This window comes from Canis aureus, chromosome 23 (assembly GCF_053574225.1).
Source record: "Canis aureus isolate CA01 chromosome 23, VMU_Caureus_v.1.0, whole genome shotgun sequence".
NCBI classification, from domain to species: Eukaryota; Metazoa; Chordata; class Mammalia; order Carnivora; family Canidae; genus Canis; species Canis aureus.
Window position 1 is genome coordinate 6,628,436 of NC_135633.1, and position 144,179 is coordinate 6,772,614.

At 40.3% G+C, this 144,179-nt stretch overlaps 1 long non-coding RNA gene and 1 pseudogene across 2 annotated transcripts; one reads left to right on the forward strand and one right to left on the reverse strand.

Annotated features, from left to right (window-relative positions):
* Positions 1-206: 206 nt before the first annotated feature.
* On the reverse strand, positions 207-105,719 carry LOC144294525 (uncharacterized). 2 transcript variants are annotated; one of them, XR_013361887.1, is made up of 5 exons: positions 105,569-105,719; positions 104,368-104,533; positions 82,200-82,378; positions 6,905-7,050; positions 207-5,674 (listed from the first exon to the last, which is right to left on the reverse strand). It is a non-coding gene; the product is annotated as an uncharacterized LOC144294525 (long non-coding RNA). The 2 variants fall into 2 exon arrangements; XR_013361888.1 differs by lacking the exon at positions 82,200-82,378.
* A 25,367-nt stretch (positions 105,720-131,086) lies between these two features.
* LOC144295241 (large ribosomal subunit protein eL14 pseudogene) lies at positions 131,087-131,705 on the forward strand (annotated as a pseudogene).
* Positions 131,706-144,179: the final 12,474 nt, after the last annotated feature.

The window sequence follows — 144,179 nt, forward strand, 5'->3', positions numbered from 1 at the left end:
ATCCACACCCCCTCTGCTTCCCCCAATGAGTCATGAATTCTGTGAGGACCAACATTTTTCTTTGTGATTATCCTTGTATCTACAACACTTGGTACAATACCTGGCACAGTGAAGCCTCAAATATTTACTTGATTAAATAAAAGAATTTAAAGGGTTATGCTGAAGAATAGACATGAATTAGCTTTGTAATGATAAGAAAACACACATATATACACGAGGTTTTATTACAAGTGATTTTTTGCATTATTATATTCAGATATCACTTAAGCTTTAATCCAGGCTTATAGGATGGATTTGAGCACTTCTCCAGAGGAGCTTTAGGCAAGAGTCAGATGATAAATACTATCTTTCATGAATAAAGCCATTTTTTTCCTTTTAAAACCAGCCTTCTTTTATTAAATTCTTTCCCCAGCTTTATTGACATATAATTGACAAATGGAATTGTAAGATATTTAAAGAGTACACTGTGATGATTTAATATATGTACCCACCCCAATGATGTTTTATCAGTAATAACAATGTTGTTATGTTGATTGGAGAAATTGTCTATATGGAAAATTGATCTATAAGCCCGATGTATTTTAAGCAAACATTGGAGGAGCTTGCTGTACACATATTAGTCCTCGAGTCCCTCCACAGACTGGGAAAAACAACGGACTGGTTTTTGTTTGACTCTCAATAAACACACCTTTTAAAATACTCTTGACTGGCTATTGTGCTAAACCTAGAGATATAAAGATGAACACACATAGGCCTTGTCTGCCCTCGGGGAACTTAAAATCCAGTTTGAGAGAAAGCATTGCCGGTTAAACCATGAAAAACAATCTATTTAGATGCTATAGGATTCTTAAGAAGAAGAATATTTTTATATAAAGAATTAAAGGTAGCCTAGAGAGAAACTAGGATTTTGAACATCAGAGAAGGAACAAGGAAAAAAACATTTATTTTTATGCCTATTATTTTTACATTATTTTAAGTAAAATAATTCTTTCTCAGTGCTGAGCAGTTATACTGATATGGAGAAGACAACCCTCAAGGGTTTTTTTTTTTTTTTTAATGCTTTATATTTTTAGAGAGGAATGGGGGGCCAAGGGAGAGGGAGGGAATCTTAAGCAGGCTCTATGCCCAGTGGGGAGCCCCAGGTAGGGCTTGATCTCACCACCCTGAGATCATGACCTGAAGCGAAATCAAGACTCAGCCACTTGAGGGTCTAGACTCAGCCACAAATCAACGGCGCCACCCAGGTGCCCCTATCCTCCAGGCATTTAGCACTGAGAGGTCACGTATGTCTTCAAACCCTTGAAATGGGATGTGTCATTTGTATTTTCCTGGAACGACATGTTTGAAGTTCATGTTGTTAATGTTGAGATATTTATGTTCTTGTACAGAGAAATAAACCAGGTGTTCATAACCCATATTGGCTGCAAACTCTTTAACAATGGTTTTGTCAAGATTCACAATGCGAATGAATTTTTTGTAAAAAAAAAAAAAAAAAACAGTAACATTAGAATTTCTGACTATGAAAGCAATACACCCATTTGCTCGCTACAGAGCTTCCTCAGCTTACAACGGGGTTATGTCCAGATAAATCCATCATCAGTTGAAAATATTACAAGTTGAAAATGCACTTAACACCCTGAGCAAGGCACGTCACAGCTGAGCCTCGCCTCCCTTGAGCGGGCTCAGAACACTCAGCTGTTGGCCCACAGTTGGGCGAAATCCTCTAACACAAAGCCTATTTTATAATAAAGTGCTGAGTAGCTCAGGTAATCCATCGAATACCGAACTGAAAGTGAGAGAGATTGGTTGAATGGGTCCAGAATGATTCTAAATGTGTCATTGTCTATCCCTGTGACCATGTGGCAGACGGGGAGCTGCGCTGGCCGCCCTGCCCAGCAGCACAGGCTGCGGCCTGCCACACGCGTACCCTCTAGACCAGCAAGGGGCCAAAATCCAAAATTCAAAGAACGGCTACTACCGAGTGCATTGGCTTTTGCACCATCATAAAGTTGAAAATTGTGATTCCAACCATCTCCAATCGCGGCCTTGTGTCTGGACTCATTTTCTGAGGATTTGCTAGGTGGCCTCCACCAGAAGCAGCAACGTAAGCGTGGCGGTCAGGAGAGAGAGCTCGCTGCAGAAAGAGGGGACAGGAATGCAACGAGTCTTTGGTTCACCAGAGTGAGAAGAGTGGCCATCAGAGGTGAAGCATCCAGATACCCATGGACATGCGAGGTTATGTGGAGCTGCGGAAGAGCGTAGACATCCTTTGAAAAGGAGGGATGGAGGAAAGAAGGCAAAGGCTAGGGGTTTAGGAAATGGCCCTGATGAAGGAATGAGCTTGAACATTTTTCCCTTCCATCACTGGGACCCACAGTTTTCACCTGCTAACTTCCTCTGGCGTGGTCAGGGTGAAATGTGTTCCAGCTTGCTTCTGTTTCACTGCGCTTTGGGAGTCCTATCCATCTTTGTGCTGCTAATTACATTACATATTCAACAAATAGTCCTTAAAAACCTACCCTACATGCATGGCATGGAAATACGGTGGTAAACAAGGAAAAGGGCCTCTTTCATGGACTTAACAGTGTTACCGAATTGGCAAGTAAACACACATCTCAAGCTTGAAATACTGCTTTTGGCGTGAGAGATTTATCAGGGAGATATGGATAGTAACGCCAGGTCTGTCTACAGGCAGCAATAAGTAAGCCTCTTTTATTTGAGTTTAATTCATTAAACTGTAGAACAAACAGATGATATTATTCCTGTTTTCACTAAAGTGATTTTTTTCCTCATTGCAGATCTTGTAAGTAAGTGTTCACGTGGTATAGTTAAGTAATGATAAAATGTACGTTTCTAGCTATTTTTTTTTTCCCTATCAGCCTTCCTCCTCCAGACAAATGTACATTTAAGGCAGAATTTAAATGTAAACCTTCAACCAACTACTCAGAATTCAGGCAGCTCTTCTGTGTTTGCAGCCACATAAAACTATAGGAGAGTAAGGCCTGGGAAGTTGTTATAATAAAATGATTTGGTGATGAGAAGAAAATGAAACAGCTGGGGCAAAATGAAGCCATGGACTCCAGGGAAAATCAAATTCATGTCCACACGAATGCTCCTACTAGCTGATGTGTTGCAAAACAAATACAATTTATTAGATAAATTTTCTATAGTGAATGTTTTTGCAGAAGCACTGGTGCACCGCTACTGAATATTATAGCAATAGACAAAATAATAAAGTTTTTAATCATGTTGATTACCGATTTTTTTTTTTTGCCATTTACTTCAGAAGCTGTTAAAAAAGAAGCAATTACTTGTTGTTTCATTGGGATTGATGAAAAAGTGAAATCCAATATATAAAGAATTATGAGTTCATTTTCTTTCTTTTTCCTGGTGCAGACTTTCAACACATAATAATTTATAATGCATTTCCTTCTAATTAGACTGAACTAAGATTTCAGCCAAAGCAGCCATGAGTCCTCTATTGTTTTATTTAAATAATGACTGGATGGAAACTCAACTTTTCATCCAGGGCAGAATGGAAAGCAAGTCTAGAAGGTTGCCGTGAGAAGGGCAATGACTGTTTTTATTTAAATGGAAAGTTAGCATTTTGTGACCTTGCTGTCTAATTTTTTTTTTTTTTTGTAAAGTGTGCGTGCATTTTTTATTTTTTCACAGGGAGGTGAGACTGTGCTCTGGGGTTTTCTCTGGAGGTCTATTCTCCTGGCTGGATGTGTATGACAGGTTTAGACATTAAATGGCTTTAAGCTTGTCAAAGAAAGGTTATTAAAAATGTCCCTGCCTTTCAGGCTCCGTGCTCAGTAGGAGCCCAAATGCAGTCCTATGGGGCTGTCTTTCTATTTAGTCATGTCATTTGGATCTTTGCCTATAGCAAAAAATGAGACACCATCTGTTATTTCTCACTAATGGCTGTCGGTGCTGGGCTTGCCTGGCTCGCTGTGCTTCTCCGCTTCCCACCAGCCGCTGGACGCAGCTCTGCTAACACGATTCTATTGAGAAGTGTGCTTTATTATCGAATGGGCTTAGAGATGTGGGATCGCTCACTCATATGCTCTCAAACACTATTCAAATCTAAGGTATTGTCATTATTTTGTCACCCCTGTGAAATCTATCAATGTTTTCTGTATCAGGGCCATCCAGGTTATATGCAGACATTGCCTTTGCGCTGACAATCATAGCTCCTCTTAATTCAGGCTTCTGTGAGTTAGCCTTTGAATTTTCACAAAACCCTAGATCTAGGCATTATTAGAGCCGAGGGAACAAGGAAAACAAGTTTATGTAACTTCGTTAGTTTCATGGTGATAAAGAGCAGAATTAGGATTCACCCCACTTAAGCCTTGGTCTCAACTGCTGTACTCTTCCTTCTCCAGCTAACATGCTGGTCAATTCGGGGTCCCACTCGGAAATTTGAAGCCGAAAAAACACTATATGTTGGAAGCAAATTATGTCTCCTTGGGTGATTTTCAGTGTCTGCGTTTATAAGTGTAGAAACCCTTCTGTTCAGCTTCAGGAACCATCGAGGATTTCCAGCTCCACAGTGAGCTTTACTAAAAATTCTCCTCACTTTCCAAATGGGGATTCAGAATCCAGGGAAGATCATGTGATGTCAGCCTGTTGTCAGGTTCTTATAAGCAGCACTCACTTAAGAAATATTGGCTGACACACCACTTATCATCTGGTCCCTGATGTCTTTTTCATTTCAAAATCTCGACATAGGACAGTGCTTTGGGGGAGGGGCAAACATTTGTTCTATAGCAACAGGTAACTCTTGTATTAGGCTAAAAAGTTGGTAAATTTTTCAGCTAGGAAACATTTTTATTCCCCAGGGTACAAATTTTCTTGGCGTAGTTTAAAAGACCTTATTATGTATTAGCTCTGATAGAAGGAACTACAAATGCCGAAAGAGCCAAAAGAATGAAGCTCATTTTGATTTTTTTTTTTTATCAATTCCAAGAAGTATTGGCTCTTAAAGACTTTGCTGTGTCTCATGTGAGGCTCAAGAAATTGGTGACTACCTTGTTGCAATGCCATTTTCGGCAGTTTTTGTTGGGTATTTACTGATGGGTTGAGCAACTTGTAAGTTGTTATGAAGTGTCAATTGTTACCCAGAATGCTAGGTTTGCAATGTTCATGGAGGTTGAGCAAAAGGTTCTATTGTCAAATATTTTTGGGAACTATTACCCTGAAAATATATGGGTCTCTTTTGGAAAAAAAAAAAAACCAGAAAACTTTGATCTTTAATACATCGATGCGCATTGTAAATCTCCAATGGCATAAGATTCATAGTATTTTCTAAACCTACTCATCTGTGGAAACTGATTTTTTGAAGTTTTCATGTGTGTGGTTTTCCAGGACATACATATTGAAAAATAATTATCAGATATCCCAAACTCATATTTATGCTTTATCACCTCCCCAGATAGAGCCCTTTTTTGACAGTTTTCCAGAGTGAAAGCTCATAAGCTTCATTCATGTCTTATTTTTTTTAATCTCTCACATCCGTTGGTTACCAATTCCTATACATTTTACCTCCAAACACACCCTTGGAAGTGAACTCTCCATTCCATTCCCTCGGTTCATGCCCAGCTCATGTCATTATTGTGTCTTGTCTCCATACCGGTGTGATAGCTTCCCAACTGAGTTCTCAGCTTTCCATCTGTAGTTAATGGACAGAAAAATATTTCTAAGATATAAATTGGGTTTTAAAATCAGGTCCTTACATGACTTCACAGGTTCTCCACAATGAACAATAAAAGTCATCCTCACTGGCATAGCTTTCAAGGTCTTCTGTGATCTGACCCATGCTTCTGTCTCTCATTTTTCCTATGCTTCAGCCATATTGGCTCTCTTATGATTTCCCAAATACGGGGTGAATTTTGTCATGTAACTATGCTTTTCCTGCTTAATCTATTTGTATAACCACCTGCCTCTCTATCTTACCCACTGATAAAATTATCACTCTGTAAGGCTGTAATTAAACTCATACCTTTTGCAAAAGCTTTCTGGCTTCTCTAGGCACAGTGATATATTTGGCCCCCTATTAGTATAGCATTTCTTAGTTCAAAGTTTATGGTGTATTTTCTGGGAAGAGGTTCACAGAGAATGTGATAGTCACCTCTGAAGATGGCCCCCAAACTCTCTGCCTCCTGGTACTCAGGTCTTTTTGTAGTCTTCTTCCAATTTTTGTTAAGCTTGGTCTACAGACCAGTAGGATACTGCATGAGTGATGGTATGTCACTTCTGATGCTAGGTCACAAGAAACATCGTGGCTTTTTCGTGGATCACTTGCTCTGAGAAGAGCCAACGGCCATGTCATGATCAATCCAATAAAGAGGCTCGTATGGCTGGGAATGGAGTTTTTCTGACATGGCCTATAGAGAACTCCTAGAGGTCTCCTTCCAATAGCCATAGTGTGAAATGAGCCATATTGAAAGTAGAGCCTCCAGCCCCAGTCAGACTTTCAGCTGGCAGCAGCCCCAACAGAAAGCTGGACTGCAAAGTCATGAGATACCATTAAACCAGAACTGTCCAGCTAAGCTACTTCCAAATTCTTGACCTTTAGTAAATGCATGAGATAATGTTATTTTAACCTGCTAAGCATTCAGGCAAATATTTATTGTATAAAGCAGATAACTAATTCAGACCATTATGTTCTCGGAAGGGTCCATGACCCAAAAAGGATTGAGAATCCTGACATGCAAAATGTTCATACTTCTATTAGCGTTTATCACTGTATATCATTACTTCTTTGCCAGGTTCTCCTTACTGTAAGCCATCTCAAAACAACAAAATTGCATTCATCATTATAACTTCAGTACCTACCACATTCCTGGAAATACAATAGGCAGTTTTTAGAAAGATTTTTTCTAATTAAAGGAAAGCTTACCTTTTATCTGGAGCTTGAAGCAAATACTGGCTTATAGAAAAGATTCAAGTCACTGGAAGGCCCTCTTAGGGGCTTTAGATGCTGTGGCATGTTTACCAACAAGGCTTAGAGAATTCCAAGGTATCTGAAAATTTAAAGATGCTCTCCTGGTAAAAGAGACATAGGAAAAACATATGAAAATGGGAAACATTGGCATTAAAGGGGGATGATGGCACTTTCTTTGTCCTTCAAAAAAATCTAGACCTATGACTTCTATGATGTGAGAGTCAGGAAAAAAAAATCCCATAGTCATTTTGAGGTGATTGGCTTATCCATAAAAAAAGGACATGATAAACTAGGGACATCCTCAGCCTACTGTGTGTGTGTGTGTGTGCGTCCGTGTGTGTTTGTTTCAGGTGTGTGTGGTTGAGAGGCAACTAGAAAGTGTTGTTTCTGTAAAACTCAATGTCTGGCTTGAAGACGTTTTTATGAGAGTCTATAAAAGGCACACAGGGCTTTTGCATAGAGTTAACCAAAGTATGTCTGCCTTAAAAAAAAGGGTTCTTCATAATTGTCCAAAACCACTGATTAAGGTACTTCATATTACGATAAGAAACAGATATGAAGAATATTACTTCTTCTCCTTGTTGTTTTGCAAGAGAAAGAACTCTCTTATACAAAAATGACTGAGTGGGCCATCTAGCAAGGACGACTGTACAGTACGCTGTACACAAAGAAAATCTAGAAATTCCAGATCATTCAAAAATACAAAACCAGAAGGAATTAGAAGAAAAGAATGGGTTTATCAGAAGATAGCTGCCTTACAAGCACCTTTGTCCATTTATAGTTTTTATTCAACAGTTGAGTCAAAGTTTACAATTTTGGAGGTAAAAAATTGGTACTATCTGCTCATACTCTTGTTTTCTCACTCTTCACACTTCAGCTGCATTCAGGTTACTTCACTAGCCACAATCAGCAATAGGGAGTCAGCATTTTCAACATTTTGACATCTCTAGGGGTGGGTGGGGGTGTGGTGAGGAACAGGAAAACAAGATAAAAAACAACTTTCTTAAAATGTAAATGCTGTACTTCCAGGACATTATAACTAACTTTAGCCAGGACTGAGACTTCTGAAAATCTTACTATTATGTCATCAGAAAGAAATCACTAAAACTTTGCTTTTTCCTTGGGCAACTTGTAATGGCATCCTTTCATCAGAACTTTGCCTCTGTGGAGGACTAGTTTGCTTTGCTCTTATTTGTTTTCTTTTGTTCTGTGTTGTTTTGTTTTAAAGAGGGAGGGGCAGAGGGTGAAGGAGAGAGAGAATCCCAAGCAGCCTCCATGTCTGGCACGGAGCTCCACCCCGGGCTCCATCTCACAACCTGAGATCATGACCTGACTTAAAATCAAGAGTCAGATGCTCAACCAACTGAGCCATCCAGGCGCCCCCGTTTGTTTTTAATTGAAAGTATGTCATTCACAAAGTCCTTTCATTGAAATGGACTTAAATATTCAACATCTCCAATACCCTTTTAACATCTCTGCAAGATTCTATCCAAAGTGTGATCTAGCTTACACTTACACAGCTCCAAAGACAGAAACTGGTTGCCTTCAAAACATTGACACAGGAAGTTCTTTTTTATTTTAAACTAAAATAGTTTTCTATACCTCCACCCAATGGTACTGTAGCAGGCCAGTTCCCCTTCTAGAAGACAGGGTATCTGGAAAGCTCTCACACTGCCCAAGTCTACCCCACTTTCATCCCACCATTGCCATCTGCTATTGAAATTAAGCATAAGACTTCTCTGGGTTCGCATTTCTTTTAGTCCAGGAATGGGCTCCTCCTTCCTGATGCAAGAGTTTAGTGCATGCCCTTTCCCAGCCCTGCATGTTCCCTCATCATTTACCCAGTTAACTGTTAACTCGTCCTCGGAGCTCAGCCCAACTGTTGCTTCTTCAGAGAAGCAGTGTCATACACTGCCCACAGATCCCCAGTTACGCCTATTTAAAGCACACAGCACATCTTCATTGCTTTTGTTACAGTCAGTAATTTTATATCTGTGCGACTGTTCGGTAAATGTCTGTGCCCCCCAGTGGACTCCATGCTCTATAGGGCAGAGAACTCTGGATCCCCAACACTGGCACATGCCCCACCTCGTACATAATAGGCATTCAATAAATAGTTGTTGAATAAATGAATGAAAGAATTCCTCATAGGTCATGGGCTTGATCATCTTAACAACCAAGGAGCTCTTCTCTTTAAGAGAAGAGAGTTGCCCAGGATTGTTTTGACCAGCAAACCATAGAATGGATCTTTTGCATTTCTTACTTAGATATATAATTATGATTACTTTAATGTGGCCCAGGACCTCTGGTAGCCACAACACCCTGCATGACCCTATTGATCTGCAGAAAGGTTTTTCCTCCGGTGGTGCTGGTATAGCTTCACCCTTAACCTACCCCCCCCATTTTTGTTTTTCGGTTTTTTAATCCAGGCATAGGAGCTGACACCAACCAGACTGTAACCAAAAGCATCAAGGGCCTTGTCTTGTACATTTAGGAGATTTCCCCAATCTTTTAGAAGCAATAAGAAGCTAGTTTTGGTCCAGGATTTGGTCAGTATTAATCAACTCTGCTAGAATCCTAACTACTTAAAGACAGTAGCCCTATAGAAGGTTTGAATACTAAACTAACTGACAGGAGGCGCAACCTAGTCAAAACTCAAGTTTCAAAGTTGGCCCAAATCAGAATTAGGAAAAAAACGCAATTTGGTGTCTAAAGGGGACATTTAGACCCTATACCATTTCTGTACTAGATTTCCTGCCTCACTGGAAGTAAATAAGACTCTAGATAAGAGATTAAAAAGGACACTAGAACCCAGCAGAATTACTGGGGCCACAGAATTCCAATTCAAACAAGGATGATCACCAGGGTCATCATACGACTAACATTTGAGAGTGCAGGAGAGGGGGGTTATTAAGAATAATATGAAGACAGTGAGTGTCACAGGGGGCAATCTTTGTAAACCAAGATGTATGGTCATCGTAGTGATAGCTTAATTTTTCAGTCCTACCTGCTTCTGACGCTATTAACTATTTCCTGCTTTATTTTTCTCATCTGCAAAAAGAAAGCAGATCATATTTACTTGATGAGTAGTGTTTAACACACCATTGACACAGTGTAGATGCTCAAATTTAATTATTATTGGTCACTCTACTCGCCCTAATACTGACTCAGAAATTGAGGTATTGCTTCTGGAAAGAGAGTCAAAGAGGCCCCAGCAGACATAGCACTGTGCCAGTAGAGACAGAGAAAAGTAGGTGTAGCAGGGCAGAGATTTGTTTTAGCTTAGCTGTGTGTGGGCTGGGGTGTTGGCTTTCTAATTGCCATCAAATCGTAGAACTCAAGAAATTGTCTTGCCTACTCCTGTGCCCAGTACTAACCAGTGAGGGCAGTACTCCTTCCAGGGAGGTATTTTTAACAACTAACACTAGAGGCCTAAAGCAATTAGTGGAGCAGCTGTTTGATTTCTGAGCCAAGTACTCAGGAAAACCTGTGTATGAGGAGAAAAGAAGAAGGCATGATTCGTCTGTAGATTTAGAAGCCCAGGCCCCATCCCAGCGGAATACTCCCAGGCAATAACACTCAATTCTCCCAAACTCACACTTCATTTTCTTGGTTCATGTATGTAGGATTTCCATTGTTCTTCATTCTTTCTGAATATTTTTCCAAACATTAGAATCTTGAAGGCAAGTTTCCAGGGAAGGGAAAGAAAACACAAAACAGAAGAAAAGATAATGGACAATGGCTGGTTCTCTTTCTTTCTTTCTTTCTTTCTTTCTTTCTTTCTTTCTTTCTTTCTTTCTTTCTTTCTTTCTTCTTTCTTTCTTTCTTTCTTTTCTTCTTTCTTCTTTCTTTCTTTCTTTCTTTCTTTCTTTCTTCCTTCCTTCCTTCCTTCCTTCCTTCCTTTCTTTCTTCTTTCTTTCTTTCTTTCTTTCTTTCTTTCTTTCTTTCTTTCTTTCTTTCTTTCTTTTTTTCTTCTTTCTTTTTTTTCTGAAAGTTTTCAGGTAGTTTGCCAACTTCAAAACACAGTGATATGCTAAAGATATAGCAATCAGATAAAATAGGAGCCAACTAGCACAAAATTAGCATCTTCCTGGGAAGTCAGAGAATGAGGGAGGCTTCCAGGACTCGCTTCCAATTCCTCCTCATTATTCACAAGATGGAGCTGGCAGTAAGGCCGCGTGGGGTGGAAAGTGTTGGTGATCAAGAAGCTAAGTTCGCATTCACAGCTCCTCTGGAAGAAAGTGGAGGGGTTTCTGTCCTCAGCCTTGGGGAGGTGGGAGAGGAGATAAAACACTGGAAAACTGTCTCAACACTTTCTCTGTCTCTTGTAGTGAGAAGAAGAATGACATAGTGATGAAGAGTCGACTTTGGAGCTAGACTCTTGGGCTCCGATCTCTGCTCTACCCTATTAGCTATAAGACCTGGAACATATTATTTCACCTCTTTACACCTCGTTTTTCTCATCTCTAAAGTGAGAGTAATTCAACCTCATAGGATCTTTTTGAGGACTAAATGACTTAACACGTGTCAGGTTTTAAGGTCTGGCTCAGAGTAAGTATTCTATGAGGGTGGTCTGTGGTGATGATGATAATGACGATGGAAATCCTCTTGCCTCCCCTTGTCCTCACTTCAGGTGCATCAAGAGCCCATATCCTTTCTTACACAATTCAAAGTGTCTTACCATTGATTCATCCACTCAATAAGCAAACTTGTGCCTTATCATCTCTCTGTGCCCAGTGTCTACCATAGTGTCTAGGATATGGCATTTCCTAAATGTTTATTGAACTGAACTATTGTACATGCTTATGTACAATATAGAGCAATGCACACTTGGGATCCCAATTTGACAGGATCTTAAGTTTACTTAAGATGTCTAAATGAAAAAAGAAATCCCAATACAGTGCATACCCTAACTACATGAGATGCACTGTGACATTTTTTTTTTCCGCATTGATTTCTGTTATGTCCTGTTTTAGTCTGGTGGAGTTGATTTTATCACCACAATACGTGTTTTTAGGCACTCTCCCCTATTGCTGCTATCCTTGTTTGCATATATTGAGTTTCATGGTCCTCATCTGTGGAAATGCAAAGTTCGATCAATGTTCAAATGTTTGGTTCCGAAAGACATTGACGTTTCCAGTGAGCTAGAGGGCAAAAGTCCAAGAGTGGCTAAGTTACATGGAGATTTAGACCCCTAAAAAACAGTCGAGCATTGTAGAAGTAGTCAAGCTTAATGGGCTGCTTGAAACCAGTGACTGTTAGTTGAACTTTCCTAAAAAGTACCAAAAAGAAAAGAAAGGAAAAGAGAAAAATAAAACCAAGAGGGGCGGGGGGAGGGGAGAGTAAAACTCCAAGAGAACCTGAATGACCTCCATTTAAGAATTCAAATCTCAGGGATCCCTGGGTGGCACAGCAGTTTAGCGCCTGCCTTTGGCCCAGGGCGCGATCCTGGAGATCTGGAATCGAATCCCATGTCCGGCTCCCGGTGCATGGAGCCTGCTTATGTCTCTGCCTCTCTCTCTCTCTCTCTCTGTGACTATCATAAATAAATAATAATTTTAAAAAATTTAAAAAATTCAAATCTCAGTCTCTTTGGGTTAGTAACAAAATCACCTTGGGTGGAGTCATTATCTTTCTAAAATCATAAATTTGAGTGTTAGCTAATCAGCTAATCTCAAAACATGGTACCTTTTATAAATTCGTATTTAAGTTTTATTCAGGTAGCTCTCTTACTGCTTTCACCCCTCTAAAGAAAGATTTTATCCACAGTCTTGGCAAATGGGGATCTGGAGCCCCACATGGTGACATCATTGTGCCAGGGCCCTTCCTTGGGTTAGGGTTGGAGGGGGAGTGTTGAGAGGGGGTAGATAAAGGGAGGGTGAGCAATTGCAGCAAAAGAATACTTTGAACTTGCTGATCTAGTCTGGATTGTATGAAGATGAGGAAATTCATTAATAGGTAGGGCACATCAGAATGAACCGGTCATCCATAAAATCCAAACATATGCTAAAAGCTTGCCTTTCCATCTGTACCTTGTGGATTTGGTTTTAATATCGTGCTCCATTTTGAAGGATTTGCTCAAATCAACAGTTCAAAAATGATTCACAAGGGAAAAGCTTGGATGAAGAATTCCTGTTCATGTTTTATTAATGGAATTTGCCATTAAAATGAAAAAAGCTCCCCCCCCCACAACAAAATAGCCCCTTATTTCTCAGATTGCTTTTATAATTGTTATTTTGGGTTTTATTTGAGGTTGCTTGAGATTTGTTTTTAATTTTGAACACAATCTTAATAGAATTCATCATTTTTGTCTGCTGACTAAACTCTGAGGAAGCATCATCTGGTGGTTGTCCCCTGTGCCTCTAATTGCTTAATTAACATTCAAATCCAAGGTTTTAGGAAAGGATTGGTATTATTATAAGTTATGAGATACTTAATTGCTGCCATGACACCTTTGAAGCTGTCATATAGTATCTATAAAGAGATTCGTGGGAGATGGGTCTAGCTTGAGATGAAATGAAAAATCACAGGTTTTTAAAGAACAATGTGAATAATAACTCAGAGATTAGCATTCCTCTTCTAGAAAAAGAATGCTTAACCATGAAATTTGTAACTCAATGCTGTTTATTCAATCCAATAAATGAATAACTTTCTAAAAATACCCATGGATTTAAAATTTTTTAATGTCCTTTTCAAGCAATATTTAAACCAGTTAGGTGCCAGTATATTTCATTTTATTCATGAATTTCAGAGAATTTCATAAATAACTAGTCCACTTGAGGAAAATATGGCACAAGAGAACTCATTGAGGCACATTTAGAGAATATGCCCCATAACCAAGTACAACTTCTTTGATGTGTACATGTAAAATATTTTATCTGGAAAATATTATTCCCCCCAAATAATTACAGGTACCTCTTCCTCCTATAGGAATAATTTAATTTGTAACACAATCTTTTAAATTTTGCAAAAGAAAAACAGAAGTAACAACTTATGGAATTGTTTACACAAACTCAAATCAGAAAAAAAAGTGTTTTGTTGGAAAAATACAAATCAATAAAGGAAAAAAAAGTCAAGATTATAGTGGATAGATGGATAATGAGCACACATAAATAATTCAAAAATGTGGAAATGTTAAATAAATATTAAATAAGAATGTGTAAACATCCTTAATAAACAATCAAAAATGCAAGTTGAGGGGCACCTGGGTGGCTCAATAGGTTCAGCACCTGCCTTAGGCTCAGGTCATGATCTTGGGGTCCTGAGATACAGTCCCACATTGCCTTGCCAGGCTCTCCCTCTGCCCTTCCCCTCCCCCGACTCATGCACTCCCCTCTCTCATGCATCTGTGCTCTCACTCTCTCCCAAATAAATAGAGAAAGAAAATCTTTTAACAAATTATTTTAACAAAGAATAATAATATTTAATGTCACAAAATGGTGGGAAACCTGTACATTCACCACTGGTCATAGAATAGATTGATATAACATTAAAAAAATAATTCATTAGTATCAATCGACTGTAAAATATTTTATATAATTAAGGTGACTAATCTTGTGTTAATTTTTCCAAAGAAATTTTTCAAAGGAAGTAGAAAACGTAGAAACATGCTTATGTTGGTATCATCTGTTAGTGCAAAGAAATTGGAGACTGCATTAACACCTAAAACCAGGGGAAAGTCATTCAGTGGTTTCGTCGGCCAAGAAGGTTGAAAATTGTTAACAACTTTAATAATATCATTTATAATGTAATACTAGGTGAGGAGTAGGATAGGAAATTATATTTATGCCAAAATAAGAAGATATGCATGATGAAAGAGCACAGAAATAGAGAAATGGTTGCTGTGTTGGAGTAGTGGAATTATAGGCGGTATTGAAGAGACAACGTACTACTGGAGAACGAAATAGGTCAAGGTGGGGCTGGTGTTTGTTGGTTGTGCCATCTTTTAAAATTATAGCCTCTATGAGTCTCATTTTTCTCTATTGCAAAATGAGGTCACCCCTACTTCATAAAGTCGTCGGTGCTGAATGACATGATGCGTATACAGCGTACTATGATCACGCTATTCATGGCAGTCCTGGCACCAAACAGTATGTAAAAGTCCAAGAAGAACTTTCATAAATCATTATAGGAACGTCTTCCTGACTTTAAACACTGTGATTAGACACTGTCATAAATGCAGTTGTATCAAAAGCTCTGGTGATGACCCCAAATGGAAACACACACGCATACACACACACACACACACAATCTTGTTGGATCTTGAAAGGTAATTATGAATATATCCCTTTCCCTGGCAGGCTGAGAAACTCAATGAAGGTATAACCACTAGCAACAATTATAACTGGACATTTACTGAATGCTCATATATGCTATGAACTGCCTATTCACCTCATAGCCATTAAGTCACATAAAACTCCGAATAATTCCATGCCGTAAATACTATTTTTATTCTAACTTCAAAAGAGAAATGGAGACCAACAGAAGGTAAGCGCCTTCTCTCAGCTTTGCACTCAGTAGCCAGAGCCAGAATGTAAATCAAGCCACTTGTTCTATAAACCCAGAGAGCAGACATTCAGAGAGGAATATGAGTCATAGCACAGTTTTTGATAGCTACAAAGACAGTGACTTTCTTTGCACAAAAGGCAACTCACAAAGTGGGATGTTTATGAATGGCCGAGGAAGATGTTTGCTCCATAGGGTTTCTTTCTGCTTGGGATGCATAGTTTGTAGGAAGATGCTTCACTACCTTGAAGGAAGTTACAAGCACCTCCCAGGTGAAATGATCTCTGCTGCGCTGCAGGTTTACCATAAAGGTCACCCAATTTTGTAATGGTTAATTATAGAATTGAATAACCAAAACTTTAGAAAGTAGGAACTAATTGGCCAGTGTAATGTCCTTGCCTACCACGTCTGCGAGGAGACAGATGCCGAGCACATAAACATGTGAGAAGGTCATAGTTCTCTGACCAAAAACAAAACTCCATGAACTTACAGTGGTCCTTAACCTCTTTTGGTGCCCTGGTGCTGTTAAACGGTTGAAAGCTATGGAATTTTTCACGAGAAAAATGAACATTTGTATCCCATTCACAATTTTATGCATGATTTCAAAGGACTGGCAGTCCCTGCTCAGGACCGTTCAGGAGGGGCCCCTGTATCCCAGGACAAGCATCACAGGCAGAGGGATGACAGTGACTGGGTGGTGATAATGTGGATAGATTGCCTATCCCAGGGAAGGCCTCTGCTAAAATAGCATTTTAGCAGAAAAGTGAAGAAGGTCAGAGAGGGAGCTCTGTGCGTATTGAGGGGAAAATTTCCCAGGGAAAGGGAATGGCAAGTGAAATACCTTGGAGTGGAAACTTGTAATAGCTTTTGCTGACAATCACATTCATGGTAATAGCATCAGTCGGTACTTAACAAGCTTCTGCTAGCATCTCCTGAGTGCTAGGCCCCAGCTGAGCAAACTTTTAACACAGTCTTTCTCCTTGATGGGCTCAAAATACAGGATTGAAACCATTCACTTGCAGTCTGTCTGCTAACATCCCAAAGGGCAGGGATGTGCACCTTGTCCACAGTGGGAGAGCGCTACAAAGATGCAGGGCAGAGGGTATGGATAAAGGGAGGGTAGGCAATCAGGATTTGGCAATTGAGACTTGGCAATCTATTGACAATAGGTGTATAGTGAAACATAACCCAATGGGTCTTGAATGGTGTACACTTTAATGGCGTTATGAGAAATGATTTTTTATTGTATTTGAAACAAAAACATTATTTTTATGTTACTAGTATATACTGGTTTTCATGAGTTGAATAATACAATAGGTTTTTTAATTGGATTTTACAAGCATTATTGCAAAAGCGAAGTTGAATTAAGTAAAAATAATGAGTCAATGTAATGCAAATTGTACCATTAATAGTGGCATAAGTGGAAGTGGCAGAGATGGAAGAGAAGTATCATCCGGATGGAGAAAGCAGCATGTACGATGGTCCAGAGGAGTAAAGTACATGATACGGAGTATGACAATATACCCCGTTGATGGGACACCCAGTGGATCCCACCCTATGCTAGACTCCTGCGCGGTATCTCTAATCCCCTGGGTGGTCAGTGAACTTCAACTCTTGCCCTGGTACCATAGGCAAAGGATAGCACACAATAGGCCCATAGCCGATATCTGCTGGTTAATAGAATTACTCATAGACTCATTCAGAGAACTTATATAAATATCTTCATCCAGAACCCAAGTCTCTCAAAATCAAGTCTCATTTTCAGTATTCTTACTCCTTGGAAGGAACAATTTTACCTTTTTTAGGGCTGCCTCGATTTGCTTTTTATGGTGAGCGCTCAGATTTCCAAATGACTAGCTTCGCCCAAGGCTACGAGAGTTGAATGTATACAGACAAAGCAGGCCCAGATTCACAGTCAGAGAGAAATATTTATAAACTAAGATACTGGGAACTATATTCAGAAAAATAAATGGAAACTCTTCCCTTAAGCCTAAGCCTGAGGAACAGCTACCATCTGCCTCTCTTGGCCCAAGAGCCTGTGTTTGAATCATGCTGCTACTTTCCCTCAGAAAACCCAGTCAAAACAAGGTTTTCAAGGCAATTGCTCTTTTAAGTAGAGCTTGATTTAGTGTGGATCTGATATATGTATACTGTATGCATTGGAATTCCAAAACTGCCCTCTCTCCAGCGTTCACCATAGGAGTAAGTAGTATCACCAGTTATTCAAATACTCAGAACAAAAACCCTGGCCTTGACTCTTCTTTATGTCACACTCCACATTCAATCCACCAGGAAATACTGTAACTCAATGTACAAGTTATATCTGAAATCCTATTCCATTCCATCTCTACTCTTGCACCTTTTTTTCCAAGCCACTGTCATGGCTCACCCACACTAGAGTAAGAGCTACCCTACAAACTCCTTCCTTCTGTGCTTGCCACCATGTGATTTATTTTCTACACTGTAGCCATGGGACTCCTAAAATGCAGGTGGGACTCCCAAAACTCTTCAATGGCTTCCATTACGGTGAGTCTGTCTCTCTATAGCTCAGATAAAATAATGGGCTAGGTCAAAGGGACATGAGAACCCACTGAAAGAGCTCCCAATGGCTACACTTAAAACAAGCTGAGCAATGGATAAATTATGTAGTATTGGATTATAACGCACAATATAAAATCAGTATCCACAAGTCCACACTGATATAAATACATGGTTGATTAAATGAATGAATGAAGAATAAATAGAGAAGAATAGGCAACTCTCCTATGCAGACAAGTTTCAAATAAGTTATATAGATATTATCCCCCCAAGAAGATGGAACATAACTTCCCACCCCTTAAGTCTGGGATGCTGATATTTACGCCCTTCTAAGGAAGAGTATTATATGAAAATGGGGGTGGGGGGGAAATAGTGATGGAAATTTGGCAAAATTACCTTAGGTGAAAGGTTATAGCAAAATCAGTGATAAGTCGTGTTAATAACATGTACCCATGATATGATAGGAGGAGAGGGGCACTTTACTTCTGTGATTTTCCACTCAAGAATCCATAACCGCATTATAAACAAAGCAAACTGAAGTGGAGGGACATTCCATAAAATATGTGGCCAATACTTCCCTAAACTCTCAAAATCACCATAAAAAAAAAAAAAACAACAGAGAAAATCTCAAAAATGGTCATACAGGGTCAAAAAGGATCCCAAGGAGACACAATGCCTAAATGTAATGTTGTATCTTGAATAAGATTCTGATACAGAAGAAATTATTGTTATATAAAAAAATGTGGACTCTAGTTAGTAATAATATATTAATATTGGTATATTAGTTATGACAAACACACATACTAATGTATGATGTTAATAATAAGGGAAACCAGGTGTGGGGCGTGTATGGGAAGCTATTCATACTCTCTTTGCATCTTTTCTAGAATTTAAAGCTATTGTAAAAAAGTTATTTTGAAAAGCTCTTCATGGCCTTTAAGACATCGCCTAATATGACCCCCCTGGCTACCCCTCTATACCCTATTTCCTTTTGCTCTCTATTTTGCTAACTCACTTCAGCTACAATGACATTCTTGATTTTCCTTGATCCCATACATGCATTCTCCTACCTCAGGGCTGATGCTCTGTTTCCTTTGCCTCAGATGCTTCTCCTCTAGGTATTCACATAGCTCACTTCCTTGCTTCACTCAGAGCTTGCTGTAAATGTCACCTCTGTAGAGAGTATTTACCTGGCCACCTTTTATAAAATTGCATCTCCTATCATTCTCTCTCCTGCCTTAGTTTTCTTCACAACACTGAATTTGTTATGTTCATATATGTTATTTGTTTATTTGCTATTATTTTCTCTCACCAAAATACAAGTTCTATGAAGGCAGAGGAGTGTGTGTTTTGCTCACATTATATTTATTTCCCATGCCAAGAAAAGTGCCTGGCACGTAATAGATGATCCACAAAATATTTGTCAATTAAGTGAATGAATGAATTCAAATGTTTCCTCTAAGGTTGTATCATGCATGATACCCCCAAAAGCCAGATGGTTAAAACAAAAGTTAGCTCTTAGAGCCCTGTTTTCTCTGCCAAACACTTCACATCTGTTGTTTCATTAGAGTCTGTGTATTACGGTTCTACTTTGATAAATAACATACCTGGGACCTATGGATGAACCATTACTTGTCTTAGACCATGCGGTGAGTTGGTTGTAGAGCATCCACATCAGTTCTCTAGATTCCTAAACCTAGGCTTTTTCTACTGGACAACACAGAGGTGGGTGTTGTGCCCCTCTCACCCTTGATTATGCATATACTCACACACATACTTTTAAATTTTATAAGGTAATTTGGACACCAAGTTGTCTGAGTGAATTTCCCCTTCCCCCTTAAGGTATCCAAAGTTAGAAGATCCTGCTGATCCCTTAGAAGAAAAGGAATCAGTGTGAAATTAACTCTTGTTGGCATGCCACCTGGTTCTCAAAGGGTAAAAACTGCGAAGAGGTCCAACCTCCCTGCCATCTAGCTTTTGGGACTGAGCTGGGGACTTCAGAGGATGCAGGCTTATGAATATAATCCATCATTATAATGAGTCTCTAAAACAGCAGGTCAGGATGTTCATAAATTTGTTCACTCATCAGATATTACCAAATGCCCATTATGCACCAAGCACTGTGCAGGGTGTTGGGGGATGTGGCAGGGATGATCAAGCACAGCTGAGTCTACCAGAAATTTACAATCTGTGGAGATACAAATGATCAGAAAAAGGGATTAGCAGCAGCAAGGAAATAAAATAAGAGGCACCCGAAGGAGGTTTTTGTGAGCCAAGGAGTGAATAATCAGAGATCTGGGAGTTAGAGTTGATTACAGAGAGGAAAAGCCAGGGGCATGATGGGGAGATAGGAAGAAACTACAAAATCATCTAGAATGAACATTTTTTCAATGTGTGTACAAATGTATAATTTACATTTATGACCACTGTTGTCCTATTTGCATGCACATACCCTAGTCCCTGGCAGCTTTTTATTGAAAAATACATCTTACTCTCCCAATGGGAAGATAACAATGAACTCCACTCGGTCAGAAATAAAATGATCACAAAACACAGGATGCCTTCAGCAATACATATTGTATTTCTATTTAAACGGAGGTGCTCTATTATTAAAGCCAGGTAGTCATTCTCCTCCCGGTATTTTCTGGGTGGGAAAGAACAAAGTTCCTATGTCAATTCTAGCTTTTATGTGAAACATTACTTTGGTCATGGATTGAGACCCACAACTGGAGGCACATTTTTCAAAGTGATAATCACGATTCCTAATCCTCTTGCACCTCCAAGTTCCCCAGTCTATCTCCTTCCACCACTAGAGTGCACCAGAATATTTACTACCAGCATGGAGAGCTCAGTGACTGTGGTTTGAGTATGGATTCTTATCCTTTCTTGCTATTTGACAATTCTATCACATAAACATTTACATGTGTTTGAGAGATTACACTAGACCAGGACCCCTGGCTGATAGGGGGAAAACAACAACAACAACAACAACAACAGTCGTTTGAATCAAACAAAGATTATGACTTCATCCAGTGACCAAAATGGTAATGAATCGCTCTTCTTGGTGTGTGTATTTTGAATTATAAGTTTGTACTGGAAGTGGAGAAGGTAGTCTGTTTGGCAAATGTAACAGAACAGCTTGAAATACACGCAATCCTGGTATGAAATTTGGCAAAAGATCCTTTTGACATGTCGGTGAGCCAGCAGTGTTCTGCAAATTCCTAGAACACTCTAGGGAAGACACAATTTAAAAAATCCAGACTGTGGTCAATATATTTTAATGTTAGTTCAGTCCACAAATATTCTTTTAGCCCCTACTATGTGCCAGACACTGCACAGAGTGGATTCTAGGGTGGCTTAGATTATTAACTCAGCATTCTGATGGAAGGCTACAAAATATCCTATTTCCAAGAGTATTTTTTCTATAGTAATTTTCCATGGCTGGGGTAGGGGTGTGTGCCTGGGTGGCTTAGTTGGCTGAGTGTCTGCCTTGGCTCCAGTCATGATCTCTGGGTCCTGGGATTGAGCCCCACATTGGACTTCCTACTCAGTAGGGAGTCTCCTTCTCTCTTTCCCTTTGCCCCTTCCCACTGCTTGCTCTCTCTCTCTCTCTCAAAGGAGTAAAATCTTAAAAAAAATTTCCATAGAATATTTGCCTTCATCTTAAATTTTATTACAGAGTCATTATCTTGGCAGTAAAGTAGTATTTTCAGGGTACTTTAGTCAAAAATAAAAATTTACCCAAGAAAGGTAACCCATCAAGCTGTTGATGATGATCATGATCATGATGGTGGTGGTCGTATGGTGATGATGATGCTAGCAACCAGCACTTATTTAAGCTTAACACAAGCAGAAATTTTTCTAGATTCTATACATGTATCAATTTATTTACATAAGGTAATTGCTAGCATCATTATTATGGTTTTATAGATGACAAATCTGAACTACAGATAACATGCTCAAGATGACACGGCTACCGAAGCCAGATAAACTCAAGCAGTCTTGATTCAAAACCATACTTTTGACTCCTATTCTATATGATGGCAATTCCCAAATTTGTATCTCTAATCTATACATTTCCTCTAAGTTGAAGGTTTGTATATATAACTATTAACTTGACATTTTCTCTTGGATGTCTCAAAGGCATCTCAGTGATAATATGTCTCAAATTGATCTCTTTATATCCACAACCATTCCCTAGGGTCACATAGATATACCCCCAAGCAAATATTCTGTTCTCTCTATAGCCCTATTATCTCTTTCATTTCAGTTAAAATTACCAATCTGAGACATGACCATGAGAAGCCTACCTGACTCTTTGGTTTCTCATCCCCCATGTCCAAAATACCTACAAGATGTGTTAGTTTTACATCCACAATGTATTCCAAATCTGTCCACTCTCCCCAACTTAATCCAAGCCACCATATCACTCACTGCAACAGTATCCTGTCTTGCGTCTGTCTTTCCTCTCCCTATCTCTCCACCCATCAGATCCAGTTTCTACATGAAAAACGTTGGGAACTTTTAGAAACGTAAGTCAGAAATGTTGCACCCCTCTGTAAAAACTTTCAGTGTTTTTCCATTATACTTAAATACAAAATCTTTATTATAACACATGTTCTGTATCTTCTCTCCCTCTGCTCTCTTTCTAATATCTTCTTAGGACCTTCCAACTCCTTGCTCAGAACGTTCAAGGTAGAAAGCTGTTCTGCAGATTCCTAGAGCATGCTATATTTATACTGGCACAGGATATATGCATTTTCCCCTCAAGTATGTGTGATTTCCTAGCTTCTCACAAGGTTGGTTTCTTCTCATCTTTCAGGTCTCAGCTTAAGCTTTGCCTTCTTTTAACTATCCTCCTACACATACTACCTAAAATTGTCTGCATCCATTAATCCCTATCCTAGCACTTGCTTCTGGTTCCTCATAGGACTGAGCATAATTTACAACCATTTAGTTGTTTATTATTTGTGTACATATTTATTTTATTTCCCCCATGTCCTGAACATTCCATGAGGTCAGGGAACTTATATGTCTTATTCTCCATGGCATCTCCAGTGCCGAAACATGAATCTAGCTTCCTGAGGACAGTCAGTAAGTAACTGCTGAATATTCTATTTACAAGGAATGCATCTAAAAAGTAAGGACATGAAAAGGTTAAGATTCCAAGGATAATAAAAGATATACTAGTTAGAAATGAACCAAAAGGCTTTAAGTAACTGTCAACAATACAAAAATATACATTCAGAGACTTTCATAGAAAATAATATATAATCCACAACATTGACTGATTAAAGGATAAAACATATGAGCATGCTCAACAGATGAAGAAAAAGCCTTTGATAAAATTAAGTGCTTATTTCTGATAAAGACTGTTAGTAGACAAGGAATAACAAGTAATTTCCTTAATCTGATAACAGTCGTGTTCAATAAATTTTCAGCAAACATCGTTTTTAATAATACAAGTGTAGAAGCTTTCTTTTTAAATTTGCATAGAAAACACATTTGTTCACTATCACTGTTCCAGACAGTGTGTTAATGATTGAAAAAAAAAATTAGAGGTTTTAAAAATGGAAAGAAAAAACTTGTCATTAGCCACAAATAATGAGTGCTTACTTCATAAGTAAGTCAAAGGATCCCACATTGAACACTTAGAATTCATAGGAGTCAAGGAAGCCGTCCATCAGGTGAATATACCAAGATCAATTGCATTTCTATACAAAGAATGCGAATGGTTACTTAGAGATTCTTTTAATGTGATCCGACCTATTAAAATGCCATCTTTTTCCCTTTTTACACAACTGACTAAAAGTCAGAAGGCTATTTGAGTCCTCATGCTGTTCTCATCTAAGTCAAAGAAAAAGGTTTTGGATTATAGGGTCATTAATTTTGTTAAGAAAAGAACGAATATAAAGGAGAATAATTATATCTCCTAAAGATGAATGTGTTCTGCAGAAGGAAAATGAGAGCCTAATGCCATTACATTTAACTTCCCCGATTCTCCTTACTCTACAAATAACCACGATTTTAAATATTAATACTTCCTATGATGATAAAACTTGCATAAGAAGTTACCAAAGACAGGAAGACTAGGTAAAAGAAATGCACAGGGTAAGTCACTGAAACTCACAGACAAAATTTTGTTTTGAAATTTCCCAACACAAATCTTTTTCTCAACATTTCAACCTGAAATTGTTTTTGGAAATATTTTTGGAAAACGTAGAAAACATAATCATCCCTGTCTTTTTAGATACAACACCAAGACACAACCCATGGAAGAAATAATTGATAGGCTGGGTCTCATTAAAATTAAAATGTTTTGCTCAGCAAAAGGCAATTTCAAGGGAATGAGAAGACAAACTCTAAACTAGGAGAAAACATTTCCAAAGGCCACTTGTGATAAAAGGCTGTTATCCAAAATGTACTAAGAGCTCCTGAAACTCAACAATAAGAAAACAAACAACCTAATTTTAAAATGGACCAAAGACCTTAACAGACATTTCACCAAAGAATGTGTTCAGATGGCCCATAAACAAATGTTTCTAAGAGAAATGCAAATTAAAACAATACATACTACCACATGCCTATTAAAATGACCAACATCTGGAACACTGGCAATGACACCAAATGCTCACAAGGATGTGGAGAGACAGGAACTCTCAAACATTGCCAATGGGAACGCAAAATGGTACAGCCACTTTGGAAAATAGTTTGGGTGTTTCTTACGAAACTTAACACACCGTTACCATATGATCCTGTGGTTGCACTTCTTGGTATTAACCCAAAGGGGTTGAAAACTTACTTTCGCCCCAAAATCTGCACACACAAAAATCTGTTGATGCAAAAGTTTGGCTTTATTCATAATTGCCTAAACTTGGAAGCAATCAAAACGTTCTTCAGTAGGTGAATGGAAAAATAAACTGTGCTACGCATAGACAAAGACATATTATCTCGTGCTAAAAGGAAATGAGCTATCAAACCATAGAAAACCATGCAGGAACCTTAAGTGCATATTATTAAGTAAAAGGAGCCAATCTGTAGGATTCCAACTGCATGACGTTCTGGAAAAGGCAAGAGCTATGGAGGCAATAAAGAGTTCAATAGTTGCACCAGGACTAGATGGCAGAGAGGAATGAAAGGCAGAGTGAAAGGATTTTTAGGGCAGGGAAGACACTCTGTATGATGTTTAAAATGATGGACATGTGTCCTTATATATTTGTCCCAAACCAAGGAATATACAACATCAAGAATTGAACACTAAGGTAAACTATGTAGTTCAAGGGATTATGCTACTGTAGGTCCCTCTTTGGCAAACTGTACAAGGAAGAAGGGAATGAAGCTGATCTGGGGAGATGGTTCAGCCAGTTAAGAAGCTGTTGTGAATTAAATTGTGTCTCCCAAAGAGTCATGTTGAGGTCAAAACCGCGGTACTTGTTAATGTGGCCTTATTTGGTAGTAAGATCTTTGAGATACGATCAAGTTAGAATGAGGTCATACTGGATTAGTTTGGGCTCTAATCCAATGACTAGTGTCCTTATAAAATGAAAGAAATATATACAAAGACACGGATAAGGAAAAATATCATGTGACTCCATAGGCAGAGATTAGAGTGATGTGTTTGTAAGTCAGGGAATGCCAAGGTTGATGGCAATCCCCAGAAGCTAAGAAAGGGTAAGGAAGGATCATTCCTAGGGCCTTTGGAGAGATCATGGCTCAGCTAACACCTTGATTTCAGACTTCCAGCTCCCAGAACTGTGAGACAATAAATTTCTGTTATTCTAAGCCAGTTGATGGTCACTTTTAATGGAAGCCGTAGGAAACTAATACAGAAGCAATTACAGGGTTATGCATTGTATGTCCCCCTTGGTTTAGGTGTTGAGGCCTGAATGCACAGTACCTCAGAACATGACTGTATTTGGAGATAGGGCCTGCAAAGAGGTGATTAGGTTAAAGTGAGGCTGTTAGGGTGGGTCCTAATCCCAACTGCCTGGTGCCCTTATTAGAGGAAATGTCAACACAAAGAGACCCCAGAGGCATGTATACACATGGAGGAAAGACCATGTGAGGACACAGTGAAAAGGCAGCCATCTGCAAGCCAAGGAAAGGAGCCCCAGGAGAAACCAACCTTGCTGGCACTTCGCCTTGAACTCCTAGCTTCCAGGACTGCAAACAAATAAATTTCCATGGTTTAAGTCATCCAGTCTGTGTTAGTTTGGTACAGCATCCTTGGCAAACTGATATACAAACAACGCAAATAAAAAGGCATGATGGCTTTGCACACAGGGTTGAGATTTAGCAATGGAGACAGAGTTAACACAACGGGGCGAGTCATTCGGTGTGCTGAGAAGGAGGGTGAGGGAAAGGAGGTGCCAATGGTGAACCCACAAACTCTGATTCAGCTCCCTGGGTTGCTGGCGGTGCTTTTCCCTAAGAGAAGGAGGAGGATGAGCTATAAGGACCCAAGAAGAAGATACAGACTTCACCGTTAGGCACATTGTGGGTCTGAGGTGTCATGCCTGGGTGGAGAGGCAGGTGTGGAGGTGGAAAGAGAGATCAGCTCTAGAATTACAGATAGTAGAGTCATTACATATGGAACGGGTAGGATCACGGAGAGAAGGGAAAGCAGAGGGCCGAGGATCTGAGGCCACAGAGATGAATGGAACAGGCCAGGGCAGACGAGACTGTGAAGGTGGCCGTCGAGTGATGGGGGGATAATGAGGGGAGCAACGGTAGAGAAAGAACCTGTCAAATCTGGCAGTCAAGACACCACTGGCACTCTCTGCCTGAACATTTTATTTGAGTCATTGTGGCAAAAGGAGACTCCAGGTAGGTAAGTTGTGAGGTACACGAGAGACAAGGAACAGTGAATGCGGCCGACTCAAGATAGGGAGCATATGATATGGCATCTGAGAATCTTTAGCATCAAGGGATGACTTAGTTTTTTTAAGGTTAGAGATAACTAAATATGGTCAAGTATTGTCAGCAGAGAAGAGAGAGAAAAGGAAAATAAGTAGTAGGGAAACACCTGCGGAAGGGGACAAGTTTTGAAATCAAAAACCCAACTGAAGAAATTAGCCTTTCATAGGAGGGATGACTAGTCCATTGGGAGAGCAAAAATGGAAGTAAGAATGCGGGGCAAGGCTGTGTTGGCAGGGGAATGCAAATAAATTGGTGGATGGGGTTGCAAAAACCTGGGTTTCTATTTTTGTTGTGAAATGGGAAGGCACGTCACACATCATGGGTGATGGGTAAAGGGAGGGAGGAGACAGAAACAGAGAGTTTGGAAAGAGCTGAGAGGGTTTCAAGAGCTACCGTGGGGAAAGGGATGGAGCGCTGCCCACGGGCATATGGCAAGCTAGCAGGGCTGTGCGAGGGATTGATGCTTGCAGCCCCAGAACTCCTCCACTGTGTAATTTTTTCTCCAGCAATGGTCAGTGGTTCAGGACTGGATGCTGAGAAGACAGCTTATTCTGGGGAATTCACGGATCTAAATTAGTTCTTCAAGAATGTATGAAGCACCTCGCTACTGCTGGGCAGAGAGCTAGGGGATACAGAGGAAAATGAGGCATGGTCCCAACCCTAAGGGCTTTATGTTCCCTAAAATATTTGCTATGTAGCCAGAGGAGTAAATCATAAAATTTCTAAAAATACAAAATACCGGGGTGCAAGAAAGGAACAGATACACAACTATAAAGGTCCAAAAGGGGAGACACGAAAGAGGAGTTACTCTAGCACAAGTCTGTGTGTTTGATATTAATATGCCCATTTACCTGATGAGGAAACATGTTCATAGAGGAATATAATTCAGGAGCATAAAGAAATTCTTCATGGGGTGGTTGGTATTTAGAACAGGCTTCAGAAGTGAGATTTTTGCCAGGCAAGGATAAAGACCTGGAGATATCAGTTCCTGGATCTATTTTGGGAAGGGAAAATTATTCAGTTCAATCGGATTATAAGAAGGAGAGATGAGGGATCCCTGGGTGGCGCAGCGGTTTGGCGCCTGCCTTTGGCCCAGGGCGCGATCCTGGAGACCCGGGATCGAATCCCACGTCGGGCTCCCGGTGCATGGAGCCTGCTTCTCCCTCTGCCTATGTCTCTGCCTCTCTCTCTCTCTCTCTGTGTGACTATCATAAATAAATAAAAATTAAAAAAAAAAAAGGAAGGAGAGATGAGATTATTTTGTAGTTGGGCCTTGAATACTAACATCAAGAGTTCGGATTTATTTTGCAGGCATTGAGAAAAGATTGAGAGCTTTTAAACAGAGATTGATATTTTCGAAATTTCCATAACCTTAGGTAACACAGACTGAAAAAAGGAGAGATTGAAATGGTGAGACGAGCTGAGAAAAGCCAATGTAGATACTTAAGGGATGGTGTCAAGGAGAAATGAGACCAGGGCGCAGTTCCTGGCTCCCTCTCTGTCTATTTACGTGCTTTGGACATGTCACTTAGCCTCTTTCAGTCTCAATTTCTCATCATAAAATCTAAGAAATTAGAAGAAATAACCTCTATGGCCCTTTTGAAAAATATAGTTTCATGATTCTGAAGTCTTGAAAAAGGAGTTTTGGCAGTGAGAAAAGAAAGTATGAGAAAGAAAAGAGGATTTATTTAGTGATTTTTGAAACCAAGTACAATATTAATACAATAAATTATTTTTCACTTTACTGCCCTATATAACTGCCACTCCAGTTGGGTGAGTTGATTACTGGGTCACCTCTTGCATCAAAGCACACACTGACATTATACATAGGCAGCCTCTCCTCCTCACATGATGATGATACTTACTATTTCCTCCTCTGGTTCAGTTTCTACTGGTGTTTCCACATTCAGATTCATCCCCTTTTTAGGACGTTTTCTCAATCTCAAGATATCCAAGGAAGAACTCATGGTTTCAGCTCTTTTCCCCATCCCAATAAGTTTTCTCTTCTTCTAATATTTCATCTCTTGATACTGTCTTACTAGCCACGCAGCTGCTGGAGTCCTTCATCATGACTGTCTCCATCCCCTGACCTTCCCATAGCCAATCACCCTGTCCCACAGATTCTAGCTCAAGTATTTCTTGATTCAATCTTTCCCTTTTACTCCCCCTAGCGGAAGCTCCCATCACCTTCCATTTGGGTCATTTCAATTGTCACCTAATTAATTTGTTTTTCCATTTCAACCCATTTTCTATATTATTTTGCTGAAAAATTTATTTCTGATCATTTTACTTTTTAAAAAAGATTTTATCTATTTATTCATGAGAGGCACAGAGAGAGGCACAGAGACACAGGCAGAGGGAGATGCAGCATCCTTGCGGGGGGCCTAATGTGGGACTTGATCCCAGGACCCCAGGATCCTGACCTTTAGCCAAAGGCAGACGCTCAACCACTGGGCCACTCAGGCTTTCCCTTTTTACTTCCCTTATTCAAACAGTTCAGATATTTAATTTAGAAGTTCATCCACATTCCACAATATATTTGTAGGTATACTCATTCTTTCTTAAAATTATTTTTAAGCAGACTTCATATGCATACTATGTATATCTCCAATAGAAAGACACATGTTGGAATGTTTATAGAAGTATAATTTGAATGGCTCAAGCTGAAAACACCCAAAATGTCAATCAACCCTTGAATGGTTAAGTAAATTGTGGCATATTCATACAGTGGAATACTTTAGATCAATGAAAACATTCAGACCACCACTACACAAAGAAACAATATGGATGAATCTTACAAACATGTAAAACTGAAGGTTTAAAAGCCAGACACCAAAGAATACATACTATATGATTCCGTATAGGTAAAGTTCAAAACCTGAGAAAACTAAAATGGGGATTAATGCTTGAGAAGAGGCTCAAGAGATGCTTTCTCAGTGCTGCTAAGGCATTTCTTCATCTAGGTGGTTGACAAATATGTGTATTCACTTATAAATATCACCAAGCTGTACTTTTTTCAGTGTGTATGGTTAATATAGTAAATAATGTATTTAAATGAATACATTTTTATGATTCTATAAAATATAGCAAAATTAAAGGCTGAAAGAGTCAGGCCAAAAGGAGAATGAGAGCAGGAAAGTAGAGAGAATGCCCGTGTACAGTGTGTAAATCATGAGGTCCGCATTAGTGGCCATAGTTACCTGGCAATTCAACTCTGGGTTTTCTAATACATCTTTTTCCTAGTGTTTCAAACCAAAGTCAGCAACATCATGCTCAATAATATCCCCTTGGTAAAGAATCAGTCTATTCAAATGTCCCACAATGCAGAGTGTTACCATCATAACCAGTGGCAATTTAGTAAGAACAACTCGGTGATGGGGTGAAACAATGCCATTCAGCTACACAGCCCTCTCAGACTCTGTCTTGATCCAAGAATCTAGGAGATAATTTAGAACATTCAGAGAAATTAGACTAAATATCTTTCAGATGATCTTCCATGGATGTTAATTATTTTAATTGGGCTGTAAGTAAGCGATGGATGGCAGTAAGTCTGAGGTAAAACCTTCTAGCAAGGGCCAGGAATACAATTAGATTTAAATTAATTTAATTTAATTGTCTAAATTAGACAATTTAGATTTTTAATTGCTAGCAATTCCATATATTTCCAAAGACTCTAGAATAGAGTAAGATTTACATACAATATGAAAAGTTGAGGAGCTTACCTAGCACATTTGGCTATTTGGCCATCATGATTCTAAACAGAGGTTCAAAGGAATACCTAAGGGTTAGGACCAAATTTTCCTTAGGAAACAGATTTGGCTTTACTCTAACACAGAAATAAATCTGTAGCCAAGGTTCAATGTTCTACGCTATTAATCACAACTGGAAATTTTTTGAAACAGGTGTTACTAATCACTCACCACAGCCATAAAAAAATTCACAATAGAGCGACTTCCTGGCAATCTCTTAGAGTTAAATTAATTGCTAAATTGCTAAATGTACTTCCTTGGTAGCTGAGAGATTTGACCTGATGCATCAAGCTGTTAAAGGTAAGTGAAGTAAATATTGGGAGATTTCTGCCATAAAAATTATTTTAGTTTTGGAATCCTAAGGCATTCTTTTCTGAACATAATTAGAATGTGTATGTGTGACCCATTGCTTTCTAGGACACTCCTTAGTACTCCGCTTCATATCATGTTACTGTCACAGAGAAAAATATGTAGTTTCCTTTTTTCAGTGGCAGAATGGTAGTCATCTGTATGATCCAGAAATCTCAAGACGTTAATATAAAAGTTCAAATGAAGAGTAATAAAGAAAACACATTCCTGGGTTTTGTACTGCTTAAAATTCTCATCCAAGGACCTTGACATTGTGGTACTAGGTGCCTCTGTAAATTAGGGTTAATAATGAATTTATTCAATTAATTTCATGTATGGAGTCTCCATCAGACTTGTATTTATATCAATCTATTAAATGGTATAAAAACTGGTTTTTAAAAAAATATTTTTATTCCGATATTTAGGACAAAATAAAGGTAGAATGTAACCATAATGGTTGCCTTGATCACATCTAGAAAAATGAAACAAAGTAAACATTTGCCTTGGGTGATATGAATTCAGTTCAATAATACATATCTTTCAGGTTATCCAGGGTCAAACACTCTGAATAATATTTAACTCTCTTTCTTACTCTATAAATGTAGCTTTTGCAAATATCCTACTTACTATTATTCCCAAAATGTCTTTGGCTTGGGGTAGCCTAGCATAATGTTTAAGAGCATGCTTTCTGAAGGCACGTGATCTCAGTTTTAGCTTTGAGCCGGCCAATTCCCTACTTGCACTTTGTCAAATTACTTAAACTCACTAAATTTGTTTCATATTTTGTAAATAATTGAAACACTCATAATACCTATTTTATGCATTTATGTCAGAGGATTCCATACAATAATTCATGTAGAAGGTTTAGTACAGAGACTGGCAGAGAAACAGTGCTTGGTATGCATGATCTGAATGAATGAGTAAACAAACTATTTTAAAAAGTCAACAGATTCCATTTTCTTCTCTATCCTTGACATCTCTGATTTGTACCAACACTTATTAAAATGGCAAAAGAAGGAAAAATCAGAAAAGTTATAATGAATAATATGTCCTTGTACACTGCAATGGAAAGTTACATGGACAAATTATGCATGAAGAATTCAATAATTCTCTTTTCACTAGGTGACACATTTAATGGATAAAAGGTCTCCAGTTAATATCAACTTTTTGTGTTCTTCAAAGATATGTTGGCTCTAATGCTTAACACGTGCTACTTTAAGCAAAGCTATAAAAACGTGCTTAACAGTTTCCAACCAAGATGAAGAGAAGTCTACAAAAGACAAAGATAAATTTAAAAACTTTAGAACTTGGAACATCGATTTTTTTTAGTTTAATAATTGTTTTCAAATGGTAATGATGATGCAATTCACTCATTAAATATTTATTAAATACTATATTTCCATTAATGATAAATATTTTCCAATATTTTTACATACTCTACATAATTTATCATTGAATCCTCACAGTAATTATGCAAAAAGATATTATCATCCTTTAAAAGTTTGATAAATTATGACTGGTACACACAAGACCAGAATTTTCTTGAATGCAATGCCCTAATCATACTTCTACACCTCAGTCTTCAACACATGATGTTATTTTATTTCCTATTCTTATTTTTATTCTTATACTAGATTAGGTATTCAATATTGTATAGATGATTATGAAATGCATTCTTCCTTTTAAAACATTTCAGTTTACCAAATAATTCCATATATTATCATTTTTAATCTTTACCACAATTCAGTGAGACAGAAATTTTTCCTCTTCCCATTACACAGATAAGTAAAGAGGCTAAAGAGGACAATTAACTTCCCCAAGGATTCACATCCATTAAATGCAAAACTAAACCTCAACTGAGCTCTTCTTTATTAATAAAAAGCTAGATAAAATATTTTTATTTTTAAAAAAAATTAGGTATAATTAAAAAAAAAACAACATACAGCTTTCTCCTGTCAAATTGCCACATATAAGAACATGATAATGTGCAATATTTATAAAGCTATGTGGAAATCACTACTTTCATGTGCTGTGGTGGAAATGTAAACTGGTACAACCAGTCAGAAGGGCCATTTGGCAAGGTATTTCTCTCTATGGGATGATTACATTTTTCTACCTCCTTGAAGTCACATTTAACCAATGTGACTTGATTGGGCCAATTAATTTTTGTGAGTTACAGAGAAACTTGGAAAGCCAACAAGTGCTTCACTACTCTCCCCTCCCTGCCTCCATAACCAGCAATGTCTGAGATAAGGTCTACTCTGATGGCTTGGTCCAGAGTGAAGGTGACATGGAGCAGAGCCCAAGTAACTGCCAAAGAACCATTATCATGGACCGCTGACTTAAGCCTCTGGTATTTTGAGTTGCTGTTAACTCAATATAATGTAATATATCAGAAATTTTTCCACTAAGAATTTATCCCAAAGAAATAGTTAAGTATGTTCACAAAATTTTAGCTGACTTTATCTTCATGACACTGAACTTGGAGAGAAACTAAACTTTCAATAAATCAAAGTACATCTAAATGCAGCTAGAAATTTGAGGTGATAAGTGAAAAAGATCAAACCTTAAGTATTATATGATCATAATTTTCAAATTATTTTCAGAAACAATATACAGCAAGATAACAGGATTATTTCTAGATGGTTTGTGTTTAGTTTTAAATCTTTTTTCTTACTTCTATTTCCCCATTTTCTTTAATAAAATCTTTAAATATAGTAATGAGAAATATATAATGAGAACAGCAGCAAAAATAACAGAACAAAACATCTTATACATTCTGATCCCAAGCCCTGTTCTCTCTGTGTTATACCACGCTACATCATTAATGGTAAATCTATGTATTTTTATAATGAATGGAGAAAAATCCACAAAGTCTTGGTTTTGGCCACTGAGCTCTATTTCTCCTCTGGAGCCAATAATTGAACACTGCTTTGAAAGAGCCCATTCATATTGGCACGTTTTCTCTGGAACGCTTGCAGAGCTGCAATATGATGCCACGGCAAATTAAGAAAAGATTTTGCTTCTCTGACTTTGTTTATGGGCTGTAATAATAAATGCGATGCATACTGAGTAGTGGCAAACAGTCAAAAACACTGTCATTTGGCATTCTTAAAACCATAAAGATCAAGAAAGACTGAGGAATTGTCACAGATTAGAGGAGGCTGGGGACACATGACAACTAAATACATTGTGGTATACTGGATCAGACCTCGGAATAGGAAAAAGACACTAATGGAAACATTGGTGAAATCCAAATTAATTACAGGTTTAGTTTGTAGTTATGTACCAATGTCAGTCTCTCAGTTTTGAAAAATATACTAGAAAGGGTAATGTAGGATGTTAAAGGTGGGGGAACTGGAAGAAGGGTGTGGTAGGCAGAATGAAGGTTTTCCAAAAATGCCCATGTCCAAAATTCTGGAACCTGTGAAATAAGCTCAATGTATATGGCAAAGGGGAATTAAGGCAGCAGGTGGAATTAATTTTGCTAATCAGTTGATTTTCTATTAAGGAGATAATCCTGGATTATGCAGGTGGGCACATGCAATTGCAAGAGTCCCTAAATGAGGGAAAGAGAGGTAAAAGAATTCAATGTCCAGGTGATACAGTAGGAGAAAGACTTGATTGTTCATTACCGACTTTGAAGACGGAAAGGGGCTACACCTCAAAGACACATGGCAAGCCTCCAAGAACGGAGAAGGCAAGGAGAGGGGTTTTTCTCTAGAACTCTCATGAGGAGCACAGTCTTGCCAGCACCTCCATTTTACCCACTGAACTTGATTCGGGACTTCTGACTCCAGAATTGTAAATTGTGTTGCTTGTGGTAATTTGTTACAACACCTACAGAAAACTAATTTAAAACGTATATAAGAGCTCTGTGGACTATCTTTGCAGCTGTTGTATAATCCTGAAATCATTCCAAAATAAAAATTTTATTTCTAAGTAAAACTACTATGCCTTCAAGAAAAGTCATGGTGCATTTTTTTTTGAGATTTTATTTATTTCAGAGAGAGCATGAGCAAGGGGGGGTGGTGGGCAAAGGGAGAAGCAGACTCCCCACTGAGCACGGAGCCCAACATGGACTCCAGGACCTTGGGATCCTGACCTGAGCCAAAGGCAGATGTTTAACCAACTGAGGCACCCACGTGCCCCAATCGTAGTGCATTTAGAGAGTTAGAGTCATTGGAAGTATTCCTCAACTGAACAGAATACTGAACTCTCAAGTATGTTTAGGCTTCCGGCTCATGGACCCTAGTTTTTGGTCCCAACCCTTGTTCAGTCTACCCTAGTTCTGACACCTAAGTCGGATACCAAGACCAGACATGCTTCCTACCTCTCAAAGAACTCTGACCTCTTTCCTAGTTCTGGTTTTGCCACTCCTGCTTAGGTGCTGACAGCTCAAATAGTTGCCACCACCTCCCACAAGGTTGGGCAAAAACAACCCTTTTTTATGTAACATATTTTACTAAGGGTAGAAATTTAGAAAGGAGCTGAGCTGTATTACCATAGCAACCAGATACAAGTGAAAACATGTAGTCAGCTTTGCCATTGGGACTACAAAATATCAGAAGAGTGTGGGATCATCAAGGCCATTTGAATGGTCCTCCTTCCCCACCAGACCCCAGCCAGTCCTCTGATTGTGTACCATGCTGTCTGTATGACGTTTCTCAGGTGGAGGACAGTGTTATCTTAGAGATACAAAGAGTTAGCATACCTTAGGAGGGATACTTTAGGAGTAAAAAGATCACCTTCCGGAAGGGGGCATCCTCAACCAAAGGCTTTTCTCAAAGGAGAGTTAGCCTTTAAAAAGCTGCCTTTTCCACAGATTCCAAGAAGCCTTCTCTATCCTGAATTACTGTTCCTAATTTTATGTCTAGGTACCTGGAACGTCCTCACTAATGCTTAGGCATTGTGTTTCAATCAATCTCAGCTCTATCACAAATATATACACATGCTGTGTGCAGGTTAGTAAATCTTGCAGAGTATTCCTGGGACATAATCTCTACTTCTAGATTTTTTATAAAGTATCAATGCCACATAACAGGTTCAGTTATTGTTAGTTTTCCTCTCCCCTTTCTTCTTTTCATGGGTCTTGCTGGTCTTCAAATATACCCTATAAAGATGCAGGGGAAATAAGATGACTAAGTTCGTGAGCTTTGTAGAACTCTAAACATTCTTAGGGATGTGTAGTTCAAATCTTCACCATATAGATATGGAAACTGAAGCCTACATACACCGTGAGCTCTTCCCAAAAATGGAGCATCAATGACTGCCAAACCCAGGAACAAAGGTTGGGTCTTCCAACACTTTATAGTCCTTCCTTCCGCAGAAAAGGTACTAGATAACACCCTGAATATAGGGCTTATGACGGTAATTTTCAGCAAATCCCTAGATTCGGACAGAAAGGACACAGTCCTAAAGATTAGGCTGGGTTATGGAAAGAAGAATGGAAGACATCAAGTACCCAGTCAGTCTCCTCCTCCGCCTCCTCCTCCTCATCCTCATCCTTCTCCTTGTTCACCATCAGCCCTGTTCATACAATGAAGAAGAATTTGTCTATTCACCCCTTACTTCACTCATCATGTTAAACAATTACAATGCATCCAATTATCTGGTTTTTCCATTATTTTGTATGTGCCCTGGGTGCAGGGGGAGGGGAGGGGCGAGGGTGGGGGGGCGGGGAGGGTAGGGACAGAAAATATGTTAATCTTGATTCTTTTTCTAATGCCAATGCCTAGCAGTTTCTGTCCCATATCAGGGGCAAACATTTTACTTTTCTTTCTGCAGCTAATTTAAAAGCTTCTGTAGTGAAAACCTCCCTGTAAAGGGAATACAGCTAATTATTATAATTATAACTATGTATATGGATATATACATATATATATATACATTTTTGATTCCCTAACATGGAAATTAGATGATTTATGAGATTATGTAAGAATGTGTATGACTAAGAAAATACCCCGAGGGCAATTAATAAAATAAATCTAAGAGCAGGACATTGGTTTTGGTAATTTTTCATCATTATTTGTCTGTTTTCTGTGATATTTTGAAATCTTTTTGGTCAATTAAAATAACCAGGCTATGTGGGATTAAAACTGTGAGAGATCAAAAGAATTCCTGTCTGGCATGGCCTAAAATTTGCAGCTCCTTAGATACCACAGTGTCTTGGAGGAAGAAATCATTCAGCATTCTCCAACTTCATCTTCTCAGGGTCAACATTAACGGGAAAAAGCACCAAGAACATTCATTTTATCCAATTATTAGTGGAGAAAAAATAAAGTATACATGAGAAAATTTCCACTAAGAATACACGACGTTGTTTCATAGGTGTAATTTTACAAGGAAAGATTATATGCAATGATCCACTTGACCCTTATTGTTTGTTCTAGATAATCACCTGCATTCTTTAATATGGTTTTATTTTTATTACCGTAAAAGGAAAAAAAATCAAGGTATGGAGCTATAATTAGTTTTTCACTCTATAATCTTTCCTAGAGTGTGGGGGATGGAAGAGAAGGAGGAATGGATTTCCACAGCCAAACTCACATCAGTCTAAATCTTAAAATAATATGTCCTCTGGCAATCGCTAAATCTTGTTACTGGTTTAAAGCAATAAATCTTCTGAGACATTGAAAAAAAAAAAAAAAAGAAAGAAAAAGAAACCGCCATTGTAGTAATGAGATTACACTGAAAATAAAGCGGTGGATTAGTAAAATCTAATTTGGAAGTGATGAAGTACATGTGATGTCCAAGTAATTATTCCTGCAGAGTCCACACTGTGGGGAGCTCAGAGTTATTGGACACTGCACTATGTTAATGATGCGACTGCCTGACATTTGGGCGAATGTGCTGACCGTCTGCTGTGTCGCCTCTCCTATTGTCAGTCCTCACGAGTGGGCCCAGCAGCTGCATGCACACGTGATGCTGCCACGGACACAGCCAGAGCTGGATGCACCCACCCACGCGTGCATACCTGTGTGTGTATATATGTGTGTACGCATCAAAGAGTCTTCTCTTTCTTGGGCCAGTGCTTTTATTCATGTTAAAATCTGGGCTGGGACCACAGGGCCTCCTTGAATACTGCTAAATATGGAATTGAAAATCCAAATACATTTCTTTGAGCCTCATTTAAATACTTAGACCAGCAGATTATTTGAGTTCTGCTTTACTCTTACCTTCCAAAAACACAAACCTGGGCCCACACTGGACCAAAAGCAGAGTGTCAGGGAGTATCACCTCACACGCTCAGTGGAAATATTTCTAATAGAATGTTCTGCTACTTTATACTTCGATAATGGAAATCTCAACTATGAGACATTGAAGGATGATTTTTCTGTTAGAGAATTCTTGGGCTTTAATGCATAACTAATCTGTTTTCAAGTTAAAGGTGTAAAAATTGCACAGGGAAGATGAAGGATTGGCCAGACTCAAAGTAAAGAAAACCCAGAATACAGAAAAGCCTTTTTATATCCAACCCATGAATAGTTTCATCAAGCAACCCATGTAAGGGAGAGCCCAGAAAACTGACATCAGACATGGTCAGGGGGCTTCTCAGAGGAGGAGACTTAAATGGGCAGATGGCAATAGGTGTAGACAAAGGACGCAGTCCCAGTCAGGAGAATGACCGTGATGATGACACTTTGCTTGGCGTGTTTAGTTGGGCAGTTTTTTATTACAGTGACCAAAGTTAGCATGACCGCCTTAAATAGAAATAGCTTATTATAAACATAAGGGACGTCTCAAGATTCCAATTTTGTCAGATCTTTTCCTCAATTTCACCATATTTTGTAATCCATTCTTCTCTTTCTCAAAAGATTGGCTTATTTCTTCTTGGACATGTCCAGGAAAGACCCTGATCATTTTTTGTATACCTCAAATCTCAAGTCCAAGAGCCCCGAAGAAGTTCTTTGGCCCAGTTTGGGTCGGCTTCCCTCTCCAGGTCAAATAATAGTGGCCAATGGACAGGAAAAAAATAAAGTATAGCTGCTGCCACTGCAAATACAAATTTGGGAGGAGAAGTGATTCCTAAAAATGTAGTATTGATCAAAAAAACCGTGGGTGCCTTCTACACACATTATTTCTTTAATTGCTTCATTCCTAACCATTTGAAGGCCACAGGAACCCCAGAAAAACCACTGCTTCCATTGGGAAAGAATTGTTCTAGTCTGCACCTCCCATTCTCTGAAATATCTTTACTTTCCATTTTTAATGGGTCTCCAGAGAGACCCTGCAATGCTTAGCTTCATGCCCTGATTTCCTCTGAAAATCATCCTCCTTCTGATGCCAACTGATATGGAAAATCCCACTTGCTATGTCATTTGACTGAAAAACAGCCTGTTGGATGGTTTCAGCTTTATGCTTGACCCCAGGTCCCAGATGTGACACCTTGATTCCCTTTATCTGGAGTGTTAATCTACTGATCCATCAATTCCGGGGAAAAGGTGTTGTTTAATCAGAAGGATGGTCAAGATTGACAACCCAGAGAGGTGGCAACATATTGGGAGCAAAAGAATAAAGCGACAATGAAACAATAGAGAAATGAAAAATTGGTAACCAGAGAATTTAAGAAAATGTAGTGCACATGCAACAGTCAAGTTAGGGATTCAGGGAATCAGATGTCCACGTGCAGCAGGTAATCCCTGTTCATACTGAGCAAGATTTCTGGGGCAGGGAGAAGGACATTCAAAAGGCATCACCAATTCTCTGCCATGCACACAGCCCATTTTCTTTGCTCGTGTCAGTCAAAAGTGAGATTATCAAATGGATATTATGGGTGCAGTTAAAGTAAGAATTCAGAAAAGGGATTTCCTCCCTCTATGGGCAGAGGAAATGCTACATCCTGGAAAAAAAATTACAGAAGAACGGTTGGTGGTAGGTGATGGAGCAGTAGTGATGGTCCACAAAGTCAAAATTGTCAAGGAATCTACTGGAATCCCTGTTATTGGGAAAAAGCACCCCACATTTGTTGATACAGGCGCTGCTCTAGTTGCATTATGTTTTCCATGTCACTTATTCATGAACCAACTTGGCAAAGCAGATATCATTAGTCCTATTTTATAGATGTGCAAAATCAAGGCTTGGTGAGATTTGGGAGTGGACCAAATGTCATGTGTGGTGGAACCGGGATTTTACACTAGGTCTGTGTGGTCACTAAATCTCTAAGCTTCCAAACATGTAACCCCGGAAGGCTAATTAAATTCTTATTATGTCTGAGGCGTAGTGTGGAATTTGTATCTTAATTATTCTGTAGCAATCCTGTGTGTGTGTGTGTGTGTGTGTGTGTGTGTCTCACTACTTAGAATCCTTGACGTGTTTATGCCTAAATAATAGACATACAATTGCTTTCCTACCTCTGCTGTCTTTCCAAAGAAGAATGTTTGGTCGGGGAGGGGAAGCTGCAAGGACACCTTGGCCTTCGCTGCTCATGAAGGAGAAAAATAAATAAATCAATCCTTTATTCCAGCCCAGTTCCTTTGTCCCATTCCTCAGGTCTCCAAGGTGTAAATTCAGGCCATGGGTACAAGACTGTTTCTTTCTTTGGAAGGTACTTAAAAGGCACACACAGTAGGTGCAAACTACTTCATCACATCGCCATCCTGACCTTCGATCCCTCCTACCTACCTCAGGGTCTGACTGATTTGCACACTGGCCAGCGTCGGAGCCCTGAGCCAGAGTCATAAACCCGGGACTGCCTGCTGACTGCCAGCCAACTTCTCACAGCACCTCCATGTGAGCAGAATAATATCCCACTCCTCAGACTGCACCAAGCACACACACGCAAGCACACACGCACACACCCTCCTGTGAGATCAACCTTTATTTTTAACAAGCTACACAGATCCTGCAGGTATCATGAGGGACCTACGATATCTCATTTAAATCTTATGGCAAGATAAGGAGGAGAAACCATGACCTACATTTCAGTGGCAAGGGATGGAAAACTCTGCAAGCTCAAGTGGCAGTAGCGTGACACGGTCATGTCCTAAATGACCTGGGTTTGCATTCAGGTGCCACTTATGACTGCCTTACTTTGACCAACTTGTTTAACCTTTCTTTCTAAAACTCAGTCTACGGAGCTGTGAATGGAATGGGAATAATAATAGCAACAAAACAATTTCTTGGCTTCTATGAGGTTGTTTTAAGAGTGAAATCAAACCGTATACACGTGTGCGCTGTGTCTACCATCTTATAAAGATTCAAAATGGTAAATACGCATGTGAGGCAGAGTCAGGGACTAAAGCCATAGATAGCAGTGTTCTATTCACTCTGTGCTATTGATTCCCTCCAGCTGTTTAACTATTCCAGAAAGATCTTAAAGCAGTGGAGTAATTTTGTAAAAAATGATGAGAGGCTGTTCTGCTCTCCTAGGCCAGCCTCAGGTTTCATCCTCCTCCAGGGCCATCGTCTCGATCTTGCCCATGGCAGGTCGCTTTGCTCCCAGCGTGCTCCATGCATCCAGCACAGGCTGCTCTATGAATGCCTCTCCACGGACTGGGCCTGCCAAGCATCCCATTCCTCTCCCTGCCTCTTACCTCATTTAGCCCTCGCCATTCATCTGAGCCCATTCCATATCTGAGGACCTCAAAGAGGTTAAAAACATCCACCAGGTGACAGGCTAGGATTAAGCCCTTCTTTTTCTGTCATACAATGCAGCACAATGCAACATTTCTAGCAAAGACTCTTTCTTCACGTCTGGAAGCATATAAAGGTATCAATCTATGATCCACTTGTAAAATATTCCAACTAATTTGACTGATGATTGCGTATTTTGAAAATGAGGGAGAAAAGCCATTCTACAAAATCTTATGGTATTAGACATTCTTGTAACACTTCCAAGTCAGTAATTATGGTGTCTAGCAGTTAATCATGGGGAATGTACCTTAATTAAATCAGATTCCTTGTAAATATTCCTCTTTAACACATTGAGACGTTTGGCCAAACCAATTTTCTGCACAGGAACATGCTCCAAAATACCATAAATCTTTGCAGTCCTAGAATCTCTAACAGCATTTGATGCCACAAATGCCTCTGTGAGGCTCTGCGTCCATAACCAACAGGAAGATTTTTAGACTCTGGATAGTTTCTAAGAAACTAAAAAGCTTCCTAAACAACTATGTTTTAGGAATTACACTCTATTCAAAGGATGCCTGGGGTGACTAAAAAAAATGATTAATGTTCTCAAAAGTCACTTTAAAAAAAATTATTTATTTATTTATTTATTTGAGAGAGAGAGAGAGAGAGAGAGAGAGAGAGAGAGAGCTTGAGAAGGGGGAGGGGCAGAGGGAGAGGGAGAAACAGACTCTCCATGGAGCAGGGAGCCCAAGGGGAGGCTCCATCCCAGGACCCCCAGAGATCATGGCCTGAGCAGAAGGCAGATGTTTGACTGATGGAGCCCCACAGGCACCCCTAAAAGTTACTTTCTAATGTTGGAGACCCACAGGTCAACAGGTAACTGCAGCAGAGAGCGACCAATGCCATGCAGAAGTCTGTACAGGAGACTGTGGGCAAAGAGGTAGGCCAGCGATTATGGGAAAATGAGGAGAGACTAGGAAGAACTCCATTTTCACAGTTATTTCTTAAGGCTCTGTGAGACTTCACCAGAAGATGGAGATGAGAAGGGCACAACTGAAAACCCTGAGCCTGGCATCAGCATGGCCTGCTTTACCAGGCAGCCTTCTCTGGGGTCTTGGGGTAGGAGCCAGGGCAGGCGCTGAGCCATGGGAGAGACAGCAACAGAGGCACGGTCTACCTGGGGGAAGGTGTAGGCCACTTAAAGAGTCTAGACTTCCTTGTCCATGGCAAAGTCTTTAAAACCCGGGTTCTAGTCATGAGAGGTTACGTAGACCCTCCAGAATTGCACAAAATCCAGCCTAGGGGTGTTGGGAGTCCTGAGCACGCTGGCTCGGGGAGAAGGAAAGAGGGTTCACGGCTTTCCTCAGGGTCTCGAAGTGTCCATGACTTACGAAAAGGCCTGATACAATAAGATTTATTTTCTACTCTTGGCGTTCCTTGGGGAGAGTAGATTCTTTGTTTTTTTTTTTTTTTTTTGGAGAGTAGATTCAAAAGAAGTTTGGAGTTGCAGGTATTGCTTTAATCTCTTTAAGCATCCTCGAATGTTCCAATTTATGACAAGGAGGAGAGGCCCCGTGAGAGTGGCTCTTTGCCAGGCTCACCCCTGGGTAGAGCTGCACAGGCGTGAGTTAGGGCCTCGGGGTCGTACAGCGCCAGCGGCCCCTGTTGGGACCCCCGCCACATCTCCTCAGCCTCTTCTGCAACTTGGCTTTTCACAGCTTGAGCAGCACGGAGGCTCGTTCCCGCTCCACTGTAGCTTCGGGCCTGGAAGCAATCACCGAAGGCCAACATAAACAGCACCATTCTTCACGACAGTCTTTTAAAATAGCAGCTCCACCCTTCACCCTCGATTTAGGGGATTACCAAAACATAGCTGCACTGAGTCCAGGTATGACCTGGACCTCTTGGCTTACCAGTGACAATGGACCCCAGTTTGTCAGAGGCACTGGGGACAGAGGACTGCCTTACTAGTATTTCCCTCGTTTCTTCCCAACAGATGGTTGACATTTCATTCCTGAATGAACAGAGGGCATCAGAGAGACGAGTACCTGGACTGTAGTGTCTTGACCCCTCTTCATAAAATATGGCTTTTTACAAAATTGTGATTGGTATTAAAGAGATTAAACTTTTCGGAGGGATATTAAGGAATCAGTCATAATATTGATTCTAGGAGTGTGCACGAGGACGCTGATCGCTGTACATCTTACCGAAGACCCCCTTACAGAGACCTCTTCATGTGCAGCTCCAGGAAAAATGCATCTTGGAACTTGATGCTGGCGACAATATACTGCTGAGAAACTGGGCAGTTTGTATCTTACGTCTACAGTGAATTTTGAAATTTACTTTAAGTCTTTGCTGTGGCTACCAGGAAGCTTAGAGTTGAGTATATGACCTACTTCCAGCAGTGATGTAAGATCGTACGGCATAGACTCGGGGAAGAACTCATTTTTGTTCTTGAATTTTTCTATTTTTTCAAAATTTCAAAAGAATATTCCTATTCTTTTGTCTCATATTTATTTTGCCCAGTGACATTATATGTATGTATGTAAACTGACATGTTGCAGCAGGTTGGATGTCACCAGAGTACACGGCAAATTGAAAATGTTTTAAAGTAGTCTGTTTTGCTTGAAATTTGTGAACTGAAGATGGACTAAATAAAACTCTAGGTGTCAGGCCTGGATATTATGTTTCATCTTTAAATTCCAGAAACCTTGCATCTGTAATCACTCCTCATAGGTGTCTTTCACAGTCCAGTGAAGCACCCAGGGGTCGTCACAAATGACCTGTGAATTGACATCCCCATAAATAATAATTCACAAGCAGCCTATGTCTCCGGTGCTCACCCCAAGCAGAGAGGAACCTTGCATGGGTTAAATTAACCAGCCAGGAGAACATGTGAGCTGAACATATGGTGAAGTGTTTTGAGGTTTAGAAAAGCAAGTTTCTGGTACAAACAGAATCCGGCCTCTGAGACCCCACTGTCAGCATGAAAAAAGATCTCCTTATTTACCAGCGTGAAAAGAAAGGGGCGCTTTCAATTACATCACCTCTGTAGCTGTGCACAATGCAATGGGAGGAGAAATCTCACATGAATGGAGAGGAAAACAAGTGTACGTCCCTCGGGGACCTCCGAGAAGGCTGCAGAAAGCGTGTAAGGAGTAGTTTGTGGCTCTGATTGAAAGTGAAAAGAGAAGAAATCGGAAGTGAAGGACCACAAATTAAAATTAAAATTGCAATTCCTGTGAGCTCTCTGGTCTTCCCATTACCAGACCATCCCCCATGCCACTCTAATTGTAGCACTCGAAACCTAATGAGTTGGGTTGGGGAAGTACCGAGGCCTGTAAGTGAAACCGTTTGTCACTGCAACACCCTTATTCAACATTGAATCGAACACTTGTTGTGAAAGCTTTGGAATAAAACATAGAAATCAGCCGTTGGAGGTATTACCTCCCATATTTAGAAAAAAAATGAGCACATGTGCCTGCCCTAAGAAACAGGGTGTTGTTCAAGACATGATTTAGCTGACTCCTTAATTTGTCTTTAGGAAGATTTCAAGTCGAAGTTTCAATTCCTATCCCATTAGCTGGGACTGGCATTTTACTTTGGTTGTTGGTTGATTGGTTTCAACATGTGGGAAATATGAGCAGCCTCTTCCTAACACAGGGAGATTAGGCAGGTATCTTATTTCCACCATCCGTTACCTATGTCCTAGAGTTGTGGTGACAATTAAATGGTATGATATGAGAAAAGTGCTGAGGGCAGTGTCTGGCACATGGTAAATTCTTCTCAAGTGATGGCTGTTATTATTCTTGTGCATACAGTCCTCACATCCAACCTTCTGGAGCTGGAATAGCAAATCAGCACTTGTTTGATACCATAATATCATTCTTCATCATTCATAAAGAAAGGCACAGTCAGTCTTAAAACAAGGAACTACAATGCCTGTCACACTGGCAAGGATTTAAATGTCTGCGGTATTGGTGAAAGTAAAAATATTTTTAATAATTATAGGTAGGAATGTTTACTGAATCCTTTTTTGGAAGGCAATTTGTCAATATCTGCCAAAACACTAAATGCACATATGCTTGGACCCAGGAACTCTAGTTCTAGTAATACTGCTTAAGAAAAAAATTAATTTACACAAATGTCAGAAACGAGTTATAGAATATATATAAAGTGTATGAATTATATTAAACATTTTTATAGTACATACCTATGTAAATCACTCTAACCATCATATTAGCAGATTCAAAGTAAAAACTATATGATAATCTTAACAAATTCAGAAATACTATTTAACAAAACTCAATATCCATTGATAGTTAAAAAATTTTTTAAAACCCTCTCAGCAAGCTAGGAATAAAAAGAAACGTCTTCAATCTGATAAACCATATCTATGAGGGGTCCCTGGGTAGCTAAATTGGTTAAGCATGGCCTCAATTTGGGCTCAGGTCATGTTCTCATGGTTGTGAGATTGAGCCCTGTGCTGGGCGTGGAGCCTGCTTAAGATCCTCCCCCCCCCAAAAAAAGAGATCTATGAAAATCCATAACTAATATAATTATTAATGGTGAAAGAATGAATGTTTTTTCTCTAAGATTAGGAACAAGACAAGGTTGTTCTCTCAACTTTTATCCAACATTGTATTAGAAGTCTAAGACAAGAGGAACATACAAAATTGTATTGTATCCAATTGACATAAATATTCACATAGAAAACCCTATGGAACCTAAAAGAAAAAAGTTACCAGAATTAATGAGCGAGTTTAATGTTACTGGATATAAAGTGTATATATAAAAATCAATTGTATTTCTCTTTACTAGCAAAAAGCAGAACTTGACATTAAAATACAACACGGGTTATTATATAAGACTGATGAATCACTGAGATCTACCTCTGAAACTAATAATACATTGTATGTTAATTAATTGAATTTAAATTTAAACATTTATGAATACAATAACAATAAATAAATAGCAAAATTAGGACACATTTGGGTATACATTTAAGAAAATATGTGCAAAAGCTATACACTTAAAACTATTAAATATTACTGAAAGAAACTAGATATCTAAATAAAGGAAGAAACACTATACTCAAGGGCCAAAAGATTCAATATTGCGAAGAAGTCAGTTTTCTCCAAATTGACCTACACAATACCAATTAAAAATCTCAGCAGCCTTTTTTTTTGGGTAGGAATTAACAAGCTGAATTTGAAATTTATATGAAAATGTGAAGAGCATAAAGAAATAAGTTTGAAAAAGAATTAAGTAAATATCATTGCTGGATTTCAAGACTTCATATAAAGCTACAGTAATCAAGACCGGGTGGTACTAATGGAAAGATGTAAAGATAGACTATACATAGATGGAACAGAGGAGATAGTCCAGAAATAGGCCCCCTTTTATGTCACCTATTGATTTTCAACAAAGTCACCAAAGCAATACGAGATATAATCTTTTCAACAAACTGTGTTGGAACAATTGGATAACAACACACTCTTCTTCACTCTTACCTCATGAGAAATGAAATGTCACTCTTACTTCATGGCACATACAAAAGGTATTTGAATTGGGTAGTAAACCTAAATGCAAGAATCACACGTACAAAACTTGTAGAAGAAAATACAGGAGAAAATCTTTGTGATCTTCAGTTGAAAAGATATCTAGGGCACAAAAAGCCCTAGACGATAAATCAGATCACATTAAAATAAAAACAGGGGATCCCTGGGTGGCTCAGCAGTTTAGCGCCTGCCTTCAGCCCAGGGCATGATTCTGGGGTCCCGGGATTGAGTTCTGCATCCCGCTCCCTGCATGGAGCCTGCTTCTCCCTCTGCCTGTGTCTTTGCCTCTCTCTCTCTCTCTCTCTCTCTCTCATGAATAAATAAATAAAATCTTTAAAAATAAATAAATAAATAAAAACAATTTGCCTTTCAAGACATATTGTTATGAGAATCAAAAGGCAAGCCACAGACTGGGAGTAATATTTGCAAAACCTGTATTTTATCTGATAAAGAATTTGTCTTTAGAATATATAAAGGGTTCTTACCAATCAATAACAAGAATAAAAATAACCCAATTAAAAATGGGCAAAAATTTTGAAGAAACATCGCACCAAGAAAATATACGAATGGCAAATAAGCAGATAAAAAGGTGCTCAACATCATTAGTCATTAGAGGAATGCAAAATAAAAATATCACGATGAGGTATCACTACGTAGCCACTAAAATAGCTAAAATCACCAGGTTTGACAAGGATATAGATTAACTGGATCCTTCATGTACAGTTGGAAGAATAGCTTGGTGGAAGACAGTGTGGCAGTTTCTCATCAACACACACCAGCTTCCATGTCTAGGTGTTTACCCAAGAAATGAAAACATATTTCCACAAAGACTGGTGTGGAATGTGAATGTTCACAGTAGCTCTATTTACGATAGCCAAAAGCTGGGCAGCGTCCAAATGTCCATCAGATGATGAATGGATAGACACGTCTGGCATATCTACACAATGTAATAATATTTGGCAATAAAAGAGAATTAACTATTAATACATACAGTAACTTGGATGAACCTCAAGGGCATTTTGCTGAGGGGGAAAAAAAACTAGCCACAGAAGATTACTAGCTGAATGATTTCATTTTTTAATTTGAATTGCTAAATAAGGTAAAACCAATAGAAATGGAAAGCAGATCAATGGTTTCCAAAAGACTAGAAGGAGCTTGGTTGCCACTTTACACAGGGAAACTTCTGTAGTAATGTAAATATGATTATGTCAGTGACTATATGAACTGTGCACATATGTGGGGGCGCCTGGGTGGCTCGGTTGGTTATGCGGCTGCCCTTGGCTCGGGTCATCATCTCAGGGCCCTGAGATCAACCCCTACATCAGGCTCCCTGCTCAGCGGGCAGTCTGTTTCACCCTCTCCCTCTGCCTCATGCTCTCTCTCTCTCTCAAAAAAATAAATAAAATCTTTTTTTAAAAAAAAATCAAAATGTGCACTTAAAACTGGTGAATTTTATGGTAAATTATATCCCAATAAAATTGATTTCAAAATAAGGTAAACTAATATGTTTTGATTATTGGAAGATAATCAAGATATAGAATCAAATGTCAAAATCATTGTGGAATAATATGTATAAAATGATCTATTTGTTTAAAAAAACTGTCTATATGCATATGCGTGTGCCTTTCTAAAAATATAAGCAAGTAATAGGTAGTTGACATCTAAAGAAAGGAAGTAGTGTTGGAGGGTAGAGAAAGGACCCTTTAAAATTTTTCATCTTGTTCTCTTCTGTTCTCTCATTGTTGACTTCCTTTTTACCATGAACATGCATTTCTTCAATAATAAAAGTATATAAATTAATGAAAAGTGAACAGTAAGTGGCTAGTTTGAAATTAAGACCATATATTTTAATAAAAAATCAGGACACAGAGACTAAGTAGAGAGTGTGGAGTTGAGACTGTCCCAACAGAACTATTTGGTTAATGAATATCAACTGGGTTTATTTTTATGATAATGAATTATGATTTCTATGATTTAGAAACTCTGACACAGTTGGAAACACCCCTGGATGATGCAAATGCAAGAACGGTAATCATTGATTTGTGGCAAGCCAATCATTTACTATAATAATGCTCATTAATTGTTGGCTTACTATACCAATAATCTATCATTTTTTGCATAAAGACTAATTCAGGGGGAAAAAGAAAAATAATCACTTGAATTTTAATTCTGGTCATAGCTGACAGCACACCGTTGTGAGATGTTCTAATTTTCTCGCTCAAGACTTGGCCTCTAACGCAGCATTTCCAAAAGTCCAGGACTAACTTAATCTTGGATCTTAATCAATCAATAATATTTAACAAGAGATCTTAGAGGCTTAAGAGACCAACAGACAAGGAGGATTTTCAAAAGAAGTATACGAGTTGCAGAGTCTCCTATATGTTTGTTGACCATTGAACCTCTCATCGGCCAATAAATTGAAGAGTTAGAACTTTGCAAAATATTTGTTAGTCAACACTGCTCTAAATTCTGGTCATGACGCCTGGAGAAATAAGAGTTGAAATGAATGGCTACTGACATTTTCAAGACAGGATAAATTGTTCTCTTCTCTGCTCCCCACAAGCATCATGGTCATAGCTCGATTATAGTACTTATCATTTTGCAAGCAAGATACAGTGGAAAGAGCATGGGCTTTGTCATCAAATAAAGCTGTTTTATTCTTGTTTCCATCATGGAACAGGGGCTCTTTGAGCCTTGGTTTCTACACTGTAAAAGTGGAATGTAATGCTGACTGTGCGTGGATAAAACGACGTATTTACAGCACCTGTCACTGTGCCTGGACTTGCGTGGCTCTTTTTTTTTTTTTTTTTTTTTTTTTTTTTTTTTTTCTATTTTTTTTTTTTTTTTTTTTATTGGTGTTCAATTTACTAACATACAGAATAACACCCAGTGCCCGTCACCCATTCACTCCCACATCCCGCCCTCCTCCCCTTCTACCACCCCTAGTTCGTTTCCCAGTTAGCAGTCTTTATGTTCTGTCTCCCTTTCTGATATTTCCCACACATTTCTTCTCCCTTCCCTTAATTTCCCTTTCACTATTATTTATATTCCCAAATGAATGAGAACATATAATGTTTGTCCTTCTCCGACTGACTTACTTCACTCAGCATAATACCCTCCAGTTCCATCCACATTGAAGCAAATGGTGGGTATTTGTCATTTCTAATAGCTGAGTAATATTCCATTGTATACATAAACCACATCTTCTTTATCCATTCATCTTTCGTTGGACACCGAGGCTCCTTCCACAGTTTGGCTATCGTGGCCATTGCTGCTAGAAACATCGGGGTGCAGGTGTCCCGGCGTTTCATTGCATTTGTATCTTTGGGGTAAATCCCCAACAGTGCAATTGCTGGGTCGTAGGGCAGGTCTATTTTTAACTGTTTGAGGAACCTCCACACAGTTTTCCAGAGTGGCTGCACCAGTTCACATTCCCACCAACAGTGTAAGAGGGTTCCCTTTTCTCCACATCCTCTCCAACATTTGTTGTTTCCTGCCTTGTTAATTTTTCCCATTCTCACTGGTGTGAGGTGGTATCTCATTGTGGTTTTGATTTGTATTTCCCTGATGGCAAGTGATGCAGAGCATTTTCTCATGTGCATGTTGGCCATGTCTATGTCTTCTTCTGTGAGATTTCTGTTCATGTCTTTTGCCCATTTCATGATTGGATTGTTTGTTTCTTTGGTGTTGAGTTTAATAAGTTCTTTATAGATCTTGGAAACTAGCCCTTTATCTGATATGTCATTTGCAAATATCTTCTCCCATTCTGTAGGTTGTCTTTGAGTTTTGTTGACTGTATCCTTTGCTGTGCAAAAGCTTCTTATCTTGATGAAGTCCCAATAGTTCATTTTTGCTTTTGTTTCTTTTGCCTTCGTGGATGTATCTTGCAAGAAGTTACTATGGCCGAGTTCAAAAAGGGTGTTGCCTGTGTTCTTCTCTAGGATTTTGATGGAATCTTGTCTCACATTTAGATCTTTCATCCATTTTGAGTTTATCTTTGTGTATGGTGAAAGAGAGTGGTCTAGTTTCATTCTTCTGCATGTGGATGTCCAATTTTCCCAGCACCATTTATTGAAGAGACTGTCTTTCTTCCAGTGGATAGTCTTTCCTCCTTTATCGAATATTAGTTGCCCATAAAGTTCAGGGTCCACTTCTGGATTCTCTATTCTGTTCCACTGATCTATGTGTCTGTTTTTGTGCCAGTACCACACTGTCTTGATGACCACAGCTTTGTAGTACAACCTGAAATCTGGCATTGTGATGCCCCCAGATATGGTTTTCTTTTTTAAAATTCCCCTGGCTATTCGGGGTCTTTTCTGATTCCACACAAATCTTAAAATAATTTGTTCTAACTCTCTGAAGAAAGTCCATGGTATTTTGATAGGGATTGCATTAAACGTGTATATTGCCCTGGGTAACATTGACATTTATAAACACTGGTTGGCCTTCGTTTACAGCTCAGCATTTCAGCAGATGGTAAACCCCTTGAGACGGGCACCAGGTCTCATTCACCTGGGTCTCTAACATAGAGTCGTCGGCACCTAGTTGGAGTCTAATCTGTTCATTGGTTCCACACAGTTAACTTTAAGGATCAGGTTAAAAACAAAACAAAACAAAACCTCCCCCCAAAACCCAAGTTTCATCCTTTTCTCTTTCTCTGCTTTTCTTCCTGCTTTCTTTCTTTTTTTGTGTTCCAGGTTCTTTTTTCTTTCTCTTGGTTTCTTTCACTTCCTTTCTGTTTTCTTCCATTTCCTTTCCCATCCTGCTACCTATTTTTCTCTCCAACATTTTGTTGTCGTTGTTGTTGTTTGTATGGCCTGGCTTCTGTTAAATAACTAATCTTTTCTGTGCTTTAAGAGCTGATAAAAATTAACACCTTATATGTCTGTGTGTCTAAAAATAAATACCATGAAATAAAGATCTTCAGTTCATTTGATTTAGTTTTACTTTCTGTGTAACCCTTAAAACGTTGAAATCTGGGAAAGAGTAGCTTATGGTAGAACAAAAGATCCGTATCCTGGTTATACGATGTGACTATTTAACTGTGCTGGTATCCTCCGGATGACAACTGGCAGGCTTGACAAATAGTCAACCCAAACGGTATGCCTAGAAGTTAGAGATGGCGTGAAAGTGACAAGATCTGAATTCTGTTCTTGTTGATCCTCTGGTTTTATCTCTTTACCAGAGGAATACTTTCTGCAGGCCTCAAAGAGAGAAGAGATTCAAAAAATTCTAAAATGAGGATTGTCATCTCCCTGGCCTCTTGTCTGATGACCATGGCTCTAGATGATTAGTAACTCAGTGGGAAATTCATTAGTTTTGGATCACAGCCCAATTCCCAGAAACATTTTATTTTCACCTTCACACCTTTTGAGAAAATTCTGCTTTTAGGTGCCTGGGTTTTGGATCTGAGTGAAACTGTCATATCTTAATTATATTCAAAGCTACCCTCTTGACTTCTATTTCAGCTGTGACATTAGCCTTCACACTTGGATTGGCTTGAATTCTCCTGGCTTGAGAGTGAGAATTTCATATGTTTTCTTTTCATCTGCAGACATCTGTATTCTATTTAACTCAGGATTGTAAAACTCACAGAGCAGGAAGGGCTCGAGCACGTTGTGATCACTATGGGACTTGTTCCTTTCAGGCCAAAAACTACAAAAACGCTTTTACTGGTGCTTTTAAAAGATATTCTCGTAATAAAGACCAAAGATAGAGAATAACAGATTATTACAATTATGAATTTTAAAACCCTTTCTCTTTAAATATGTGTTTTACTTATAATTTCTTATTTTGTCAACATCAGCTCTGTAAACTGAATTATTTAGAAGAAACTATATGTATTATCTACAGTAATGGCTAATCTCCTTTGGTGCTGCAGAGACAAATATATTACTTATTAACAAATCAGATGTATTTACTAAATGTTTTTGGCGAATGAGGAAGAATCACAGTTCTATAACCTGTAGAATTTTATAATCCCTAACATACATTTCTATGTGTTGCCTCCCATGATTGTCATTGCAGTTCTTTTGGGGAGGGGATGAGAATTATAAGTAAAGTATATGGAACCTAGGCAAATAAAAACTAAACTGAAAAAAAAAAGATAAATGAAATAATACAAAATAAAAATCTAAAAGATATCATAAAACTCCATTTTGGTAACGAGGTGATGTCAGTCCATTAACCTGGACTTGTGTTTTCAATTTTTGCCTGTGAATTTTGCCATTAAATTGGGTATTTGACATCTTCACTAATCCATGCCATATAGAGCTGATAAAAATTAACACCTTATAGTGTTTGTGTGCGTAAAAATAAATACCACTAAATAAAGATCTTATTTTATTAGATGCAGTTATAAACACCACCTAAGATCACATTATTCAATAATAATAGATGCTTTGGTCTTTGGTGGGGGCCCCCATTGCTGTTAAATTCTGAAATACCCAGATGTGGGGTTAATGAATTAGAAAACACTCGTGTGAAATATAAAAAATATACAGAATTACAGTATATTTATTAGCATTCTAGGTTGTGAATTACAGTAAGTAAATATTATAGTAAGTTGACAAGTGTTAAGTATTGTTGATGTTCTTATGGCAAATTGCAGAAAAGATATTTTAATGTCATACACACAAAACATTTCTGAAAACGATTATTAAATGGGAGGCCGTTAACTGCTATGCATGGTGCTGTCAAACATGGACTGTGATAAAGTAAATTATTTTGAAACTTTTCATTATTTTGTTCAAATCCATAGCAGTAATTGGACAAATCTGAAGTGATTTACACTCTTGATGAAGTACTCAATCTTAGATAAATTGTACTTCCCCCTGAATATGTAAAAATGTGGAATAGTATTTTACTCATTAAATTTATATATTTGCCAATTATAAAAATATAATAATAGTGTGTTCTAACATAATCAGGAGGTCCTGGTGTTTTCCAAGCTAATCACATTCCAACTGGAGCAGTCTAGTGAATTCAGTTGATAAACTAATGAGTGACCAGCTGTGCATCTACCTTGAAAAAGTAGAGGACATGAGCATCACGTTAAACATGTGAATGAGCATCCTGCACAAGGGAAATAAATTTGGTCATATATTCTCCATATTTGCAAAAACAGTGATAAACAAAGGTTTAAGTACTTTCAGAAAAAGTAGGGTTTATAAGATTTTTATATACTAGCATCCATTTTGTTTTCCAAAATTAATCTCCACAGTAAATACCTTACATTTTTTAATGCTCTTGAATCATTCAACGTTCAGTGGAATGTTTGGACTTTTTTTTTTAACCATTTAAAATTTTACCTTATTTTCCATCATTAACGTTCATTTTCATGGAAAGATAATGCTAGATATGCAAAATGCATTTCTCAATAAATAACCTGTAGTCTAAAAGAAGATGCATGTAATTGCAGGTTGGGGTGAGCAGAGAATTAGGATTTCTCAGAAAGTGGCCTATGCACAATGAAATACTAAATATTCAGGATGTCTTGGTGGCGTTTGCCTCTCTCTGTGTGTCTCTCATAAATAAATAAAATCTTTTAAAAAATTTTTGTCCTTACGTGTAACTGTACACAGTGACTAGTGTATGTGGAATGCTTCTTACGAGCCCCAGCGCTTATTGCAGATTACTTTATCAAATCCTCACAGCTACTTTATATGTGATGAATACTACTGTCATCCCCACTTAATGAATGGGAAAAGTGAGGCCTAGAGTAGTTGAAACACTGGCCTGAAATCCCATAGATGGTGCATGGTATATGTGGGATTCTACGCCAGGTTCTGACCATTATGTCATGCTAAGCCTTTCCCATGCTTTACTTTTCCATTTACCCTTGTTTCCTTCACATCACTGCACAAAATATAATTATTCTTGTAACACAATAAATGCCCAATAAATTCTTATTGGATTATATTTTTAGAAGAATCTTGAAAGTTTATTTTGGAACACCACATGTATCTTTGTTTTTCTCCATTAAGCCATATCAGATTCCATGGAATGGTGTGTAGGAGGGAAAGGAAACAGAACGGAAAGAAAAAAACCCAGAAAGATATTTTATACTAGTGAATCTCAATTATTTTAAACATCTGGAGAATTTTCTAAAGGCATCTATTTTCCAAGTGCCAATCTTAAGTGCTCTGGGTGCATAATACTGTGTAAACTTCAAGATAACCCGATGAGGTAGGTGCTATAACTATTCCTTTTTTAAGGGTGAAGAAAATGAAGCTTTGTAATATTAAGACGCCTGCCTAAGCTACTTATTCTGGACATATTGCTTTAAAATACCAATTATCGCTACATATTGCCTTAAAAATACCAATTTGCTTTACTCCTATTAAATAAATATAGGAATATTGCTCTCTTTTCTTCTCATTCCCTTTCCCTGCTTCCTAACTGAATTGTAGTCTCCAGCACTTGTGGCTTATTGGTGTTATATTATTCTTTGCTGCAAGGAATAATAGCAAGAACAAGAACAATTGACATTTACTATGTTCCAGGCAATGTTTTAAGCATTTTATGTATATTAATTTAATTCTTATAATAGTCATTTAAGGTGACTACTATTATAATAATGCCAATTAAACAAAATACTATATGACATGTGTGACTGGTATGGCTTAGAAGTTCAATTAATATTACCTAATATTATCATACGTATTATTAGGTATATTTGTATTTTGGGCACACATAGTTTTAAGCTTGTTATGTTACCTCATCACCATGAGGACTTGGGGTGTATGTGTGCATGAGTGTGTGTAGTCTCTCTTTAATTGATAAATAGTCATAAATTTTAGGCAAAGAGGGAAATCTATAAACTGGAATTCCAACAAATAAGGTAATTTCTTTTCCTCTGACCTCTGGTTGAATTTTGCTTAGTGAATTCACTATGTTTTGAAGACTTTTATTTATCCAATAGCTTTAATTTTTAAAGCCTTGCTTCACATGGAGTTGAGATCAGCTTTCCCAGAGTGGTTGGTGATTGTACAGAAAAAAAAAAAATAGTGCACCCTTGGACCTTGAAACCAACTAGGTTTGGCCTTAACCCCTGACTCCCTCACTAACTAGTAGTGGTCTCACTTACGTGGCTCGGTCTCTTGGTACCTCATTTTCATTCTCTGTAAACAGGGCATCCTCATCCTTACTGCTGAGGGCTACTGTGATGTTCAGGGATGTTTACATCGTCATGAAGTGCACTCACAGAGTGCTTGGCACTCGTTGGTTCTGCCCCCAGTTGTTTCATATCCAGCAGGCAGTGTTCTCTCATCTGAGCCACATTAGGTTAGCAGGAGGCAACGTAGCTCAGATAGATGGAGAACAGGGTCTAGAGTGCTTGCCAGGGAAATGAGTGCTGGCTTCATTAGCTTCTATTAGGTCCAGTTTGCCATGTTGCTCATAAGCTGGCCCTTCACAGTATCAAAGACCAGAAACACTCACCGAACTATTGACCTTACCTCCAAGTGGCTACAGGGGTTTCACTCAGGCACAAATCAAAACTGGAAACAAGTTCCCTGGAGAACTCAGCTACCAAGCTGTGCAGCAGAATAGTCACCAGGGTAAAGGGAGCAGGGGAGAAAGCTCTTTGAGACTGTGGACGAGGAGACTGAACAGCGCACGATGCCAGAGATGATCTGGAGGAGGGTTGTGAGTATTGAATGTCTGAAAAAAGGAGTCCTCTCAATGATATGATGTAAAGAATACTTCTAGAAAAAAAATATGGTCTAATGATATAAATAGGACTTCTAAACAATAACATTGGAGGTGTTCAATACCTATTTTGTGGCCAACTAAACGCATGCATGATTGACTGAATTAATGAGTGACTAGAGAGTGCGTGAGAGTGATTCAAAGGTACTTACTCATCATTCATCCTTCAAAGCATCCATTCGTTGATTTATCACACATTGGATGCCAGACATTATGGTAGATGTTAGGGAGTCAAATATGAATATGACCTAATGGCCATCAAAGAATTCTTAATTGAGTAGAACAAGATGTGAATGTAATTACAAAACAACATGGTTAGAGTAGTAACATGACAGTGGGGACTATGTTGGAGAAAAAAGTTGTTTCTGCTCGATGGTCAGGAATAGAAATGAAAGACACGTTGAAGACATTTCAGTTGGGTCCTAAGGAACAAGGAGGAGTTTTCAGGAAAGGAGGAAAAGAGGGTGAGAAGTGCATTCCAGGTAGAAGACATAACATTCACATTTATATGCAGTTTGGGGAAAGAACAAATAATCTAGGATAATCGGTTCATTGAGAGAAAGCAATAGGATGCGAAGATGGAAAGGAAGGTTCAAATAAGACTTGAATGGACTGCAAGTTGGGGAGGGAATTGATCATGGTAGATAATTCCAACGTTTGTCTATGTCTTGTAGATTTTGTGCACTTTCCACCCACGTTCATCCTTTTGACCTGCTACATCCACTGGCGGCTCTGTCCATCCAGTGCCCTGAGACATTCAGCGTTGCCACCTTTGGCCTAAAAGGTGCTGTCCTGACTGGGAATCTTTAAATTCTTGCTAACCCTGCCAAACACTTGAAGTGTCCGAATAATGTTACTGTTATGACTTTGTTAAATTCACATTTATTAAGTGGAGCACAGAATGCCAAATGGAGAGCCATGGTTCAAGAAAAGACTGCGAGGGAAATTGCAATAGAGCAGCTTATTGCTCGTAGGTTCTGCGGGAAGTATGGGGCATGCCTCGAGGGACCACACGGGGTCAGAGGTCAGAGCAGAGCACACACAGAACAAGAGCCAGGCCCCGGGCACCTGCCCTTAGGAGGGTCTGGGAGGAGAGTGCTTTGGGGTTCCTAGGCTAAAAGTGGGTTGGTCAATTCAAACCAAAAAGATCAAGGGTTTGGGGGGCTCCACGCTGCTCTCCTCTAAGGCACACAAGGGGAAGGCCCGCTGAGCTGGGGAGACTTAGTCGCAGGGTTGTTGGAGGAATTGTGCCAGGAGCACTTACACCTATATGTGCCTCTGCAGGCTCTGGCTGGGGCGGGCACTGGCTGGAGGGCTAGCGTCAGTTTGGCCTCTTGGCCTGACCAAAGGCACGGTCAGCAGCACTACCAGGGAGTAGTCGAGCTAATCTCTTGACAGTTGGAGTCCCCTGGTCATAAAGTCTCTCTGTCTTATTCCTTTTGTTTAAATTCCTCAGCAAGCTTTTCTTTAAAGTTTTCTTCTTTAACCTTTCCTTACCAAGTTTGAGAAGACATGACTCATTCATTCATTCACTCATCCATTCATTCATCCATTCATCCCTTTATGTGTTTATTAATTCATTAGGGATTTAGCAAATACCTGTGAAGAAGCAGGCACTCTAGTAATCCCTAGATACCATCACATCCCCACCCCGTCCTTCATATCTGCCTTCTTGCTTCCCAGATATCTCTCACGCAGTCATCTTCGTGTTTCTGAGATACAAACAAAAAATTTCCTCATGCATATTTGTCCTCTGAGTTTTTTATCTTCATAGGAAGTTTACAAACTCTCAGTCTTGGGATTCACCTCCCAGATTAACCCTTTAGCAAAAAAGCTTACTGTAGAAAAAAAACTCACTTTTAAGATTGAGAGAGCCAGCTGGACTTTCAGACTCCTTTCTGAGGGGTATGATTGATTCACCAAAGGCTACCAAAACAACTCAGAATATTTAGTATTTCTCTGTTTTTTTAAGATTTTATTTATGTATTCATGAGAGACACACAGGAAGAGGGAGACATAGGAGACAAAGAGAGAAGCAGGCTCCCTGCAGGGATCCCCATGTGGGACTTGATCCCAGGACTCCAGGATCACAACCTGAGCCCAAGGCAGATGCTCAACCACTGAGCCACCAAGGTGCCCCAAGGGCTAAGTTTTCTAAACATATATTAGGATACGTTGTCTGACAAATCTTAAATGAATTTATAGTAACAAAATAAAATATTGAATATCAAAATTGACATGGAAATTCTGAGATTTAAGAGCACTCCTACACAATGTAGCTTCTAAGAAATTTATAACTTTGATGGGAATACAATACTTGCACATAAATTACAACCAAGACCAATAAAAAATTATGAATATTCACATACTGACATGTATAAAATTGTAACTCTAAAAAAGGGTGACTCCAATATACAATGCATACTCCCTGGATATCGCCCACCCTAGCAGCTCCCTACGGACTAAGACTACAACTCTCCCATTCTGCATTTTACATCCAGTACCTCACACGATGCCTATCACAAAGTCCTTGCTCAGTATGTATTGATTGAATGATAAAAACATACAAAAATAAAGGTTGTAGAATCTATTGTAGCACCATGAGAAATGCTTATGTTACTCTATTTTTTTAAGACATTATTTATTTATTCATGAGAAACAACACAGAGAGAGGCAGAGACACAGGCAGAGGGAGAAGCAGGCTCCATGCAGGGAGCCCGATGTGGGACTCGATCCCAGGACCCCAGGATCACGACCTGAGCTGAAGGCAGATGCTCAACCACTGAGCCCCCCAGACATCCCTATGTTACTATATTCAAGAGAAAATCCCACCATAGTATCTAACTCCAGATTATTAAATACATGCGTTCATCTCTACAAACTCAGACTGAAAGGAATTACAAGAAAAAAAGACAGTTGATTTGTTAATCCCATCACATGTTGTGTTTTGACCTCCAGAGCCCGAAGATATTTTAAAGAATACTGGTCCGAAGTGTTCAGACAAAGGAATGAGGCATAGAGAAGTGAATTATGTTTTTCCGGGATCAAATAATCAAATGGCAGGATTCTTAATTCTCAATCCGTTGTTCTTTTGCCACTAGACGACATGGTTTCATTCTACTCCTTACTTATATTCACCTCCCATTCCACTGTATCTCAATCGCTTCATGAACTCTGGGAAAATAATCCCTCTGTATTGCCCCACATAATATAGGGCACACAGAATTTTTACAATTAATATGAATTTGAATGTTGGTCCCTCTAATGAAATTCATATAGGGCTTCAAAATATAAGATTTTTGAGATCTGAAGGGAGAGATAGAGGCCATTTCAGCTAATAGGGACTCAACAACATTCTCATACAAATATTTATACCACAGTTACCGTATTAGGCACTAGGAATAGAGTGGTAAACAAAAACTTAACACAAATATCTGTATTCACAGATGTCTGAAAAGGAGCAGAGGCAAATATTAATTAATTAAATAGCGGTACTGGTGACGTATGATTACAAACTGAGAAAAGTCTTAGCAAGTCAATGAACATGGCCTTTTGAAAGCATATAATAAAGGAACCTTTCCCTAGGAAGCGGTACTTGACTTTGAGATCCGAAGAACAAACAGAAGTTAGAGGATGGCCCCAAGGAGAGTGACATGGTGAGTGTGAGGCTCAGCGAGGAGACTGTCTGATTAAAGTGATGCACACATGGTAGGGAGCAGAGAGGTGTGGGAAGGATGATATTAGAAATAAGGGTGGACAGATGGATGGGATGGAGGCCAGATTATGAAGGACCTTGAAAATACAAGGAAAAGGTTAACAAAACAGGAGCCATTAAATAATAGTAGTGAAAATTAAGTAGCAGATATATGTGTTGGGGTGCCTGAGTGGCTCAGTCAGTTAAGCACATCAGACTCTTGATTTCAGCTCAAGTCATGATCTCAGGGTCGTGAGATTGAGCCCCAAGTCCCCCTGGGTGTGGATCCTGCTTAAGATTCTCTCTCTTTCCCTCTCCCTCTGCTCCTCTGCCACCCCATGCACACATTCTCTCTCTCTCTCTCTAAAAAAAAGATATATGTGTATATATAATTATACAATAAATATAATATATATGCAACATGAGCCAGATTAAGCACAGACATTATCTCCTTCAACCTAATTATCTCCATGTTTACAGATGAGGAAACAGGCACAGAGAGGCAAGGCAACTTACCGGAAAATGCCGATCATGAAGTACTGACTTCAACTCATGTCTGCCTGTATTTCAGGAAAGGTTTTCCAGAAGAAGATTGAAGTGATGACAGCTGATGATGGCTGATAGAATGCATTCAAGGAACTAGAGCCAAAGGCAGTTTCTGAATCCAAATGTGAAGAAATCTGGGCTGTAGACCAGACTATATGGGTCATGAGGATAGAGACACAGGGTCAAAATAGAGGTGGAGGCGGAACCAAAAGCAAAAACAGATGACTGGGTGCACTGGGGGATGAAGACAAAAAGTTAGTTGACTATGGCTCTAATATACTGAATTTGGATGATGTGGGAATAAAAAATGCCATTGTGTCTAGAAGGAAATACGTGAGAATTGGTCAGAATTGAAAAGAAGCCGGTTATCAAAGAGGCGGGTGTTAATTAGGAAAAGTCTATTGAAATTGTGCGCATAGACTGGGCTAGTAAGAATATAAAACTGATCTGAAACAAAACAAAACAAGTTAGTAACGCAAGGTTCAAGCTTCTCTGAAATGGGCTTTCAGATACTCATCAGAATTTCCGACTAAACGCCAAACGTGTTCAACTAATACATATGTTAAAATGCACACTACACGTCTTACTTTTGACTAATGAGATTTCAAATCCATCCTGATTCACTCCCGTTTACAGAAGGAAATTAAAAAATTGATTGGTTACTTCCTCCACGGCTGGTGGACACCTTGATTGGCCAGCTGCCGGTGGCTAGGCAACCGGGCGGAGAATCTTTGGAACAAGTAGGAGTCTTCATCCCAGCAGGAGCCATGAGGCAAGAAGCTCTGGGATCAATTAAAATGCCAGGCTTTTCCAGGCTGGTTTCCAGCGCATCTGTGCATGATTCCACATAAATTTAGGGAATTAGAGATCAGACAAAGGTAAACATTTCTGTGCTTTGCTTAGCCTTGATTTAGAATGAGAGGATGAAATATGCCGCAGTCATTCAGCCTGGAGGGGGTTTACACCTTCAGCTGATTTTTTCCCCCCTCAAATGCTTTATTATTCTAGGTATGTTGTAATTCAAGTCTGTTTAAATCATCTGTGTGTTCCTTTGAGGAGGGGAAGAGAAAAAGAAACAAAGGAAAAACCAGTTCTTAGTTTCATAGACTAAACAGTAGAATATGACTCATTCTTTAATTTTACAGTCACACCTCTAAAAGAAGACATTATTAATGCTCTTCATTTTGCAGCTATTCCATCTCCGGAGCTTGGTTTAGATAAAAAGCTCATTCATGTCCCCATAGAGAAAGAAAGACATTTTCTCCCTGAGCGTCTGTGGAAATCTGACCTTTTGCAGAACCTTCTCCCCCTTTTGTTTTTTGTCTTTTTATTTTATCTGTCCCTTGGAGTCTATAGTTCTGGCTGTTTCCTCAGAGCAGAAGGTTGTGTATTGGCTGTGCATGGGGGAGGGGTTGAACTTCCATCCACAGAATCCTTTGTACCTGGGCTGAGGTGAGGGACTGGAGGTGAGTCTCTGAGGTAGCTAGCCGCACAACAGAGCAGTGCACAGAGAGGGGGAGAGTGCAGACGAGACACGAGCAGCATCACAAAGGGCAAGTGATATTATTTTAAATCTGACAGGAAAAGACATCCTCTGATTTCACAGGGCTAACACAAATTTCCTTTGTATTAAACAACAATAGAGAAAGCACAAAGCCATTAGGTTTGGTGACATACGCAGGATGGAATCAGAAGTGGGTCCAGGAGGTAATTCTGCGCCAATGTGCTCTCCTCTGTATGTCCTAGCTTCCACACCAGTTAACAAGTGCTGGAAAAGAACACCTCTAAGGGTTCTTTTCAGATTTCCAGGTGCAAAATTTTATGAATTAATTCAAAAATTCTCAGGTACAAAAACCAGTTTACTTAGAATGAGATAAGCAACCACACAAATCACAGATTTGTAAAAGCTTACAGGAACTGCAATTTTATTGCAAAGAATTATTATTTTTTCTAGCAAGTTCAACCTTTTATCATGAAGTGGTCCACTCTAATACAATGCTTTCTATCTGAAAATGTACTTGTCTCATGAAAACGACACCAATTTTCTATTTCCATGGCATATCTTTTTTTTTATTCTTTTATTTTCAATCTTTTTGAAACCATGTTTCCTGTCTTTTTCTTGTAAACAGCCCACAATGGGTATTTCTTAAATTCCATCTAAAAAAGTCTTTGTCTTTTAACTGGAACACTTAATTCAAATTTTTAGGAAAGCAAAGAAGGAAATTGACATTTATTGAGCACCTAGGGCTAGTGCAATGATGTGCACCTATTTTATTTTTTAAATTCTCACAACAACCCTGTGAGGAAGATTCCTTCTCTGTTCTCCAAGTGAGGAAGCTGATAGTCTCTATAACAGGACACACAAAGGGCATCTAGTGATGAATGACAAAGCTCCTGTCTTTCCAACTCCACCACATATTCTTTCTGCCGACCACACATAATTCTCTCACTCCCAAGAAATCTTATACAATGAGGATTATCTGCCTAAAGTTCGACTTAAGTTAAATAAATCATTTATTCTGCATGTATTTAGGCATATGTGTGGTATAATATAAATCCATAATGATCATTTCCAGCAAAATATAAAAGCTTGAGAAAATTTCAGTTTAACTATCCCCTGCCATTTGGCCTCAATAAAATCCATGAGAGAAACAGCAGTCTCCCAATGGACCACAGTATATAAGAAGGTTGAGGGTTGGACTCCTGAATCTGGTGTTCCAGCTCTAGGTACCTTGAGTAATGTCATGCAGCTCTTGCCAAAGTACACAGTGAAGTATTTTAATAAAAGAGCAAGTGGAGGCTTAAAACTCAAGCAACTTGTAGAAGGGTATTTTAATTTTCTGTCATTCACAAGTGCCTCTAATTAATGCTGCTTATATGCAGTTGGCATATTTATGACTTGAGTTTCCTTCTTATATTCACTCTTTACTTTTTTCCTACTTATTAGCAGTGCTCAGGGACCTAGGAGCAAATAACTAAAATTCAGTGGAACCTTAAAAATTTGTCAAAGAAGACATTGATATAACGATGGGAAAGCAACAATTATTTCTACCACATTCTTTAAGCTGATTTAAATCTAATTTAGGGCTCTTCATCTGTTTAGAAAAATTCTGGCTCATCCCAGAAATTATTATTAAAGGAATTATATTTTTTTAATTAAAGGAATTATATATTTTTATTATTATTAAAGAAATTATTATTTTTTAATCATTTAAAGGAGGGGATTCCACAATAATATGACTCTAAATGGTAAATGGGGATGGTAGATTATAAATTTAGTACGAGATAAGTGAGCTGATTGTAATAACATTAGCCATTAAGTTTTCAATGATTATCCATGGAAAGCCCATTGCAATGGAAGCTAATTATGCACAAAATGAAATATATAAAAATATGTGAAAGGAGACTTGTGATTTTGGCAATATGAATAACTGATCTAATATAGGGTCTTCTCCTCAAAATGGCATAGTAATGTTACGTAGAATTTAATAAAGATAAGTAAATAAACAATACATAAATGGCCAAACTCAGAAGAAATAATGGAAATCTTAGATTCCAGAAAAGAATAAGAGAACTCATATTGAAAAAAGGTAAGCAACTGCTTTAGCCTGTAACACGCTGTAAGAGAGAAAACCCTGAAATAGGTCCTTTAATCCAGGATCTAACATTTATTCCTTACCGAGGGACAGAGGAGCAGCAGCTTTAGGCTGGAACTGAGGGCCTGGCATAGGGCAAGGATGTAATTGTAGCGACCTCCTTCACCTGTGTGAGACTAAAACACTCCCAATCAAGAGAAAGGCAAGATGTTTGACTTTAAGTGGAAAAGAATGTCTCCCACCAAAAATAAAACTTTGGTTAAAAGAAATTTAGTAGAAGGGGTTTGGGTTCAATATAGATTTCATACAGGTCCTTGAAGGGTGAATAAAAGGAATGGGAGATAATTAATAGTCAAGAAGACAATGATTAAGGTTATTTCACAATTGATGAGAAGCATAATCCTTATATTTACAAATCACATTCGGGCAGAACTAGGGCAAATACAAATAAGTTCCTGCATAGACATGTTATCACACAACTGCAGAACATTGGGGCACCTGGTTGGCCAAGCATCTGACTCTTGGTTTTGGCTCAGGTCATGATCTCAGGGTCCTGAGATGGAGCTTATGTGCTCAGCAGGGAGTCTGCTGAAGATGCTCTCTCTTCCTTTCCCTCTGCCCCTTCCTCCAGGCTGGCTCTCTCTCTCTCTCTCTCTCTCTCTCTCTCTCAAATAAATAAACCTTAAAACAACAACAACTGCAGAACCCTGAATTCAAAGAGAACATCATAGAAGCAACCAAAGAGAAACACTAGATTACCTTAAAAGAAATAATAATTCGATTTTTCAACAGCAAGAAGTCAGAAGGCGATGGAATAATATCCTCAATAAGATGAGGATTAAGAAGCCTCTGTCAAAATTGCTAAATCAATTCAACAAAAAATTATTAAGGATATAAAAGATCTCAACAAATCCCAAATCTGTTTCTTTGAAAACACTTAATAAAGTTAGATAAATTTTTGGCGGACCAGTAGTAGTATGGTGGTGGTGATGGTAGTTGTAATCATAGTAGAACAAGATGAGGGAAAGGCACATAAATGAATTTAAGAGGCTGCTGATAAAATAAAATTTAGAAGAAATTACTTGAAAATTTAAGGACTTTTTTTTGAAAATTCTTTTTCTTTAAAGATTTTATTCACTTCAGAAAGAGAGAGCATGAGAGCACGAGCAGGGGGTGGGGCAGAGGGAGAACCAGACTCCCTGCAAAACAAGGAGCCTGAGGCTCATCCCAGGATTCTGGGATCATAACCAGAGAAGAAGGCAGATAATTAAGTCACTGAGCCACCCAGATACCCCTATTTAAAAAAAAAATTCTTATCAAAATTCACTCCAGAAGGAAATGGCAATTCAAATGGACCTCTGAATTATTAAAGAAACTAAATCAGTAACCAGAAATTCACTCACAAAAAAAGTTATCAAGCCCAGAGGGTTACAGAAGTGAGTTTTAGCAAACTTTCAAATAACTGGCAGTTACTACTTCATATTATTTTGTCCTGTTAAAAAGAATAAAGTTGAAACAAAGAAAACCTTAATTCACAGGGTGCCTGGGTGGCTGAGTCAGTTGAGTGTCCATCTCTTGGTTCCATTCAGGTTGTTGTCTCCGGAATTGTGGGATCAAGCCTGGAGTTGGACTCCATGCTCAGCACAGAGTCTGCTTGTCCCTCTCACTGCACCCCACCACCCAACCTCCACCCTACTCATGCTCGGGCTCTCTCTCTCTCAAATAAATAAATAAATAAATAAATAAATAAATAAATAAATAAAATCTTAAAGAAAAAGAAAACTTGAATTCATTTTATAAATTTGCACATGCTTGGTATTTACTCTGAAAAGCATGAGAAAAAAGTTATAAGTCAATTTTATTTATAAGACTATGCTTAATCCTAGTGGTCAGGAGGCCATGCATAAAAAAACACATCCTTCTTAGTGATGAAACTTCCAAAGTCCCTTTAGAGTCAGTAACCAACCTGAGAGCTGTTTTGCTGTTTCTTTTAAAGTTGTAATGTTAATTCTATAGTGCAATAAGAGAATAAAGAAATAAATAGGTGGTAAAACAATTAGAAAGCCAGAAAGGAATAATCACAGGTCAGAGGATGTTTTATAGCAAAAAGAACCAAAAGGAAGTTAGAATTCTCCTAGAAATAAGAAGGGAAATCATCAAGGTGGCTGGCCAATAAATTAATAGAAAAAAAGTGAGTAGCTTTCTCAAAACTTATCAATAACCAATGAGATATAGTGACAGATAGAAATCCCTTCATAATAACCTCAAAACTAAAAGTTACTTAAGAATTATCTATCAATATAATACATGACTTAATTGAGGCAATTGTAAAAGTTTACTTAAAAGCAAAATGTAAGATCAAATTGTGTAAAGAGATACCATGCACATGGATGTAGTGATTTAATTTTCTAAATATGTCTATTTTCCTTATCAATCTATGAATTCAATGCTATTTCAGTCAAATTCCAACAAAGTTTTTAAAAAGTTGATCACATATTTACATGGAAAAGTAATGAACCTAGAAAAGTCAAGTCCAATATTCAGGCGGGAAGGCAATAGGAATCATTCTATCAGACTACTAGACATCAATATTATTTATAAAACTAGAGTAATTCACACTTTAAAACCATGTGGCAAAAATAAAAATAAAACCATGTGGCATCAGGACAAGATAAAAACATGAATGTAATAAAAAAAGAAAATCAAAAATAGAATACACACAATGTTTAGATTGAATGCTTTCCTTAAAATCAGATAAAAAGCATGCTATTAGCATTGTAGTGTACATGCTAGCCATTGACAACAATAGAGGGATAAAGGAAGGGAAGAAGGGAAGGAGAAGGGAAGAGGAAAGGAGGAAGAAATTAAAGGCATCCAGATTGGAGGATAAAAAGTGAAATTGTCTTTAAGACGGATAAAATTGTTCTACATATAGAATATATTAAGGGAATATTTTTTAAAATATAAGAACTCATAAATAGTTCATCAAGGTTTCAAAATATAAGATCAATATACATAAATTGTCTCTATTTCTATATACTGACAATGAACAGTCTGAAAATGAAATTAGAAAACAATTTCATTTACAGTAACATCAAAAACAAAAAAATACATAGGAATAAATTTGACAAAGGAAGCAAAAGACTTACATACTGAAAATTACAAACGTTGCTGAAAGAAATTGAAGGAGATCTAGGGGTGCTAGAGGTGTCTGGATGGCTCAGTCATTAAGTATCCGACTCTTGATTTCAGCTCAAGTTCATGATCTTAGGGTCTGAGATCAAGCCCTAAGTCCCCCTGGGTGTGGCACCTGCTCATGATTCTTTCTTTTTCCTTCTTCCTCTGCCCCTCCCACCCCTATTTCCCATTCAAAAAAAAAAAAAAAAAAGAAAGAGACAGAGAGATCTACATGAATAAAAGATAGATTGAAAGACTCAACATTAGTAGGGATAAAATTCTCTAAATTGATCTACAGTTTCAAAATAACCCCAATCAAAATCTTAGCAGGAATTTTGTAAGAATTGACAAATTGGACCTAAAACTTGTAAGGGAATACAAATGGTCCTGAATAAACAAAACAATTTTTTTAAAGATTTTATTTATGTATTTGAGTGCAGGGGGAGAGGCAGAGGGAGAGAGAGAAGCAGACTCCGCACTGAGCAGCCTGATGTGGGGCTCCATCAAAGGACCACAAGCTCATGACCTGAGCCAAAGGCAGATGCTTAACCAACTGAGCTGCCCAGGTGCCCCAACCAAAACAATTTTAAAAAATGAACAAATTTGGAGGACTTAAACTACCCAGTTTCAAAATGTACTATAAAGGTGGTACAGTAGTTAAGATAGTGTAATTTAAAAATAAGGATAAGCAATCCTAATGAATGGATTGAAAATATACAAATTTATATTATATTATATTATATTATATTATATTATATTATATTATATATAAATTGAAAATATAAAAAGTAACCTTTATCTGTATGATCAATTAATGTTCAACAAAAGTGCCAAGGCTACTCAGTGGAGGATATTTTGCTGGGACAGTTAGATAGTTATATGAAATAGCATGAATTTAGAACCTTATCTCACATAATATACAAAAATTAACTCAAAATAGATCACAGACCTAAACATAAGAGCTAAAACTATACACCTCCAGAAGAAAACACAGGAGAAAAACCTGGGTTAGGCCAAGAATCTCAGGTAGGAAAACCACAGCAAAATCCATAAAAAGAAAATGTACATATTGGACTTCATTAAAATTTAATTTATTTTATGCTTCAAAATGTATCATTAGAAAAGGAAAAGATAAGGTGTCTGCTGCCCACAGATATCTGTAAATCATGTATTGACAAAGGACTTTTGTCCGGACTATATAAAGAACTCTTTTGACTCAATATGAAAACATAGCACAATTTAAAATGGTCAAAGGCATGAGCGGATATTTATGAAAGAAAATAAAGAAGGTAGATGGCTTAGTATGTGAATAGATGCTCCATATTATGAGCCATTAGGGGAATGCAAATCAAAACGACCACACCATACACTTTACACCCACCAGAATGTTGAAAATCAAAAAGGCGACTGGCATCAGGTGTTGGTGAGGATGTGGAGGAAACAGAACTCCCATATATTGCTGGTGGGAATGTCAAAGTGGTACAGTTAGCATAGAAAACAGTTTGGCAGGTTACTAAAAAAGTTAAACTTTCTGAAATAGTCTCCTAGGGCCTCCATTAAAAAATTACCACAGACTGGGAAGCTTAACCAACAGAAATGCATTTTCTTGAAGATCTGGAGGCTGAAAGTCCAAGACTAAGGTGTTGGCAGGTTTGGTTTCTCTCAAGGCCCCTCTCCTTGACATGCAGATGGCTGCATTCTCATTGTGCCCTTATGTGGTCTTTCCCCTACACTTGAGGAGCTCTGGGGTCTCTTTCTCTTCTTATAAAGACACTAATCAAATTGGATTAGGGCTCCACCTTTACAATCTCATTTCACCTTAATTATTTCCTTAAAGGCTCTCTCCCCAAGTAGAGTCACATATAAAGTTGAAAGGAACGCAATTCAGTCTATAACATGTAGCACACAATCTGGCAATCCCACCCCTATTTATCCACCAAAAAGAAATGAAAATATGTGTTTACACAAAGACTTGTATGTGAATATTCATAGTAGTGTCACTCGTAAGGGACATAAACATGACACCATTCTAATGTTCATGAACTGGTGAGTGGATAAACAAAACATAATCTATCCATCCAATGGAATAATACTTAGCGATGAAAAAGGAACACACTACTGACCTGCCACAGCATGGATGAACCTCGAAAACCTCTAAATGCAACCAGACTCACACACACACACACATGCGTGCACACACGCAAATTATGGGATTACATTGATGTGAAATATCCAGAAAAGACAAAGCTATAAAGACAAAAAAATAAATAGATGATTGCCTGAGGCTGGGTATGGAATTGGGAGATTAAAAACTGCAAAGGAACACAAAGGAACTTTTGGGAATAATAGAAATGTTTGAAAACTAGATTATGGTGATGGTTGTATAACTATAAATGTATCAACAATCATTGAATTGTCTACTTAGGTGAGTGAATTTTACGTTATATAAATTCAGCCTAATAAAGCTATGAGGGGGGGACATTAAGAAAAGAAATAGTAAAGAAAAAAAAAGAAAAAAAGAAATAGTATAGCAAGTCATGATAGAGTTAACCCATGAATCCTAACACTTTCTCCTCCCTCGTAGGTCATATTCCTTTATGGAAATGATTAAGTTTATTTTACAAGTATTTCTGGTCATTAGAAAACAACTCTGAAATGAGCTATTGACAATAAGACATTGGTTCTCAGGAGAACTCAAACATAATCCGAGGTGACTTTCTAATATGACTTTCTAACAATCTTTTTTCAGCACTGTTTGGTTTTGATTCAAGACCACAAAGTTAATTTCTTTCAAAATTTTAAAAGGATGTTGTCAAACATTTTTTTTCCCCAACAGCCAATTAGGAGCAAAATACAACATACCATTCTCATTTTTATTAAAGATCAAGGCCACATAGAAATCATACTATAGGTAAGATGTCAATTAGTTGTAAATTGCCTGTTGATGGCTGAATTCATTTATGAATTTTTCTTCCAGACTTTTCCCCTTATGGGAAAAACAATAAACAATGAGATGTTCTTTGTTCTTTGATTGATATTCCCGTTTTCAATCAGAATTTTTCAAGCATCTGTGGAAATGTTAATGTTGCTATGATGCTTTCTCAAAGCCCGGAGTCTTCACAATCCCTTTGGACCTGGACCCACTTCCCAAGCCAAAAGTCATTTCCAACTTTATGCTAGTAACTTAATTGTACCTTCTGATTTGTATGTCGTTGCTTAAAATTCCGTACAGTTTGGATAAACTTCTGCATCTAAAGCCAGTTCCTGTCTTAGGCCAAACTCTGAACTAAATTAACTTACCATAAACCCTGTGACCCCAGAGCTATATCAAACCATAACACCAGTGCCCAGTGTGCAAAATCAAAGTAAGACATGCAGTAAGAATGCCTTCCTGTGTCAGCTAATGAGGCATTTTTTCCCTAAAGTCAAAACCTCCTAGTAGACAGACATTTTTAATCATTTCATTTTTATACTCCAGGTTTCAAAGTTCAAATCCTAATTGCCACACGACAACCAGAGGAATACGATCTTTTTCTCTTTTAATTTCTCTAAATTGAAAGAAAAAAATGGAGATAAGCCAAGTGATAGAGAAAATCGAAAAAGAAAAAAAAAATCACTAGTTATAGCTGTAGGCTATAATTTAGGGAGTTATATAAGTTATAAGTTAAAGAGATCAAATTTGGACCCAGATTGATCTGGGTTTAGTTTCCGTGTTGCTCCTCATCAATGATGTCTCTTTGAGCAAATGACGTTCAATCTCTAATCTTAATTTCTTCACTGGTATATGGGTATAGGCATGACTCTTCCTCAGGATTATTCTGAGAACGAGGTGAGATACCACGGGGGGTTCACAACCTGAGATATTTGAACCGCCTTCGGGCTGACTGTGAAGTCCTTAAAAGTGCAACAGAATTTTTGTGTATAGAGTGTTCATAGTTTTCCTCAATTCTCAGAGGAGTTGGTGTGCTCAAGAGTCACTGACATGGGACCCATACGTGTTCAATGAGTGTAAGTTGGATGATCAGGTCTGAGAATGCGTTTATGAGGTCAGTAATCTCTTTTCTTCTCCATTCTGGAATAAATGGTTAGATTTAAAGTTGCAAAAAGAGTAAGATTCCCTTCTGAAGCCTCCTTTATACCACACGTGTAGATGCACTCAACGGGCAATGAGAGGCAGTCCCGCTTGGTGGTGGAGAACGTGGCCTTTGATTCCAGACTTGGCTCCCCAGTTACCATGTTTGACTTGGAAGGAGCCTCTAACTCCATGCGTGCTTCAGTTTTCTCATCTGTACAATGGGGGCAATAATAATATACACCTCATCGGGTTATTCTGAGCAAGCCTGCGAGAAGTGTGTGAGCCAGTGCCTCTGTCTTGGCAGACACTAAGAACAGAGGAAAAAAACAAACAAACCAAAAAATGAGCTGAGCCCTATCCTCTTGGAACTCAGTTGAATGGAGCCTCCTTCAGTGATCTAGCCCAGGGGTCACCAACTTCCATTACGATTTGCTGTGGGAGCTGCTGGGCATTTGCTCCACTTGATGCTGGCTGGCTGTGGAAATGTGAGACCTCTTACCCTTTTTTGTCTAAAGGATAATGCTACTTCCTCTACCTAAACAGCTTCTGCCCCTGCCTGCCCCCCCCCCATTTTTTAATAATCTTATTAATCTTTGAGCATATCAGAAGCTATTAGAATAATTTCAAACAGAATCAACTTTATATAGATGATAACAACAGCAATGATACTTGTTAACATTTAATGATTACCACGTGTTAGACTTCTGCTGGAAAACTTCTATTCATGAGTTGACCTAATCCTTGTGACACTTCTCTAAGATGGACAGTTCTCTGAGATACTGTTATTCCTATTTTACAGATGAAGACACTAAGCTGAGCTACTTTCTCATAGAGCGGCAATTACTTACCGGAGCCAAGGTTCAGATTCAAGTTCATCTCTTAATTACTCAAGGGTTTATTTTAGTTTCTATAATTGAAGGGCTACCTTACAGAGGCTGTTCCTATTGTAAAATGCTGCCTCGGAAAGTCCCACCATTATGTTTTTAACGACAGCATTCCTGATAAAAGTGACGTGTTAAATCACTAGCACAAAGTGTTAGGGTTCTCCAGAGAAGCAGAACTTGTATGTGAGTGTGTATGTGTGTGCGCGTGCATGCGCATGTATGTACACACAATGACACAGATTTATTATAAGGAGTTGGATCACACAATCATGGAAGCTGCTGAGTCCCAGGACCTGCCATTTACGAGCTGGAAACCGACGACAGCTAGGGGCATAGTTTCAGTTCAACGAAGGCCCTAGACTCAGGAGAGCCAGTGATGCAAGGTGTGATCTGAGTGCAAGAGAACACTGCTGTCCCAACCAGAAAACAGTCAGGTAAAGAGAGGGGATTGTCCTTTACTCTTTTTTGTTCTATCAAGACATCCGAAGGGTTGGATGAGGCTTACTCACATGGGTAAGGCCAATTACCACCACGCAAGGTCTCGGGAAATAACTGTCCCTAGAGGCAAATACACATTTTCAACAAAGTACAGATACTGCATAACATAATTTACCAGCTATTAGTGAAATATTTTATTTATTTCTAACGTTCTACCTCATAAAACGCACAATTAAAACTCAAATTCTCAGGACTCCTGGGGGGCTCAGCGGTTGAGCACCTGCCTTTGGCTCAGGTTGTGATCCTGGGGTCCCGGGATCGAGTCCCACGTCGGGCTCTCTGCATGGAGCCTGCTTCTCCCTCTACCTGTGTCTCTGCCTCTCTCTCTGTGTCTCATGAATAAATAAATAAAATCTTTTTAAAAAACCCTCGTATTCTCTGTTAAACTCTTTCATGGTGACTAAAATTTGTGGATATCCAAAAGACTTGTGTTTTTCCTCCTGCTTTCTCTTCTTTTAATCTGAAATGATTTTCTTGTAGAGTTAAACTCAAGTCATTCGGGTCTAAGAGGTCATTTGATCTGTGCTCTAAAATTGCATTCACGTTTGTCTATGGTTTCTCAGAGCTCTTGCAAATAGTTCAGCAATTCTCTTGAAACTTTTAACCTATTGATTAATAAAGAAACCCTCAGAAAAGTACAGTGTTTGCACTTGTGTGCATTGAATTAATTTCAAAGTTAGTAACACGTTGTAGAATTTTCAAACTTATTTTCAGTGATATTAAGTAAATGAATACTCAGCAACACACAACATTCTTGACTACTTTCCTGCTAGCACAGGTCAAACTACCCAAGATTTCCAAGATTTGCCTGTTTGCATGTGCAGCATTCGCAGCTGCACCTGGTTCATCCAGAGACATCTGGGCCTTGGTTGTCAGGTCTTTGCTGTTACAAATACTTTTTGAATGAAACGTTGTTTTTCAGATTCTTTTCATAACCGGCTCTTTCTTATCTTTGAGTTCTTAGCTCCAATTTCACTTCTTTACAGAGGCCTTCTTGAAACATTCAGTGTAAAAGCACTGAACCACACCCCCCAGGAAATTCATACATCTTAGTGTTTTCTTCTTCACTAAGAATCTCCGGTCTGAATGGCTAATTTGTTTATTTATTAAAACCTGTCTTCTCTCTAATGAAAGCTCTTAGTGCCTGCTCCATAGTAGTTATGCAATAAACATAAAATAAATAAATGAGCTAATGAATTAATGCTTATGCTTTTGTTGCCTGAAAAGATCATGGGGAAAAACCCCTTAGAATATGTTCTGAATATTTTATTGCCTAAAATGTGTTTTTTAAACTTCTCTTTGGTGATAGGCGGGAGTAAAGAGCTTGAAAACCCTGAAGCCCCCAAGGGAATGGGACACTGGGGTGAAACTGTGGTGAGGGGTGTCAGAGAGAGTAGGGAAGAGGACCATGATGGTAGAAGGTTTGGGGAGATAATACTTTATGGACCTTTCTTATTTTTGCACTGTTTGCAAGCAAAGACAAAACTAGGCTGCTTGCCCTAGTTCCATGTTTTCTCTTGGAGGATATTTGTATGGTCTTGGAAGATAGAGATAGTGTCTCCATTCAGACCAACAGTCAGGTTTGGTAACTGTCCACTATACTGAAAGAGATGTCTCCTTCCTGGGCAAAGGTCACAGAAAATCTGGATGCTCGGTCAAAACATCTGAGGAAGATATCTGGTTTCCCACTGATTTGTAAGGTATTCTGCTCACTTTGAGTTTCAGATTGCTGATTTTGTAAAAATGGTTTCAGCAAAATATGCCTGAAGAACAGTGCTGAGGAATAAATAAGATGACATAATGACTTGTATCATAACAGGCACATTTTAGGAGCTCACCTCCCGCCTATTTCTTTTCTTTGCTCCCCTTCCTTCTTCCTGTATTCCATCCTGCATTTCTTAAACTGTCTTCAGAAAATCAAAATGCCCACAGTTCTTTGGAAGATCTCGACCCACCTCAAATTGTAAAAAAACTGATATTCATGGAACTCATCCACATAGATTGAGCCTAAATTCCTCTCTCTCTCTCAAAAAAAAATCCCAATCACCTCACAGAGGCCTACATAATCATAAGCAAAGTCTTCTAACACGAGGTCTTTCACCCCGATATCTTTCTCCACCTTATTAAATATATGTGGGTCACCTCACCCAGTGAAAAGAGGAGAAGGGATGTGCAGTGTGAAATACGTTCAATTGTAAAGAAAAGAAAACCCAACAAACAGTTTTAAAAAGTAAGGATTTATTGGGCTCATATGAAAAGAAGCCCCCAGGCCAGTTAGTTTAAGTGTAATGATGATATCAAAGTTCTTTCTAAGCTGCCATCCTTAACTTGCAGACTTTTAGCCTCAAGCTTGTGTTTTCTTGGGAACATCAGATGAATTACACCAACAGCGCCCATTTAACTCTCCAGTAACTCTTGAACTCTTCCCCTTAATGTTCTTTAAAATTTCCTTAACAGCATTTACGGACCCAATAGCTCTTAGCCTCAGAGGAATCCTACTCAATGGGGCTCCACTTCAGGCCCCATTTGAAATGAACATTGAAATCTGCCACCAGCCTTTTGCCACTTTTTCTCTATCAGGAGGGCACAACGACTCTTGGGTGATATTTCCATACCCTGCTGTGGTACCAAACTCTTTCTTGTTCCTGGTAGAATGCTCATTAGATTGTGTTACTCCACTGACTAATAGGTTTGTTATGTTGAAATTCAGCATATCAGTACCACTGATCTCATCTTGGGTCAGACCCTTTTATTCCTCAGAGAACCCCAAGAGTAGTTTGCCCTATTCAGGAATAACAGTCACAAGGGAAGAAATGCCATGTGACCCTATGTCACCACCCCCCTGCCCACAGACATGATGAGGTGCAAACAGATGTCAGTCCTAAAAGTTGGGGCACTGGAAAGGAGTGGGTATGAGGAAGAAGGACAGAAGGAGTATGTCCCTTAACTGCAGAATTAGACAACTGCTTACATGTCAAGAAGATGTAATTCACTGTCAGAAGACAAGAATACCATGCCTAAGCAGTCCAGGGCAGCTGCATCAGCTCCACACAGAATCAAGAATCCAAGTCTTTCCATCTCTCCATATCACCATCATTTCTGTACCACTCGTTTCTCCTGCCTCATAGTTACAAGATAGCTGCTGATTCTCTTGGCCACCATCCACTCTTTTTGTTTTTAAGATTTATTTATTTGAGAGAGAGAGAATCTCCAGCAGACCCCGGCTGAGCACAGAGCCAGAGATGGGGCTGATTCCATGACCTTGAGATCATGACCTGAGCTGAAATCCAGAGTCCGATGCTGAACCAGCTGAGCCACCCAGGTACCCCAGCCATCATCCTCTCTTATTTTTATCACGTAACAGTGTCACATGGCCACCTCCAGTTGTGAGATCGTCTGGGGCATAAAATGTTTTTGTTGCAAAATTTGGCTTCTGATAGCAAGGAAGGAGGGAATGGATATTGTGCAGATAACTAGCAACATCTGCCACATGATAAACTGGGAAGTGGAGACTATGCAAGCTTTATAAATTACATCTGTCTCCATTTACTGGCTATGGTCACATTTTGAATTATTTTCTATTGAATCCAATGAATGATCTTTAAGTCTCATTTAAGTTTTAAAGTTGAGACAAAAATCCTGTATTTCTTCCACAAAACCCTGATCACTTCCCTCACATCCTGAACTCCTCCATCGCTCACTGTTGAGTCCCATGCCATTATGTCTAAAGTCTTCAGTCACAACCCACTGAAACCCAGAGCAGTCAAATGGTTAAAACCAGAGTTCCTAGAAAATTCACCTGTAGGTGATTAGCTAAAGCCATCTGAAAAAGTAAGGTATTTCACTGCTTGCCACATAACATTTCTCCAGCCCCAGCCCCCGTAAAAATAAAATATCTTTAATGGAAGCCAACTCATTACCCCATAAAATTACTACAACACATGTGCTTGAAAATGTAAGACAGATATTCTTAACTTGGCATTCCGTAGTGAACCACAGAAATGCTCTCCAAGAAGTGATTTCATTTTGTTAGTTTTATATTTAAAGTCACATTTTTGGCAGGCAATCCCAAAGACAAAATTTGGGGGGCAAAGTGGCCTGTGGGATAGATCTCAGACTTTTGGTTGCTTTCCCTCCTTGGTTTGGATAGTTTACCTGTCCCGTGTACGTGACACATTGAAGTGTCTCGAAGCCTGGCTCTGTGCTTCCTAGCTGTCGACCCTCTCTTGCGAGCCTTCCTCCTATCCTCCATATTAAGTATAGTTTATTACTTTAGCACACAGTCTGGATATAAAGCAGTCTGGATCTGAATTGCTACTTTGGTACTTAGTAGTAGTAGTATGACTTTGGACAAATTACCTAGCCTACTTTTGCCTCAATTTACTCATATATAAGGTAAGGATCACAATAACATCTACCTCATAAAGCTATTATGAGGAATACATGAGCTAATATATGAAAGCTCTTAATAGTGCCTTACATGTAACTTATGTAAGTGGTAGTTATTATTATTATTATCATCCAGCTGGATAACAGGAAATGACCTAAATTAGCCAGCAGAATGACTCCCCAAAGTAAGCCTCTTAAAGCCAGAATGAAAGTATCCTGTAGAAATATGTGCAGAAGGGGGCAGATATGGGTAGAAGAAGGGACTCAGAAAGCTGAGTGATCGTGAAAAGTTGCCTGGGATCAGAAACGTTATTTCCTCTGAATGCTTAGCGATGATAACATTTTAGAGTATAGAAGAACCTCAGAGTTTATCTCACACAGTTCCTTCATCTTATAGAGGAAAGACTGGTACGCGAGTTACTATAAGGTTACATAAGAAATTAGTGGAGAGCTGGTACTATAATTCATGTCCTGGCCCCTGATGCAGTGATCATTTTTCTACATCAAGGTGAGAAAATTTCTTCGTTCCTTCTCAGGTGAGAGTGAGAGGAGGAACGGAAGTGCCATCTGACATAGGCCATGAATCCCAGCGATATCTGCTTACGAAGGGGCCCATTCCAACTCAAGAACATTTACTTAACACAACATCTTGATATTCCAGAAGTCTTTAGGCTTGGATCTCTACAGCTATTTATTCAGCTGATTGTCTCCTCCATTTCTTATTGTGAAATATGCAACTTTTAAACAATAGTGTAGAGGTAACTTGAAATCTTCGAGAAAGGCCAAAGGATGTGTTACTTTTTCTCATCTGGAGGCCAAATTGATGATCTCTCTTGTTCCTGTTCCCATCTCTGTTCCTAGAGTGTAGCTATTGATTTCAGAATAATGCCCAGTACTGTGATATATTCAGTATCAATATATACATTAGTATAGCATTTCATTTCCCAAAGTGCCTTCACAATCTCCTTTAACTGTCCCAGCTATGCTTTATCATCAGAAGCATCCCCACTTGACAGATAAGGAAATCGAGACTTAAAAGGGATTCAGGGACTCTCTTTCAAGATCCTATGAGTGAAGGCGAAGCCTGATTTAAGAAACAGGTTGTCTGAGTCATTCCCTCTTTCATTCAATTATTCTACCAATATTAATGTGTGCTTTCTATGTGCACTGAGAATACAGTGGTGAAAAGGTCGCTCAAGGTCCTTGCTCTTATGAAGCTTACCTCATGGCTGGGTCAGTTCAGTTCCATTTTAACACACAGTGAAACTATTCATTGCCATCAGTGAATTTACAAACTAGGTAAAGAAGCAAAATATACCTAAGGGATCAAGGATAGGGAAATAGGGATATTTGTAAGATAATTTAATGTAAAACAAATGATAAATGGGCTAAAGTGAATAAGGTAGTGACCGGGGGTAATCACAATGGTGGAAATAACTGAGAAGGACCACCTGGAGAAAGTCAGTCTCACTGCCTCCCTTCCTGCCCCCCTGCCCTTGTCACTCAACACATCCTAGTCCCACCCACACTGGATTGCTTTCATTTCCTAGCACACCCCTGTGCTATTTTATCCTGCCTTGCTACTGTTCCCATTCCCCATACACCTTTCCCATTATTTCTTTTTAAATAATTGACATACTTTTCATTTTATTCACTCTTCAAAGTCTCATTCCCAAAACTGATAAAATCAACACTTTCTTAGGAATTTTTATATTTTATCCAATAGCTGGGGCCTCCTGAGAAATAAGTGTCTCTGGGTAATAAAAAGAAAAAGTCAATTTATTATAAACTGGAAAATTTTTTCATCCTCATGAAATCAAAAGACTATAAGAGAAAGAGATGCAGTAGCTCACTGATTCAACATATATTTTTTTTTTATTGTGTACTAACTATCCTATTTTCCTAAGTAAAAATACATCATTGAATATAAGGGCCATCCTCTTGTGAAGCTTTAATTACAGTGAGGAAAACAGATAATGACCATATATAATAATATAAATATATAGCTTAAAATTATTGTGAGTGTAAAAAATTAAAAAGGTAAAGGGATTGTGCCTGAGAGGAGAGTGGACATTTCGGTTGACTCCCTAGCACTTAATCCACCTTCACTAGAGAAATAGCAACAATGTGATTTGAGGAAGGGACCTCAGGCTCTTAATACTATGAATACACCCCACTCACCTTATTAATGATTGGGTCAAGCATAATCAGGTGACACAGCTCTAGCCAATGAATGAAAAACAATTTTGATGCAGGCATTTGAGAGTTTTGGTTTTATTTTAAAGAAACAGTCGTGAGCAATAAGTAGCCTTCTGGTATTAATAAGAAACCGATAGCCCAGATGTTTCCTGGCCTCATTGTACAATCATGAAAGAAACCAGCTTTAGAAAGAAGATGATGCTGGGGCGCTTGGGTGACACAGTCAGTTAAGCGTCCAGCTCTTGGTTTTGGCTCAGGTTGTGATCTCAGGGTCGTGAGATGGAGCCCTGCCTGGGGTTCTGTGCTCAGCACAGAGTCTGCTTCAAATTCTCTGTCTTCCTCTACTCTTCACCCCACCCAGCCTCTCTCTCTCTCTCTAAAATAAATCTTTTTTAAAAAGAGAGAGAGAGATGATGTTGTAGAAGCTAGAGTGAAGAAAAGGAAACATGAAACTCAATCCCATTCAGGATTTCCTTTTGTGTGTTTCTATTGTTTAAGTGGATTTGAACCACATTCTCTTTCACTTGGACCTGAAAGCAAATGGTTGGGTGGTCAGGTAAGACCACTCTGAAAATGTGGCATTGGAATTGAAGCCTAAATGAAGAGAAGGAGGCAACTGGTCACCTAGAGGTTTTGGAAACAGCCAATATAGAGACCCTAGAGGGGGGAAGAAATAATCATCAGCCTCTTGAGGAACAGAAGGAAGGCAGTGTGGTCAGAGAAGAGTGAATGAAGGGCAGTAGGGGATAAACACACATGGAAAGTCAGGCGAGAGTCAGACCATCTAGAGTGTTGTAGACCACAGTAGAGGTGTAAGCCAACATTCATCCAGAATCACAATATCCCTTCTCTGAAAGGTACAATAGGAAAATAATTTTTGATACTCATTCTTTCTGAAGTCATAGATTTTTTTTTTAAATGCCCTCCATGGCGAAGAGCACCTCAAATGTGCTTTAGCCTTCCTCAGCCGTTCTGGAGCTGAGACCCACATCTCGATGTTGAAGATCCTAAGCTATCCAATTCTGACAGAACACTGAAAAATGCACATCCTTTTTAGGATTACAAATGCCCATAGGCAAAGAGGTGGGCAGAGAAGCTATGATTGTAAAAAACTTGTTTAGACAAATGGAAAGGGAGAGAGGAAGGCCAATATCCATATTTCTGAGTATAAAAACAATTCCTCCATAAGGTAATTTTCAAATACTCAGAGATGATTCGAGAATAAGTGTTAAATGTCACTGCTCATCTTCACAGTTTGTTTCATCACTATAAAATTGTCTCTAAATCCTTAACATACAGTAAAAATAATGGTTCCTTACTTTATTTCACCTGTATAGCAATGATTTGTACTTATTCTACTTCAAACCTAATATTTCAGTCATGTCTATACAAATCTATCTTCCCCAGTTGATTGTGAATTCCTGAAGGAGAGAGAAAACTTTAAAAACTTTTTGTTAAAAAAAAAGAAAAAATATATATATATACATATATTTTACTTCCTCTTCACCTGAGAGCTCTAACAATATAACAGAAGCTCAGTACATTTTTCTGGTAAATTAAAGGCTCATTAATCGCCACTAAACACTGACAGAGACGCTACAATTTCATTCTTCAACAATCATATCACACAAAATGCACACTGCAGAAGCTCATTCCAGCATTTTGTGACAAAATTTCATATAAAGGAAGGATTCTCTTTCGACTTTGGAATAAATGCATTTTGCTACCTAGGAAATTGGACAGCTGTCTGAGTTTCTGAACCAATAGTTCATTTATTTCATAGACGCAACTACTGGAAATTGCAAAAATTATCACAATATTCTTCAAGTATCAGTTTCTTTAACCAGTCAGTTCCTGGCATCCCAGATTTGGTTTTAGTGTCCCTCCTCCCATGTTTTCCTGCAGCAGCCTGGTTTATATGGCTCCACCATATCTGGTAGATACACACAGTACATGTTTGGCTGGTTGACTAAGAGAAATTAACTGACATCCAACTCCCTTCCCACCTCCAAGCTCTTACCAAGGAGTTAATCTAAATAATGTCTTCCGCTTATCTTTGATACAATAAAAAAATACACACATGTTGTTGACATTTATGAGTAGCATACACTGTGCTAATAGCATTCACACGCATTCGTTCATTTCATTTCATCTCAAGACCTTCCTATCCACATCCAGCGATCCTTCTCCCATCCTTCCCCATCTCCATCACGAAGCAGTGGAAACAGAAACACAAAACGATCAATCTGGAAGGCCCAGGAACAAATGCTTGTCAAAACTACTCACTGATGTTCAATATACTTGACACTTCGAGTCTAGGAATCCCTTGACAGCAGGGGGAGCATTCGTTCGGTGGTCTTTCTAGCCTCCTACCGTCATGGCCAACAAGCACGAAGCTCCCCAAAAAGGCCAATTGAACTGAAGGCAGAAGGATCATCTCTCTGGGAAGATCTCCAATGGGAAGGCTACAAATACAAGAAAAAAGAGTTGGTTTTCCAGCCAAGCCAAAAATTTTCCTTGCTCAGGTATCTCTTTTCCTCACTTCTCCCACTTAATCAAGGTTTTACTGAAACAATAAATAATGCATTCATTAAAGTCAGGTTCTCTTGCAGACTGTTAACATTTTTAGTCTCTCTTTTGATTCTTCCTTAATAGCTCTAACGTCATCTGAACTTTTCAGTTCAAAATGGGATATGTGACCGTGTTTATTCTCCTATTTGCTGGACATTTCAACAAGCAAACTTGGTTCAGCTTTAAGCTTTTGACAAAAAAAAAAAAAAAAGTGTTCTTGCAGCTGCTGAGCCATCCTGGGTGAATCAGGACAAGCTCCCACAATTAATTTCTGAGGCTTTATACCTGTCAGAGAGAAACTGCAAGTGACTTCATTGGAAGAATGTCAGTGTCGGGCCTATCATTACATGCCAGGAAATAGCCTCGGTCCCTCTCGTCAGTTCCACATGAGGTACAAACAGAAGAGTCTGGATCTGTTTCTGAAATGCCCCATTTTCAGAGAGAAAAATTACTAAATCACTGTGATCTCAGTTGGCCCCATAATGGATCTATTTTTAAGGGTGTGTTCACTTTTGTTTAAAATATTGCTGTCCCTTTACAAAGGTGATACCCTCCTTAAGAAAATCCTGTGAAAGCGCAGGTTTCGATTTTTGTCATTGGCGGGTGATGTGACATTTCGCAAGGTGGAATTAAAAGATCTTTACCTGTCTGGAGCAAATGAAGCTATAAAAGCCACTGCCATTTTTTCCCCCAATTCATTACGTAGTTGCTGCCCCACAAAGAGAAATGAATTCGCCATCAAACGTCCATACTTCAGTGTCAGCAGACAAGCAGAAATGAGTTCATGATTCATGGGGAACTTGCAAGTTTGGACTGCATGTTGGACCCGTTTCCAGATTCCTTCTGAAATTGGAGCCAATCGTTCTGGGAAAACCATTTGTGATCTAAACGATGAAAATAGTACACTGTTGTCTGTTCAGTGTTCTCGCTTGAAAGGTGTCCTCGGGTTCCTGAGGACTAGGAAAGCGGCTAAGGTCACAGTCACTCAGGACCACATCCTTAGCCCTCAGGCCAGTCTGGGGGCCAGGGATCGCATTGTCGTCTTCTCATTCCAAGCAGCTCTCCAGCTAAAGCAACCTTTGTAGATTCCCTTCACTTTTTTTTAAAAAAATAAAGCTACCCAGAGATGTTTTTATTATCAGCCGAGCTACATCCTCTGCCTCCCCTAAAACATCTCAGGGCCTCACAAACGTAGCCTACTTAGGTGCCTCAAGGTGTACGGTGCTATATCTCTGGAGCACCCGACGGGTATGCACAGCCAGTGTACCCAGCCCCCACCACAGGGATCATCTTGCTCAATTTTTCACTTTACACATGGAACACACTGTGCATCAAGTTGGTTCAAGCCCTTTCCCAAGATCACAGAGTCAATTAGTGGGTGAGAAACCATGTGTCCTGGCTCCCAGTTTCTAAGCTTACGCTCCCCGATCTTCTCCTTGCCATTCCTATACTGTCCTGTGAAGGGCTGCCCATCTCCCCCCCCCACCTCTGTTGTCAGTGGGCTTCCACTGGTTCAGACACCGAGAGGCGCTGGTGGAGGTTGGGCTGTTGGAGAAAGAGAGAAGCAAAGAGGGTGTTGACGTTATCCATGGGCGGCAATGCCCCCATATTGCATCTTCCACCCAGGAGTCTCATGATGAAGCAAATTAAGACTTAATCTTCACATTGAGGATGGAAGACTTCAAGGCTTGGGGGGGCTGCGTCGGTCACGTGGATGAACAAAGCAGGGCCTGAGGGCACCACAGGGCACACTCAGCCCAGCGAAAGAGGCGGCCACACAGCTCCAGCCAACCACTGCCATGTGCAAAGCTGGCTTGCGCTGCCTCTTCCTCTGAGTTTTTAATTCAGAGAAGACATCCAGGACTGTGTGTGAATTTTTTTTTTCAGTTTTAAGTGGTACAGGATATTTTGTTTGAATTTTTTATACTCTACGTGTCGAACACAAACTAGCTGTGGGAAGCACTTGGCAAAGAGTTGGTCATGATGGCTTTGGAACAGCACCTCACCTGGAAAGGAAACATGCCTTTAAGTGCTGACAATGAAGTGCAGGGTGACATGACCGTCCAGGTTGTCTCTCTCCTCTGCTGCCCTCGACATCAACCACTTGGTTATTCCAGACCCTCATTTTATCTTGCTAAAAGATCTCGGCCCAGTTGCTTAAACGTTCCTCTCCACTTGGTGCATTTAAACACGGGCCAAGCATGATCCTACAGAGTTTGTGGGAGTCAAGAGGGCAGCGTTTGATAAAGAACATGAAACAGGGGTGGCCAGAGAGCAAACAAATCCTGCTGTAAGTACATGGCATACCTTCAGTTATTATCTCCAAATAAACCCTGGTAATGAGGTTTGGGGTTCCCCTCGGTTGCATGTTGATGATGAATTCTCTGCGGAACTGACTCCAACCCATTAAGCAAGCTTGCTCCTGCCACCGTGGCTGTTAATTTGACAGGACACTGTCACATTAAGTAGAACAAACATGTTTTCGCCCAGTCGGCCATCCAGAACCGACATGGCTGTTACTCTAACAACTGGATATTGATTGGAATCACTCACCCCTTCCGACCCTCCGCTGGGAGGTGGGGACCAAGGCCCGGCTGCTTGAGGATTTGCTTCTTTGGCACACGTGGGTAGCATGTTAAGGACGGCCACAAATTTTAAGCCGTTTAGCTCCTTGTCATGTTCATCCGTCAGACGCTGTCTCTGGTTCTCATTTTCATCAGTGGGACAATAGGCCCTGAATAAATCACTCCGTGTATTAATTTTATGGGTCTACACCTCCACGTGGGAGGAGCATTGTTTTCAGCATTTACAGCCCTATAAATACACAGCATCAGAAGGCACAAAAAAAGAATTCTATAGAAAGTCCAAAACGAGAATCAGAAATGTAAAACCCCTGGATTTTTAAAATTCAAAGAAATTCTCTAGCCCTTTTTTTTTTTTTTTTTATCTGTGTGACTGAAAGACATAAGACACCCACTTGGTTTTTGAATTACTGACCCATTTGCCAGATATGATCTTAAAGTCTTCCTGTAAATCAAACCTGCTAGACTAGAATTTATGTTTAACTAGTTTTTAGTTTCTGCTTATTTATTTTATTTTATTTTATTATTTTATTATTTTATTTTATTTTATTTTATTTTATTTTATTTTATTTTATTTTATTTTATTTTATTTATTTTATTATTTTTTAGTTATTTTAAACGTGCTTGTTACTCTACGTGCCTACTGTTTAGCAAAGTTGGCGTCTCACCCAGTAGTTGATCACAGATAAAATGTAACCTGTGCGTTTCCCTGTGGCTCCGTGCCCACCTGAACCTGCTTTGTGCCCTGCCAACGTGCGTTAAATCCATTAGGGAATCTCCTGAATGACAAGGACCTTAGAGAACATTTAGTCGAATTGTTGATCAGTGTCCTTTGCCTGTTCTGGAACATTCCTAAGTCATCATCTGATATTTGCTTGAACACCTCCGGTGATGGTAAACTCACTACTGCCCTCGAGGATTCTAGTAAAAATGCTGTTTTAGTTGGCAAAAATATGTTGACATAAGCTTCCTTGTGTTGGTTACAGATCCTCGGTCATATAATAGAGGTTAAATCTCTTTTCTGTATGGCATTCATTAGAATATTTGAAAATAGATGTGGTGTTCTTCTTCGGTATCCTTCAAACTGAATGTATAGGTTCTTTCAACTGTTTCTCCTATAGCAGGGGTCTGCAAACTGTAAATCAAACCTGCTAGAATAGAATTTATGTTTACCTAGTTTTTAGTTTCTGCTTATTTTATTTATTTTTTAGTTATTTAAAAGGGCCACCTTTATTATTTAATTGAGGGCCACCTCTAGACTGCCACTTACACACGTGAATAAACTTTCATTAGAGCACGTCCAACTATTTACAGATTACCTGTAGCTTCTCCCATAATTCTTTCACAGGAATGGCAGACAGAATTGGTCAGTTGTGATAGAGACCTTGTGGCCCACAGAGCCAAAAATAAATTTAATTATCTGGTCCTTTTTATATGTGTACAAAAAGTTGGCTGCCCCTGCCCTACACCGTGGCAGGTCAAGTCCCCTCATCATCTTTATTCCTTCCCAGATGCCTGTCAGTTTTTCCCTCTCCAAGACTGTGACCCTTCCAAACTTCAGAAGCAGGTGTCCCTTCTTTCTGGATATTCTTTCTTCTAATGCAGCAAAAATCTGCTGGCTTACAAAAATTTCAAGGCACAAAGCCATCCTCAGTTAAACTAGTGAGATTAGCCTCTAAAAATAAGTTTCTGTAGTTTTCCTCCAAATCAAGTCTTATTTCGATGTCTTACGGCTGCTTTAAAGTATATTTTGGAGGGACGCCTGGGCGGCTCAGTGGTTGAGCATCTGCCTTCGGCTCAGGGCATCATCCCGGGGTCCTGGGATCGAGTCCCCCATTGGGCTCCCCGCAGGGACCCTGCTTCTCCCTCTGCCTGTGTCTCTGCGTCTCTCTGTGTCTCTCATGAACAAATAAATAAATCTTTAAAACACATATATGTATGCTTTTGAGTCGCTATTCTTGCATAGCATTGTTCTAGACGCTACAAAATACTAAATAAAATAGTCCTTCCCCAAAAGAGTTCATGCCTGGTTATATAGAGGGAGAATTTACAAAATAACTGATTTTACTTCTTTATCTCCCTTCATTGGATTACCCTCTCCACAAAGGCAAAGAGCTATGCCTGCCTTGTTCTACTGTCTCCCTCATGCCTGGAACAGTGCCTGGCACATAACAGATGCTCAGAATACATTGATTGGATGAAGGAACTAGTTAAAAGAGAAAGATAAAATATCAACATTTAACTAAGGTGGTTTTTTTGTTTGTTTTGTTTTTTTGTTTTTTAGATAGAGAGAACACATGAGCAGGGAGGGGCAGAGGGAAAAGGAGAGAGAATAAAATCTTAGGCAGACTCCACACTCAGCATGGAGCCTGAGGCAGGGCTTGATCCCACGACCCCATGATCATGACCTGAGCCGAAATCAAGAGTCGGCCGCTCAACTGCCGGAGCCACCCAGGTGCACCTTAGCTATTAAATTGTGTGATGCAGATTATATGAAAAATCTGAATTCTGGGTAGAGATAGATCAACACGATGAGGACATAGAGCTGGATGGAAACTTTGTCGTGTAATCTAACCTCCGTCAAAATGGAAATTCTGCTTATGGTCTGCAGATTCATATTTCTCATTTGCATCGGAATCTTCTAGTACACTTTTATCAAAAACAAGAGATTCCTGATACCCACAACTGACCCGCGAATTAGATCTCTGAATGTGGAGCCCAGAAACTCACAGTTTTCAGCAAGCAGTGCAAGTGAATCTCTTGAACCCTCCAATTTGAGAACTACCACTCTCAACAGAAGGTGGCCCACCTCTACGTGAACACCTCTAGCGATGAAGATCTCATCCTACCGGGGACCAGCTTCTATGTTTGTCAGCTTTAGTGGTTGGGAAAAGTATTTTTCAGGCTGCAATCTGTCCCCTAGAATTTCTGGTCGTTGGTCTCAGTTACATTCATTAAAATCATAGAGAACAAATTTTATTTTTTTCTCTTCCCCATGACAGCCCTTCAGATGGGTGAAGATACCTATAAAATTCCTTCTCTAAGCTAAACAGTTTTGGATTGTTAAATCCTTCTCTAAGCTAAACAATTTTGGATGCTTTAACTTTGTTGTTGTTCATTGGCAGAACCACCCAGGGTCTATCAGTTACTCCAGGATTGAGTCTCATCAGACCCATTGGAAGAGGAGAAGAGGAGACTTGCTCATAAATCATGAATTCCTGTTTCCACATCCTTGCTGCTCTCCTGACAAGTTCCATATTCCTCAATATCTATCTTAAAACATGTCTCCCAGAAAAGACTAGTTTAGTGGTCAGGCTGCAAGTCACAGAATCAGACTTTAACATTAATTAGCTCTGAAAAAAAAAAATAGCTCTGCAACCCAGGGTGATTATTGTTTCACCTTTGTTAGCTTCCATTTACCTGTTTTTTAAAACAGACTGAAAAAAAATCACTGGTAATATTTGTAAAGTATTTTAGGCAGCAGTTGGTATATGGTGAACTTTCAAAAAATGTCGATTACTACTATTACCCTCCTGGCGGAATGAGACCATTTCTTCCCAGGAATCCTGTGAGTGTTGTAATTTTTTTATTTACATTCCCGTCTCCTGTGGCAGGTGCTGAACTTCTCAAGGCGGGGACCACATCTGACTTATCTCTAGCCACAGCTTCTAAAGGCCCACTGGGGAGAGCTCAAATAATCCAATACTCTCTAAATAAGTTTTCAACCTTTCCAATATTTTGTGTATTGCCAACCCTCTACGCTGAGCCTCGAAACTAGGCCAACGCTAATAATACACCCAACTCTGCGGGCAACCAGTTGATAAAAGGCACCTTCCCACCAGCCCGGGTGGTGGTAATTGTCTCAGATCCAGCTTCCCTGCCCTTGCCCTTGCTCCTGTGTTGAGTCTATATCCGTCTCTTACACATGATCCTCTGGCTTGGTCACCAGGCTTTCATTTTGCGCTTGCCTTGTGGACTCAAGGACTGGGTTTGAGCTTGCTCTCTGCTTCCCCATGCTTCTGACCCCCGGGAGCAGCTACCCTGCCTGCCTTACTTGCCGTCTCTAGGGCCTCGAGCTGCACCCCCTGTTGGACATCTGGCCAGCACTCTAGCCATGCCAGAGAAGAGCAAAGCAGAAGAATGAGAAAGATGCCACGATGCAGGGCCGGCTACACATCGGTCTGCTCCAGCCTCACCACGTCCTTTTGGTTTCAACCGTGTGCTATGCAGTCAGAGGGTGCAAGTAGCACATCATTAATATTTCAGGGATTATTATCGGTGATGAAGTGCGGATAGAGCTGGCTCAACCGAGACACGGGGTTATGTAAGTAAGTCCCGGAAAATGTCATCAGTGTCAGCTCCAGAAGTCAGAAGGGAGGATGACGGTATCGGGCCTCAGAGCAAACCGCAGGTGCCGAGTTTGACCTCCTTTGTCTTTGCTGCGGTGGCCCGACGCCCAATCAATCTTTGAACGGGTGTGAGGCTTTGCACAGAAGAGGCTGGCGCGGTCCAGCGGGGTGGGCGGGTTGATGGAGAGTGAGTGTGGCATTGCTGGGTTCAGACGGAATTAAGGATTCATGAGAGCACAGGCAGGCAGGCAGGCAGCCCTGAGCGCAGACACAGTGAGTCACAAGGGAGTCCCGGTGAGCCTTCGGGTCCCAAATAAGCAAGGAATTGCTTTCTGATGATGCCAAACTATAAATATCATCACCTCAGAAAACCAGCTTCTCTTTCACAACGTCAGGAACGAGCGAAGTAAGACTGCGAGGCCGGATGTGTTGGTGGGTAAAGAATATGAAGAGCACTGGCCCCCCCGTAGCCACTCTGGAAAGAATGGTCAAGAGGCCTAGTTTTCTTAAGCTATTATTTGAACCGTATTCTAATCACACTGAGAGTCGTGCATGGGATGCAGACGAGATCCATCTCTCTGTGTCCTTACTGGGTGCTAAAAGCGGAGGCGTTGGCTCTGGCTGTGGCCCTGCCCCGGGGTTGCTGGCCGCCGAGCATCACCTGCCCTCAGCGGAGGACACTGTGGTCTGGATTCGGGGTGATGCTGACCCCTCCCCTCCTTACACTCTTCCAGGTTTCACTCTCTCAACCGAAGACAGAAAGCTGGAGCATAGTCATTAATTAGATTTGGGCCAGAATTTTCTGAAAAGCCTGGGAAGGAAGCGTGTCCAGAATCCTTGGGCCTGTCGTCTCTGACTCTGCTGTGCTGGTCACTTCTTGCGGCCTGTCCCCCCGGGGGCTTAAGGACTCGGTGCTTACTTAAGTAAGTGCTTAAGTAAGTAAGTACTTAAGTAAGTAAGTATTTAAGTAAGTACTTACTTAATCCTACTCACACCCCATGAGGGGTTGAGTCCGGGCACCCCGGGAGCTGTCTGGTCCTGCCAGGGCGGCCCTACTTTCAGCAAAGTGGTGCCCTAGTAAGGTGTCCAAATAGAGGAAGTGGGATCCGGCTCCTCCACGGCCGTGCTGTCCCCCCTGGGTGCCCCGGGGGGAGGTGCTGCACCTTTGCACACTCCCGGGAGGAGTGTGAACACCCGGAGTCTGCCCAGACACACGCGTAACCTGCTCCGACCCTGCAGGCCGCGGCTGCAGCTTGCCAGAGTGTGTCACACAAAGGGAAGCAAAAAGACCTAATTTGGGGACACAGGCTACCACGTAGGGCCTGCATCAGCATGGCCGCACTAGACTCTAACGTTTGGAAGCTGATTAAACCAAAGCAGGTCTGAGCTGTGCACTACGTGACCCGAATCCCATTAAGGCGACTCTGTGCATCATCTGGGAAGAGCTCATCCACTTTCTCTGAGCTCTTCCAATTTCTAACTGTTCTGTCCGGGGTTATTTGTTGACTAAATGGAAGGAGGCAGTGCTCCTGGCTATTTTGTGTTCCTATCTTTACAAACATCAACCAAAAAAAAAAAAAAAAAAAGATTCCAGCACCTAACCAGACGAATGCAAATAAAACATTATCTCTTTGATTAATCGCAGCAATATCACAGAACATTCATCTTTTATTAAAAAGAATTGTCGGCTTTCCAGAATCTGGGGGGAGTTTTATTGTTTCCTCCGTTTTTATGGTCATGTAAAGGAAAGCAGTGTTACATCAATCTAACACTTTTCTTTTCCGTGGATGTAATTTATACCATGTAAACTTCGCAGCTTCCTTTCAATGCTCTAAAATCACGCTGTAGGCTCCTCATCTGGGATTTTTATTACATAAATACAACTCTGAGTTTAGACTTAAGTATATATATATATTTTTTTCTCTTCTCTAAGAAGCATTATAACTTGGAAGGCACAACATGGATATATTTTTATTGTTTCTATCTTCGCTCACAATATGCCCATACATCAGAACCAGGTTTGGGCTCTACTAAAATCCATCTGTGGTTGTGACAGATGTTAATGAAAAAAAAAATCATACAATTTTTTTTTCCCCAGAATAAAAGCCCGTGAGAAATAGCGTGGAATCTGTGGGTGAAAATAATAATTTAAAAAAGTTGCTATCTAAGAAAGCACACGGAATATCAGAATAGCATTAAAAGCCCTGAGATTTAGGGGGAAAATGTCCCTCCTGCAACAAGGTGTTTATAGGCTCACCCTATAAGTCCATTCACCACCTGGCCTCAGTCTGTCTTCTCAGGCCTCCTTCTCTTTCTTACCCCCACCCCCACCCTGACTAACCTACCACTCTAGACTCTTTGGTTAATCCCAATTCCCTGAATATATGTACTTTCATACCACCTTGACATTGCCCATGCTGTTCCCTCCATCTTCCCGCCTTCTCGTTTCTTCTCTAGCTGCTAAGAGCTACTTACTCTTCCAGACTCGACTCAGCTATCACCTCTCCAGGGAAGCACTCCTAATGCACACTTTGTTGACTGTACCCTCCTCACCCAGCACAGAACACTATCAGCACCTGGCATGGCTGGCACAGTTTATCTAAGTCCCTTAACTACCCTGGCATGGTAACTGGCATGAGCATGAGCAGTGAATGAATGAATATGCCAACCAATCAATTCTCAGTGAACGGGCCTGGAAACTTTCTTCAGCTTCTATGACCTCCTCTGAGTCACTTTCCTGTTTAAATTATTCTTGCCCTAATTTTGCAGTGAACCCAGCTGTTCATTGGTGGTTCCAAAGCTCTTGTCAAGTCCTGCACTTGTCCTAGTAATATCTATATTGTTCCCATTGACAAGTCCACAATATTTTCTTTGGGAACTTCTGACATGTTTTTAGAATATAAATTGAGCACCAGACTGAGTAAGAGTCAGGAGACTGACAATCTGGTCCTGAATATTCTACTAAAAATGTACTGCAAAGCCTGAGCAAATTTTTATCCCTTTCTGGGTCTTTGTATCATCTGTTGTTAAATTGGGAGGGTACCCGGAATGTCTTAGATCCCTTTCAACTTGAGAAAAAGAGCATGATTGATCATGTTCTAAGAGTAGCCCCCCTGAAAGGAGTAATTATAGTTTAATAGAGACATTTCATCTAATTAATATTTATTGATTATTATATATGATTTTTTTTTCATTTGTTCTAAGATCTGGGGATACAGCAGTAAGAAAAACAGTGGAAAAAATGCCATCCATGTAGTTTACTTCCTGGTAAACTGGAAAATAGATGATAAACAACTCATCAGTGTATATGTATGCATATATTTATCTATTTACCTAACAAATCAGGGGGTGGTAAGAGCTATGGAAGGAAAAATTTCAAAAACAGATTAATACAGAGAGTGAGACTGTAGTTGAGGTGAAGGTGGAAGGATAGATGGTTTATGGTTTTATATAGTAGGTCCAGGTTTATGATATTATATATTATGTCCTGTATGTCCAGAGAGATGGCCTCACATATACAGTGACAACTGAGCTGAGAGAGAGGGGTGTTCCAATTAAAGAGAACAGCAAGTGCAAAGGACCTGCGGTGAGAATGTGACTGGTTTGCTAGAAAAAGAGGTTGAATAATGTGAGAGGATCAGAGAGGATGAGAAATGAAGAGGTTGGAGAAGAGGAAAGAGATCTCAAGGGCCTTGTCGGCCGCTGTGAGTGCTTGGCTTTGAATATGATGAGAAACTGCTGGAAGAACCAAAGGAAACGAGTGACAAGATCTCAGTCAAAATCATGGAATGCCCCCCCCACAAAACGGCTGAGTTGAGAACAGACGGGAGATGGTCAGGGCAGCACACACAGAGAGGGGCTATTACAAACAATCCACATGTAACAGTGCAAGTAAGTTGGTCTTGGGCAGAAGCAGGGGAGATGAGAAGCTGTTGGATTCCATTTTTACTAGAAGTTAGTGCTGATAGAATTTCCGATAGGTGAGTCCCGCACAGAGTGGGACAAAGAGCTGTGACCGACTACAGCATTTGTGGCCTCAGCAGGTGGAAGGTTAGAGCTGGCACCCCGGGAAGGCTGCAGAACGAACGGGAGAGGCAGGGGTAAGTTGGTGAGAACACTCAGGAGTTTCGATTGGGACACGAAGTCTGCGAGGCCTCGTACATCAAGTGATTATGTCACGCAGGCCGTTCAGCTAGATCCTGGAATTCCAGAATGAGTTCTGAGTTGGGGACATGCATTTTAGAAAGATCGAGATAGAATTACCTTCAGACATAGGGGAGTAGGTGACATCACCAAGGAGTGAACATGGACAGAGAAAGAGTGGTCCAAGACAGAGTCCCGGGGAGCTCTAGGAATGAGACGTTGAGGCGATGAAGGGAGACGGCCAAGGAGCTCGAGAAGCGGTGATCAGTGAGGTGAGAAGAGAACCGAGAGACATTAGGTCCAGGAGCCAAAGGCAAAGAGTGTCTTAAGAAGATGACAGGCGATGTCAAATGTCGCTGAGAGGGAAGTGTGGTGGAACTTGAGTCAGCTCTCGCTTCCCATTGCACTCCTGGGAGTCTATTTCCAATCAGGGTCATCCTAGACCCTGTGCCAAGCAGGGACCCCGTCTTCTCACCACGGTCTGTATGAATTTGCACACTCTGCGGCTACACCGGGCAAAGCCTGAGAACATACCCATGGCAGCCTGAGCCAGCTCTACAGGCCAGCAGAGCCTTCCGGCAAGGCCTCTTAAGTCAGCATCATCGGGTGCCCGGGCCATACAGGGTCTGTCTCAAGTGCACACCAGCACTTCTGCTCCGTCGCAGGCCCCCCACCCCACAGTATTTCTCATTCTCAATGCAAAGGATGACATATCGACCCTGCTCTCCTTTTGAAAAACAATCAGGTTTCACATTTAAAAAAATTGACACTAGTTGTTCATGTTACTGCTGTTATTATTCTTAACCGCTTGCATTTACAAGTACTAGGTATCCTTTTAATCACTTTAATGTGTATGATTTTGTTAAATCCTCATAACATCCTATGTGACTGGTATTACTATCACCCTGCCCGCAGATGAGGATAGTAAGCCCCAAAGAGGTGAAGCGGCTTATCTAAGGTCAAACAGCAAGTTAATGGCAGATTCTGTCGTCAAACCCAAAAGTCGTCTTCTGGAGGTCTCAGGCAAGAAATAAAACGGGAATATTCTGTTTTCCCAAACGCCCTGTTCCCTGGATAATATATGTATTTTGAACTCCGTTCCCAAATGCTCCCTTTTGTAATTCTCAAAAAGGTTAAGCTATCTGGAACTAGCCCCAGAATTTTCCTGATGCTTGAAATGAAGCCAATATCTACATTTTCTACCCCCTTAGATGGTTATGCTACTGCTTGAACAAGGTATCTCATGATCACTCTGTCCAGTGAGTAAAGAGCCATTTGAGTGGTGGCCTTCTAGTCCTTCAGGATTCTAAAACTGATTCAAATGATTACCAGCATTTCTGGAAATATGACCATACGATAATTAGCTTCTGGGTTTACTTTTTTGGGTCATATGCCGAATGTTAGACACCAGACCTCGGTGACTAAGCAGTAGTTAGAACTTTACTAGCATCTTGGTTATGACAAGTATCTGTTTGGTAAGAAGTAACAGAATTCTTTTTCTTTAAGTGAATGGTGGCTGAGATGACTGTTTTAAAAAAATAATAAATCCATAAATTTGAAATGTCAAGTCATTTGTTAGAGAAAGGATCATTCAAATTCCTTAGTAGACAGAGAGACTGGTTTTTTTTAAGTTGTCCATGCTATTGAAAAGCAACCAGATTAGAGCCCCTCTCCTCCTCCTAAAAATAGATATACATGCAAATTTAGGCTGTAACTTTGTCTCCTTGTTCAGTGAAAAAAAAAAATCCATGGGAAATCTTATTTCACGGAGAATGTGGCTAAATAACACTAAATCTCTATATTTAATGGACACCAGGATGTGTTGTGTTGAACTGTTTCCATTTTCCTCTGTGCTCTCCATTCACTCTGACACCCTGGATCACTGCAGGCAGATCTGGGAAGTGTTAGGGAAGAGAGGGATGCTGAGTCATCCGTAGTCTCCTCTGGCCTCCTCAGTTTCTCACCCAGAACCTTCCACAGACCTTTGAAAGTAGTCACAGCGGGATCAGGCTTGTGGTCTCTACTGTGGTTTACTACGTGTGTGGGGGTATGTGTATGTGTGTGCGCTTGCACACATGAGAAAGCAGGACCACCAGCTCCCACGGGGAACAAGCCTAAGTTCCTTACTTCATTAGCAAAACAGTCTACCTAACAGGGCTTCCTGATGCAGTTGGAACCTGGGCTCTGAGCCCATCTTTCCTTCTTCAATGGCATGAGGTAGCAAAAACATGCTGAGAGGAGTCCAGGAGCAGCAGCTGGGTAGCTCTGGCTCAGAGTCTTTTATGAGGTTATGGTCAGAATGATGACCAGTCCAGTCATCCAAAGGCTGAGGATCTGCTTCAAACCTCCCTCACAGGGTGATGGAAGGAGGATCTGGCTCCTTGCTGGCTGCTTCCTGAAGGCCTCAGCTCCTCACCAACACACCTGTGCCTTGGGCAGCTTACGTACCCTAGCAACATGGCATTTGGCTTCCTCCAGAGCCAAGGATCCAAGGGAGCAACTAAGACATCATGCCGAGCATCAGGGAGATGATACATCATCATTTTCTCTGTGATCTATTCACTGGGGGTAAGTCACTAAGTCCAGCCAGCTGTCAAGGGCGTGGAGTTGAGCTCTACCTCTTGAAGGGAGGAGTATTAAAAACTCCGTAAACATATTTTAAATCCACAATGAGATCCCACCTCACACCAGTGAGAATGGCGAAAATTAACAAGACAGGAAACCACAGTGTTGGAGAGGATGTGGAGAAAGGGGAACCCTCTGCATTGTTGGTGGGAATGTGACCTGGTGCAGCCACTCTGGAAAACTGTGTGGAGGTTCCTCAAAGAGTTAAAGATAGATCTGCCCTACGACCCAGCAATTGCACTGCTGGGGATTTACCCCAAAGATGCAGATGCAGTGAAACGGCAGGACACCTGCACCCCAATGCTTATAGCAGCAACGTCCACAATAGCCAAACTGTGGAAGGAGCCTCGGTGTCCATTGACAGATGATGGATAAAGAAGCTGTGGACTGTGTATACAGTGGGATACTGCTCAGCTGTCAGAAAGGACAAATACCCACCATTTGGTTCGACATGGATGGAACTGGAGCGTCTTATGCTGAGTGAAGTAGGTCAGTCAGAGAAGGAAAAACATTATATGGTCTCATTCATTCGGGGAATATAAAAATTAGTGAAAGGGAATAAAGGGGAAAGGAGAGAAAATGAGTGAAAATATCAGTGAGGGTGACAAAACATGAGAGATTCCTAACTCTGGGACATGAACAAGTGGTAGTGGAAGGGGAGGTGGGCAGGGGGTGGGGGTGACTGGGTGATGGGCAATGAGGGGGGCACTTGGCAGGATGACCACTGGGTGTTATGCTATATGTTGGCAAACTGAACTCGAATAAAAATTACTTACTTACTTACTTAATTAATTAATTAATTAAAAAACCAAACCAAAACAAAAAACATATTTTAAATCTACGACACTTAATATGCTAGAAAGTACTCTAGGCATATTACCCTGCCCCCTAACTCTATGAGTTTAGGGATTACTCTAGTTCCCACTTTACAGACGAGGTCAACGAGGCCTCAAAGTTTCAAGATACTCCCAGGGATGTGGTATTACTGGGATTCCAAACCAGTTGAATAATTTTGAAACATCAAAAAAATTTTTTTCCTCAGTAGAAATCTTTTTTTTCAAAGAGTAAAAAAAAGAGAGAACATGTGCATGTGAGTGGGGCGAGGGAGGGGGAAGAGGGGCGGAGGGAGAGGGAGAGAGAGAGAACCCCAAGGGGACCTCATGCCCAGCGTGGAGCCAGACATGGGGCTCAAGGTCACAACCCTGAGATCACTACCTGAGCCGAAATTAGGAGTTGGGCACTTAACCGACTGAGCCACCCAGGCGCCCCCAGTGTAAATCTTAACAAAGCTTCCTTCTTCTTTTAAATCGATGATCTGTACATAGAATATTTGGTAATGCTTCAGGAAATAGAATTTTGAATTATGCAGAACATGTCAATCTCTGACATTGTCAAATAATTAAGAATGTGCTACTTCTGAATCAGGACCAATTGTGACAGGTCAATAAAGTCTACAGTATTTTACCATGTGGGTTGTACTTCATTCTCAAACGCCATCAGCCCAGAAGCATAGTTTTTAAAATATAAGAAGTTTATTTAGGAATTTGGCCATTTTTTCAGTTTATTTACCCAGGATGGTTAAAAGTTCTAAGAGATTCCCATAGAGTCAGCTGCAAAATTATCTCAGTGTCTTTTTCACCCCCTCTATCTTTTATGGTCTCAGATTTATTTCCAATTATCTCATCAACGTGGGGGCTGGAGTCGGGGGGAGCCCCACCATGAAATAACTCACACTGCCATTTAAGAGCTGCTTTCCTGCCAATAGTGGCCGGGGTTTAATTTACTAGGGGATAAAACTGCAGTTGTTGACCGAGTCAGAGCAGAAGGGGGAAAGACTCAATGATCCGGATGACGGCTTCACTAACAGGAAAAGAACAAATGTCAGCAAGATATTAATCAAATAAATAATAGATGAGAGGTAAAGAGGGGGCAGGGAGGGGAGGAAGGAAGGAGCATGAACAAATAAATGAATGAACAAAAGAATGAATAAAGAGACGTGGGTCTGAACCTGAAAGAGGGGAAGAATGGGCTTGGCATGATCTGCCATGGGGTGGAGAATAATGGTCTCAGAGCTTTGTGCAAAAGCCTTCCATGGCTTTCCACTGTGTAGAGCAAGGAGCAGCAGCCTGCTGCCTAAACTGCCTGACTTCCGCTGTTGGTCCCCCAAAGGGGCCAGCCTCCCACCTGAGGGCTGGCAGTCGGAGCCTCCTAGCAGCTTGACTAGGAGCTTGTGTCAGTCCCAGAGATCCTTCTCTGGGGCTGACACACTTCAGTCCCACAGAAGGACCTTGGAGACGTTGCCCTGAATCCTTTCCCCTCTCCAAGCATCCTTTGCTGCTCTTAGACAAGTACAGTTTTTATCCTCCTGTGTCAATAAAAGGAGCTACTCCCATTCAAAGATACTGGACCCACACCTCAATCGTCTATCTCGAAGCTAAAGATAATTTAGAAGTTCATCAAAAATATTGCAATGAGGGTTAAATGAGATAAAGCAGGTACAGCATTTGGCATAGTATCAGACACTGTCAGCTGCAACCATTGCTATTACTATTGCTATTATTATTATTATTATTAACTATATTTCAGGCTTTAGGAGCCCATTATTCCATCAATTGCTCCAAAGTTCAAAACAAACATGTAGTTCAACAGATAAAAATTAAAAAAAAAAAAAAAAAAACAGGGATCAAGGCTATTGAAATCTTCAAGCACACTCAGTAAATGGCACCTCTGTAATCACCTTAGGGTCCGAACAAATAAAGAAGAACAAAGCCAAGGAGCGGCAGATGGATGTCCAAGCATGACATTTTGACAGATAAAAGTTGGGCTGGGCCAGCCCGTGTGTGCACAGAGAATTAGGCAGGCTGTCCGCCCAGGTTCAGCCCCACGGCGTAGGGGCCGGCCTCCTCCTGCCCCACAGGGGGGCAGAGCCAACTCCCGGAGGAGCCCCGCAGAAAGACCACATCAAGACCTGGACCAGGGCGGCTGAGCTGAGTCTGCTGATGCCTCATTCATTCGTCACAAGTGTATTAATCAGATCACTCTTCCTCCTCCAGGTCAGAGTCAGCAAGAGGCAGACCAGGGGAAGGTATATACGCCCCGAGTGCCTCCCACATAAAAGAAAGCATCTCGAGGTAGGGAGGAGTGTTCCCCTGGAGGAGTGGTTTCATAGAGAAATCCTGACCATTGCAACCCAAGGTCCCGGCCCATCTGTCCAGAATGTTGGCTCTGGGAACAAAGACACAAAAGGTCACTTTGAAAGTCATCACACCCTCTAGGTATGGGATATGCCCTATAACAAATCATTTCCTTTACGGATGCATTTTCCTTTTTTTGCAACATATTGTTATGGAGGGATTTCCTACTTTCTTTCAGCCTAAGGAGTTGCTTCATAAACAAATGATAACTAAAGCGCTTAACCAGAGAACTGATTGTAAGAATAGTTGCCACAGTCCTGGAAAGCCCTGGACTCGTAACCTGAGGATCTGATTTTCAGTCCCAATCCAATCATTTTCTAGCTAAATATCCTTGACTGGTCATTTAAGTTAAATCTCAGGCATCAGGTCTTTCCAATGCGGAAGATGGTCTCATGTGATGAGACCTAAAATGTCTCATGTGATGCTGGTCACATCGCCAAAGGATATATGTCAAAGCACTTTGAAGGTGTTGTGCACGTAGGTGTGGCATCGCCAAGGGCTTCACACGTATTTTAATTACACAGATAAATGAGAGGATCTTATGCCTTAGGAGTTCCAGGCAAAGGAAAAGAAACCATCCAGGTTTTAACAGTATATGACAGTGAAGCAGAGAGGAAAAAAAAAAAAAGATTCTGTTTTCTCCCACTCGTAAATCCATTAATTTTTCATGATGGGCTTAGCCTTGGAGAGATTTTACATATTAGTTTTTTTTTTTTTTTTTTATGCCGTCCAAGGGCCGAAGATTTGGGAACCCGTAAGTTGCCAAACAATTGGATATTTCATATAGATGCAAAGCCACTATATTTATCCTTTTCAAAAAAGTCAGACTGAATCCAACACAAGTGTCTTCTTGTAAATGCTTTTCATTCAAAAATGAAACAAAAGATGTGCTGCTGCTAAGAGCCTCAAGGTCTAGAATGCCTCTGCGCTCCTTATTAGAATTCCTTTCTTCAAAATAGGCATTTTGTGTCCCCGAAGGACAAGCCCTGCGTTGGTTCAGCTCTAGGAATTGATTAATGTCGCAGGATGTGATGTATATTTAAGCCAGACTCGTGGTCTATTAGCAATTCACAAGCCGTGACTGTGCACCGTTCTGTGCTCAGCTCCTTTTTGCATCACAAAATGTTTATAAATCTGCCTCCGTCCTCAGAGCGGTATATAAACCCATCAGCAAATCGTGTGTACATGGAGGGAAGGGAAGTAGAAGGTTATGAATTTATCACAGCCGCCGGCTGCTCTGTGACAAATTAAATAGCACCCTGGCCACTGGGGTCCCCGCCAGACAGTCGGTCAGAATGAACTGTGGATAGATTGAACCTCCCTTATTGGTGACAAGTCAGCAGCTCACCCAAACATTATAAATCGTACCCCCCAGTCCCTAAAGAGAATTACACCATGCTCAAGGCAAGCCTCTCCTTGCTGCAAGACTGTAGTCTTAGGATTTCCTTAGAAGACAAAGAGCATTAAGGCAAAAAAAAAAAAAAAAAAAAAAAAGTCATGAGGCATAGGTGGAGAGCAGGAAACACAGGTGGGTGAGGAATGGTGGGAACATTATCTCATTTCCAGCCCCAGCAACTGCAGGGAGCATTCAGATTAACTGAATATGTATTATATATATATATTCCAGAAACGCTATAGCGTTTCTGGAACGTGAATTCTTTCCCTTCCCATGCTTGGGACTTTAACAGGCAGCAGAAAGTGGACAGAAAATGGGTCCAACCAAAGCGCTCACAAATACGCACTGACCCCTCCTCCAAGAGGTGAGTGTCCAGATTCTGTTTTCAGCAGGATTTAGTTGCAGGAAGACCTCAGTTTCCCTTTTAATCGAAGGGTATGTTGGGGTATGTTGGGGTACCTGGGGGGGCTCAGTGGTTGAGGATATGCTTTTGGCTCAGGTCGTGATCCCAGGATCCTGGGATCTGGTCCCACACAGGCTCCCTGTATGGAGCCTGCTTCTCCCTCTGCCTGTGTCTCTGCCTCTCTCTCTCTCTCTGTGTGTGTCTCTCATGAATAAATAAATAAAATCTAAATAATAATAATAATAATCTAAGGGCTAGTTTCCAAGATCTATAAAGAACTTATTAAACTCAACACCAAAGAAACAAACAATCCAATCATGAAATGGGCAAAAGACATGAACAGAAATCTCACAGAAGAAGACATAGACATGGCCAACATGCACATGAGAAAATGCTCTGCATCACTTGCCATCAGGGAAATACAAATCAAAACCACAATGAGATACCACCTCACACCAGTGAGAATGGGAAAAATTAACAAGGCAGGAAACTACAAATGTTGGAGAGGATGTGGAGAAAAGGGAACCCTCTTACACTGTTGGTGGGAATGTGAACTGGTGCAGCCACTGTGGAAAACTGTGTGGAGGTTCCTCAAACAGTTAAAAATATACCTGCCCTACGACCCAGCAATTGCACTGTTGGGGATTTTCCCCAAAGATACAAATGCAATGAAACGCTGGGACACCTGCACCCCGATGTTTCTAGCAGCAATGGCCACGATAGCCAAACTGTGGAAGGAGCCTCGGTGTCCAACGAAAGATGAATGGATAAAGAAGATGTGGTTTATGTATACAATGGAATATTACTCAGCTATTAGAAATGACAAATACCCACCATTTGCTTCAACGTGGATGGAACTGGAGGGTATTATGCTGAGTGAAGTAAGTCAGTCGGAGAAGGACAAACATTATATGTTCTCATTCATTTGGGGAATATAAATAATAGTGAAAGGGAAAATAAGGGAAGGGAGAAGAAATGTGTGGGAAATATCAGAAAGGGAGACAGAACGTAAAGACTGCTAACTCTGGGAAACGAACTAGGGGTGGTAGAAGGGGAGGAGGGCGGGGGGTGGGAGTGAATGGGTGACGGGCACTGGGTGTTATTCTGTATGTTAGTAAATTGAACACCAATAAAAAAAAATGAAAAAAAAATAATCTAAGGGTATGCAATTGTATTCAAAATATAAATGTTCAGTGATTGGAGGGAAGATACGCCATGACCAGCTATCCTAAAAGATCCTACAGTGGACTTAAAATTTCATCTTTTAAAGGTTTAGCTTATAAAATAAAGGTATTTCTTGTGTGTTATATGTATTTTATCCCAATAAACAAAGAAAAAGAAATAAGGTATTTTCTCCCAGAGAAGCACACATACGAACTAGAAAAAGGAGAGGTTTTCTGCAACTGCATCATAGAATCAAAGACTCTCAGAACTGGAAGGGCTCTTAGAAAAATGCATTCACTACAGAATTTTCCAGAATGTTTTTCTAAGTTATAGCTTTTGCACTAAGAAAGGATTCCAAAGTCAGAGTAGTCATTAGTTCTGCTCACTATAATCCAGCTTTCCTTTCCTCTGTGCAGTTTCTACCTTCCAGATAGTTGACTAGGGTCGTGTGACTAGTTCTGGCCAATGAATTTTGAGTGGGAATCAGATGTGTCGTATTTGGGCTGTAACATTTAATAGCTGGTTTGAGACCCTCCTAAACTTCCTCATTTCTTTCTGCCAAAATGATCTGCAATTTTCATGATGATGTCTACTCCATCGGCTGGTGTCCCTGAGTGACTATGAACATGAGTCCCATTAAACCACACTACAAATGTGATGAGAGAGTGAGAAGTGAGAGTATGGGGAGGGGGGGGGGGAAGAGAGAGAGAGAGAGAGAGAGAGAGAGAGACTTTCCTATTGTAAGCCTATGAAATTTGGTTGTATTTTTTCTATCCGCATAACCTGGTCTACACTGACTGACGCAAAGGCCAGTGGTGTTTGAAGGACGCAGATTTATACAGGTTTCTGTAGCACAGAAATGTTCAATAATAGAAAATATGAATCTTCAAGGCAGGCATATATTGGAAAACTTTCTCACGCGTATTTGACCACAGAAGTTTTTACTTTATTTTAGTTTAGTTTTTGTGTATTGTGCGGGGCCCCGACTGCCTTGTCGAACGAAGAGCACAGTGTTCCACAGAGCAATTAGGGAAAGAACTTCTGGTCCAATGTCTGCGGTTTAAAAAATAGGGAAGAAAGCCCTAAGAGATAAAGGTCTTCTCCAAGGTCACATTCAGTCATATCTGGATGCAGCCATGGGGTGGGGGTGGGGGCAGATGGCCACGGTCCATCGTGGACCTGGGAAACTGGGGTAGCTTCACCAGTGGATCAAACGTTTGCGATGTTCTGGCCTTTCACTGGGTCTTTACAAAGCTAACCCTGCGGAAGTGCCCATCCCCACCTGGCCACACAAATGAAAATCAACACAAAGTCACCCACAGAAACTACATTTTCCCACAGAAAATTAAAACAAACAAACAAAAAACACCCCTAAGAAAAGCTCTAAAGATTTCCCAACCAAGACAAAAGCTAGAGGTAAGTAACACTTTTAAGAAATGTGAGGGAAAACAATTTCTCAGGTGGATCTTCTCAACCAGGACTCTGTAGACTGCTGTGGGGGAAAGGGGTGTGTGTGGGGGGGGGAGAAAAAAATAAAAAAGAAAAGAAAAGGGAAAAAAAAAAAAAAGATCAGTTCTCTTGCTAAACCCTGGCAGTGAGAACCTCAAGGACATGTTGTACTCCTTTTCCTTGGGGAAAGCTTTAGCCAAAAAATGAGATTTCAGTCTGAGATGAGGGGGAAACTAATTCACTGAGGCTGTTGTTAAGCCGTCCAAGACATCTCTCTCCTTTGAAACAATTTATTTTGACTGTGGGAGAGGAGAAGCCCTAGTAGAATTTCTTTCTCTCTAACAGAATCACAGAAGTCAGGCTGATAGCTTAGACACTGTGGGAGCAAAGGTCTACCGAAACATTATTTGGATTTAATCACAGTATCAAAGGAAGGAGTAAAACCTGTTTCAAAACAAAAACAAACAAAAACCAAAAGCAAACAACAACAACAAAAACACTAAAAAACTAAACCGCTTCCTGAATATGGATATTGCCAGAAATTAACAAAAGCTCTAATAATTTTTTTAAAAAATTACCTTTGGTAGCAACTCCAAACTGAGTCTCTGAGCTTCACCGAAGCACTTTGTCTCATAGATTCGGGAGGATTCTAAATGGTGGGCTGTGTCCTCCTTGAAATATGTCCCCCAAATGCAGGTTCTCTGTGGCTGGTTTGAAATGACCCAGATTGTATTGGATTCTTCACTGGAGTGAAATGAGATCTTTAGTTAAAAAGTAATGAAGTGTAATTGGAACATAAATAATTTTTAACCATAATAACATTTTGGTCTAGGCCAGAACACTGGCATGTGAATAATTTTGCATCCTGCCCCAGGGAGAGTATTGGTAGACACAGGTGGGGAGCATGAATTCCAAATACTGCCTTGAGGGTTCCAGACATAATGGCGAGGGCAGACAGGCCTCTGGTTTTTTAGTCAAAGAGCCTCTACAGAAAGCCTCCTGCTGCACTGCTCACCCCCATGGAGAACAGAGAGCCCCGCCGCTCCCCCAGCCAGCTGCGGGAGCAGGAGCAGCTCAGCTCAGCTCAGCTCGGGAACCCTCTGCCTCAGCAAACCTCCAAATAATTGCAGGACCCCGCTGGAGTGCCCCTTCCCCCCAGAGCAGGAGGTGCAATTAGAATAGACAGGACTTGGGAAAACATGAATTTAAAGCTACTGTAACAGCTCCCTCAGGGGACTGCAGTACAGAGGGAGGTCCCAACTCAAATGCACTGGGGCGTAGACCACACCTGGACACCAGAGGACCCTCCTCCACCTGTCAGTCATTTGCATAACCCCAGCCCTTCAGATATAGGATGTCCTTACTCATGAAAGGGGCTGCTTGTCACGCAGCAGCAACTACGCAATGACTAAGCATCATTCGTCGTCTGCCTCCCGCATAAAAAAGTGATTTATTTATTTATTTAAGATTTTATTTATTTATTCATTCATGAGAGAGAGAGAGGGGGGCAGAGACCCAGGCAGAGGGAGAAGCAAGCTCCATGCAGGGAGCCCGACGTGGGACTCGATCCCAGGTCTCCAGGATCACACCCTGGGCTGAAGGCAGTGCTAAACCGCTGAGCCACCAGGGCTGCCCTAAAAATGTGATTTAAAAAAAATCTGATTGGAGCCTGTTTCCTGGCTCCTCGGTTGTCTAAACCCCATGAAGAAGTTCATCCCGCAGGAAAAAACAAAAAAACAAAAAAACAAAAAAACCTGTACTGTCATCTTGTCATCTTACCTTCTTTTCTTCCTTGTGGCCCAGTTCCTTCATTTTCTTTTCATCTCTGATTTGATAAATACATTCTAAGGAAAATGTTCTGGATTTAACAGCTCCTTTCTTTCCAGAGCTGGGGCTTCTGCAGAGGTCACAAGAACCATGAAAAACACATGAACCTAAAAAAAAAGAAAAAAAAAAAAAAAAAAGCATGGATGGAGGGATTTCTGGATTCACCACCATTGATTGACCAAGGAAGAGGGATGTCTGCCAGCAAATCGGAAGCCAGAGCACTGCCTGCAAATCAGTCACCGTCTCACTCCTATATTCATTTAACAGACACATTATAAATGTTGATAAGCAGAACACTGTGCTCGTTACTGACTCAGACACAGAGATGAAAAAGACACATGTCCTAATTTACAGAGACTTCCAGTCTGACAAAAAGAGGCAGGCCTATCAACACATATCTATAACACAAAACCCAAAGACATAAAATATGGGCTAGAAGAGGGGCATGGGTGGGGGAGTGGGTGAAATAGGTAACGAGGACTAAAGAGTACACGTATGATGAGCACCAACTAATGTGCAGAACTGCACACCTGAAACTAATACGACACCGTATGTTACCTATGCTAGAATTAAAATGTAAAACTTAATAAAAAAAAAAAAACTGTGATAGAGGTAACAGCCACATACTATGGAATACAGAGAGCACCGCTGATGCGAGCCTCCAAGCAAGAGCCCTGGTTGCATGCATGGGATGCAACCCATCCCCTGGGGATGGGGAATGGAGTGCGGGCCTGCTGAGCTGAGCAACCAGCCTGGCTGCTGGGCGGAAAGGCTGCCCATAGAAGAGTCTGGCCAGGGCACAGAATGTCAGATCACTGCGTGCTATGTTAAGTTAAGGTGTTTGGAAACGTCTACTACTAACTATCTTCGTTTCCGAGGGCTTCTGTAACAAGTCAGCACCAAGTGGTTAACTCTAATCACAGGAACTTATTCTCTCACAGTTCCAGAGACCGGCATCCAAATTTAAGGTATTGGCAGGGCCAGGATCTATCTCTCTGAGGGCTCTAGGAAAGAATCCGGCCTTGCTTCCTCCTAGCTGGCAGTTCTTGGCATTCCTTGGCTTGTATCCGGATCACTCCCATTTTTCATGGTTGTCTTCTCTCTGAGTCTCTGGTTTCTCTGCTTCTTTTTCTTATAAGGATGCCAGTCAAAAAAAAATTAAGTTAAATTAAAAAATAAAAATAAAAAAAATAAGGACGCCAGTCATTGGATTAGGACCCCCTTAATCCAGTAAGACCTCTCCCTGACTAATTACATCTGCAAAAAAAAAAAAAAAAGTATTTCCAAATAAGATCACATTTTGAGGTTCCCAATGGACGTGAAGTTTAGGGGAATACTATTCAACCGGATACAGTAATCGATGTGATTTACCATTTTTGAGGCGAAGGTAGGATAATGTGTCACAGCTCCAAGTAGGCAAGCTTTGTATCTAACCTTTCTAGCTAAAAGCTTCCTAATAAAGACAAGTTCAACAGCTATTTTAAAAGTACCATAGACTGAATAGCCAGGCAAATTTGGAAGGATGAAGAAAGAGGACCGATGACATCACTGCAGGTTTCCAGGAAAGGTTGATAGCGACACTGTTGCCAACGATAACAACACCAAATATTTGTTGAGTGTTGCCTCCAAGCCAGGCATCCTTCAAGCTGCAGGTACTTCGTTAATGTTCATAACAGCCCCAGCGAGAAAGATTTCACCACATTGCAGGTGGTAAACTGTTTGCCACTTGGCAAGTCTTAAAACTGAGGCACAGAGAACTTAAGTGCCTTGCCCAAGGACCTGGGCACGCAGCGCATCATAGTGAGAGCTGGAAAATGAAGCAGGGAGTCGAACTTCAGAGTCTGTGACTTCCGCCACTGCAGTAGAGCTGCCTCTCTAAGATGGTGCGTCCTTAAGCCAAGCAAATTAAGGAGAAGAGTTCTTATTACAGCAGAAGATGAAGAACGGAGGCAACAAGCTCGGTTGGAAGCATGGTTAAAGAAATGTTCCTCCCAGCACTTACTTAGGAATCTGAATTGTATTTGGTGCATCAGGATGTGCCTCACACCTCCCTAACAAGTCTCAAAAAATCCAAATATGCAGAATGAACACCCTACTACAGAACAACAATGCAAAAAAAAAAAAAAAAAAAAAAAGAACAACAATGCAGTGCCTCAGAACGTTGCCATAAATTATCAGAGGGGGAGACTAAATGTTGGAAAACACTCTTGCATTTCTCTTTGGACTCATTAGTCGTCTTTATCTCCAGATCAGTCTGAGTCAGGGCCTCAGTGCTCTGCTCCTCCGTGACTCTGGCGGGAGGCTGCAGAGCCCTTGGGCCCTGGGATGAAGCAGGAGGGCACCGTGCCCCAGATCGCCTTATTTCCTTCTTTGCTACTGATACTGCACGGCCAGATAATCACCATAGAGTGTTTCATAAGTTGCATCTTCATTAAAAAAAAAAGTATTTTTTTTACAAATAAATTTATTTTTTTATTGGTGTTCAATTTGCCAACATATAGAATAACACCCAGTGCTCATCCCGTCAAGTGCCCCGCTCAGTGCCCGTCACCCAGTCACCCCCACCCCCCGCCCTCCTCCCCTTCCACCACCCCTAGTTCGTTTCCCAGAGTTAGGAGTCTCTCGTGTTCTGTCTCCCTTTCTGATATTTCCCACTCATAAAAAAAAGGTCTTCTTTAGGCATAGATCATCTTTAATTAGCAACCACTCTCCTCCTTTTACAATACCCTTTTTTTTTAAAGTCACTTCTTCTCACTCTTTTTGTTCCTTGACTCTACGCTTTTATCCACAGGAATCTGGACAACGATGCACTGCAATTGCCCCTGCCTGTGTTGCCAGTGATAGATCTGAGCGTGGCTTCTGATACCAACATCGTATTTGACAATCTTGACCTCTCCTTCCTTCTTGAAGCATCCTGGTTTTGTTTTGGTGGTTTGGAGGACATTCTCCCCATTCCTGTTTCTTTCTTACCTCTATAGTTTCTCATGTCCCAGTTTCTCTTTTGATTTCTCTGCCTAGAATTTAAATCAGCGATTTTCAAATAGGGCATTATGATCACGTTGTAAGGGGATGGGATGGTAATAAGAATTTTGATAGGCAGCCTCAAAGATGAAACCCTGTGGCTTGTTCCTCATGGTATTTATCCTTGTATGATCTCTTCCTCTCAAGTGCAGACTGGATTTACTCACTCATTTCTAGTGAATGGAATGCTGCAGATGACATGTGACGTGTCTTTGAGATTAGGCTATAAAAAGATTGTGCTGGGGTGCCTGCCTGAAGCATCTGCCTTCGGCTCAGGTCATGATCCAGGGGTCCTGGGATCCAGCCCCCACTTCAGGCTCCCTAAACAGTAGGAGGTCTGCTTCTCCCTCTCCTTCCACCCCTCCTCCCTGCTTGTACTCTGTCTTGTGCTCTCTCAAGTAAATAAATAAAATCTTAAAAAAAAACAAAAAAGACCATGGCTTCCATCTTGAAAGAGTCCTCTCTTGCTCTTTCTTGGATTCCTCAACCCGGAAGAGCTGGCTGCGGGGTCATGAGTGAACCCTAAGAGAGGCCCATGTGATGAGAGACAGACAGTGGTCTGCCCAAACCCAGGCGCGTGAACTTGAAAGAAAACATTCTTTTGGTCAAGACTTCAGGTGAGACCACAGGCATGACCAGCAACTTGGTCGCCAACAAGCTGAGAGACCCTTGAGCCAGAGGCACCCAGCTAAGCCTCTCCAGATTCCTGACCCAGAGACACTGAGGTAACAGATGTTTATTGTTTTATGCTGTGAAATTGGGGGGTAACTTGTTATGCAGCAATAGAGAACTAATACAGACACTTGACTGATAGGCTTCACTGACTACCCACCGCTCCCTCTCCTGCCACCGCGGTCCTCGCTCGCAGCCTCCAGCCTCCACGCACAGCCCCCTTCTCTGCCACTGTCAGAACCACTCAACCAGAGAAGTTCTGTCTTGATCTCTCTTATAAATTGATTCTTTATACAATTTTATTGCACTTACTACACAACTTTTTCCCCAGCTAAAAATTGATTGGAACGCCAATGTTCTCAGTGTGGGTGTTTCTCAGGGTTCCATCCTTGGCATGTATCTCTTTTCAGATTTCCCACTCTCCCTTAAAAACCACACTTAAATCCATATCAATAACTACCTTTCTCTACTTCTATAGTTCCCAAAGGCACATTCCTAGACGTATCTCAAACCTTGACTCATCATTGATCATCTCCGTTTGTCCCACAAGCATGTGAAAGTCAAAATGTCCAAAACCGAACTTATAAACTTTCTTACAAAATATGTTTTTCTCCTGTTATTTTCCACTTTAATTATTGGTGCTACCATCACTCAGGTCATCCTTAATTTCTTGTCCTCACTCCCCACCATTCTTTCAACAAACATTGAAAATCCTATAAAATCTCCTTCCTTACTGTGCCTTGGATCTATATCCTGTCCCTCCGTTGTCACTCTTACTTTCAGGCCACCGTGGTTTCTGCTTGGATTATTTCAACTCTCATCAACAATCTATATCCACACAACACAGGGGTGGAGAGCTCCGGTTGATGTTTCAGACTTATTTCTAATCTCAAATCATTTGAATTCCAGCTCTGAATACTTACTCCCTGGGCTATATTGCATAAATCATTTAATCTCTCTCCTTGTAGTTATATCATCTATAAAACAAAGATAATAAGAATACATGCCTCAGAACGTAGTTCTAAATGCCTTAGGAGACTCATATGACGTGTTTGGACTGCTGCCTGGCATAGGGACCGCTCTCAATAAATGTTAGTGATTATTGAAGGGTAAGCTAACAGAGTGGCAAGGGCATGGACAGCCAGCCTGATGAGTTTAAATTCTTGTTCTGCCATTTATTATCTGAGTGGACCGAGGCAAGTTACTTTAGTGTTCTGTTCCTTCGCTTCTTCATCTGGAATACCAATACTAATCAACACACAAAATTATAATAATGTTAGTGCATGCTGAATACTCATCAAATATTTCCTCTTATTGTCCCTATTGTGCCACTTGTAGATCCATGCATTTCCCTGCCAAAATATTTCTCAACCTCAGGTCTCAACATCATGACATTTCCCTGCTCTTTGAAAGTCCACCCATTACTCCTTAGCACAGCATCTTGCAACTTTCGTGATTTGGCAAACATCTCCAGCTTCATCCCTCTCCATTCTTTTCCACTGAAACTTAAACTCCAATCAGACTAAGATATTGATCTTTAAGTATTCCATATTCTCGCGAGTCTCTCCGTCATTGCAAATGCCATCCCTCTTACCATAAAGAACCCTTCTACACTACTCATCGGGCTAACTGCTACCCATCCTTTCAAAATTTATCTGATAATATCAAGTTTTCCAGGAAACTTCCCCAACTACTACTGATACCCCATGTAACACACACATACACGCACCCCAACACACTCACGCATATTGGTCAATCTTCTGTGAGTGCCCATAGTTCTCTCTGCACATTTCTATATCTAATATCCAGAAAACCGTTAACTAACCTTGTATATTTATGACTTTTCAGTAGACATGAGATGTGTGCTCCAGCAATGAGCAGGGACATATGGAACATTATAGGGACACAATAAATATTTAATCAATGAACAAATGAGGTCTCTAATCTACCAAGTCCTTTTTTTTATTTTAGAGAGTGCATGAACTTTCTGTATTATGTTCCTACAGTAGACTTTTGATAGAGTTTGGAAACAATTAGAGAGAGTCTCAGTTTGAGAGAAAAAAAGTACATGGACTCTGAACAATGAGGAACCCCAAGAGGCTCCAGAGACTTTGTACTAATGTCTCAACTGAGCCCAAGTGAATAAAGTCTTAACAATCTCTCCAAGCCTGTCTATCCCGTAGCTTCAGGCAAGTACATACCTGGTTAGAGTCTTCTATCTTTTACTCCAAAATTCCACAATACTTTTTATGAAATTCAAAGTTTTTGAATACTTCAGTTTCAGACCAACAACTCCAGTAAGGTAGGACTCGTGTCCCATATTTTAACAGTTTTCTAAGTACAATTCTCTAAGTCAGTTGCTTAAACTGGGGCTCCATTAGCCAGTGTATTGATTTCCAATTGGTGGGAGGGCCAAGGTGTGAATCACTTCACTAGAGTGCCAAGAAAGGTAACTGAAGAGACCAAAGAGTTTCCTGTCTTTTTAGGTTTAATCAAGGAACTGATAAGTTCCCAATTCTTAAAAATATGTGAGAATGAGGAAGCTATGCTTTTTTTCTTCCTATACAATTTTCTCTTTTGATATATGCTGAAGAAGCAAAATAACTATTGAGAAACGACAGGTTCTGCTGATAGAAATGGAAGAAATGGGAGAGATAGTCTTCAGGTCTCAACACAAACAAAAATGAGCAGTATCCATGTTACTAACGAGATCTCCTCCTGAACCCACTTATTTCATAAAGGGTCTAAATATGTGAGATGAGCAAAGATAGTTTTCTCAAACAGAACATTTTCCTGTAGCTAGGAAAGAGAATTGGAGGGAAAATTACACCTATAAAACTGATTGAGAGGATAAAGAAAGAACTCTTTATATTTCTTACATTTCTAACACAGAGAAATGGAATCATTTTTCCAGAATGTGCTTTCATTACTGGAGTAAGGCGGCAATGATCAAGGTAAGATTGAGAGAGAGAGTATATTTTTATTTTTTTGTAATGTATACCTATGGGGATGTTTGGCATTTCTCCTGACATAAATAATTTTTCCAGAAACTTTGGCTGGAAGTTTCTGTGCTGCTTTAGAAATAGGAGCTAGAAGAAATAAACAAGTGATAGGAATATGTAAGAATACAGAACCTATAAAAAGTAATGACAAATAACAGCCTAAAGTCTTGACCTGACTGGGAAAAGAGATGTCAATTTCAATTAACAACTGAGAAACTATGTGTCTGCAAATGTGGGTCCAGTAGGGTATATCCAGGGCTACAGGGTGTAAGCTAACTTACCCTGCGCCATAAAACCACTCTAGACTTCAGAGGGAAAGTAGTAATGTTTTTTTTTTTTTTTTTTTTTAAAAAAACTGCTTCAAAGTCTATCTTCAAACCTGTGATATGTCCTTGTTAACTGATCTCCTAGTAGAAGATAGTACTTTAGGGGCACCTAGGAGGCTCAGTCAGTTAAGCATCTGCCTTTGGCTCAGGTTATGATCCTGGGGTCCTGGGATAGAGCCGTGCAAAGGGACTCCCTGCTCAGTGGGGAGCCTCCTTCTCTCCCTCCCCCACTGTGCACTCTTTCTCTCTCTCAAATAAATAAAATCTTTAAAAAATATATATAGTGATTTTATGAAGTGATGTATTAACGAAAGCCCATCTTGTCTAGTAGAGGGTTTTCCCAAGATACTTACCTGCCAGGGGACTGATATCAAGGATGATAGAAAAAAAAAAAAAAAAACAGTGGAGGGATAGACAGGCCTTTGAATAGATAGACCACAAGGGAGGCCCATAGGCACAGGAAGGAATTGTTCATTAGGGAAATGCAAACTAACCAACAATGAGACGCCATTATGCACCCACAAAAGACACCAAAACCTAAAGGAATGACTGTACTAAGTGCTGGTGAGGATGTGGAGCAACTATGACTCCCATAGTTTGTGGGAATATAAAATGATACAATCACTTTGGAAAAAAACTGTTCTGATTGTTTCTCCTAGTCTCTGGGGGATAGTAGGTGCCCAAGTTTGGTGAGCACCTTGCTACAAGTTGCAAGACTACATCCTGCCATAAACATGTGGGAAGATTTTTCTTCCTTCCAATTAAGCCAATTAGCAAACACCGGGGGCCTGGGACTTGCCCCGAATGCCTTGTAGTACTTTTCCCCTCGCTTCCCCAAACACCACTTAAAACCTCTGCCACTCTATGTTTCAGTGGAGTTGAGTTGGGACTGAGTTCCGGCCTCTCTCCTTTATTGTTACAGCCTTTAAGAGTCATCCGCCTGTTTAAACTTTGTCTGGTCCATATGGGGTGACTGGGTGACGGGCACTGAGCAGGCCACTTGATGGGATGAGCACTGGGTGTTATACTATATGTTGGCAAATCAAATTTCAATAAAAACAAACAAAAAAAAACTTCACTCTCAAAAAAATTATATATATATATATATATTTTTTTTTTTTTTTTGCATTGGGTAATTGTTACAGAGTCTTTCAGAGTCACCTTAATTGTCTGCTTTTTTTAGGAGCTCCTAATGATCTCCAGGCTACTTTCTCACGCAAATATTTGATTGTCGTTCTTCTCAACTTCCACACCATGGGGGAGGTTCACACCTCAAATAAAACAGGTTTCTCTTTGCTTATATGTCTCATCTTCCAGAATGGGAGTTCCTTGATTTGTAAATATGTCTTGCATTGTATCGCTAGCTTCTAGAATAACCTTTAATCCACAATGGACACCAATTAATGATGGTTAGATGAATTAATAATCAGATGGACAGAGATGATATCAGGTCCAGATCTTGCCATAAGATGAGGCTGAGCAAAGCATGGCCAACAGGCTACTTGCTGCTTATTCAATGTGTAAGGATCTGAGGCAACCATGCAGAACTGATTATCTGATAATGTAACACAAAAATCTCTACTAAGCAAGCGAGAGAATATCCCTCTTCCTTCTGGAACATATCTCTTTTTATGTCCTCAACTAGTTTCTAGCATTTGGGGATCTCAAATATCTCCAAATTCATTCAGCTAAACCTTTACCTCGAGAAACATAACGATGCCATATTTTTTTCTTTTGGATAAGGAATAACCATATTCCTTAACTCAACTGTGGAAACTGTAAATTTTGTGAGCTGAATGTTAGAATATTGTGAGTTTCATGTCAGCCTTGGCACTGTTTTGCTAAAAAAGGAAGACCATAATCTTGCTCTTTTATGTGTCAAGGCCTGTGCATGCAAGGGCAAAACATCCTCGGGGTTTATAGAGCACTTCGATTCACCACATGCCTGAGGAACACAGCTACCATTTCTTGGGTGCTAATTAGGGAAAACACATGAAGCTAACCACTCTGCAAGCGTTGTTTTATTTAAATACCACTTCTGTACTTGAGCTATTGTAATTATTTCCACTGGCCAAACTCATCTTGTTGAAATCTCCCTTTGCCCCTTTGTCCCAGCAACATGACCTCCTTTCTATCTTTGAGTTTCCCATCTCGGAGCTTCTTGAAATTAGCTGCTTCCTCCATCTGAATTCTTTTCATTTCAAGTCTCTGCTTGGCTGGTTCCTTCTCATCCTTCAGGTGTCAGCTTAAATCTCATCTTCTCAGGGAGGCTTTTCTGGACTATCCAAGCTAAAGCCGCTGTCTGCCCCCACCCCCGCCCCGGTCACTCTCTACCTCTTCCTCTCGACTTATTTTCCTTATAGCGGCAGCTCTCAAAAGGTACTCTGCAGTCCTGTGGGGATCTCTGAGATCCTTTTAGGGACTCCCTGAGGAGAATGATATTTTCAGGATAATACAAAGATGTCATGTGCTTTCTCTGCTGCATTGACATTTGCACTAATGGTGTAAGACCAATAGTGGATGAGCTCCTTGGTGTCCTAGTATGAATCGAAGCATTGGCACCAAACTGTACGAGTGGTCATTGTACTCTTCCATACTATGCAGTCACAGGACACAGAAACAAAAAAATGAAAAGAAAAAAACCAAAAACGTCACTTAAGAACATCATTAATGAAGCAGTAAAATGTATTCTTATTAAAACTCTACTCTTCAATATGCGCTCTTTCAATAGTTTATGTGATGAAATGGGAAGTACTCATAAGGCACTTTTGATGTGTACCAAAGTATGATGATTATCTATCTCAAAGACATGCACTAGTATAACTGAACTGGAAACAGAATTAGCTAGTTTTTCATGAAACAGCACTTCAACTCAAAAGAACAACCTTGGTTGTTTGGCAGATATTTTCTAAAAAATAAAAAAGTGAGCCTGTCACTTCAAGGAAAACAACTGACAATATTTGTTGCCAATAATAAAATTTGAGTTTTCCAGGAAAATTAGAATTTCAGAAAATTTCTATGTGCCATCAGGAGCCTGAAGGCTTCCAAATGCTGAAGACTTTTCTGATGAAAGTTGTGGTAATATCAACAAATGTGAATTTAAAAAAAAATTATATCATGCAATATGCCAATACTGGGGAGATGCACATGACTCGGTGAACCAATATTTTCCAAATTATCAATGCAACGCATGATATGACAAAATCATGAACAGATGAAAGCTCCATTCGAAGTGCCAGACCGGTGGCTTTTACAGCAATGGTATGCCAAGTTCATGTATGATTTTAGATTCTACATCACCATGAACATTCAAGAATTTACCACTTCTTAAGTCCTCACCAGCTTGCATTCTAGTGTATATTTTTCATTATTGTTTATGGTCTATACCTACCCATCAGATTGTTGGCCATGAGAGATGGACCTACCTCTGGCCTGTTTATCGACGTCTCCTATGCCTATAAGAGTGGCACATACTAGGTGCTCAATAAATATTTGGTTGCATGAATGAATCCCTATTTGAAAGATGAAGAAACTTTAGTCTTAAAGACTTAAGGTTAAGTACCCAAAGTGACAGACATAGTGAGTAGCTAAAGGATTCACATTCGACACCAATGTCAAAGCTGATACTCTTAAAAAAAAAAAAAAAAGTATTTATTCATGAGACACACACACACACACACACACACACACAGAGGCAGAGAAACAGGCAGAGGGAGAAGCAGGCTCCATGCAGGGAGCCCAACGTGGGACTCAATCCCGGGTCTCCAGGATCACACCCTGGGCTGAAGGCAGCGCTAAACCGCTGAGCCACCCAGGGATCCCCAAAGCTGATGCTCTTAATTGAATCGCTGCACCAAACTGCCTCTGCAGCGAAGATTTGTTAAGTGGTCTTGTCACATGGATAGCTAGTTTTAATATCGAAGGGCTTCTAGCCTTTGTGAACTTTTCTAGCATCTTATGGTTGAAGTGAAATCATTATATTTCATTTTTTATGATTTTAACACTTATTTTATTACAAAAATCTTTAAAGTTTATTTGAGAAAGAGAGAGAGCAAGCATGAATTGAGGAAGGGGCAGAGGGAGAGGGACAAGCAGACTCCTCACTGAGCAGAGAGCCCGACAGAGGGCTCCATCAGGACACTGCACTTAACCCATGGAGCCACCCAGGCACCCCTAACTGTTTTTTCAGTAAGCTCTAAGCCCAACATGGGGCTTGACCTCACAAGGGCATGATCAAGAGGCACGCACTCCCCCTACAGAGCCAGCCAGACACCTCCATGTGAAGTCATTTCTATAGGACCCCTTCCAGGGTACTTCATCCCATCTCTCGCAGACTTAGCCCGGGTCACAGAGTTCCTTATTCATGTAGCTGGGAAACAGCCCTCGAGCTTCCATTAAGGCAATAGGTGTGGCACCACGGCCCTGGAAATCCCGGGAAATTGCTCTCCTTTCTCCTGCATCATCCCCAGCACTTTCTTTTCTAAAACCCCAGATGGCGAGGAAGGAACAAAACAAAACAAAGAAACAGAAAATCGAGAGGCAATGGGGTGGTGAAGGAGGCCTGGCACGCTAGTTGAGGTTGAGGGCTTTAATTTTCTGACCACAGCAGAAATTTTTCCAAAGTTGACAACTAGGTCACACGTCTTTCAGAGGTGAGGCTTGACGACTGACACCCAGCTACACCCGGCAGGCCCCAGGCTATCCAGACTGCAGCACCTGAAGTGGGGTCACATTCGGGCATTTCCAGCACTTGGTAGAGGCTGCAAGTCTTTCCAGAACAAAGGCTTCGGAAAGCCCCTTGCCAGGGCTCTTTTGTAAAATTTAATTACTTTTCCTTTACTTATGACACTTAAGCCAACAACAGAAACACTTTATTGGTAACTCATTTAAAATGCTGCAAAGCCGATGTGACATCAAACTGTCACTCAAGGATCTGTTCAGGGGTGTGTTCACAGGTAGCACAGCTGGGGAGTTGGCCAGGTACCTAAAAAGGGGTCATGCCTCCTACACTTCGCCCTAACAGTGCTCAGGGCCATACTTCTCTCACCCCAGGCCCAGTGCTCAGGGAAATTCCCTTGCTCAAGCCGTTCTTAAGTGCTGAGTGGCTACTTAGAGAGCTAAGCTCCCCAGCTTCTAGCACAGAGCAGATGATCAATACATAATCATCGAATGACTAATTTTCCAAAATGCCAGTACGTATTTCAGGCATTTACCATGAGTACGGTTCCTCTAATCTGGAAACATTATGGGTGTAAGGAAGACCGAAAAATCCTGCTGCCTGTGGCACAGAAGGTTAGATTTATAAATCAGGTGGTTTTATACACTTCTATGATATTTTGCCTTTAGAGAGATCTTATGTCCAGATCACAGCTGTCAGATGAAAATAGTGTCTTAGCCGACAGCCTGACGACAAAATGTAAAATATGACATGTATTTCTTCCGGAAGAAATGCAAAGGCAGTATCATTTAGTGGGGTGAGGAAGATATTAAAGAAGCCAGATAAGTTATTAAGTTATTAATAGAGGGTTTAAAATTATCCTAAATAATGCATTTGCTGATTATTTATTAGCCATCTGTGTTATATTCAGACACTGGCACAAAATAAGTGCTTAATACATTTCTGTGCCATTTATTCACTACAGTGATTCCCAAAGTCTAGTCTGAGGACTCCTGGAAGCAGTGGTGTGCTAGGGCAGCTTCTCCCCTCTCACCGACACCGAGGTTTGGAGAACTTTCTGACTCCTTGTCAAATATCATCTTATCACTGATGATATCAAATGATATCATCAAATATCATTTTAATGATTACCATCTAATTATTAAAATTAGATGGTAAAAACATACAATTAAACACATTATATTAAAATAAGGGTAATAAATACTCAAAACCCGTCACTTCCTAAATATTTTACTACATTTTACTATCTCTAGGCTCCTGAGGTTATTTCCATCTATCGTATTTATATGGAAGAGACCTCATACCCTGGTATGCCTCCGTGCATTTCTTCCCGGCCCTGTGTTATCAACCATGTGAAGAATATTTACACTAGGAAAATTGGCAAATGATGCACATTGGGTTCCCCCCCACCCCCGGTGAGTTGGCAATCAAGATCTTTACTGGCACCCTTCTGAGGGTTCCCCAAACTCTCTCAGGCGGCCTAGCAAGTACTCCCCCTAATGTGAGAGGCCAGATCTTCTCCATGGACGCCAACTAAAACATCATAAAAGATTGAACGCAGAAGTAGCTGTGAGTTAACTGCAAACCAGATCATAATTTTCAAAAAGTGTTAAAACTATGCCCTCCCACTATTTTCTTTCATCTTTTGCACAAAAATGTACTGTTAACATGTGCTCTTTTTATCTCTATTTTTAAATGGATCAATAAATATTTTTATTCTTCTAAGTTCTCATGATAAATATTGATGGATATGACGCACAAAAGCAAAAGCTCTCTGGCGTCCTTAATAATTTTTTGACCGTGAAGGGGTGTGAGATGAAAAGTTTGAGAACCCCTGGTTGAATGGAGTAGAAAATCCCATATAGTGCTTTTTTTGACTTAGTGTGGCCCAACCAGAAAAGAAGGTCCGTATTCCTAGGCCTTTGTGAACCAGGGAAATGAATTCCTGACCTCCTCAACTCTTTATTTTTCCCTTTGAAAAACCAGTGCTAGACAAGATGATCTCACCGAACCGTTTTCTAGCCCGTAGATTCTGTAGGTATAAGAATTATACATGAGCTTGGCTCCTAGTTTGAAGGCAGGAGAAATGTTGGTGCTTTGTCATCGTTTTCATACCTCCCGCCCACGTCATCCCTGTCTTTGATAATCTTTTCCACCTAAGCTCCTGCCCCCCAAAGGACTTCCCTTTCCATAACATCACTGTAATTACAGAAGTCCCTGTGTCCCAATTGTCAAAAACAACAAAACAAAACAAAACAAAAAAAAAACAAAAAAGAAAACAAAAAAAATCATACCAGTCTTGAACTAAAGTACATGCCTTGCAGCTGACCCCAAAACGCAGTGCAGACCCACAAACTGCCACGGCTGCGTGTCCCCCACCCGGTGGGTGGAAAATGAAAAGCCTGAAGCGGGCCGAGTCTGATGTTAATACAGCAAACCGTCGTGGGGGCCCCGCTCTGCACCCCCAAGGCCCCGAGGATAACGCAGGCGCTGGGGCCACAAGCCAGGGTGCGCCTGGTCCCCGGGAGCCGCGAGGGGAGGGGAGCGCCCAGGCCAGGCCGCGGCGGGGGCCCCGGCGGCAGACACAGGCCCAGGCCCCGCCTCGCCCCTGGGAGTCCGTCCGCGCCTCCGCCCGCCCCGCCGCCCCGACCCGCCGAGGCTGCGGCCCCCCTGCCCCCCACCCACCGCGGGGCGCCCCTCGCCCCTCCATAGCGGGGTCCCCTCCCCATCCCCCACCCCAGCGCGGGGCATCCCCTCGCCCTCCACCCACCGCGGGGCGCCCCTCGCCCCACCATCGCGGGGCATCCCCTCATCCCACATCCACCGCGGGGGCTCCCTCACCCCCCCATCGCAGGGTCACCCCCTCAGCCCCCCACCCCAGTGCGGGGCATCCCCTCGCCCTCCACCCACCGCGGGGCGCCCCCTCATCTCCCACCCACCGCGGGGCGCCCCCTCACCCTCCGATCGCGGGGCATCCCGTCCCTCCTCCCCATCGCGGGGCACCCCCTCATCCCCCACCCCATCGCGGAGTCCCCCCCATCCCTCCACCCCAGCGCGGGGCATCCCCTCGCCCCCCCACCGCGGGGCGCCCCCCATCGCAGGCTGCGGCCCGATCCCCGCCCGCTGGAGGCCTGGACGTTGCTGACGGGGCTGCCAGCCTCCCGCGGGGGGGGGCCCGCGGCGGGGGGGGCGGGGGCACTGCCCCGGGCGGGGGTGGGGGCAGCCCCCTCTTAGCGGCCCCCGCCCGGGTTAGCTCGGCCCCAAGGCCCGGGCCCCGCCGCCACGCCCCCCCTGGGCTGCCCCCCGCCCCCCCGCCCCCCCGCCCCCCCCCCGCGCGCCACGTGCGGCCCGCGTCGCCAAGGCAACCGCCTCGCTCCCCTGCCCTCCCGCGCCCTCCGGGGAACCGCGGGGTGGGGGTCGCGGAGCCGTCCCGCCGGGGCTTAGGTTCCTGCCGGGGCTCAGCGCCCCGTCCCGCAGCTACAGAACCTGCGGGGCTCAGGGCAGGTCGCCCGAGGGCCCGGGCGGGGTCGGGACCGGCCTGCTCCTGGGGGGGACCAGCTCCCCTCAGTGCCGCCACCCACCTTGGAACCCTTCTCACCTTTGGGGGCCTCGGCTTGCTTTTTAAAAAATATTATTTATTTATTTATTTATTTATTTATTTATTTATTTATTTATTTATTTATTTATTTATTTATCTATCTATCTATCTATCTATCTATCTGTATTTTTTTATTGGAGTTGGATTTGCCAACATATAGTATAACCCCCAGTGCTCATCCCTCCCGCCAGGTGCCCCCTCGGTGCCCCTCACCCAGTCATCCCCTCTCCCCCTACCCTCCCCCCCCCACCTCCCCTTCCACTACCCCTTGTTTCCCAGAGTTAGGAGTCGCTCATGTTCTGTCTTCCTCCCTATTTCCCACTCAGTCCCCCTCCTTTCCCTATGATCCCTTTCACTATGTCTTTATTCCCGTATGACGGAGACCAGGTGATGATTGTCCTTCTCCGACCTCCTTCACTCAGCATCAGACCCTCCAGGTCCCTCCACGCCGAAGCAGATGGTGGGTGTCCGTCCTGTCTGACGGCTGAGGAATATCCCACTGTATACGTGGCCCACAGCTTCTTGATCCATCATCTGTCGGGGGACACCGAGGCTCCTTCCACAGTCTGGCTATTGTGGACATTGCTGCTGTGAACATCGGGGTGCAGGTGTCCTGCCATTTCACTGCATCTGTATCTTTGGGGTAAATCCCCAGCAGTGCGATTGCTGGGTCATAGGGCAGGTCTATCTTTAACTCTTTGAGGAACCTCCACACAGTTTCCCAGAGTGGCTGCACCAGTTCACATTCCCACCAACAGTGCAGGAGGGTTCCCCTTTCTCCACATCCGCTCCAACATTTGCTGTTTCCTGCCTTGTTAATGTTCCCGGTTCTCACTGGTGTGACGTGGGATCTCATTGTGTTTTGATTTGTATTTCCCTGATGGCCAGGGATGCGGAGCATGTTCTCATGTGCGTGTTGGCCATGTGTAGGTCTTTGGTGAAATTTCTGTTCATGTCTTTTGCCCATTTCATGATTGGATTGTTTGTTTCTTGGATGTGGAGTTTAATAAGTTCTTTATAGATCTTGGATACTAGCCCTTTATCTGATAGGTCATTTGCAAATACCTTCTCCCACCTGTAGGTTGTCTTGTAGTTTTGTTGACTGTTACTTTTGCTGTGCAGAAGCTTTCTATCTTGGAGGCTTCAGTTTTAAGAGATGCAAACCCTCAGTACAATTATTATACATGAAAAACTACACGAGTACCTTCGAGCTCTCTGCCACCTATAGTTCATGTTTGAAGGTGAAATAGTCTCTCTAGCCATGACCTCTCCGGGTGCCCAGCAGAGTGGCATTCAAGGAGCTAAATGGATAAAAGAGCTACTCCTTTCGATTGTGAGTGATTACCAATAATGACCCTGAAGGACAAAATTGTGTGTGCTCATTCACAATCGAAGAAAACGTAGATTAAAATAGCAAAGGTATGCTATTTTGTAAGGATTTGGTTTGTTTTTAATAATAGCCAGTGCAGCTGAGGGTGTGGTGAAACATTCATAGGGCTGGTGGATGAATGGGTTGGTACCATCTTTCTGGAGACAATTTTTTCAAGAAATAATTAGACACTTGAACAAAATGCAGCTACATAATGCTCGTAGCAGCAATGTTTATAACAGTTTTTCTTTAATCCAGCTAAATGTAACCTAGATGATTGGATAAATCAATACAATGTAATAAAATAAATGAAAGAATAATTTCTTGAAAGACACTTTTAATGATGTGTAGCTACGTGAAGAGTAGATATCAAATAGTGATTAATTTATCCTATTTTTATTTTATCTTAATGTATATAACAAGGGAAATGTTAACAATGGCTATCTCTGGGTGAAGGAGTTACAGGTGACTCTATTTTGTTCCTTACTCTTTTGGTGACAGTGATAAGCATTATTATCTATTAACAGTAAAAAAAAACAAACAAACAAAACAAAACAAACAAAACATGTTGTATTTTTTATTGTGTCAGCAGGTCCAACCTATTTTATAAATAAATATACATATTTATAGTAATAGAATTGTAATCTATTTTCACATAGACAATTAAATATATTTTTCTCAAAGGAAAGTGTGAAAATTTTAATAGAGAAAAGAGCTCTGGGTCAATCACTCTGATCATTTGTTTTTTTCCCTTCCATACTGACATTTGGTTTGGAAAGGAAATATTTCTTTAATTCTTTATGTCTATCAAAGGAAACAAAAATGGATTTCCATTTAAAACATAATGATATTAAGGAATACACTCAAAAACATTTTAGTAAAAAAAAAAAAAGAAAAAAATATTTTAGTATCATAAACCTTCATTAAGGATTAAGACTTTGATTTTGTTCTCATTCTCTGGCTGTAGCATCACACATTGAAAGGCAGTTGTTGGGGATCCCTGGGTGGCTCAGGGGTTTAGCGTCTGCCTTCGGCCCAGGGCGCGGTCCTGGAGTCCCGGGATCGAGTCCCGTGTCGGGCTCCCTGCATGGAGCCTGCCTGTCTCTCTCTCTCTCTCTCTCTCTCTCATAAATAAATCTAAAAAAAAAAAAGAAAGAAGAAAGAAAGAAAGAAAGAAAGAAAGAAAGAAAGAAAGAAAGAAAGAAAGAAAGAAAGAAAGTTGTTGGTTTAAAGTGAAAATTCTTGAGTACTGCCGAGAGGGCAGGCTTCAGTGCAGACCATGCTCATGATGGAGCCCTTCCAAACCACCTTCTCTGCGGCCCCTGCACCCAGGCCCTGGGATAGCGGGGAATGGCCCGTCATCTCATTCACACATGAGGAGTTGATCCTTCAGGGAAACTGCTCTCTTCCCAACCTGGTGAGAATGATGCAGGCTGCTGTCAAGGAGTTTGTGGCCAGCCGCGCATCAGTGCACTCAAGGAACCTCATTTCAGAGGAAAGCTCGAGAAGAACCCAGGCCCAAGGGTCACAATGAAATCGGGCCTTGTGAAAGCTTGAGAACGGCTCCCTGTGAATTATCCTGAAGAAAATAAGTCATAGACCTGGGCAAAGACAGAGTTACAAGACTGTTTATTTTTATACTATTTTATAACAGTAAAGCTTTGGAATGTACGGAAATGTCCAGGAATTAGAGAAATCATATTATAGCTGGATGATAAAACTGTCCGCAGCTGTTAAAATTGAAAATAGAGAAAAATATTTGATGATGCAGGAAAGTGCTCACACTGCAGAGTTAAGTGAAAAGAAAGACGTGTTAAATATAGAATATGCAAGAGATCCTGCCTTTATAAAATTACAGTACACACAGTATTTAATGTATTACATGCATAATTGAAGATTTAAGCTAAACAATTATGGATTTTCAGTTTTGTTTGTTTTTCTCTTGTCATCTGTAATAAATCCATTAAAAATACGCTGTTAGTGGGTATTAATGGAAGACATACGTTTTATTAGAAGCCAGAGCAAGGTACTACAGATTCTGATCACTTTTCAAGTATGCATTTTACAGGCACCTGGAGACTCTTTCAAAGCATACATTTTATTAGCTCAGCAATTAAAGGATGATAAATCACTTGGGTCACATTACCCACTTCACTCTGTTCATCTGAACTAAAGTTCTGGACCCTGTCTTTCTCTCCAACCTAATTGTTGGAGCAGGTAAGACACCGCTCACCTTAGGGCATCTGTTCACAACACTGGAAACCTCAGATCAAACTAGAGATTGCCCAGGCCCCGAGGAAGCACATGCTATACATTCTCATAAAATATACATGCTCTGCATTCTGGTCTGATTTTCCATAAACCTATCATTTATAAATAGAGAAATGATTGGCCACATGACCTTCTGATGGACAATCCATAAGGGCTAATCCCTCAGGGCGCATGGCCAAACTTTGCAGGCTTGAAATGCCTTCACTGCCTGCTTCCCAACCCACTGGAGCCTCAAGTCCCACCACACCTTTCCCATGTCCTGTGTCCAGCCATAAGGAGACTACAAGAGCTGACACAAATGGAATCCTATTATGTCCTGGACATTGTTCTAATTCTGCTATCGAACCTATGGGGTATTTTATAGATGAAGAAACTGAGGCACAGAGAAGTTAAGCAAACAGTTCCCATGATCCACAATCCATAAGTATTAATTGATGAACCCAGGAAGCCTGGCTCCAGCCCTTAACTGTTATATGCCCGCCCAGATATGAAGTTTGCCAAGTAAGTCATTAGCTTCAATTAATCTCTGCCTCAGCCCAGCTCTTCCCTGTATAGAAAGTCTTCCACTTAGCCAAATCCACGTTCCTTTCAAAATACAGGTGCAAAGTCTTCCTCTATCACCTCAGGCAGGCTTAAGGATTTTCCTCTATGCCCCCATGATTACTTCAGTCATGGTACTTAACACACAGCTGTGAGGCGCATTTATTTGTTTGCTTCTACCACCAATCCGCCAGGTCTTCAAACCAGGGTTCAAATTTCTGATAATCTTTATACCTCCAGTGCCCACACAGTATCTGACACATAAGTAGTTCTTAATAACTAATGAATGTATGAATGGTTATGAGGAGTATTATCTAGTTCTGCTTGTCCAAAACTATGGTCTCCAACATCCTACCATGACAGCCATCACCTCTCCATTAAGAGTTGGTGCTATGTAGGCGAACACTGGGCTGGTAGCCAGAGGACCGGAGAAATGCCAGCTGTGCTCCACAGGTTCAATCTGAGCCCTGCTGAGCCTTTAAATGTTAAATTTGGACCTATCTTTGGGGAGGGAAGAGAGAATATCAAAAAGATCTCTTAAGGTATTACCAGGTATTAATTTTTACTATTTGCCAGCTGTTTTGTTAGGAAAGAGGGTCCCTTTTGGGATGGGACAGAGGGTGGCTAAGTCTGATCAAGGACTTGGGGCTCAGCATGTGGCCAAAAAGGTGCACACCTTGATGAGTCCGCATAGTCAGTAGCCAGAAAATATACCAAGGTCTCTACTTTGGGCAGTTCCCACTTTTACTTCAGAAGTTTCATCAAGATAGTCAAGAAAATCATGGTCATCCATGTCAATGTTCTTGAGTAGTAAAACATTATTTTTGCTGGCTACACGGCCACTGTTGGGACAGCTTGAAGCAGTGGAAGGAAACTAATATTTCTGCATTAAATTGATCCATAATGAGTAACATAAAGTCATGTTTGTGTTTGCATCCTTCTTACTATTTGCACCAACATACTGTTGTGCCTGCATTTTATTAAGCTGTCTCAAATCTCTTTTGGAATGAACCTGGCAATAAATAAATGCATAAGCTGAAAATAAACATTCTGCTGATTCACTTTAAAAGTCTGTTTTGAACTTTGCTTTGAGCTTCTAGGTTTATGTGTGACCACATTCTTTGGGGAAGGTAGGATATCTTCAGAGACACCAAAACAAATGCTTTGAAAGAAAGCGCCAAAAACCCAGGAGCCTCTTGTACACTCATTTAGAGGGAAATAAAGCCAATTTTACCCCAAAATGTTTCCTAAATTCCTAAATTCTATTTATACATGTTTGGCTATGTAGAGGTTCATTTGGTCATCATGGAAAAACTTAGTTCATGCTTAGTGCTATTGCATTTTTAACTATGAGTTCTGTTTTGAAGTTTTGCAAAGTTCTCATAGATATCTAGTGACTCCTTGTGGAGTTTTCTCTCTTCATGTAACAATTCACTAAAAAGTTAAGAAATCATAAAACATCAAAATTGAAGGGGCCGTGGAAGCATTTGAAGCTAACTCTCATCCAGGTGGGAAGCTATTTAGCAATAACCGTAAAAAAGGGTTGAAACCTCCTGTAACAAGAAGGCATCTTTGGATTCCTGCTTCCTTTCCTCACTTATGATGAAACAGACTTACAAACCAGATTGTAATTTTCTTGGAATTTTGCCACAGAGGTAACCATTTCAATAGGGCTCAGAACAAAAGCAAAAAAAGGAAAGAGGAGAATTATATATTGGCCTAAGTCTGTAATGTTCATTGGAATTATCTGGAGGAGCTAATTCCTCAAGACAGTTGGTTTCATTTGGTGGCCAAGTAATCAATGTTCCAAGTACAATAATGTGTCTCTTAATAAAAGAATCCCGCTTATTCTGAAATTTCACCATGACTTTATATTTTGGAGTTTTTATTAATATCCAATAACCTTGATAGTAAGCATTTGTCATTTGGGTCTCAATATCTAGTGTCTTGCCCTGAAAGTATTCTATTTGTTTTTTGTGGAACAACTTTTTCCTACATCGTGTGTAATCTATGTGAGATGCTAAAACTAGTTGTCTACTTCCTACTTTTGAAGGCTCAGTATAGTCAGGTGGTTATCAAAACCTACTAGACAGTTTTTTTCCAGGACATGGAATGTGAGGTAAGTAAGCAACAACCCAAGAAGCCCATTTGAGACTGCCGTGGCAGTAGTGGTGCCCCACCAGAGTCTCTCAGCTGTGAGCCATGTCTTCGCCCTACAATGCTATCTTGGATCTTGACTTGTTCCAAGTCTGGTTTCATCATTTCTTGGCATCCCTAATATTGTTCTAATATATTCTCTTTTCTAAAAAAGTTATCCAGATTCTAAAATTGTGGTGATGGTTGCACAATTAGGTGCATCTACTATAAAACATTGAATCATGTACTTTAATGGTAGAATTATTTGGTATATGAATTATACCCGAATGAAGCTCTTATTTCCCCCCAACAATAAAAGTTAGCCAGAGTTGGTTTTTCCACTGCTTGAAATATGGCAAAATTTAACTGATACAATCCTCCTGTCAAAATGCAAATATCTAAGCTATAAAGGATTACACATTTTCAATCTCTTTAACATTAAGTTTACCAAGAAAAAAATAATGGGCGCTAGTTTTGATAGGGGTTGAACAAGTCTAACAAATACAGTGCTATTCCAAGAGGGCAGGCAACAATAAAGCAACACATGGGGGAGATTTTAGATGTTCAGATTGGCACAGGGGCATTGGATGTTGGATATTAGAGACAGAGATGGGTGTGAAAATGGGTAATGGTAGTCCATAGGGCAAGTAAGCTTTTCTGTCTCGGGTCCCAAATCCATATTTATCCAATATCATAGACCTAACACTAAGTTTATTACCCCTGTCCTGCAAATCAATTGTTATCTACCCCATATTTTTAATAACAGGCGTAGTAAATGGGCATCCAGATCCAGGAAGCAGAGAGAACTTTGATCAAAATCAACAAAAGTAGGCAAGCACTAAGACGTAATTAAATTTGCAGAATATAATGATAAAGAAAAAGAATCTTAAAAGCAGCAAGACTAAAGAAGCCATTAACTTATAAGGGAAAACTCCTAAAGCTAGTTGGAGATTTTTCAACAGAAACATGGCAAGCCAGAAGGTAGTGGAATGATATATTCAAAATACTGAATGGGAAAAATTTGCAGCCAAGAATACTCTATCAAGCAAGGCTATCATTCAGAATAGAAGGAGAGGGACACCTGGGTGGCTCAGTGGTTGAGCATCTGCCTTCAGCTCAGGGCATGATCCTGGGGTCCCTGCATCAAGTCCCATATCGGGTTTCCTGCATGGAGCCTGCTTCTCCCTCTGCCTGTGTCTCTGCCTCTCTCTGTGTGTCTCTCATGAGTAAATAAATAAAAACTTTAAAAAAATAATGGGAGAAATAAAGAGCTTCCCAGACAAATAAGAACTAAAGAAGTTTTTGACCACTAAAAAAAAGCCCTGCAAGCAATATTAAAGGGAACTCTTTGAATGGAAAAGAGAGACCAAAAGTGACAGTATAAGGCAAGAAACACAAAAGAGGTAAAAACGAATATTTCTGTAAAAAATAAATCAGGGAGCTCACAAAAAAGACATAAAATGTAACAATTTATATCTAAAATGTGGGGAGAAGAGGAGAAAAGAATGGATGAACATGGATGTAAAAATTCTCGATAGAATACTAGCAATCCAAATGCAACAATACATTAAAAATCATTCACCATAATCAAATGATTGATTCCTTGATAAGTCAAGGGATTTATTTCTGGATTTCAAGAGTGGTTCAATATTCACAAATCAACCAACATGGTAGGTCGCATTAATAAAAGAAAGCATACAAACCATATGATCATTTCCATAGATGCAGAAAAAGTATTTGACAAAGTACAACATCCATTCATGATAAAAACTCTCAACAAATGTTTAGAGGGAACATACCTCAACATAATAAAGGTCATATATGAAAAACCTACAGCTAATATCATCCTAAGTGGGAGAAAAGTGAGAGCTTCTCCCCTACATTCAGGAACAAGACAGGGATGTCCATTCTCCCTGCTTTTATTCAGTATACCATTGAAAGTCCTAGCCACAGCAATCAGATGACTAAAAGAAATAAAATATGTCCAAATAAGCAAAGAAGAAGCAAAACTATGACTGTTTGTAAGTGACATGATAATATTCATAGAAATCCCAAAAGACTAAGAAAAAATAAAACAAAATAAAACCCTGCCAGAACTGATAAATGAATTTAGTAAAATTGCAGGATACAAAATCAACATTCAAAAATATGTTGCGGGGATCCCTGGGTGACTCAGCGGCTTAGCGCTGAGTGTCTTAGTGCCTTCAGCCCAGGGTGTGATCCTGGAGTCCTGGGACAAAAATAAATTGAAAATGGATAAAAGACTTAAACGTGAGACCTTGCGATCATACAAATCCTAGAAGAGAACATAGGCAGTAACTACTTTGACATAGGTCATTACGATTTCTTTTTGATAGGTCCCCTGGAGCAGAGTAAACAAAATCAGAAATAAACTATTGGCACTACATCCAAATTAGAAGCTTCTGCACAACAAAGGAAATAATCAATGAAACTAAACGGCAACCTACTGAATGGGAGAAGATATTTGTAAGTGATATATCTAATAAAGTGTTATTATCCAAAATATATAAAGAATTTATAAAACTCAGTATCCATAAAATGAATGATCCAATTAAAAAATGGGCAGACAGGGGGTGCCTGGGTAGTTCAGTCAGTTGAGCATCTGACTTGAAGTTTCAACTCAGGTCATAATCTCATGGGTCATGGGATTGAGTTCCGTGTCAGGCATCATGCTCAATGGAGAGTCTGCTTGAAAGATTCTCTCCCTCTTCTCTTTCCATTCATACTCTATCTCTTGATTTCATAAATAAATAAATAAATAAATAAATAAATAAATAAATAAATAAAATCTAAAAATTGGCAGAAGATGTGAATAGACATTTTCCCAAAGAAGACATCCAGAAGGCCAACAGACACATGAAAAAATGCTCAACATCACTCAGCATAAGGGAAATGTAAATCAAAACCACAATGAGATATCACCTCACACCTGTCACAATGGCTAAAATCAGCAACAAGAAACAACAGATACTGTGGAGAAAGGGGAACTCCTATATCCTATACACTGCTGGTGGGAATGCAACCTGGTGCAACCACTCTGGAAAACGGCATGAAGCCTTCATGAAAAGTTAAAAACAGAACTACCCTTTGATCCAGCAATTGCACTACTAGGTATTTAGCCAAAGAATACAAAAATACTAATTCCAAGGAAGACATGTACCTCAATGTTTTTAGCGGCATTACCTACAATCGTCAAATTATGGAAACAGCCCAAGTGTCCATTGACTGATGAATGGATTTAAAAAAGATAGTATATGTGCAATGGGATATCAGCCATAAAAAAAGGATAAAATCTTGCCTCTTCCTATGACATGGATAGAACTAGAGTGTATTATGCTGAGTGAAATAAATCAGTCAGAGAAAGACAAATACCATATGTTTTCACTCCTAAGTGGAAGTTAAGAAACAAAACAAAAAGCAAAGGAAGGAAAAAAAAGAGAGAGTGAGACAAACCAAGAAACAGACTCTTAACTATAGAGCAAACTGATTCAAGTTACCAGAGGGGAGCGGGGTGGCGGGTGGGCCAAATAGGTGATGGGGATGAAGGGGTCCTCTTGCTGTGATGAGGTGTTGTATGGAAGTGTTGAATCACTATATTGTAAATCTGAAACTAATATTACAGTGCATGGTAATTAACTGGAATTTGAATAAAAACGTACTCTCTCTGTGTCTCTGCCTCTCCCTCTCTCTGTGTGTGTCTCTCATGAATAAATAAATAAAATCTTTAAAAATAAATAAATAAATAAATAAATAAATAAATAAATACTTAGAATAAAGCGAAAACTGACAAAATTACAAAATGGGCATGCACACAGTAGGGATTGCCCTCTTCCTTCATGGTGTTTGGGTGCTTCGTGGAGGTTGGCCGGGTGCCCTCCATCTCCTTGGGGCCTCATCCGGGGAAGCTGGTTGGGATTGTCCATGCTATTGCTCAGAACAGGGCTTGGGCTGATGGACCTTGCAGTCTGGTAAGAAGACAGGTCATGCCTTTCAAATCCATGGCGCTCACTGACTTCATTCTCAACTTCCCACACGGCACTGGCCAGAGGTACTTCCGACAAGCCTGGCAGAAAGTAGGGATCAACACAAACTGGGCAGCCACAAGGTGGGCCCTGCAGACTGAAACCAGATACAGAAAAGCCGAGATGACAGATTTTGATCATTATAAAGTCAGGAAGGCAAAGAAAATGAGGAACAGAATAATCAAGCTCGATGTCAGGAAGCTGCCAAAAGCAGCTCTCCTGGAAGTGTCTCCCCATAAAAGCACCCACTGCTCAGGGTGCTGCTGCAGCAGCTGCTGCAGAGTTTCCAGCAAAAACGATGGCCACTGCAGACAAGAAGGCTACTGCCCCGAAAGCTGCAGGCCAGCATGCAGCACCTCCGAAGTCTCAGGAAGGTCAGAATGCTCCAGCCCAGAAAGCACCTGCTCCAAAGGCATCTGGCAAGAAAGCATAAAAGCCTAAGAGGCTATTATAAATAAGTAATAAGGGCTCTTTTTCTTTTGTACACGTTTAAAAAAAAACTGACATGACAAATTAAAAAAAACGTAGAATTTGAAGATAGAGGACACTCGTGAAAAAGGCATAATCAACAGCTAGCATCCATTGCAGACCTCAGGATCATAGCTTTCTGTTTTATTGTACTTACAGCTCATAACAACCTTGGAATTTCAACTTTGAACAAGTTAGTGGTTTTCTCAAGGTTACAGAGCCAAGAAGTAAAGGAAATGAAATTCAAATGCAGATCCAGCTGACTCCAAAGGGCATGCTTTCCCTTCATGCCAAATATAATGCCTGCTCTTTCAGCATTCTGAGGTGTAACCTCTCAATCACAACTGCAGGCAAGTAGAAATATATATGTATATATGCCTACTAATAAAATATTAATTTTCCATTAAATCTACATGGTGAAAGACTTTTTTTTTTTTAGATTTTCACCCATGTGTGTGCACATGTACACACACCCCCAAGAAGCCCCATGTTTTCTAGGAATAGAAGATTTATTTAATCTGTTTCTAAATTACCTCTTAGCCTTATCTCTTCTTCCTTATACTCCATATAACATGAATTATTTAAACACCAAGTTGACCGAAGTTTATGTAGACTTTCCTCTCTGCTCAAAGTACCGATCCTAGGGTGCCCCATTTTTGCCTAATCATTTCAAGGAAAATGGCTCAGTTCAGCCTTCCCTCAATTAGACCCTAACAGTGAATGAACTCAATACTCCCTATCTTGCAGACTTCTGAAGTGTCCCGTGTCTACCTCGAAAACAGGACACTTCAGGCTGGATTACATTGGTGCCTCACATCTCTCTGCCACTAAATGGCAGATTACTTGAGTCTAGAAACTGCATCTATTTGTCTTTAAGCTTCAGTCCCTACCAAGTTCCTGGAATATATTAAGTACCCAACAAAAGCCTGTTGATGAACGAAACAATCATTCAGGAGTTTGGAAAACTAAAACATTTTTCCCCCACATCTAATAAACCCAATTTAGTGTATGATAGGATGTTCTGGTTAAAAACATAACTTGCTTGAAAGATTATCTATAGCATAAATATTATCAAAGAACCATGCTATCATGGGATATCTGAAAACCCCACTAAACATAATTTAATATTTCCTTGATGAAATAACTTTGGTTATTATGATGGGGCGTCATAGGCCCTTATGGGTTGTCATCAGTAAGGATGCTTCAACATCATTTAATAAAGAGATCCGGTTAGGTTGTCAAAGGCCAAGGAGCTTATACACAGTGGTGTCACTGTTTTTATTCCAAATATTGATCCAACAGTATTTCTAATCCTAGGAGGAAAAGCTTCTTTTGGAAATAACTGTAGAAACCATATTCAGTAATTTTCTGGCCATCTTAATCTCCTGATACTGTCACACTGGCGTACTTACCTTGACAAGTATGTCACTAATATTAAAGTTATCCCAAGCAAAAACTCATGCTTGGAGGCCAAGCCCATGACCTCTTGCCTATGTATTCCCAATTTACCAGTTCTATTTTTAACATCCATGTCCCACTCTTGCTTTGATATCCTGACTTGATACCCCTATCTTGCCTTTTCCCGTTATATAACTTTTCAGACTCTGTCCCTGGCATTTAGGACTTCAGCAATCAGAAGGCTTGGGGCTATAGCCCCTCTTTAACTTTTACTGTTCCCTATTGCCTGTGGTGGGGACCTGACTTCTGCTCCCAGTGGACTTTCCTTCACCTGGGCTACTCCCCAGCATCCCCTAGAGAGAGTAGAAGAGTAGAGGGACTAGACAGACAAAATTTTGACAAGTTTGCTATTCCTCTTTGCCACCACAAATGTATGACCAGCCCTTTATGATAGGGACCCAGTTGAGACTTGGCAACTAGAACAGGCATTTAACAGTGAACTTTGTGTGGGGAAACACTAGTCTCAGCATTTCCTGAATTCTGATCCTTACATTGAACACTGTATGTGTGCACAGGCAAGACAGATCTCTTTGGTGTCTCAATGTCCCTATCTGAAAACTGATTGTAAGAACTGGGTGATGGGCACTGAGGGAGGCACTTGATGAGATAAGCACTGGGTGCTATACTATATGTGGACAAATCGAACTTCAATAAAAAAATACATTAAAAAAATAAAGTTCATATTCCTTTCCAATCAAAATAAAATTAGTTTAAAAATGAAACAAAACAACAACAAAAGAATAGTCATCTCTTAAATAAGTTGAGACCTAGATCTAAGCTTTTGTTTGCAAAGAGTTATACTAGAGTTAAAAGGGCCTCTATCTACTAAACTGATGGTTTTCCCCTGTTTTACTTGGGGGAATACCAGGAAATCTTGATGGGATTTTTAGTGTGTTGTGTGCGAATGTGTGTAATGCATAGAATGTTTATATATTAAATTATGTCATTTGAACTAGACATGATTTTTAGTAGAAATATGACTTTATTATATGTTTGCAATAAATTCACAACTCTGGGTGTCCTAGGCTTGGGAGTGGGAGCAGACAAGCAGTCAAAGCAAGCATGCATTTCCATTTCTCAGTTTTCCTGAATGCTTGTTTCTCGATCATTCCTTTTTAAAAGACAAGCTGTAGAAAGTATCAAATATCAAGAAATATATATGGAAGAAATTTTAAAATGTGAGCCAATACTTGTCTCAGAAAAATCATTGCTCGCTTTGGAAGCAGAACACTCCAGCTTGGTTCACGGAGCTCCTAATCTCCAGACCAGCATAGTTTCAAAACCACTGTGCTCACATCTCAAGAAAAGCCTCTAAAGCAACTGTTCCCCCCTCATTTTTCCTTAAAATGAATTGCAAGTTAAAATAAGGTGGTTTTACCCAGATGGGGGTTGAGATGTTAATATTTCCAAAGAGAATGAACCCAGAGTTTAGCATAAATACATAAAATGTACATTTCTCATTTCTAATAATCTTTTACATTTTGACATAGACCATTCACACTGCACTCACTCATGGACTCGGTGCCTAATTTGAAACATATTTTCCATTGGAGAGATGATTTTATATGGAAAAGGAAATAACTCCTGTAGTCCCTCTGTGTATATTGAAAAAGAAGTCTGGAGCCACTATATAGTTTATGCTTAAGTTTTGATTAAAAGATACCATGAAAATCCCATGAGAGCTCAGGCCAAGGTAGGGGATTTGATCTGAACATATTGAAAAAAGATTGGGTGCCCAAATACCAGTGTTAGATATCTTTTCTTGCTGAACTATATAATAAACAATCCACATGAATGTAAAAACCAGCAACTTCCTGAATCATGGTCACATCTGTTTTCCAGCCAAACTTAAATCCCCTATCTCTAAATTTAGTGAATAATTCATTTTAGATCTGGAAGAGAATTTAGTCCAATTCCCTTCATATTACAAATGAGGAAATTGAGGCACAGAGAGATTTCTCCTCCATAACCCTGACTAATCCTTCCAGTCTCAGCCTCTGTGACTCCTTGGGGAAGCTTTCTCTGATTCCTGCCACCACCAAGAATGAGGTGTCCCTGATATATACTCACAAATCCCTTTGTCTTTTTCTTTCAGAGTGCTTAACATAACTCGTAATTATGCAGTTGTTTTTATGGCTTTTTGGTTTAGAACGTGTTGTCACGACGGAAAGCTCCATGAGGCTCCATGAGCTGGATGCTCATTGACTAGCTCAAGCCAGGCACAGAGAGCCAGCCCAAAAGTACTTAATAAATCAATGTCTAAGTGGCATGCAATGACACAAATATATGTAGTACTTCATTTATAAAATGAGAGGACAGCCTAGGTGATCTTTAAAATTTATACCAACTAAAATAAAATTTATGAATTCTCGGTTAGGTCTCCTGTTCTTTCCGCTCTGCTAGTAATGTCAGAGAAGACAAGTCTTGTTGCTATTCATAGTTTCTCCATTTCCTGTTGGCATAACTTGGGACAAATTTTTCTCTACACTGAAGCTCAATTTCTTTAATAGAAAAATAATAATAAAAATCTCTCTTCCAATTCATTTTTTAATTTTGTTTTTTACCTGTGGTAAAAATACAGGTAACACAAATTTTACCATTTCAACCATTTTTTTTAAAGATTTTATTTATTTATTCATGAGAGACACACACACACACACACACACATAGAAAGAGAGAGAGGCAAAGACACAGGCAGAGGGAGAAGCAGGTTCCATGCAGGGAGCCTGATGTAGGACTCGATCCTGGGTCTCCAGGACCATGCCCTGGGCTGAAAGCAGCACTAAACCACTGAGCCACCCGGGCTACTCCACATTTCAACCATTTTTAAGCATACAGGTCAACGTTATGGAGTACATGATCACTGTGGCCCAACGATCACCACCATCCATCTCCAACATTTTTTTCATCTTCCCAAGGCATTTATATTTATACTCCCACCTTACCAACCCTTCCCTCTTTCTCTGACCTCCAATCCATTTACCTTTCCTCACCATCCATCACTTGTACCAATTATCTCTTGCTGTGTAACCGACAATGTATTGGGCTCACAATTCTGTTAGCTGGTTCCTCTAGTCTAGTCTGGGCTCAGATTATCTTACCTGAGTTTGTGTGGGGGTTTGCAGTCAATTGGCTAGTTGGCTGGGTTGTGGCTGGTCTTGGATGGCCTTACTCACCCGTCTAGTAGTAGGATGGCTGTTGGCAGGTGTGACAAAAAATGACCATGTAATTTTCATCCTGCAGGAGGATAATCAGAGCTTATTCATTCTGTCGTGATGTCAGTATCCCAAGAGCACCAATAGGTCGAGGCCCAATGCTCAAATGCTTTTCAAGCCAAATGGCCATTTTCAGTGTGAAGGAGACCATGACAAACTGGGGACATTGCTACAAAAATATATCACACCCTTGTTAACCAACTGGATTCCATGCTCTACCACATGATCATTCATTTCTGTACATTATCAACTCTCTTCTTAATTCTCCCTCCAGTTTGGAAGGAGATACACACAATCACATGGATTTGGTATCGTTTCTGGTATCTGACAAGACATGCTAATAGATTCATGAGGGTCTAGTGAGAAAGAGGAAACAAGAGTGACTCCCAGCACTGACTTGAGCAACATGGCTAAATGCCTTTATCAATGGAAGAAAACCGGAAGAGATATGAACCAAAATACTCAACTGGAAAAAAATCCAAACTCTGGCCAAAGCTAACAATCTGCCTATTCCGTCCTGCATTGGAGCAATTTACATGACTGAAAAAATCACCCAAACAGGCTGGAGATGCAGTCGCTTGTAATCACGACTACAGATCCCATCTGGACACTAGGTGTCACTTACCGGTCCCACTTACTTTTCTGACTGATTCACTTTGTTATTGTCCTCGAGGGTGATCTTACTTCATAATATCTGTCACATAGACACACATGGGGGTGGGGGGAGACAGAATCAGAGAAGCATGAGGGTGTTTCCTTCTCTTGATGATAAGAACTCTCCAGTATCTGAGAGCACAGTCCTCGCCCTCCTTCTAGCTGCCTTTCAAATCGATTTCTTTGGGCTTCATCTGTTTCTTGTGCTCCCTGCTGGATGCCCAGCTGCCTCCCTGGCACCTCACTTAGATGTCTGCCAGGAAGCTCAAACATGACAGGCCCAAACAGAACACTGGGTTCTGTCTGTTTCTTCACCATCACCCTCCAACGCACCAAGTTCATCTTTCTTCTGGTTTTCTTCCATTGATAAGGGCATTTAGCCATGTTGCTCAAGTCAGTGCCTGGGAGTCACTCTTGTTTCCTCTTTTTCACTAGACCCTCATGAATCTGTTAGCAAGTCTTGTCAGATACCAGAAACGATATCAAACCCACGTGATTTTGGGTATCTCTGTTTCCAGTGCCCTTGCCAGGCTACCATCGCCCCTCATCACCTGCGATGCCTTCTTACCCACTCTCTCCACTCCCCTGGACACTGCAGTCTACTCTCTACCAGAATCTTTTTAAAACACAAATGATTATACTGATCCCTTGCTTAAAATTCTCTAATGGCTTTCCACTACTCATTGAATTAAATCCAAATTCTTTATGGTTGTCTGCAAGGCTCTGATATGGCTGCAGCTACTCCCTCCCCAGCCTCACCTCACATTGCTCTTCTCTGTGTTCTTAAGCCTCAGCCGGTCTGGCCCACGTTCTAGGGCTTGAACACACCAGGCCTTTTCTTGCCTCAGGAGCTCTGGCACTTGCTATATTCTCTGCCTGGGGTGTTGTTCATGTGGTGGGACTTTCACGTAAATCGGGTCTCACCTGAGATGTCACCTGGCAATCCTTTTTAATGCTGTTTCCCCTTCACCTCCTCCTCACACCTCACCGTACATACCCCTGCTCACTCTCCATCACATCACATCCTGCCTTTTTCTCATAGCATTTGTATTACTTGAGTTTTTTTTGTTGTTGTTGTTTATATCTATTCCACTAGAACATAAAATCCTCCATTGCTGAGGACATGTCCATTTTGTTCAGTACTTTATTTTCAGCTTTTAGGACAAAGTATGAAAAATAGTAGGTATTCAATAAATACTTGCCTTAAAAGGAGAATAGCTAAGTCCTTTACATTGCATGGTTTCTGTGGAATTTTTTTTAATGCATTTGAAACACTCTAGTGTATCCTAGTCACTCAATCAATGTTGATCATCTCTTTCCTCACAGTTGAAAATGAATATTTTTTCCATCTTGTTCCCTTGAGACTTTGTAGTTTCTAGAAATAGTATGCATGTAATGGTTATTTATTTTTTTTTTTGTATCACATCAATGATTCCACACTAAATGCACTAACTTTGGTCACTATGGATTCCATAGGATATTTTGATCAAGATATTTTTGGTGACAATGAACAGATATCCATTTATAGTAACTTGTATACAAAGGAGTAATCATCATAAGGGTAAAGGTGTCATCTTATAGAGGTGCAGGAAGTACTGCCGTGACCCCCCTCAGGCTTGGAATCAGGAACTAGAAAATTGCCATATACTGTGGCTGTTTCTCCCGAGGTGTCATAAAATTTCTGTCTGGATCATTCACTCTCTGCAGTTCAAGTCTTTCTAGTGTTTCATTGTTTTTTTTTTTTAATTTTTATTTATTTATGATAGTCACACAGAGATAGAGAGAGAGGCAGAGACACAGGCAGAGGGAGAAGCAGGCTCCATGCACCGGGAGCCCGACGTGGGATTCGATCCTGGGTCTCCAGGATCGCGCCCTGGGCCAAAGGCAGGCGCTAAACCGCTGCGCCACCCAGGGATCCCCTTTCTAGTGTTTCAAAAAAATTTCCAACCCCCAACCATGGCATTATATTAGCTTATAGTTCTAATGACCAAAAGGTAGTAAACTAGTGTCTGAGAATTAAATTTCCCAATTCCTGTGAAGAACATCTGACTTGTCCAGATTGGGTCAAATACTCTATTCAAACATGTATGGCCAGGAGTCGCGGTTATATATTATCAGATGACTTCGGAGGTCCACACCTCTGTGTGTGTATATGTGTGGGGGTGGGGGAGGGTAGAGTTCTCAAAAAATGAAGAAACAGAAGAATGGACAAATTTGTCAAAATGCATTTACTTCTCAAGGTCCATCAGTTCAACCCTCAGAGCAGTGGAGACTTGGTCTCCAATGGCAGCTTTGGTCTTCAGATCTCAGCTGATTTTCCTTAACCATGTCCCATTCAAATGGTGTAAAATACATTGTCAGGGAGACTTGGCCTAAATATATGAGGAGAGTTTGCCTTGTTTCAGCCACTAGTGGGACTACACACCCTAGAGGTCTTCCAGTAAATTGATATGTGTAAATTATAGGTCGTGATCCTGGGGTCCTGGGATGGAGTCCCACATCGGGCTCCCAGTAGGGAGGCTGCTTCTCCCTCTGCCTCTGTCTCTGTCTCTCATGAATAAATAAATAAAATCTTAAAAAATAAATTATAAGTCAGATACACAAAGTACTCACAATATGGGGGCAAGAAGTCTTGTCTGATAATGCTGAGGAAACAAATGTAATTGGCATTTTGATCAGAGTACACAGGTTCCCAGGAAGACCCATTCTGAAGCAAGCTACCGAGTAGAGATTGAAACTGAGATGCAAAGAGACACGATTTCATTTTTGACCCCCAGAAGAAACGTGATTTATTAAGAGTGTAGGAAAACAGAATGATTGGATTCCTGGTGTTAGCATGGGCACTGCAGTAGAATCATGGAAGGAAAGGCAAGTGGATTTGTTTTAATCTTTTTTTGCCTCACCCTCTAAAGGCAAGCCTCCAGGTCTCCCATGTCTAAGAGAGAAGTGTTATTGAATTTTAGGACATAGTTCTTCTACCTGCCACCCCGCATTCTGTGACTCCTCCATGAAGAATAAATACCCTTTGAATTGAGAGGTAGGAAAGAGTGAGAAAATGGTGAAAATTGGACTGACTTATTTGAACATGGAATAAAAGTCAGAAAGATAAACATAAGGACATGCACCTGAATGCTGCCTTGTATTTTAGACAGTCCAGATTACAAGGAAAAAAATTGTTATGCTCTTTAAGTCAAGTCCAGCTATATTTTAGCAATATGAGGGGGGATAGGAATTAAGAAGGTACAAATGTTGGATCTGCAAAGGCTACCTCTGCCGTGAGCAAGTAAAAGAGAGATTGTAGTATTTATCACTCATTCCTCAGATTTCAAACTTTACTTCATAAGCATGTATTAAGACCTGACATCAGGCTAAGTTGGTTAAGCATCTGCCTTTGGCTCAGGTCATGATCCTGGGGTCCTGGGATGGAGCCCCAAGTTGGGTTCCCTGCTTGGGGGGGATCAACTTCTCCCTCTCCCTCTGCTGCTCCCCCTGCTTGTGCTCTCTCTCTCTCAAATAAATAAATAAACAAAATCTTAAAAAAAAAAAAGACCTGACATTATGGACCAGGGCAAAAACAGAATGTACACCGGACTCCATTTATCATTTATCTGATGTGCCATCCAGCCAAATCCTTTGGGCTCCTCTATGCCAGCCATTTTGAACAGTCCATATATCAGCTCTTTGCTGGCAACTACATTTTTATTCATTTATTCTTGCATTTCTTGACACATTCATTTTCCCAAAAGATTTTTTGAGAACTTTTCAGATTTCAGGTACTGTTCTAAAAATATAGGCTATAATAAGGCAAAGAAGAAGGAGGAGGAGGAGGAGAAGAAGAATTAATCAGGACTTTGCAGAGTACTTTGTTTTGCTGAGCACTTACTCTGTGTGGTAATTTTATGCGTCAGGTTGCCTAGGCTGCGGTGCCCAGTTGCTTGGCCAGACACCAGTCCTGATGTTGCTGTGCAGGTGTTCTATAGTCTATCATTTAATATGTAAAAGATCACCCCTGATAATGTGAGTGGGCCTCATCCAATGAGTGGAAGGCCTGAGGAACAAAAACTAAGGTTAACTGGGAAAGAAGGAATTGCCTCAAAACTGTAACATAGAAGCCCTCCCTGAATTCCCAGCCACCAGCCTGACCTACCGACTCTAGCCTGAAGACTGCACCGTCCACTGTCTTCTGACTTTCCAGCCTGCTGACCTGCCTTGGATTTTGATTTGCCAGCCTCCACAATCCTGTGAGCCAATCCCTTAAAATTGCCATCTCATTCCCCCACCCCTCCTCTCTCTTTCTTCTCTATATTGAGCACATTCCTAAAGCTTTATATTTACTTAATATGGCATGTCATCTCTGTAACCAGAGGTGGATCCAGATATTATCAGGCCCGAAAGTAGTCAATTTGGAAGGCTCTTTTTTAGGAAAAACAATACAAAATTACAAATACAATATTAAATACTGAATTTGGAGAAAATTTGTATAAGCGAAGCCTTGAAATTTATCCTTTATTAATGTCGTGGTAAAGTCACCTCTCTTTATAACAAACAATCCACGAGACAGGCACCATTATTTTTATTTTTCACAGCTGACATATGGGGGAATTGAGATTTAAAAGAATGACTTGCCCCGTGCCTTACAGCTTGAGATAAGAGAATGTAAAATTCTAGAGTAAATTCTATGTCATGCTTGAGGTTTAAGACAATTTATGTACGTATATTAGGTATCATTGCAAACAGGAAGTTTCTACTTGGGGTTGAAGAGAGACAATTCTGAGAGGTCTGTGCTTTCTGATTTAATGTACTTTTTAAATTTCTAGATCCAAGTTGTACCACCACCACCACCACCGCTGACCAAACACAGAACACAGAGCAACATGCACCATGTAATCAAAGCTTTGAAACCCACATGGTGCTGGCGTATTAGGCTTCATGGTCACAACATAGTAAAAGTGCATTAAAAAAAAAATGTACTGGGGCGCCTGAGTGGCGCAGTTGGTTGGGCAACTGCCTCTTGGTTTTGGTGGAGGTCCTGATCTCAGGATTGTGGGATGGAGCCCACACAGGCTCCGCCCTTAGTGCAGAATGTAAGACTCTCTCTCTCCCCTTCTGCCCTTACCCCTGCTTGCACTCTCTTTCTAAAATAATTAATAAATCTCTTTTTAAAAAGTGAAGCAAAATGGAGTGCTTTTAGTATTTATGGATTTTAAAACATATTTCCCTTTTTTATTCTTTATTCTCAACCAAATGTCATATATTATATTCAGGATACTGGCTTAAAAACAAATCTCAGGGATGCCTAGGTGGCTCAGTGGTTGGGTGCCTGCCTTTGGCCCAGGGCGTGATCTTAGAGTCCCAGGATCGAGTCCCACATCAGGCTCCCTGCTTGGAGCCTGCTTCTCCCTCTGCCTGTATCTCTGTCTCTCTCTCTGTGTCTCTCATGAATAAATAAATAAAAATTTTAATTAAAAAAAATCTCATTGGACCTATAATAAGCTGCTTCTTCTTCTTCTTCTTCTTCTTCTTCTTCTTCTTCTTCTTCCCTTCTTTTCTTCTTTTTAGAGATTGGGGGAGAGAGAGAGAGAGAGAGAGGAGGGCCAGATGAAGTTGAGAGAATCTGAAGCAGGCTCCATGTCCAATATAGAGCCTGAGATGGGGCTGGATCTTACAATCCTGAGATTGTAACCTGAGCTGAAATCAAGAGTCAGATGCTTAACTGACTCTGACTTAACTGACTGAGCCATCCAGGTGCCCCCAAACCTATAATAAACTTTAAACAAATCTTAATATTTTGCCATATTTGCTTCAGATTTTTAAAACAAAAATATTGTATGTAAAAGTTAAGCCACCATTGTTTTCCCTCCTCAATCACATCTCTCTCTACTTCAATATTTACTAGTAGAATAAATAAATAACTGAACTGATGAGCAAATCCAGTTGCAATAATATTTCTTTCCTTTCCTTCTCAACAAAACCATAAGTGCTTCTATCCTGTACTCTAAAAAACATCAACAAGCAAATATTCCATGAAGATTTGAGAGAAGAAACTAGAGATGAGTATTCTGATCCACCCAAAATGTCAATAATGTCATTGGGTAATACATTGAATTGGAATGGAAAACCCTGAATCAACTCAGACTTAGTCCATTCCTTAATCTTTTATATTAACTTACAGGCACTGGATGCATCTGTCTTTTAAAAATTTCTATCAGAATCTCGCCACATCCATTTTTAGAGTCACTTTTCTTTAATTTCTAGTGAGATCTATAGCTTTAGGCAAGGACTAACACCACCAAAGTTAATGAAAAATCAGCATCCATATGTGAAAGTCACTTTTAGCATGAAAGGTGTGATATTTTATACTCTGTTGGAAAGAGAGAAATGATATAGACATAGGTAACAGAATCACTTCAAAGTTGTGTGATCTATAACATCTAAAGAATTCCTGTCTTTGAGTTCTGCTCTGGCTTTCTTCTTCATGGCTTGTAATCTCTGGCTGGCCCTCAACACTGGGGAGAGAGAGAGGGGAACACGCTGTCCCCCAACCCCCAGCCCCCAGGGTTCAGAATTTTTCTGCTCCCTAAAGGGAAATAGAAATCTGGTCTTCAACTGAAAAGAGACATTTATTAAATTACATGTCCCTAATAGTCAATAGCTCAAACTAAGCTAGGCAGCTTGGTTTGGTAACCAGGCTTTTCACCTTACTAATTGTATGAAGCCTGAACAAGTGACCACTTCACTACAACTTTGTCTTCGTCTATAATATGGAAATAATAATAGTAACTACTTTGTTAGGTTAACATTTAATGAGATATATCATCTAAAGTTTGCTGCATTTTGCAAAAAATATTGAAGATGTGCATAAAAAATATGTAACTTTTTTTTAAAGATTTTATTTATTTATTCATGAAAAACACACAGAGAGAGAGAGAGAGGCAGAGACACAGGCAGAGGGAGAAACAGGCTCCATACAGGGAGCCTGATGGGGAACTCGATCCCGGGATTCCAGGATCACGCCCTGGGCCGAAGGCAGATGCTCAACTGCTGGGCCACCCAGGGATCCCGATCCCAAAGGTATGTAACTATATATATATATATATATATATAATTTAGAG